The 144,179-nt window shown below is 47.0% G+C and overlaps 1 long non-coding RNA gene across 1 annotated transcript; it reads left to right on the top strand.

The window, feature by feature from the left end:
- The first annotated feature begins 79,795 nt into the window (after positions 1-79,795).
- LOC128342345 (uncharacterized) lies at positions 79,796-143,219 on the top strand. The gene is made up of 6 exons (XR_008314915.1): positions 79,796-79,866; positions 93,159-93,310; positions 120,344-120,436; positions 132,407-132,669; positions 141,335-141,454; positions 142,155-143,219. It is a non-coding gene; the product is annotated as an uncharacterized LOC128342345 (long non-coding RNA).
- Positions 143,220-144,179: the final 960 nt, after the last annotated feature.

Here is a 144,179-nt window from a genome sequence, read left to right as displayed (position 1 = left end):
AGTCCAAAGCTCAAAACAAGATGAGCACTTTTTTTTTTTACCTCAGTGAATTCCTAAGGAATAATACAGTGGTGTACTGGAGAAAGAATGGGGCTGTGTTCAAGATTTGGACACAGGTGGGCTCCCTCCCCTGTGACAGTGCGGGGCCTCCAGGGGTGGCATGTGAACACTGATGTGAACACTACACCTCCCCCCATTCAATACTGGTGCCTCGCCACTGCACCTGCTGCCCATCCACTAGCTAGGGCCCCCAAGCCCATCCTGCTTCCAAGGGGCCTGGAAATGCCCTGGAATGAGAGTGTACATGTGCTGTGTCTCCATCATGGTGCATGCGCAACCCCATTCCTAGCAAGCTCCCGGTGGGGGGAAGCAGCTGGCAATGGCTGGCGGCGGTGACAGGAGGGCTGATTCATTGTCCAGCCAGGGGAAGAAGGGTGGAGGGCTACCTCTCATCATCCAGAAACCGGTGGACAGAGGCAGTGTGGGTAGCGAGTGGGTGATGGATGAGAGGCTGGCAGCTGGTAGCAGCAGCAGAAGCCGGAGTGGCTGCCTGGGGAAGCGGAGAGGTGAGCTAGGAAGCTCCCAGGTGCTGGGTGGCCCGTGTTCCTTGAACATGTCCACCCAATTAAAGCTCCGCCCCTTGAACATGTCCACCCAATTAAAGCTCCACCCCAGAATAGAGCCACAGCTAATGCTCCAACATGGGCCAGTACCCTACTTAGTCAATGCAGTACTTAGCACAATGGCTAATCCATCCTGGTTTTGCATGTGAGAGACCACATTACTCCTCTGCTGATGGAGCTTCACTGGTTGCCAATAGGTTTCCGGGCAAAATACAAACTGCTAGTACAAAGTGCCCTAAACGACTTAGGCCCTGGATATTTAAGAGAGTGTCTTCTTCACTATGAGCCACACTGCTCATTGAGGTCATTTGAGGAGGTCTGTCTCCAGTTACTGCCGACTCGTCTGGTAGCTACACAGAGACGGGCCTTCTTGGTTGCTGCCCAGAGATTGTGGAATGTGCTCCCTGCTGAGATAGGATCCTCCCCATCTCTGGCAAATTTTAAAAAACCACACATTTGAAAACCCATCTTTTCACCCAAGCTTTCCCAGCTTTTTAAAATGGTCTGTTTTTAATTTTATGGCTGATTTTAAATGGTTGCATTGTTTTAACTTTTCATATGTGTTTTAACTGTTTTATGTTAACCGCCCAGAGACGAAAGTTTGGGCGGTATAGAAGTTTAAATAAATAAATAAATAAATAAATAAATAAATAAATAAATGTATGTTACAATATTAGTCAGCGCTTGAGTTCTTTGACTTGGAGAGGGGAGGATCGCCAATTAGCAGTCAGCACAAGAAGCCTCTGATTCAGGTCAACAGCACCTGAAGAGAGAGGCTAAATCTAACTGCCTCTCAGGAGTTGGGGGGGGGGGCATCTGATTATCTTTATGATGAGGACTTGGGTTAACTCTTGTGCAGACAGAATCCTCGTGATGACAGCCAAGACCCGCTCTAAGGTAAATGACTTCTTGCTTTGGTGGTGGTGAGAACTGGGGAGCCAGGTTGTTAGAACCTGCTTTCTGGTCTAGTGGCATCGACTTGCAGTCAGTTCCCAGTTGAAGCTAATGGAATCCATGTTGGATTTTTCATCATAACAAGAACAAAGAGAACTTTGACTGGGTGTGCTGGCTTAGGGTGAACACTGTTGTTGGTCCCAATTAGTGTTGCCAGCTTGCCTCCCCTTAATAAGGGTATCCCGGGAAATAATAAATTTTTAATACAGCCTCTCTTCATGTTGCTGTTGGTTCCCTCCCTGCCCTCTTCTCCCTTATCATTCCCTTGCTCAGGTTTTTTTTGCCCAGTGTACTGCAGGCAGAATAGACAAACTTCAGCTGCAGTGTGTGAGTGTGCATGTGTGTGTGTGTCTTACCTTTCTTTAAAGAGACAAAGAATCCTTCTCCAGAAGTGAGTTAAATAGTCGTGAAGCACTTTTCCTGCAGGGTTTGTTTCCCCCCAGATCGCTCTCTAACTATCAGATGGCTCACAGTGAAAATCAATGCACCTCAAGGAAATTTTATTTATTCTCTCCCTGCTCCCCTCCCTTCCACCCCAAATACAAAGGGACACTGTAGCCAATATCTCTTGCAATAAATTTAATTCAGCCTTTTGCAGGGGCTGACAGCAAGCCGGAAAGGAGGAGTTCTCCGCATGAGACCCAAAGGCCTTTTCTTTCCACTTTGTCTGTGTTACACCGGATTACATCGGTGTGTGTTATTTTACATCACAGCATGCTGGAAATCGGCGTGAAGCGAGGCAGTGGGACCAAAGCGAACACGGGGACATGCAAAAACCTGAATAAAAGGAAGATCTGCCAGAACTGCCATCTGCTCCACACTTTCTAGCACTTCTGCTTCCCCAATGTTTGTGGCTCCATCTGTGTAAGAGCAACCACCTGGCTTGTTTTGTTTTTTAAAAAAAGAAGTGACAACAGGGGGAAAAAGTTCAGTCAAGTGCGTCACCAAAATTCTTTTAATTGAAAATAGTACGTCCTGACGTGTTTCCAGTTGAGTGCTCTTCATCAGGGTATATTCTAAAAAACGGAATAGGGTCAGAGCTGGTGTTTCCAACACTCAGGTTTATATAGCTATTGTTGTGCTGTGTTCATATTAACTCAGTAGCAAGACTGATCGGACTGCTGGAAGTTCAGCTTTGTCATAATTTTAAATACTTTTTTTTATTTTAGCAACTTCGTGTTCTTTTTCAGGGCATCAAGCATGCTAGGGGCCATCTTAAGAGCAGCCCCTTCCATATCACCATCTTAAGGTCAATATATGACAAAATATTCATTAAAAAATTGCAGGAGGTGTGTATGAACAAACTAAATGAAGCTGGGATGTTTTAAGGCTCCGTGCACCCTGATGCCACTATGCTGGCACAGGTAAGCAAAATGGGCACACATGAACATTTTAAGTAGGCCTTCCCATCCGTTTAGAAACAATTCCCAGAGTTACAATCACTCAAGAATTATGGAAAGTTACTGAACGGAGAGTCCAAGAGGAAACAGGAAGTGGCCTTCAAAATAGGGATTGAAATGAACACCACATCACAGCTGCCTGACTGCCACATCAAATGAGATTTGAGCACTCTGGGTAGAGTTGCCCTGCTGCCCGGAATTTTGGATTTCATCCGGATTTTAAGCATCTCACACAGATTGTTTAGCCCTGCCGGATTCACCCAGATTTCAGATTTCTTTCTTTCTTTCTTACAAGCTGAGCTCTAGCCCTTGTAGAAGTGGAGTTATGGAGCAAATGTGCAGTCACTATTCAGCTCAAAAATTATTTCCAAGCCAATTTACATAATATGCAAATTAGGCATGTGAGCTGCCCTAATATCTCTATATATAATTCTCCTGGGTGTGCTGTTCGAAAGTGCATCCCGGCAGCCCAGCTGATTGGCTGGGCTGCGGGGGTGCCTGATTGGGTAAGGTGCACCCAGGAGATTTGGCTGGCTGGGTGGCTGCGGAGGCAAGGCGGCGGGCCAGGTCGCGGCGGGCCAGGCCGTGGCACGGGCCAGGCTGCGGCAGCAGAGGGCCAGGTGGCGGTGCGGGCCAGGCGGCGGCGGCGGGCCCCAGCCCGGCTGCAGATGTGAGGCGGCGGAGGCGGCCCGGCCCGGCCCGACAGCGCGGTGGTGGTGGTGCGGCAGTGGCGGGGCGGGGGCTGCCTGGCAGCACGGTGGTGGTGGTGGCAGGCCCGGCCCGGCCGCGGGTCGTAGGCGGGACTCGGCCTGGCCGCAGCACTCAGCCTGGCCGCCGCAGCGGCACTCAGGTTCAGCTAGTAATCTATAATTCTCTAAGACGTACCCGTTGCTAATCCCATGCGTGGTAGCTCTCACGTGAGTTCGCGAGCGAGCTACCAGGAGGGGCAGTGGACAGGCATGTGGATGGTAGACAAAAAGAAAATGGGGGTGGCTGGGGGAAAAAAGAAAATGGTGGCAGCAGGGGGTAGAACTAGAGGCACAGATGCAGGGGCGTAACGAGGCTGGAGTGGGGCCAGAGACAAAATTTTCAAATGGGCCCCTCGCTGATACACACACACTCACTTCACATGTGACTTGCCTCTGGGGGGGCCCCTGGAGGCATGGGGGCCCCCAGGCAGCCACCTCCCCTTGCCTAACGGTAGTTACACCCCTGCGCAGATGCTCTGCGCCCAGGCCAGCTAGTATAATCTATTTGCAGGGATCTGCCATGCTTAGTCCACTCGTGGGAGCCCTCTCATTCCCCAAGGACCATCATACTCTGAGATACCTAATTCTCTCCCCTTCCCCGAAATTCTAGTTGTAACCACCCTGACTCTGCATTCATTCTCTTTTCAGATTTAAGGCTCCCCTCCAGATTCTCTCTTGCTTCAGGAACATTACCTACCTAGATTAATGGCAGCTTTCATATTAACTATAAGCCCTTTTAATTACACTGCCCATTGAATTATTTCTCTAAATTAAAACACCCCTTTCCGTAGCTTGACTTTATGCCTGTAAGAAATGATAGCGCTCAAGTTGTTTTATATGACATCGCCCCAAAGGGTAATTGGAACGTCCGTGTACACAGAAAGGTGCCCAGCAGCAGCAAGCCCAAAAGGAGACCAGGTGGGTAAACTGGGTCCTACACACACACCACACTTGGTGTTCAGCTTAACACCTCGAGCAAGTTCTGTGTTAAAAACTCGTTTTTCTTTCTTTCCAGCCATTGTTCTCCAGCCCTTCCAGCATTAGCTGATATTCCGCCTTTGGACTCCTTGGGTTTAGATTTATTATTCTACAGCGATTGCGTCGAATTGCACTTGAAATCAATTAGCACAGGTGCTCAAAGATGAATGTTCAGGCTAGGAAAAAAGGTGATGAAAACATACCATTTAAATAGAAATCAATTTTCCTTTCATGTATTTCTTCCTAGCTGCTGCCCCAAAATTAATAGTTTTTAGATATTTGTGTGTAAAGAGGAGACTTCTCTCTCACAAAGCGTTTTGTGACCTCCTCCTACATCATAAGACTATACACACACACATATGATAATAATCCCCACATCTTTGTGGTAATAGTCACAGAAAATTGAGCTCTTTCCCCCCAGAAGATGTAGTGGAATGCATTCCCCTCCCACTTCTTATCTTTAGTTCCCCTCCCACAAAACACACACACACACACACACACACACACACACACACACACACACACACACCAGGAAACAATGTTATTGCAATAACAGTCAAGAGATGCAAAATATCAGCTACCTTATTTACTTCTGGCCTGGCAGGCTCCCTACACCCCTTTTATTGCATTTACTCCCCACTTTTCAACCAAAACTGGGCCCCAGAGTAGCTTATAATTAACACCCACTAAAGGTAAAATTAAACAGGTGTGTATTTGGCTGTCTCTTCTGGTTGGTGTGTATTCAGCTGTCTCTTCTGACAGTTGGTGGTACAGTCTAAGCTAGGGTTGCCATGTCCCCCAGAATTTAGGGTAGCCCCTGGATTTTGGCTCCTCCACCTGGCTGCTAAATTCCACCTGGGTTTATTTTCATTTTTATTTATTGTTAAATTTATATACTGCCTGTCATTAAAAACAATCCCGAGGTGGTTCCCAATTTACATGGATTTCAAATGCGCTGCCCGGATTGCCTGGCTTTTACTCTGGATCTGATCACATGGGAGGGCAGAGGAGGAGGGGAAAGTATACAAATCTGCCAAATAAATTAAAAATGCAAATTAGTGGCAGCATGATTTGCATAACATGCAAATTAGGCCACCCACATTTGGGAAGCTTGAATAGGACAACCCTAGTCCAAGCGTTGCTCTCCAGACCAAGGAAATGGAAGTGCCTCTATATGTCATGATCCTCACAGAAGCATTTCCAAGTGGCTTTCGCTCAACGGTGTAACACATCAGCCAATCCTTGGACTGGTGCTGGGCACACACATTACAAACTGTTACTGGTTTTACACTATTAACTACCATGTTTATCTGAATCCAAGGTTAGTTTTTCCCCAAGTTCTTTGACATTAGAAATCAAAGAGCTGTCTTAAATTCAGAGTCCTTTTCCTTTTGGGTAAATACAGGAATAATCTTTGTTTAACCTCTGTTTTTAAGGGGGTCATCTTAGTTCAGAGTCATGTTGTATTCGGATAAATAAGGTATCATGACTTCACTCCAAGAACCCTGGGAATTGTTATTTGGTGAGGATGCTGGGACTTCTCAGAGACCCCTAGCACTAGTTGAAGAACTACAATCATCAGTGTTTTCAGAGGAGAGGGAATAACTATTAAATGGGTTTACATCTGTGCTGTAGATATACCCAGTGGCTTACATCCTGACTAACGAAGCAGTGGCACAATAGAAACACTAGTGCTTCAGCCAAGTCAGCTGCATTGCTGGCTCAGTGATGGTAGCAAATTTTGATGACCTCCCCTTCTGCAGAAAGGCTCTGTTCCACCTGAAAATATGTCCCTGATAGTCACACAGCCCTCGGGGACATATTTTTGAGTGACAGAGGGCTTCCGGGGAAGGGGAAGTCATTGAAATTCCCCTCCACACACATGAGCACTTGTGCAGTGTTAGTCTGGAACTCTTCAGAAGCTGTGGCACTATGGTGCTACTCTGGTGGTACCAGTGTTTTGTTAGGATGTCAGGGAGTGTAAGTCAGCCATTTTTCTGGGCTGTTTGACACCATCCTGACCAACAAAGCAACTATCTTGCTTTATTTCATGAACCCTGCAAAATTCTGCATGTTTCTAATGGTAATCCATTTCAGGTTTTTCAGTTACCACAGAGATGAACATTTCAATAATCATTTGGTGTCTTTGTCATTATCCTTTTCAGCCGAGACTCCTAATCCCTCAATTGAAGCCAGCATTTGTCCCCGAAGTAAAATAATTGTCCTTACAGTGCCCTGACCCTTCTGGGCTTTAGCTCTCCATCCTTATGATGATTATTATTAATCTTTTCCAATCATTTCCCCCTTCATCATCTGTTTAGAGCAGGATGCCTGCAAAATACAGCAGTTAGTGGAATCGTACGCGAGTCCTAGATTCTAATCCCAGCTGTGCCCAGTGAGTCACTCTAGGTTAACAGCAGACAAGCCTGTGTCTTGACCTCTTTGTAGCTGTTCAAACCCAGATAAAGCCAGCCTAAAAGTAGGACATCCTTAAAAACAAGATATGGCATTTCCCACTAAGCTGGCCTGGAATGAGAAAATGGCAGAGTGACACTCTACCTTGATCTGAAGGAGAGCCTATATGTCTGTGTGCGGTGGGGAGAGGGCAGCTGTTGGGAGTGTTTATAGATACTCACATGATGCACTGACTTACGGAGATGCTGTGCACCATGTTGAGAATGCTGAGAACTACTAAGGCAGGGCTAGCACTAGGATTGTTGGTGCCCTGGGTAAAAGGGCTGTTTTCACCAACAGCCCAACCCAGGCTAGGACAGCCCAAATTTGAAGAAATATTCAAATTTGATGACTTATTTAGAACCACCCTAAGGTTGCATCCATCTGTTGAATTAAAAGTACACTGGAGAATTAAATGCCTACATTGTGCCCCATTTCCTTCCTCCTTCATTTCTTTCCTCCTTTTAGAACTGCCTTTTTTCATGAAGCTTAGCTAAAGTTAGCTACTCCCTGGTCCTTCGGTCTGGAACTGAAGCCAAAGTTGATGCAACTGTATCAATCCCATGATACCCTTCTCTCCTTGGTTCCTCTGTCCTTTGGTGTTGCTTGATACCCTTGCCTTACTCTTCCTTTTCTCGCTTTCAAAATATTGGCCGCATTTGCATGTGACGCAGAACCGCGGGTCCGCTCCCACCCACTCTCCTCCCCGCGTTTTCATGGCAAGGAGAGCTGCAGAGAGGAAGGGGAACTGGCTGTGCAGGCTTCCTTCTTTCTTGATGGACCGCCCACACAGCCAATCAGGCAGGAAGAGAGGGAGGAGCTTCCTCTCTCAACTCCAGTCCAGCCAAATGCAGCCTCCAGTGCTGCATCTGGAGGCTCTGTGGAGCCCGGGTTTTGAGCAGCGAAACTCACTGCAATCCAAAGGTTCAAATCGTGGAACCTCAGGCCGCAAAAGGAACGGGACTGGAGTTGCATGCATTTGGATGTAACGTTAGGGAAACCTCTGGCCCCTACAACTCTGGTTCCCCGTTACATGTGGATGAGGCCTTAGAGTGTCCTCCTAGAGCTCCTTTGGGAATAAAATAGGGCCGGATCTACCGTTGAATGGCCATGTGATATGAACAAGAGGCGCGGGGGCCTCACCGGGGAAGGAAGCCACTAGGGGAGCAGCTACAGGCACCACCATTAGCTGCAGCCCATCCTGCCTGCCCCACCACTTGTCAGCTCAGGCCTCCACTGAGCACACCACCATCTGCTGCCTCAGGCCCACTCCACAATTTGCCTCTGGCCTCTGTTCTGGCCTCCATGTTCTGGAAACGGTATAGTGATGTCATAGCCCAGCACCTGTTTATGCTGGGTGGTGATGTCATTACACTACATCCAGTCTGCAGAGGCTAGCAGCCAATGGCAGGGTGAGGGATGGAAAGCAGTATTCCCACGAACAGAGATTCCCAGATGTGGACTACAACTCCCATAATCCCCAAGCAAAAGCCATTGCAGCTGGAGATTCTGGGAGTTGTAGTCCATAACATCTGGGAATCCCTGTTAGAGGGAACTTTGGTGGGGAGCCTTAGGCAGTGATGGCAGGAGAGTGGAAGCCAATGAATACAAATATGACAAACATACCACTTTTCAACAAAAGTTCCCAAAGTGGTTTACATAGATATAAATAAATAAATAAATAAATAAATAAGTAAGTAAGTAAGTAAGTAAGTAAGTAAGTAAATAAAATGGCTCCCTGTCTCCATAGGGCTCACAATCTAAAAAGGAAATATAAGCTAGACATCAGCAACAGCCACTGGAGGGATGCTGTGCTGGGGTTGGATAGGGCCAGTTGCTCTCCCCCTGCTAAATACAAGAGAATCACCACTTTAAAAGGTGGCTCTTTGCTCAGTTAGCAGGAGTGCATGGTGAGCTCATCCAATGAATGGGTGAGGGGGCTGTAGTGATGGCCTTAGTCACAGCCCACCAAAAAATCTGGACGTGGCTGATGCCAACACTGCTATACCACCAGAGTACAAGCACACCGTTGGCTGGTAGCAGCTATCCAAGGTTTCAGACAGACAATGGCATAGATGACATATCCCCCACTTTCAAATCACCATCGTCCTGTCCAGTCAAAAAAACCAGATCCAGAGTGTGCCCCAATTCATGTGTTGGGCCAACAACATGTTGGGACAGCCCCCTGGCTGACATTGTGGCCATGAAATCTCGAGCCACTCCAGACAAAGCAGCCTCAGCGTAGATGTTGAAGTCACCCAGAACAATCATTCTGGGAGTCCTCAACACCAAATCTGAGGCCACCTCCGTGAGCTCAGGCAGGGAGACAGATGGGCAGTGGGGTGGGCGGTACACCAACAGAATCCCCACTCTGTCCCGAGAGCCCAACTCCAGGTACAAGCACCCTGAACTGGCACTCACTCGAACAGGGGGCCTAGAGAGGAAAATAGAGTGTTTATTAATTACAGCGACCACCCCCCACCCAGCCCTCCAGCCTATGCTGATGCTGCACTGAATTCCCCAGTGGACACAGCTGGGAAAGACTAATCTCTCCCAGCAACCCCACCCATGTCTCTGTAATGCAAACCAGGTCAGCTCCTTCCTCCACAAGTAAATCATGGATAATAAAGCTCTTATTCTGAGCTGACCTGGCATTAAACAGCAGCACCAGCAGGCCCAAGGACAAGCTGGTAAAGCAGCCAGGAACCCTCCTATTATTAGAACAACCAGAAGAAAGATAGGGATAAGATGTTGAATCACTCTTCCCCTATTCTATTGTAAGTGAGACCCTACACCAGGGCTGCTCAACTTCGGCCCTCCTGCAGCTGTTGGCCTACAACTCCCATAATCCCTGGCTATTGGCCACTGTGGCTGGGGATTGTGGGAGTTGTAGTCCAAAAACATCTGGAGGGCCTAGGTTGAGCAGGCCTGCCCTACACCATACTTTCTCCTACCCATAACCACTCTAACTGAAGCACCCTCAGCCCTCTCCAGGTCCACATCCTCACCCAGGCACATAATCAAAACCTCTAAAACTACCCCCAGCAGGCTGAGTAGAGCTCTCACCCTTGTGGTTCCTAAAGGGGCTCCCAAAGGGGCAACCCCCTTTGGTGGTGAGCTCACTGCCCAGGGCAGCATGCTCTTTTATACTGCCAGCCTAGGAAATGATGCAGGAGCCAGCAGAAACTGCTGAGTCACCACTCTCTGGGCCCGCCTCCTCAGCTGCAGCTCTGCCTCCAACAGAGGGCTGCAGCAAGGTTGCTGCCAAAGAGAGAAAAAGCCTCAGGAAAACAGGGAAGCAGCTGCTGGTACTTACCACTAGGGATGTGCACGGAACCAGTTTGGAGAACCGGCAGTTCCACCGGTTCGAAGGTGGCAGGGGTCTCCCTTTCAGACCGGAGGAGGGTGCCCTTACCCCTCCTGCTGCTTTCCCCCCACCGGCGTCCGTTTTTCATAATGCCCATCAGGGCGGCGGTGTAGTTCCCTGCTGCCTCGTTGCCCTCGTCTTCCGGATGTGACCAGAAGTCGCAGATGTGCCTGCACACACTGGCATAGGCGCATGCACGTCACGTACACGCTCGTGCAGGCGCGTCGATGACTTCCGGTCATATATGGAAGACGAGGGCAACGGGGTGGCAGGGAGAATCATGGACACTAGTGAGGGGTGAGTGCACCCTCCCCCACTCTTAAAGGGAGACCCCCACCGTCTTCGAGCCTCCCTGCTGCGGTTCCATGCACATCCCTACTTACCACAAGCTCTACTCACTGTCTTTCAGGGCAGGGAGACACAGGGAAGATGGACCACTCCCTTCCTCTCTCTTCTTCTCTCTGCTGAAGCTGGTACTACAGAAGCCAGGTCAGCATGTTCTTATACTGCCAGCCCAGGAAACGATGCAGGGCCCATCACTGGATGATGAATGCTAACTGAAAACACGGTTTGCAAACCCTTTTTAAAATCAGTTTTCAAAAGTTTCATTTTCTTTTTCATGATTGGCATGCAGTTCCCAGCAGGGCCGAAACATAAAGCCACCACTCTTTTTAAAAAGCCGAACAGCAGCAAGATTATCCCTGCCCTGGTACTGCAGGAAGCAGTCAGGGTAAAATTGACTAGAAAAGAAGGTTACAATGAACCTGGACAAAATTAATTAGCAGGAAGGATAAAGCGACGGAATTCTTTTCACCTGTCATGTACCCTTTACAGCTCAGTTTAAAAAACAACACAAAACCCAGTGAAAAGCTGTGGTTATAGGTTTGGGCCTTGTTGATAACTAGGAATGGGTCTGTCACCATGGTTCCGCTTAATGTGTCAACCAATGGAGATCAGGGATTTCACAATAGAATAATAATGTTCCTAGACAGCTGGGAAGCTCTCTCCAGCCTTTGGAATGTTATAATAAGCATTGCTTGGGAAATATTGACACCCTCCAGCTAAGTAGAGAGGCAGGGAAATAGTTTGGAGTTAGTTCTGCAGTTTGAATTTGAGGGAGAGGAGGAGGAGGAGGAGGAGGAGTTCCTTAGCTGGAGCACACTGAAATGTGGGTGCAATCTTGCAAGGGCTTCCTCAAGAAATTGATGGGGTATTAGCAGCTGTACTCTTGCTTACAGTGTTGTGTGTGTGTGCCACACACATATGAACATCTGAAACTGCTGCCTAATACTGAGGTCATTCACACAAGTGAAACCTGGGCAGGAGAAGCGTCCTACCCAGGTTTGGGAAGGGGGTTTGCAGAACTAGTTCAATCAAACTGGGTTTTATCAAAACCAGCCTGGTTCAACGGGTTCGAGCTCGAACCGGACTGCCCCCCCCCACAATGTGGCTGGTCTGCGTTCGATCCAAACTGGACCTGTTTTGGATAGAACTGGTTTGACCTGGTTTGAGGGGCTATGCTTGTAAAGGGGAATCCGGTAAGGATTCCTACCTCTAAAGGGGTTCAAAGGGTGGGTGGGGGTGGATGAGAGGGCACCTTACCACCTGTGACGTGGTGGCAATGGCTCCTTGGTAGCTACAGCTCCTCTAGGCCCCGCGGGGCTCCCTCCCCACAGCACCATGGGCTGGCGGTGACGCAGTTCCAGCCTCTGCTGGCCCGCACTGCTTGGGGCGGACTGGCGGGGCCTAGAGGAGCCACTGCCGCTGCTGAGGAGATGCCACCACTGCATCACTGCCATGCCACGGCAGTAAGGTGCCCTCTCACCTGCCCCTTTGCCCGCCTTTCAAACTGCTTTAGAGATAGGAATCCCCTTTACTTGTAAAGGGGAATTCTCACTGGATTTTCTTTTACAAGCATAGCCCCTCGAACTGGGCCGAACTGGTTTTACCCAGTTCAACTGCACAAACCAAACTGCTGGCCAGTTCTAATGAACTAGTTAGCGGACTAGCAGTCCGGTTCCAATTCTGTTTGAATTTGAACCGAACCGCTGAGAACCATTATGTGCACATCTCTAGTTTGGGAGCTGTGTGTGCTCCCAATTTTTGGTTGTGAGGGAGCAAAACTAGGTAGGAGGAAGGAGAAGATTATATGGAATCAAGGTAGGAGAAAAAGCTCCCCCTGCCTTGGTCAAATGCTGGGTTTCAAAGCTGAGTAGGACAGTGCTGTCCCACCCAGTTTTTCCTCCTGCACAGATTCTAGGGATGTGCGAACCGGTTCGAATTCGAACCGGTTTGAATTTGAACCAGGGTGGTTCGAAGGTTCGAATTCGAACTGAACCAGCCATCAGGTTCGAGCTGCAGGTTCGAATTCAAACTGACCCAGGGGGTGGTTCAATTCAAACCGGTTTGAACTGGTTAGAACTGGTTCAGACACCCAGAAATTGGTAAGATGGTATACAGCACCCAGGGGTACCTGCCACCCAAACCCAAAAGCAATCAGACACTCGTACGATTTTTAATTAATTTTTGAAAATTATTTTTATTTTTTCTCATAGGGTATAATGGGACTCGAACCAGGCCATTATACCTTATTGTGGAGCACCCACGGGTGCCCTCAACCACCCAAACCCTGAAGCAATTGGACAGTACTACAATTTTATATGAATATTTGAAATATTTTCAATTATTTTTCTCATAGAGTATAATGGGACCCAAACCAATCCATATCCCCTATTGTGGAGCACCTAGGGGCAAAAAAGAGGGGTGGGTGGTAGACAGACAGGGGTGCCTACCACCCACAAAACCCCAAGGCAATTGGACACTCCTCTGATTATTGGTGAATTTTAAAAGTATTTTTGAATTCCTCATAGGGAATAATTAGGATTGCAGCAAATGTATAGCTTCATGTCGGGGGGAAAGGGGTGTGGTCGAGCGGAATGTGGTGGGTGGTAGTTCCTAGGGTGGGCAAGGAAGCTATCAGAATTATTTGAAAGGAATTGGGCAAAGGGCTGATTTTTAAGTGATTTTTGAAGTTTACGCGTCTTTAAGGTTTTTCTCCATAAAGAAGCATGGAAGTGTCAGCAAATGTATAGCTTCACGTCGGGGGGAAAGGGGTGGCCTAGAGCAGAGTGTGGTGGGTGGTAGTGCCCAAGGGGGAGCAGGAAGCTATCAGAATTATTTGAAAGGAATTGGGCAAAGGGCTGATTTTTAAGTGATTTTTGAAGTTTATGTGTCTTTAAGGTTAGCAATGAGAGTGGATTCATGGTTTGTCATTGAAAATCTTATATGCTACCAAAGAATCTACTCTCAGAACACTTCAGAAACAACAAAACCCAGTACCCCATGGGTTAGCAACCCATGGGGGTGGTTGGCACCCTCTTTGCACTAGATCACCACTCACTCTGGGCCACCCCAGCACCCCACAAGTGGCTTTAAGGTTTTTCTCCATAGGGAAGAATGGAGGTTTCAGCAGCCCCATAACTGCACTTGGGGGGTGCTGGGGTGGCCCAGAGCGAGGGTGCCAACCACTTCCATGGTTGCTAACACCCATGGAAATTTGTGGATAGTAGGCACCCCTGGTTGTCTACCACCCACCCCACCTTTGTGCCCCTAGGTGCTCCACAATAGGGGATATGGGCTGGTTCGGATCCTATTATACCCTATGAGAAAAATAATTTAAAATATTTCAAATATTCATAAAAAATAATAGGGGTGTCTTATTGCTTCGGGGTTTGCATGTTTGTTGGCACCCATGGGTGCTCCAGAATAAGGAATAATGGGCTGGTTTGAGTCCCATTATATCCTATGATAAAAAATAATAATAATTTCCAAAAATTCATTAAAAATTGTACGAGTGTCCAATTGCTTTGGGGTTTGGGTGGCAGGTATCCCTGGGTGCCGGCTACCATCCTCCCAATTTTTGGGTGTCCTAACCTGTTCAAACCAGTTCAAATTCGAACCATACTAGGGGGAGGTTCGAGCAAAACCGAACCACCCCCTCCTGGTTCGAACCTGGTTTGAATTCGGACCGAACCGCGCAAATCGGTTTTGTGCACATCCCTAACTGATTCCACAAAATCACTTCTCTTCCCTCCCTCCTAGGTGTTTGCTTGCACACAACCAAAAATTGGAAATGCACACAGCTCCCAAACCTTGGTCCTACCCAGACACTTGCCCTACCCAGGTTTCCTTTGTGTGAATGACTTCATTGTCTACACTGACTGGCAATGGCTCAATTCCAGACAGTGGCCTTTCCAACCCTAACCTGGAGATGACAGTGATTGAACCTGGGATCTTCTACAGGCAAAGTGGATGCTCTGCTACTGGGGTTTTCTCCTTCCCCAAGAAAAGAATAGCAGCTTTTTTTAACCAGCTGTAATTGATTTTCCACCCATTTCTTGAGGAGAATGACCTGAAACCATGGTACCAGCTGATAATCTTCAGGTTGGACTACTGCAATGTACTCTATGTAGGGCTGCCTTTGTACATAATTTGGAAACTTAAGTGAGTTCAAAATGTGGCAGGCAGATTGGTCTCTGGGGTATCCCAGAGAGACCACATTATGCCTATTCTTAAACAGTTGCACTGGCTGCCAATATGTTTCTGGTCAAGGTAGAAAGTGTTTTTTATTACCTTTAAAGCCCTGAACGGCTTAAGTCCAGTTTACCTGAGAGAGCACCTTTCTCTACAAGATCCCCACTACTCATTAAGCAGGAGGGATCTGTCTTCAGGTGCCACTGGTTCATCCTTCAGACCTTCTCTCTTGTCACCCCTAGGCTGTAGAATACGCTCCCTGTGGATATGACAGGATTAGCTTCCTTGGAGGCCTTCAGGAGAGCTTTAAAGACCCATCTTTTTAGCTTGGCTTTTAATGATATTTAGTTTTATTTTTTAATTTTAATCTGTTTTTAAATGGTTCTTAATTTTAATTGTTATGTGTTTTTTATTTTAGTGTAAACTAAAATAAGGGTGGTATTTAAATCAAATTAAACAAGCAAACAAACTTCTTATAAATTGCCTAATCACTCTGATGTTAATGGCTAAAGTAATGTAAAGTTGTGCCCTCGTGTCGACTCCTGGTGACCACACAGCCCTGTGGTTGTCTTTGGGAGAATACAGGAGAGGTTGACCATTGCCATCTCCCACGCAGTATGAGATGATGATGCCTTTCAGCATATTCCTATATCGCTGCTGCCTGATATAGGTGTTTCCCATAGTCTGGGAGACATACCAGTGGGGATTTGAACTGGCAAACTCTGGCTTGCTAGGCACGTTACTTCCCCACTGAGCCATTAGGTGGCTACAGAGGTACAAATCATAAAAGCTTGGAATATGATAGTGCTTTGGGGGTTCAAAGATGGGAAATTTTAGCTGCCTTGTTTTTTCAATAAATATAACATTCTTTTTAACATTCCAATATAACTTTCTTTTTGCTTAATGGGTTCCAAGGGAATACTCAGTCAGTCCACCGAGCCCCGACATGTTCTGCTATCCTTGGTCAGCATCAGCCAGAGAAAGTAATTCTTAAAACAGCATCTCTTTATTGGAACTAGATCACAAAGCGTACAACGACTTGCCAGTATAGGAACACAGGAATCACATGTTAACTTGGGATTTTTCCATAGACATTATCTCAGTTATTTATATGGGGCATGTTGGTCTATATTTGAATGTAGCTGCTATTATTATTATTATTATTATTATTATTATTATTATTATTATTATTATTATTATTTCTTGTTTACACAGTCAGACAGGTGTTATTGACAGGTTTGTTTTATCCAGACATCAAGTCCTTCCCAAGGAACTGGGATGGCTGAATTTTATTGTCAATTGTTATAGATATCATCGCAGAATATAGGCTGTTCCCAGTAAAGCTGCTTTTTGTAATTGGCTGATGGTGATTTCTGTGACCCCTATGGTGTTGAGGTGCTCTTCAAGGTCTTTTGGAACTGCACCCAGGGCGCCAATTACCATTGCGATTATTTTGGTCTTTTTCTGCCACAGCCTTTCAATTTCAATTTGTAGATCTTTGTATTTTGTGATTTTTTCTATTTCTTTTTCTCCTATTCTGCTATCCCCTGGTATTGCTATGTCAGTTATTTTAACTGGTTTCTCTTTCTTCTCGACGACAGTTATATCTGGTGTGTTGTGTGGCAGATGTTTGTCTGTTTGTAGTCGGAAGTCCCATAGTATTTTTACATCTTCATTTTCTTCAACTTTTTCAATTTTATGGTCCCACCAATCTTTGGCTACAGGTAGCTTGTATTTTTTGCAGATGTTCCAGTGTATCATCCCTGCTACCTTGTCATGCCTTTGTTTGTAGTCAGTCTGTGCGATCTTTTTACAACAGCTGATTAGGTGGTCCACGGTTTCATCTGCTTCTTTACAAAGGCGGCACTTGCTGTTTGTTGTGGATTTTTCGACTTTTGCTCTTATTGCATTTATTCTTAGTGTCTGTTCCTGCGCAGCCAGTATTAAACCCTCTGTTTCTTTCTTCAAGTAACCATTAGGGATGTGCGCGTGCAAAGGACTACTGGGAGTTTTTTTAGAGCAACATTGGGGAAGGGGCGGCAGGGAGGTATCCTGCCGCCCCAATTACGTGTAACATTACGGCCTCAGAAAAGCGGGAAAGCGGTGGGAGGGGTAAGTAAACCCTCCCGCTGCTCTTAAAGCTACTCCCCACCCCCAAACTGAACCACCCAGGTCCGGACCGGTCCGGAGGCCTTTACAATGGCCTCCAGACCGGTCCGGGCCCATCCCTAGTAACCATTCTTAAGCCATTGCCAGGTCTTGGTGATGTCTGATTTTCCACTTACTTTGTGCAAATATTGACCATGCAAGGGCTTATTTCTCCATTTTTCTGCTCAGTGCTTGACTTGTTCTTTCTTGTAGGCCTGCTTTGTTTCATTGGTGTTGAATAGTTTCTCGTTATTGACCATTTGAAGTGCATCTTCTTCACTGTCTTTGATATATTCTTCAAGGCCTCTTTTCTCCTCCTCTACGGTTTGATGGAATTGCAGCATTCCTCATCCACCTGAGCTGTGAGGGAGGTATAGCCTATCGACATCACTGCGGGGGTGCAGAGCATGATTAATGGTCATGATTTTCCTGGTCTTACGATCCAGTGTCACTAGCTCTGCCTAGGTCCAGTCTATTATTCTTGCAGTGTATCTGATAACAGGTATAGCCCAGGTGTTTATGGCTTGTATGGTGTTCCCGCCATTGAGTTTGGACTTGAGGATTTTTCTAACTCTCCTGATGTATTCACTTCCCATTTTTCTTTTAATTTCAGTGTTTGCGATGTTATCAGCCTGGAGAATGCCCAAGTATTTGTAAGGTTCTTTCTCTTCCAGGTTCTTGATCTTGCTTCCATTGGGTAGTTCTATTTCTTCTATTTTTGTTATTTTTCCTCTGTTCATTATTAATGCAGCACACTTGTCTAGTCCAAACACCATTGCTATATCGCTACTGAATATACGGACAGTGTTTAGCAGTGATTCGATTTCTGACTGGGACTTTCCATACAACTTCAGATCGTCCATGTACAGCAGATGGTTGATTTTACTGGATGTTTTAGATGTTTGGTATCCGAGGCCTGTTTTGTTTAGTATTTGTGAAAGTGGGGTCATGGCGATTAAAAACAACAGAGGGGATAGTGAGTCCCCTTGGAAAATGCCTCTTCTAATGCTAACCTGTCCAAGTGTCTCGCCATTGATTGTTAACTGTGTACTCCACATGCTCATTGCTTTTTTTATAAATATCTGAATGTTTTTGCTGACACCAGTTGTTTCTAAACATTTTAGTATCCATGTGTGAGGCAATGAATCAAAGGTTTTCATTATTATTGTTATTGTTATTGTTATTGTTGTTGTTATTATTATTATTATTACATTTATATCCTGCTCTTTCTCCAAGGAGCCCAGAGTGGTGTACTACATACTTGAGTTTCTCTTTCACAACAACCCTGTGAAGTATGTTAGGCTGGGAGAGAAGTGACTGGCCCAGTGTCACCCAGCTAGTTTCATGGCTGAATGGGGATTTGAACTCGGGTCTCCTTGGTCCTAGTGCAGCACTCTAACCACTACACCATGCTGGCTTGAAATGGCTTGGGGGTGGAGTCACTGTTTGTCTGCTCCTTTTTCACTACGACAACGATGAAGAATATTTACATACGGCTTTTCAACAAAAGTCCCCAAAGTGGTTTACATAGAGTAATAAAAATAAATATATCAAGATGGATCCCTGTCCTCAAATGGCTTGCAAGGCTGCCATCAGCAACAGCCACTCGAGGGATGCTGTGCTGGGGTTGGACAGGTCCAGTTGCTCTCCCCCTGCTCATTAAAGGAAATCACCCCCTTTAAAAGGTGCCTCTTTGCTTAGTTAGCAGGGAAACCATTTTTTCCCTGGCTGTCTTGAATTTCCAACTGAGAGGTTCTTTCTCTCACTGCATAAGGGACAGTTAGTTTCTTGTTTTCTTAGCCTATGTAATAAATATCAAACTCTTGTTTCTCATTTAAAGTAAGCTTCTTGCGTAATCACATATACAAAATGAGTAATGACTCTGAAACATCTCTCACGTGTTACATACACACACACACACACACACACACACACACACACACACACACACGGACAATGGAGCAAGGAGGGAATGAACTTCCCTGGGCTGCCGGCGTCTGTGGGGGGGGGGGCTACCAAGGCAACCCCCTTGCCTCCTCCTGCACCCAGTTGGTGAACAAAGTACTTGCCATCTGGAAGCGTGAGTTGCACCCCTTTTCTGCCCCATTGGTGCTTCATTCCAGAGCTGGTTGGCTGGGGGCTTCTTTCCCTGCCAAGGAGGAAAAGAAAGAGCCCCAGCCAATCAGTGCCGGAACTAGTGGCAGCCAGTCAGGGGGCTCAGGGGTCAGTGAGAGGTACCTTTAAAAGGTATTACTAGCAAAACCGCCAGCACTGGAAGATGTAGGGAGCAGCAGAGCCCCACCTGGCATCCTGCATGGGGGAGGCCCCGCCTACAGTACTCACTCTGCATGCGTGGAGGCCAGGTGACTGCCACAGGCAGGGCCTCCACCTCGTATGATGCCAGGTGACGCGTCGCTGCTCCCCTACTCTTCCAGGTGTTGGCAGTATTGCCGGTAATGTCTTTAAAGGTACCTCTCGCCTCCCCACTGCACCGCCCTCACTGGCTGCCATTGGCCGGAATGAAGCGTTGACTGGGGAGCACTGGAAGATGGAACCCAGAAGCCCCTCTTCCAGGCAGTAGCCATGGCCCCTATACAGTGGTGCTCTTACCCCTAGACTTCGGGGCTGAAGTCCAGGGCCTCCACATCCCCTGGGGGCCTCCAAATCTTCTTTGGTCTGTCCTGGGTGGTGAGGTGTTCGCTGCTGGCCTACACGGAGTTGGGCGGCCGAGTGTGATTATAACCTGTGCCGGGTGCTTTAGGGACAGAGGGGACAGACGGGAGAAAGAAAGATGCGGGATGAGAATAGAGGTGGGGAGATGCTTAACTTGCTGCGGGGGGTGTGTGCCTCCAGCAAGGAGGGGCCTCCAAAGTCCTTTAGGTCCAGGCTCCAAAATTACCAAAGTGCACCTCTGCCCCTATGTCAACATCAGGGGGCATGGTCAGTATTGAGAATTGGACTGCTCTTATGACTGATCCAGCCACGCTGGGAGCACTTTTCTCTGCCTTGAGGAGGAGAGCTGGTCTCGTGGTAGCAAGCATGACTTGTCCCCTTAGCTAAGCAGGGTCTGCCCTGGTTGCATATGAATGGGAGACTACATGTGTGAGCACTGCAAGATATTTCCCTTAGGGGTTGGAGTCACTCTGGAAAGAGCAGAAGGTTTCAAGTTCCCTCCCTGGCTTCTCCAGGATAGGGCTGAGAGAGATTCCTGCCTGCAACCTTGGAGAAGCTGCTGCCAGTCTGTGTAGACAATACTGAGCTAGCTGGACTATTTGGTCTGACAAAGTATATGGCAGGTTCCTGTGTTCCTTTGTCCCTAAGAGTTAAGTGACTGGTCCAGAGTTACCCAATGAGTATCAGGGATGAACAGGGACATTGCATCATGCTGGCTTTCAGTGAGGATGTCAGCTGATAACATTAAGTGGTCCCATGCAAGCAATAAGGGCTACCAGTGACGAGAACATCCACTACATTTCTTTCTTCTAGGTTTCCATTTTCTAAGGTGACTTCAGAAGACCCCTGCAAAGGAGTTAGGGTTTTGTTTGGTTGGTTTTCTTTCTTTTTGCTGAGGGCTTCATATATTTGTTTCATCAGCACAAAGCCGTAGAAGACCATGATGACAATATTAAAGACAATCAGGAAGACCTAGCTAGATCAAAAACAAACTGGAGGCTACCTATTTTCAGCAGTACTGGTGGCTGCATTAAAGAACAACAACAGCCTTTTGGGGCAGGGGGCACAAATGTCGTGCTTCTTCTGTCAACTGACTTTGCAAAACAAAGCAGAAATGCAAAACCACTATCAACACTAAATCTAGGGAGTTTGGACATGGATCAAAGTTTGTTCTGAATTGACTAAACCTCAGTAGCAAATGAGTTCATGCAGCATTGCTTGGTAAGGCAGTCAGTAGATTCTGCATGCAAAGGGCATGGTAGAAACCAAAGTGTGCTGGAAATGTGGCTATCTGGGATGGCCAGATGATGTGGAATTAAGTCCTATAGTTTCCTAAATTCCATTCTGGTGGACTGACTAGAATTAACTTAGTTCTGGATCCAACACTCAACCTTTGAGCAAATGTCCTTTGGTTGCAGGGATGGTTCCAAAGGCTAGCAACCAAGGGCTAGCAGTTGCTTCCCAAAAATATTTCCTGCTCTCCCTTTCACTCCCCCGTCCACCAGACTTGAACTTTACAGCAAAGTGCCAGACAATACTGTTATTGTCCTACAGCTTGAATTAGTTATTTTAAAAGGCTTCCATTTCTCAAAGAAGTCTCATTAACTCACTGCTCTACCTTGAAACAAGCAGCAGCAGCTACTGCAGGTAGGAAGCAGAATCTTACAGCCTCCCAGGGCCAACCCCTTAGCTTCTTTCGCGGCCAGAGACTAGGATCAGTGGTACAGCTAGGCATTTTTATAGCCCAGACCTACAGGGCTTTGAGACCCCCCCAACCCCAGTGAGGACCCCCTGACAAGGCTCCCCCTCAAGGCCTCCCCACCCCAACCCCCACTGACCTGTACTGTGAGGCAGGGACAGCTAAGCCGCTGGTCCTGGCCAGGCCTGGTTGGCCGCTCTCAATGTTCACGCCTGCACAGTGTGACTTACGAGCATCTTGAAGCACGCAACATTACGAGCATCTTGAAGCAAGCTTCAGCACGAATTTCAGCACGAATTTCAGCACGAAACTGACAGCACGAATTTCTTTACCTCTATCTTTATATATATTTCTCTAAGACATACCCATGGCTAATACCATGTGTGGCAGCTCTCGGGAGAGTTTGGAAAGCAGCTGGATAGCCATGGAACAGGGGGTGGAGGAATGGTGGCTAGCAGGCAAAAGAACAGCGATGAATGGCACCGTCTGGCTGAAGAAAATGGCGGCAGGCAGTGGCGGTGGGTGGGTGGGGAAACAGATGTCCCGCCGGCAGGCAGGCAGGCAGGAAAACAAGGACGGCGGGCAGGGGGTGGGGCGGGAATCAGACTGCTGGTGCGTGGAGAAGGAAGAAGATGGAGGTTAGGGGGCGGGCGGGGAAGACGATGGGCAGGAGGGAGAAGACGGGGGCGAAGAATGTGATGGGGCGGACAGGCAAAAAAAGTCAGTGGGGGGGTGGGGTGGGGTAGGGTGGGGGGAAAGCGGTGGTGACAAACTTGGGGCTGCACGTAATTGCAACATTTCTAATAGCATAGGGATTAATATCCATTGCTTGGCCAACTGGATGTTTGTAGGCAGATTGTGCTGTTCAAGAGGATGTGATATACAGAAGATATGGTCAAGAGAATGAACACCTAGGCATCTGGTCCTTGTTTGCAGACTGTTATATCTAGATCAACAACATCTCCATCTTGAGAGCTCTTCATGGTTTATCTGCAAGGTACTCAAAGATATAAACTAATGGACTTGTCTGTTTATTTCCTTATCTGCTAGTCTCCCCTGCCCCAGCTTCCATTTCCTACTGATCGGTTGCATTTCCCTTGTTTGCCTTCCCAATCCTGTTTCATGATCCCTTTGCTGAACTTTTCATTCTAGTCTACTACTTGCTGTTATGAGACACAGGGCAGGTGGCTCAGGCCATAAATATGGCAGGGCAGTGGGTGCCACTTTCCCGCCCCCCTATCTCTGTGGGCACCACCTGTTCATTCCACACCTCTTCCAAAGCCTACTGAGGTTAGATCTGACCCTTACAGGCTTTAAAGGGGGTGCAAGTTGAGATGAAGAAGAAGCTGCTGGCAATTTATTGTCCTTGCCCAAAGCCTCTTAAAAACCTCTCTAAAGGAGCTGGGAGCTCCCAATCCAGCCCTTTCAGGCTTTGAGAAGGGCATGGGGTGAGAAGAAGGGGCCACCAACAGCTTCTCCTCCCCACCCCCTGCCCCCTTTCAGGCACTTGGCACCTTGCCTCTGGCACCCAATGCTGAGCTTTCGCTACCTTTGTGTTCACAGGACAGGAAAACTGGACTGGGCTTGGTGGTTGTTCAGAGGTGTTTATGAAAGGAAACAACTTCCAGGAGGACAGCCGTGTTAGTTTGTGATCTGGGGGGTGGCCTTTTCATGAAGCAAGGGGAGGTGGTCACTTCCGGTGGTGAATTATTGGGACTCCTGCAGGGTGAGAAGATGCCCTGCCATCACCATCGGAGCAGACTGGCTGCCCTTGTGAGCTTTGCAAGGAGTGCCTCTCCTCATATTCCTTGTGGCTGGGGCTGATGGGATCGGTGGGCCGACACCATCTGGGCACCCAAGGTTGGGAACCCCGGGTCAACAAAATGGCTGTATTTTTGCAAAGGACAGTGACTTTCAAGGCGGTCAGAAGTTTCTAGAGTGAGGATATGTTGATATGCTCGATGCTGTTGAGGGCAACATCACTGTCCCTGTGTCCGAGACTGGTTCTGTAGTCTCTCTTGTCAGGAAATGCCATCTATGACTCTCCTTTTCTGAGGTCCAAACGGAACTTTTAAGGAGCGATAAATCTGCTCTGAATGGGTGCCAGCAAATCCAGACTTCTCCCTCCTATGACTTTGTTCTCTTGAGGTGAGAACATCTTTGCACTTCAGTCGTCCTTTGCAAACGCTGCATGGATCAGTAACGAAAACGGTGCTGCTCTCTTTCTTTGAGTATTGATCCCCTTTGTCTAGTCCTGCTCCCTCCACCCCAAGTCTCCCTTTCCCCTCCTTTATCCCTGTTTATTTTGCGGCATACCTTACTTGCCGGCAGCCTCTCCTACCTACAGCTTTTCTCAGTTCCGTCTCTCAGCCTCAGCGAATGCTGTACTATATAATAACTGTCTTCCAACCACTCTTTGTTTGCACACTGTACAGCCTCCCTGTTTCCAGCCATCTTGACCTATTCCCCAAAACTATGCCAATTACCCTCGAACAATACAGTTGCACACTGACCAACAATTCTCTTGACAATTCACACCGAGTCAATTCTCACCGTCTCAGCAAAGCAGAGAACCCTTTCCATCCCTATCGCATCTCTCCTCCAGCACTTGCCGATCATGCCTTGAGATCTCTTTTATGCTGCTCTCAATCTCTTTTCATAAGACATGCTCTCTAGCCCTTTTATGCTTGTTATTGTGCTTCTCTCTATTCCTTATCCTTTAGCTACCGGCTTCAGGAGCAGACAAGACTTGCAAGCCCCAAGGAAGGCAATGTCAAGAAGTCCTCCGAGATTGGGCTTCTGAGTTTGCAGCAGTCCTTCTCAGGAGGAAAGGTGGAAGTGGCTCGAATGGGCAACTATAGTTGCTCGAATGGGCAACTTGAACAGCAGGCCCACTTGCCTTATTCCCTCTGTCTCCATGCAAAGAGGAAACAGCTAGCTTGCTCTCTTCTGCACTGCAGCGCCACCACTGCAAATGACCAGAGGGTCTACTTTTGGCCCGCTGGGGATCATGGGACCTGAGGAGCCAATAGCATCTCACTTTACTTTATATAACTGCTGGTTCTGGCTTGGATCTTCAGCCTGAGGAACCCATTGTTCACTTGCAGGCAGGGCCGGACTGGGGGCACTGAGAGAGCGGTGGAATGTATGTGGGGAGGGTGCTGGGTTTTGAGCAGAATTGGTAATTAAGGGTGTCAGGGCGCAGCGGTGGGGTGGGGGTGCACCGGGTGGGGTGGGGCAGGTAGGGCAAACCAGGAATATGCCCTGTTGCCCTGTAGGGCAGTCCGAGCCTGCTTCTCATGACCAATCGGAAGGAGAGGAGGTGGGGCTCTCCAGACAGGGAGAGGGGGAAAGGGGAGCTGGGCAGCTGGCACAGGGAAAGCCCAGTGAGTGTGGCAGGGCGCACCAGGTGAGGGCACACCGGGAAAATGCCCTACTGCCCGGTGGGCCAGTCCGAGCCTGCTGAGCTGCTCTGACTGTGTGAGCTAAATACCTGGCCTGCCTCAGGGCCAGTGGCCCCAGGTCTGAGGGGGCCCTCACCAAAATTACCCCTCCTATGTGGGTGTGTCCCTTATGACTGCCACTAGTAGTAGTAGTAGTAGTAGTAGTAGTTCTTCTTCTGCTGCTTCTGCTTCTGCTTCTTCTTCTTCTCCTCTGACTGAAACACTCCCCACTGCAAACACGTTGCAAAAATGCAAGGATGTTGTGCTACCTAGTTCCGCTCAATAGGCGGGGATCTGAGAGGCAATCTGCGGCATCTGCTTTTCATGCAGAGGGTCTCAGTTTCCACCCTTGGCATCTCCAGGTAGGGCTGGGGAAGACTCCTGCCGGAAACCTTGGGGAGCTGTTGCCAGTCAGTGTAGACCAGGGGTTCCCAACCTGTGGTACTCCAGACGTTGTGAGACTACAACACCCATCCTCCCCAGGCACAATAAATTGTAGCTGAGGATGATGGGAGTATAGTCCAGCGACATCTGGAGTACTACAGGTTGGGAACCCCCGGCGTAGACAATGCTGAGCTAGATGGACAAACAGCCTGACTCAGTCGGTTTAAGGCGGCTTGCTATGTGGGGCTACCAGAGATGAGCCCAATCCTCCTTCCATGCTTCTATTTCTAGCCACGTGCCTGAGCAGGGTTAGTGCTGTGAAAAGCAAAGCCAGGGCCAGCAGCCCATTAGCTCCAGTATCACGCAGATTCGGTTCAGAGCCAGATGCCGACCTTCCACTCCTTAACTAAATTCACCCGGAGGGTGGGTGGGCAGTTCGCCTGATGTCAATTACGCCGTGTACACCCTCGGCCACATTCATTTTCGCCATACTAATGACCTCCTCTATGTATTTTCAAGCACCCCGGTAACGCTGGGCAGTGTTGGCTTGTGGCTCTTTCTGTTATTTGTTGCTATTTTTCAGCTATTGATGTGCTCCATCCAGAATGCAGCATTCCCGTTATAGTCTCCCCAGAGCAGCCTGGAGTGGAACTGCCACTTCCCCAACACAGCATATGACAGCATATAAATCACCCTGGCTATTCTCCCCCCCACCCCACCCTTTTGCCGACATAGTATACCGTATTTCAGGCTCATATCCCGGCTGCAATACACTCTCATCCCTGGGTTTCCTATCACATTGCCTCTATCTCCTTTACAACTACCTGTGATTTATATCCCCAGGAACTGACACCTATTGTACTTTTCTAATCCTCTCTTGTATAATTTCTCTTTGGTGCATTCCCTTAATTACCCTTCTTCTGACCTTCTCCTTTGCCTCCTTGTCCTTCCCATCACCTTGCTTTTGGGTTTTCTGTCCACCACAGCTACATTTTCCATATTTATGGTGACGTATATTCGTCTCCCCTTCTGTTCCAGGCTTTGATTCAAGAAGACACTTAAGTGTAAGTGCTAAGCCGAATCCCTGTCCAAATAGCCCAATTCACCATCTTCCAAATAATGAATGGTTAATTGGGAAATATCTTCTATATATGGGTTGGTTCCTACCATTTCATTCTGCTTTCCCAACACTCAGTCATGTTTTAAGCCTTGTTCACTCAATTGGTGGTGGTGGGGGGTTATGTTTCATGGATTCTGTACCCGGGTAAAATGCCAGTCTGGTTCCATGATGAACAAGGGGCATGCTGTGTGTATCGGGATGCCCAGCATCCTCAGCCATGGGGAGGATATCTCCCTGAGTACAGCATTTGTCGCTGCAGACAGATGCCATAGGAACATAGGAAGCTGTCTTCGACAGAATCAGACCATTGGTCCATCTAGCTCAGTATTGTCTACACAGACTGGCAGCAGCTTCCTCAAGGTTGCAGGCTGGAGTCTCTCTCAGCCCTATCCTGGAGATGCCAGGGAGGGAACTTGGAACCATCTGCATGCAAGCTAGCACATGCTCCTCCTAGAGCGGCCCCATCCCCTATGGGGAATATCTTACAGTGCCCACACATGTAGTCTCGATTCAAATGTTGCTCAGCAAAGGGGAGAAAAATCATACTTGCTACCACAAGACCAGCTCTCTTCCCATATTCATAGGGAGCAGAGGAGAGTGTGTTAAGGACTGTGCCAGCACAGGGGTAGGGCTTGCTGGCATTCCTCTGTTGGGGCCAGGAACATCGATATAACTGAGCAGGGGCTGGGGGACAACTGTCCCAGGGCCCATGAGGGAGGGACCCATGGCTGGGAAACAGTTTGCCCTTCTCTCTCCCCTCCCACCTCCCCAACATATCTGCAAGCTGCTGACTGCTTATTGGAATATGGAGAGAATGTGATTTTATCTGTAAAACAATATAATGTATAGGATAGAATATTATATATAGAAAACATATAATACTATATAGGATATATAATATCATAAATGGAGCAAGAGGAAGGGCATGGCAAGGATGTTTTGTTTTTCACCATGTCCGTATTGTTCTTCGGCAGCAAAGATGGCACGGGGACCAGGGAGGAGGAGGAGAAGGCAAGAGCCTTCTTTGCAGGGCGGTGGTGAGGAGGGCAGGCAGGGGCCTTCTTCCCCTTTTGTCCCAAGGCCCACATCGCCCTTGCTATTCCCCTGGTCGGTGGTTTGTCCATGGACGAAAAACCAGTGAACAAGGCTACTGTGTGGCTGAGAAAGAAAACTTAGGGTGGGGTTACACAGACAGGAGTCTGCTTGGTTCTCAAGGCTCACCAGGGGCATAATGCAGGTTGAAGTGCCTTTTCCAGGACTGATCCAAGGATAAAGAGTGCCCTGTGTGAGGAGGGCTTTCAGTGCGCCTCCCCAGTTAGTTTATCAGCATGTAAGTTCACAAACCTATCTAAGCACCCCCTTCAGGTAAGTGCCCTGGGTAACCACCTACCTCACCCACCTCTAAGTCGGGCTTTGCCCTCATCCAACCCTGGTGATGTCCTTGACTCTTTTACCATGGAAATGAATAGCTGCCATTTATGTCTGTGCAGAAATGATGTATAGCTTGACCTTTTAATTGCAGTGGGACTACCCTGAGTCAATTTTCTTATCATGTCATCCCTTCTCCTTCTCCTTCTCCTTCCACTTTGCAACTCAAAAGAGTTAGGAACATAGGAAGCTGCCATATATCGAGTCAGACCATTGGTCTATCTAGCTCAGTATGGTCTTCACAGACTGGCAGCAGCTTCTCCAAGGTTGCAGGCAGGAATCTCTCTCAGCCCTATCTTGGAGAAGCCAGGGAGGGAACTTGGAACCTTCTGCTCTTCCCAGAGCAGCTCCATCCCCTGAGGGGAATCTCTTGCAGTGCTCACACATCAAGTCTCCCATTCATATGCAACCAGGGCAGACCCTGCTTAGCTATGGGGACAAGTCATGCTTGCTACCACAAGACCAGCTCTCCTCTCCAAAGTTCCCAAAGCAGTTTACGTAGCAAAAGGAAATAAGCATAAGGAAAAGTTTCCCTGGTGCAAAGTGGCTCACAATCTAAGAAGAAACCCAAGGGAGACACCAGCTGCCACCACCACGGAGAGGAAGACTGGGCTGGGCTGAATAGGGACAGTTGCTCTTGCCTCTACTAAATATGAGAGAGCCGCCACTTGAAAAGCTGCCACTTCCCCCGGTTTACAGATTTGCTCTGAATAGTTCCCAATGGGCAAGGGGAGGAGAAGGCCCAGAAAATGAAGTGGTGATGCATTTGAATGCAGCCATGCTGCAGTTCAGAAGGGCCTAACCTATTCACCCAATGTACTTCTAGTTTCCACCATCCAGTTGCATAGAGGCTTCTATTTATGCACACCCCCTGCCCAATCATATGGCAGAGGAAGTCTGTTGTGAGGCAAGTGTGGGCTATGCAGCCTTTTCCGGCTGGCATTTTGGCCGTTCATGCATGGTGGTTTGGGCAAAACACAAAAGATTCTTGCTTCTAAAATGATCCCTACATTTCTACATTTTCAGTTGAGCATTAAAGGGCATCCCTGGAACATCAAACAAGGGAGTGTTCAAGTCCTTCTGTTTTATGCATATCCATAACAATTTCAAAAGGAGAAACTGTATGGTGTGTGTCCAGTTATGGCAGGGCTTCTCAACGTGTGGGTCCCCAGATGTTATTGGACTTCAGCTCCCATAATCCCCAGCCCCAATGGCCTTTGGTTGGGAATTATGGGAGTTGAAGTCTAATTACATCTGGGGACCCACAGGTTGAGAAGCCCTGAGTTATGGGTACCTGAAGGCTATAAGTGCACATAACCTCATGCATTCACCCGCCATGAGTTCTGCTTTGGATTTTGGACATTATACAGGACACGTAAGGTGGGGGGAGGGGAAGTACTCCTGCAACTGCATCTTGTATCACATTGTGTCATGTTCCAAGGGCAGACCAGTGTCTTGCAAATACACATAATACTTGCAAATATACATAATTAGCAAGGGCTTCCAATTTCTCAAGAACCATTTTGATTGTGAAATGATGACTCCAAAGTTCAAATTCACATTTTGAATGTGAAACTTTATCTCCAAATATGTCAGGTTATTTTGCATTTCTTTATTGTTTTATCAAGGATCAAATATGAAATCTTGCATGGCCAGCTGTCAAACACAGACATCAAATACAATAGAATGTCTGTTAAATACTAATACTGTTGCATGTCGTCTATCAAATGCTGTCAGTATTAAATACTAGGGTGTGTACATGAATGGGCAGCCGGGGGTGGCAGCAGCAAAAGATATCGTGAAAGGGCCTGCTTACCTGCCAGACTTTCTGCCTGCACCACCACTCGCCACCATAGCTGCAAAAATTAACCTTGGGTTCATCTACCTGAAGTTTGCTGCTATGTGCTAATAGGGCCAGAGGTAGATGAAAAGAAAAATACCAAAATTATATGGAAGGTATTTGAATATCAGGGTAAATAGTACCTACTTTTTTCAAGACTCTGATTAAACAGAATGTCATAACGCTCACTCCGTATATTCAGTGCTATTTCACATTTTCTACCTGGTACCATGTGTTTCAAATATCCTATTCAGACAACCTTTCCTTGATGCTCATCTTCATTCCAGACTGCTCATCTTAAAAACAAAGGTGTATCTAGCTCTAGACACATGCGATGTTCATGTCCAATCTGTGTACTTCATATGTATGCACAGATTTATACCCTTGTACAGTTATCCACACATAGTGTTACACACACACACACACACACACACACACACACACACACACACACACACACACTCTAGTACACCTCCTATCTGTATCCTGAATTGGATGGGGCTTATACTCAAGTCACTTTTAAAAATGTGTCTTCTCCAAATTGGATAACAGTCAATTTTTTAAAAGCCCAGTTCAGTGTTGACCCTGTTGTATTCCAGTGATGTCACTGGATGCACCAAGTGGTCTGAAGCTTCCGCACCCTTGCTATCTTCCAACTTCCAAATCCTATTCCATTGCTCCCTTCCTCCAAGCTTAACTGGCTGTAGTAAGGCCACACCATCAATGGGCAGGCCATGGTGGCCTTCTTCTTCCCCTGATGTCCCAAAATGCTGCCAGAGTATCATCTTGGGTGCCAAGGACTTGGGTGCCAGGTTGGTGCCAGGTTTCCTTGGGTGCCAGGTTTCCAGACAGGAGGTGCCCTGGAGAACTATGTTTCCAAGACTCTCTGAGGGCTGGGATGCTGCCATACCAGCATTCTAAGTGCCAGAGAGGGAGGGAGGCACACCGACTTAGATAACCGAACAAGAAAAGAACTTTCAGAGCAATGGTGCTTGGTTCGGAGTGGCACTATGTATGTATGTATGTATGTATTTGTTTATTCGATTTCTATACAGCCCTTCCAAAAATGGCTCAGGGCGGTTTACACAGAGAAATAACAAATAAATAAGATGGATCCCTGTCCCCAAAGGGCTCACAATCTAAAAAGAAACATAAGATAGACACCAGTACCAGCCACTGGAGGGATGATGTGCTGGGGTTGGATAGGGCCAGTTACTCTCCCCGTGCTAAATAAAGAGAATCTACCGCCCACTACCATTGGGCGGCCATGTGCCGTGAACATGGGCTGCCCAATGGGGCCATGACCATGCACCCCCTGCCCGCCCACCTGTCTGCCCCCTCCCTCATCAGTGTTGACAAAAAGCCAGCATGCATGGGGCCAGGGAAGCCACTTACCTCTTTCCTTCTGCCCGTGCACAGCGACACACACCAAGCAGGGATGCCATTAGCCCATGCCCCAGCTCCTTGCCAGCATCAACGAGGGTGGAGGAAGACAGGTGGGTGGGTGGTTGTAGAGGCAGGCAGTGTGTGGCTCCTTCCCCCCCGTGTGTGCTGGCTCTTTGCAGACGCCGAGGGACAGAAGTGAGTGGGTGGCTGGCTGCAGGGGCCGGCTGCAGAAGTCAATGGTGGCAGCTGGAGCCACCAAAAAATCTAACTCCAGGCCACCATCCACATTGCTGTACCACTGACTTGGTTCGTAATGCAGCTGAGATGTGTGAGCTGGAGAAATTCATATTCCAGGCCAAGTGAGTGAGAATTGCAGCAGCATCACTGAGAGAAGCTGATCCCCACGGCAAGTGTATCGTCTAGACCAGCTCATAACAAGGCTGAAATATATAGAGCCTTTTAAAAGTCTGTGCTCACCAGTTGCCATAAGTGGCGAGTATACAGAGGACTGATGATCAGGTGCCTCGTTTGGGCTGCCGAGCCCTGGCCAGCAGAGCCCAGCAAAAGCTCAGCAACACACCCCAAGGATGAAAAATGAAGGGAAAAGAATGAAATAAGGGGAAAAAACATTTCAAAGCAACATCAATACGGAGTCGGGGTCTTCCACTGAGATTTGATTGCCTTCAAATGGAATTGGCTACGAACAGTCCAAGAGAAAACCTCAATATGCTGTAATAAATTTTTGAGGAGATGGATGGCTCCAGTGCAAGTTATTGCAGAGGGAAGGGAGTTGTTAATGATTTGCTGAAATCACGGCAGCCTGTGCAGGAGCACCAGAGGGCTGAGATAGCAGCAGCAGCAACAACAAAAGGTTTCATTTATACATGAAATTTAGAAATGGAATGAGGTTCAGAAATTTGGAAGAGGAAAATTAGAATGCATTCAAAGGGAAAGCGTAGAGAGGAAATGCATTTTTTGGGGGGGGGGGATAACCTCTTTGCTTCAGGTTTTCCATAGTATTCATCCACCTGAGAAAATCAATTTTGCTCATTCCCGTTTGCCCTGATCCAGCTAAGAGCTGCACAGGCCTGGAACCTGGCTTCTGTGTGAGGATCCCTAGCTGCCTGGGAAATGGTGGGGAAATCAGTGCTGCCCAGATGATCCCCAGGCCTCTTCCAGCAGCTGGTGCTGGACATTCAGAGCCCTGTCAAAGAAGATGGAGTCACACTGATTGGCTCTTTGAGAATGAGAACAGGGGCTACTCCTTTCTCCCTGCCAAACAGCTGATGGTCATGTTTTAGATGATGATGATGATAAGATAATAAGAACAGCCCTGCCAGATCAGGCCCAAGGCCCATCTAGTTCAGCATCCTGTTTCGCACAGTGGCCCACCAGATGCCGCTGGAAGGCACAGGCAGGTGGTGAAGGCATGCCCTCTCCCCTGCTGTTACTCCCCTGCAACTGGTACTCAGAGGCATCCTGCCTTTGAGGCTGGAGGTGGCCTATAGCCCTCCGACTAGGAGCCGTTGATAGACCTCTCCTCCATGAAGTTATCCAAATCCCTCTTAAAGCCATCCAGGTGGTTGGCTGTCACCACATCTTCTGGCAGAGAATTCTACAAGTTGACTATATGTTGTGTGAAAAAGTACTTCTGTTTGTTGGTCCTAGATTTCCTGGCAATCAATTTCATGGGATGACCCCTGGTTCTAGTGTTATGTGAGGGGGAGAAGAATTTCTCTCTATCCACTTTCTCCACACATTCTAATTTGGCTTCTAGTATTGTGGTTTTAAATGAACTCCATGCATTTTGGAGCGAAGAGTCTCTTCTGATTTTTCCTTTTCCTTTTCTTTTCACCAAACTCCTCACTTTAGAGAAGTTTCCTCTCCTGAAATTCAAGTTGTCTGTATTAGATTTCCTTGGTGATTCTCTCCTCGAATGTGTGTTGAATTTGATCACATTATGGTCACTGTTCCCTAAAGGTTCCATTACACTTGCATCTCACACCAGGTCTTGTATACCACTCAGGATTAAATCCAAGGACGCCTTCATTCTGGTTGGTTCCATGACCAACTGTTCTAAGGCACAGTCATTTAATCAATCAATCTTTATTACGGTCCCAGACCAGCAGAAGAATAAAAGCATACAAGAGCATGGAAAAAATGTCAAATGCTAAAAATATATCGCCGTTTAAAATATCATTATTAGCCAATTACTGCCCTACGATAAAATTATACATAAATAAAATACTGGTACAATTTTTCTTTTACAGGGCTAAATGTGGGCAGCCCTAGATGCTGCTTGCCCACGCTGATGGCTTGTGGCCTTTGATTTTTGATCTCCTTTCAAGCATACATGGGAATGCTTTGGCTGTATCCAGAAAGCCTAGTCGCACATGCTCAGCAGTCGGACAACCTGTGTAGAGTGTACAGATCTGTACACAGAGGTACAGATCTGTACACAGGTATAGGAGAGCTGGACTTATGGTAGCAAGCATGAAGTATCCACTTTGCTAAGCAGAGTCTGTGCCCTGGTTTGCATTTGAATGGGAGACCACACATGAGCCACTGTAAGATATTCCCCTTAGAGAATGGGGATGCTCTGGGAACAGCACCTGCATGCTACAAGGAGAAGGTCCCAACTTCCCTCCTTGGCATCTCTAGATAGGGCTGAAAGAGACTCCTGCCTGCAACCTTGAAGAAGTCGCTGCCAATCTGAACAATATAGACCAATGGTCTGACTCATCTAAGGCAGTTTCATAGGAACATATGGACATAGGAAGCTGCCATGTACTGAGTCAGACCGTTGGTCTATCTAGCTCAGTATTGTCTTCACAGACTGGCAATGGCTTCTCCAGGATTGCAGGCAGGAATCTCTCTCAGCCCTATCTTGGAGATGCCAGGGAGGGAACTTGGAACCTAGATGCTCTTCCCAGAGTGGCTCCATCCCCTGAGGGGAATATCTTACAGTGCTCACACTTCTAGTTTCCCATTCATATGCAACCAGGGTAGATCCTGCTTAGCTAAGGGGATAAGTCAAGCTTGCTAGCACAAGACCAGCTCTCTTCTGTTCTCATTCACAGGTATAGCAGTACACTTCCTATCTTTATCCTGTGATTCATGGGGCTTGTACCCAGTTTCACTTTTAAAATGAATGCAGGTACTGTCATTCACTCACACACAAACACGTATGGGTGTACAGACATTTGAACATGGGTACAACATAACAGGCTCATTTACGTGACCATAAACAGGGTTGGAGGAGTGCCCAGCCAGGGAAGAGGAGCAGCGTGCACTCCCAATTGGCAGTCATGTGAATGCAAAGATCAAGATAGGAGAAGGGGAACGTGATCATGGGCAAGGAGCTCGGTAGGATGGCTTATTGTCCACCATCCATAAAATGCTGGGGGTGGAATATGGCTTGTGTTGAGGAGTGTGAGGAAAAACATTAAAATCCTCACACCACAGAGTATGCTCTGGTGGTAAAGAAGTTTAGCCCAAGAGATTATCTGGTGACAGTAGGTTGAGTTCAAAAATCAAATAGAGATTTATTAAGAAACTTAACGTCACATACTGAGAGAGACAATTGAACAACATACCCAAACAGGCACTAGCCTTCAACAACAGCTGAACAGTTCTAACTCTTAACTGATCAAGACAGACGGACCTATTAACATCTCATCATGCCTCTAGTGGCCAGAAGAGGTTACTGTGGTGCTAAAAGCAAAGCTTTAGAATTCTCACTTCTAACACTCCTACTCATTGCTTGAGCCAAGGGTGTAGCAAGGTTGGAGTGGGCCCAGAGACAAGGTTTTAAAATGCCCCCCACTCACTGAAGCTCATCTCATGAAGTAAAGAACTCTTAAATGAGGCTGAATAGTGCTAACATAAAGCATAGTAAATACACACACACACACACACACACACACACACACACACTATGTGCCACAATAGAACATCATCCTAATTTTTTTTTTAAAGGTTTTGTAAATTGTGGACAATGCAAGTCATTTAATGGTACTAGAGAAAGCCATACTGTTCTGGTAGCTCCAGGTCTTAACACTCACATCAGTTTTGGAGGATGAATACAACTGAAGGAAGCCCGGGCGGGTGCGTGGCTGAGGGAGTCAGTCATCTGACTTGCCTCTGGGGGCCCCCCCAAGGCAGTGGGCCCCCAGACAACTGTCTCCCCTTGCCCTATTATAGTTATGCCCCTGGCTTGAGCACTGATAAACTACTCCCATCATCTCTCGCAAAGCAACTCCCATCTTCTCTCTCAATGCTCTGGTGCAAACAAGGAATGACAAACTCACTAGAGCAGTGGACACAATTGCTCCTAAGCATCCTCTCCTACCTGCTTCAAAGTCAGCCCTGTTGTTTTCCAAAAAACTACGGGAGTTGAAGAGGCAAGGTAGACAACTAGAGCACAAGTGGAGGAAGACCCGGCACACATCAGACAGATTACAACACATCGCACATTTGAAGCGTTATGCTCTGGCCAGGCAAGCAGCAAAGAAGCAGTTCTTTCCTGCTCACATTGCTTCCAAATATCATGCCCAGCTGAGTCCAGGGTTGGGAGAGAGCTTGTTTATGCCCCCTACCCCTTGAATTTGAATCCAGAACCAACAGTCACTCACTGTAACATTTTAAATGACTTTTTCACAGATAAAATCTCTTGTATATGGGCCAAACTGGACTGCACAGTTAACCTCAGAGTTTACTGTGGAGGTGTCCAACAACTCCTCTTATAGGATGAGTTTGGATCACTTTCGGTTTGTGACTCCCGAGGATGTGGACAAACTGCTTCAGACTGTGTGTCCTATGGCCTGTTCTCTTGATCTTTGTCCAACGTGGCTTATTTTGTCTGTAGTTGTATTATCAGAGAGGGTCTGGTAAATATAAACACTCCTCTGAGGGAGGACAGGATGCCTCCTTGTCTCAAGGAAGCTATTTGAAGAAACCTGCATTGGCCCCCTCGGAGTTGACTAATTACAAAGTGCTTACTAATGAGTGATTACTGATGATTTCTCCCAGTGGCTTCATGTAGATGTTTAAGAGCATTGGAGACAGTATGGAGCCTTGTGAAACTCCACAGTTTAGTTCTTGCTTATTAGACCTTATTTGAAGAAACTTGCAAGAGAAGGCCCAGCCCTGAGTCGCCACCAGATGAGCCAGCGGCAACTGTATCTGGACCTTCCCAGATGATCTTAATACACACAGGATTCATGACAAAGGAGTCACTCTCCTAAATATACTGGACCTAAGTCATTCAGGACTTTATAGGTAATGACCAGCACTTTGTATTTTGCTTGGAAACATAGCAGCAGCCATTGCAATTCTTTCAGAATTGGTGTTGTATGGTCCCTTTCCATTGTCCCAGAGACCAACCTGGCTGCCGCATTCTGTACCAGTTGTAGTTTCCAGACTATGGACAAAGGCACCTCAATGTAGAGCGCATTACAGTAGTCAAGCTTGGAGGTTACCAGCATATGTACCACTGTTTTAAGGCCATTTACCTCCAGAAATGGGCATAGCTGGCGTGTCAGCTGAAGCTGATAAAAAGTGCTCCTGGCCCCTGCATCAGCCTGAGAAACAAAAAAAGTTTGGGATCCAGGAGCATCCCCAAGCTACGCACCTGATCTTTCGGTGGGAGCATAACCCCATCCTGAACAGGCAGATCAGGGTCTTGACCCCCCAAAATCAGCACCCCCGTCTTATTTGGATTCAACCTCAGTTTGTTATGCCTCATCTAGCCCATTACTGCCTCCAGGTGAGAATTTAGGGATGTTTTGCCATTCCTGATGAAGTTGATAGGGAGAAATATATCTGGGTTTCATCAGCATATTAATAACACCCTGCACCAAATCTCCTGATGATCCCTCCCAGCAGTTTCATGTACAGGTGAAACTCGGAAAATTAGAATATCGTGCAAAAGTCCATTAATTTCAGTAATGCAAATTAAAAGGTGAAACTGATATATAAGACAGACGCATTACATGCAAAGCGAGATAAGTCAAGCCTTAATTTGTTATAATTGTGATGATCATGGCATACAGCTCATGAAAACCCCAACTCCACAATCCCAGAAAATTAGAATATTACATGGAACCAAGAAGACAAGGATTGAAGAATAGAACAATATCGGACCTCTGAAAAGTATAAGCATGCATATGTATTCAGTACTTGGTTTGGGCCCCTTTTGCAGCAATTACTGCCTCAATGCGGTGTGGCATGGATGCTATCAGCCTGTGGCACTGATGAGGTGTTATGGAAGACCAGGATGCTTCATTAGCGGCCTTCAGCTCTTCTGCATTGTTTGGTCTCATGTCTCTCATCCTTCTCTTGGCAATGCCCCATAGATTCTCTATGGGGTCGGGTCAGGCAAGTTTGCTGGCCAATCAAGCACAGTACACTGTATACTTTTCAGAGGTCCGATATTGTTCTATTCTACAATCGTTGTCTTCTTGGTTCCATGTAATATTCTAATTTTCTGGGATTGTGGATTTGGGGTTTTCATGAGCTGTACGCCATGATCATCACAATTATAACAAATTAAGGCTTGACTTATCTCGCTTTGCATGTACTGCATCTGTCTCATATATCAGTTTCACCTTTTAATTTGCATTACTGAAATTAATGGACTTTTGCACGATATTCTAATTTTCCGAGTTTCACCTGTAGAGCAACAGTCTCCAAGTGATACCATCTGGAATCTACCTGACAGGTAGAAACAGAAACAATGTAGAACACTGCCATCTCATGCCACCTCCCTCAGGTGATCCAGAAGGATACCATGGTTGATTATACCAAAAGCCACCGAGATATCCAAAAGGATCAACAGAGTCATGCTCTGTCAATACCTAATTGAAGACCATCCATCAGGCCAAATAAAGTAGTGTCAATCCCATAGCCTACTTAAAAGCCAGTTTGAAATGGGTCCCAGGGGTGGGGAACCTTGGCAATCCAGCTGTTTTTGGACTACAACTCCCATAATCCCCAGCCACAGAGGCCAATAGCTAGGGATTATGGGAATTGTAGGCCAACATCTGCAGGAGTGCCAAGGTTCCCCATCCCTGGTAGACAATCAGTTTCCTCCAAGACTGTCTGGAGTTGAGAGGCCCAACCATGGGAGATTTGAGATGGGCCTATAGTTGCCTAACTCCAAGGGGTCCAATGTAGGTTTTTAAAGTATTGTCCAGTGATAGCCTCCTTAAGACAAGTAGGCATCCTACCCTCTCTCAGAGAAGCATTTATGTTGTTTACCAGACCCTCTCTAATAATGCGATTGTTAGATAAAATAAGCCAAGTTGAGCAAGAGACAAGAGAACAGGTGGTAGGATGTACAGTTCAAAGCAGCTTGTCCACATCCTCAGAAGTCACAAGCTGAAAGTGATCCAGTCTGACTACATAAGAGGAGTTGCTGGATACTTCCATAATAGACTCTGCCCTAATTGTAGAATCCAGTTTGGCCCAAATACGAGATATTATGTCCACACAAAAAATCATTTAAAATGTTACAGTGGATGGCTGATGGTTACAAATTTGGATTCAGGATTTGGATTTGAACTAGCCCTCTCACAACCCTAGACAATTCTGCTGGACATGAATTTGCAGATGCAATGTGGGCAGAAAAGAATTGCTTCTTTGCCATGCGTATTGCCAGAGCATAAATCTTCAGATGTGCTCTATGTTGTAACCTGATGAACAACAGAGGAGACAAAGAGGCTCTTCTCACACACGACTGCCAGCTCCGTCATGGAGCTGGTGGGGGCTGGGGAGTTTGGGGGCCGTGCGGCCCCCGGAAACTCCAGCATACCTTGCACGAGTGTGCAGGATATGCGAGCGTGCAGAACATGCTGGAGAGACCCCCCCGAGCTGGGAGGCTGCTTTTCAGCCTCCTGGTCAGGGGTCTCCTCATGAGTAGCTGTGCCACGTAGCCACGCCGCGGCAACTCACGATTGAAAAAACCAGGTTTGTGGAGTGCTCGCTTTCAAAACCCAGTTTAAGGGGAGGGGTAGTTTGGTGGGTTAACCTCCTGGAGGCCACCGGGCTCACCTGCGAGCCCGGTGGTTCCCATGATCAGGCGAAATTGCGCTAGGCTCCCCTAGCCAAATTTCACCTGGTCGTGAGAATAGCCTCAAAGTCTCACAGTGTGTTGAAGCATTTATTGAAGCTCAAAACATTTCAGCCTCAGAAGTCTTCTTCAGGGGCAGTACTAAAATAACATTTTTTTAAAGTTACAATTAAACCACTTCATAGGAACAGCTTTGGAACAATCTATATTATTAATCCCCGTAGACGTGCCTCTGTGGGGATGCGTCCCAGCAACCCAGCGGATTGGCTGGGCAGCGGACACGCAGGATTGGCTGGGCAACGGTTGGCCACGTAGGGAAGTGGCTGCTTAGGGAGGAAAGGAAAAGAAGGAAAGGAACTGAACGGACTGGGGTGAGGGAGGGGGGAAGCTGTGGGGAGAGAAGGCTGCGGAGCCTGGCTGGGCAGAGACACAGAAACGGCTGGCTGCTTCGGAAGACGCTCACTAGAGGGAGGGCCATGCAGGAAGGAGCTGGCTGAACGCTTGGCTGCCCAAGGAGGTGGCGGCAACGGCCAGCGGGGGAAACACAAGCAGCCTAGAAAGCGGCGGGGTGGGGGCAGAAGCACGAATGAGAGAGAGAAAATGAGAGAGAAAGAGGGGGAAATGGAGGAGGGGGCAAGCTGGGGCAGAAAGCTGGGGGAGGGGACTGGGGCAGAAGGCTGGGGGGAGGGGACTGGGGCAGAACGCTTGGGGGAAGAATGGACTGGGGCAGAAGGCTTGGGGGGAGAGCAGACTGGGGCTGAAGGCTGGGGGGAGTGTACTGCGGAGGCAAGCGGTGGGCCGCGGAGCCAGTACTTGGCCCAGCGGTGGGCCTGCCAGGTGGCGGCCACGGCTTGCCCGTGGAAGCCAGGTGGCTGGCCACGGAGGCCAGGCGGCGGCGGGCCCAGCTTGCCCATGGAGGCAAGGCGCCCGTGGGAGGCCAGGGCGGGAGGGAACCAGGTGGCAAAACTTCCCTGTTCGCCGCCTGGGAGGAGGAGCAGCGGCGGCAGGGCCCTTTGCGGCCACCTGCCACCTGGTAAGGCCTGTGGTAGCAGAGGTAAAGAACTCAGTGTGGGGAGGGGGAGGGCAAGAGAGAGTGGGGGAGGGGGACGCGGGAAGGCAGGAGAGAGTGGGGCAGGAGGGAGGGGGGAAGCCAGCTCCAAAGAGTGCACAGATGCTCCATAAATGGCAATGCAATATTTGTGGCAATGCAGTCTATATATATATTTCTCCTAGGTGTGCCTGGGGAAAATGCGTCCCGGCAGCCCAGCTGATTGGCTGGGCTGCAGAGGCACCTGATTGGCTGGCACACCCAGGAGGAGGAAAATTGGCCGGCCCATGCTGGCGAACCTGGCCTGACGACCGGTGGTGGCCGCAGGCTCTAGCGAGTGAGAGAGGCAGGTGGTGGTGGGGAGACAGAGTGAGCGAGAGAGGCATGCGGGGGGGGGGGAGACAGAGCGAGTGAGAGAGGCATGGGGGGAAGAGACAGAGCGAGCGAGAGAGGCACGCGGGGAGGGGGAGACAGAGAGAGCGAGAGAGGCGCGCGGGGGTGAGAAAGAGCGAGCGAGAGAGGCACGCGGGGGTGAGAAAGAGCGAGCGAGAGAGCCATGCAGGGGAGGGACAGAGCGAGCGAGAGAGGTGTGCTGGGGAGAGACAGAGCGAGCGAGACAGGCACGCGGGGGAGAGACAAAGCGAGCGAGACAGGCACGTGGGGGAGAGACAGAGCGAGAGAGGCAGGGGGGAGAGACACAGCGAGAGAGGCACGGTGGGGGGAGAGACAGAGCGAGCAAGAGAGGTGCAGAGGGGAGAGAGACAGAGCGAGCAAGAGGGGGGGCAAAGCGAGCAAGAGAGCTGTTGTGGGGGGGGACAGAGCGAGTGAGAGAGCTGTGGGAGGACCAGCCAAACAAATTCTCCCAAATAACCCCAAAAAGGAAGTGAACTACCGCACAGATGCTCTGTGTGGGTTCAGCTAGTATAAAATGAAATCAGTAACATAACAAGCTTGATATGATTTTCAGCTTTTAAAAATATTATTTTAGTATTGCCCCTGAAGAAGGTCTCTGAGGCTGAGACGCGCTGGGCTTCAATAAATGCTTCACAGAACCGTGAGACTTTATCTCCTCTTTTGCTTGTCAGGTTGGATGCTTCCTGTTTTGTTTTGTTTTTGTCTGCTATGTTATAACCTGTCAGATTTGAATTGAGTCTTTCTCTATTTGCACTCTAATCATCGGCTTTGCCGCTTCAGTTCCTGTAATTCTTCCAAATACTACGGGGCTAACTGTGAAGCAGGTTGGAGAGGATGCTTAGGAGTGAGTCTGTCTACTGCTCTAGTGAGTTTGTTGTTCCAGGTTTCCACCAGAGCATTGACAAAATCATTGGCAGAGCCAACATGAAACCCTTCCAAGGTGTTTTGGAATCTTATTGCATCCAATAACCTTTTTGGGCTTTGTTCTGGATAAGCTTTATTCTGAATTTTGTCTTCTTGATTTGTAAAAGCAAAATGCAACTTAAATAGTCTTCAAACAATTCAGTTTGTTTTGGTTCATCAGCTCCAAAGTCTTTCAACAGTTTGTGTATCCATGCCATCTCCTGGCAAGCCTGAAAGGCTGACACTTATTCTGCTTCCATAGAGGAAATAGCAACAGTGATTTGCTTTTGACTACACACCAACAAATTGCTCCACCTCCATAAAAGAACAGGTATCCACTTGTGGATTTACGATCTGTTCTGTCTTCTGCCCAATCTGCATCAACATAACCTACTAGTCTAGGACTACTACTTGCTGGCATTTAAGTTTTAGATGAGCTGTACCTTTAAGGTAAGCCACCTAATGGTACAGCAGGGAAATAACTTGACTAGCAAGCCAGAGGTTGCCAGTTCAAATCTCCGCTGGTATGTTTCTCAGACTATGGGAAACTCCTATATCAGGCAGCAGCGATACAGGAAGATGCTGAAAGGCATCATCTCATACTGCGTGGGAGGAGACAATGGGAAACCCCTCCTGTATTCTACCAAAGACAACCAGAGGGCTCTGTGGTTGCCAGGAGTCAACACCGACTTGACAGCACACTTTACCTTACCTTTCTTTTAAGGTACCTACCCAGTCTTTTAAATGCAATCCAGTCATTTTTGGTGGGTGTATTCACTTTCCTGCTTAAAATTCCCACAGCTCCAGCAATGCCTGGTCTTGTTACTGTAGCAATACATAGACATTTCCCAATTGCTTTCCTATATTGCCCATTGTCTAGAAGAAGCTCACTGTTTGCATCTTACTTGAAGAAGTTAATTTCCATTGGAGTGCTGACTTCTTTGGCACCTGTAAGAACCAGACATTCTAACAAGTCTTTTATCTTTTGTTTCTGATTAAGAAGATAACCTCCATCTTGTTCTCTTTCTATTTGTATTCCAAGATAACAGGAAATGTTTTCCAGCTGCTTTACTTCTATTTCTTTGTTGAAATCTATTTCAATTTGTCTTCTCTATTTTGACAACAAACAATCAAATTATCAATATGTTAGTATATAAGAGACAGTTCTCATGAGCAGCCTAGCCTGGGCTAGGCAGCTCATGTGGAGGGCCAGGAGCTGAGCAGATACTGGCGCTCCCACCAGGCCTAACCCCAGTCCTAAGCCCCAGGCACGGAGCAAGGCTGGCAGTGGCCTGTGTTTGGCCGTTGCCGCAGCCCCCTGGCCCCATCCCCAAGTCTGACATCAGATGCAGAGGCCAGCTAGTTAGGCCAACGTCTGATGTCATACATGGGGGTGTTGTCTCCCTCCCAAACAGGGCCACGCAGAAGAGAGATTGGCCCATGCTGCATTGGGCAGTGCAGGCCAGAGCAACTCTCCCTGCCACATGGCCCCATTTGGGAATGAAATAACGCCCCCTGCACCTGACGTCAGATGCCGGGGGCATGTTGGGACCACGAGGCATGGCCCCTGATTGGCGACGGCCCAGGTTCTTTGAACCCATTTGCCCAATAGCAGCTCTGCCCCTACTAAGCCTGGCTCTTAGCCAAAGTTAAGGGAGCAAGTGTTCCCTTAACCCAGCTGCCAGGCTCATGTGTCTCCTTGGCTCCATGGCGCTGTGGCGAAACAGAGATGGGCGCCTAAAGCACCTGCTTGATGGGGGAATCCCCCAAGGCACTGCATTCATTGCATGGTGCCTTGTGGATTATGAGGAGGCCAGGAAAATATGTTCTGGCCTTGTTGCTCCATGTTGCCGGGAGCAGCGAGGATAGTAATCCACTCTGCTCCCGGTAGAGCATGCTGAAAGGATGTAGAGGGATCTCTGGGGGAAGGTAGGTTGAACCCTGCCTCCCCCCTCGCCCACCCTGCCCCAACGCCCACCTGGTCATGTGACTGGGCTCTATAATAGCAATAGCAATAGCACTTACATTTATATACCGCTTTATAGCCAGAGCTCTCTAAGCGGTTTACAATGATTTAGCATATTGCCCCCAACATTCTGGGTACTATAAGTCCATCAATTGTTTCTATACCTTGAAAAAAGACAAGAATCAGCATTAACTTGAATAAAACCTTGTTTAATTAGCTATGTATTCCAGGCTCTTGCTGCTTGCTTTAGACCATCACTTCTCTTTTAGAGCATACACACAAGTCCCTCCTTACCAGGTTCCTCAAACCCTGGCGGTTGATCCATGCGTGGTGTAGTGGTTAGAGTGCTGGACTAGGACCGGGGAGACCCGAGTTCAAATCCCCATTCAGCCATGATACTAGCTGGGTGACTCTGGGCCAGTCACTTCTCTCTCAGCCTAACCTACTTCACAGGATTGTTGTGAGGAGAAACTCAAGTATGTAGTACACCGCTCGGGGCTCCTTGGAGGAAGAGCGGGATATAAATGTAATAATAATAATAATAATAAGAAGAAGAAGAAGAAGAAGAAAGAACAAGTCAAGAACCGAGCAGAAAAATGGAGAAATAAGCCCCTGCATGGTCAATATTTGCACAATATAAGTGGAAAATCAGACATCACCAAGACCTGGCAATGGCTGAAGAATGGCAACTTGAACAAAGAAACAGAGGGTTTATTACTGGCTCCATAAGAACAGGCACTAAGAACAAATGCAATAAGAGCAAAAGTCGAAAAATCCACCACAAACAGCAAGTGCCGCCTTTGTAAAGAAGCAGATGAAACAGTGGACCACCTAATCAGCTGTTGTAAAAAGATCACATAGACTGACTACAAACAAAGGCATGACAGGGTAGCAGGGATGATACACTAGAACATCTGCAAAAAATACAAGCTTCCTGTAGCCAAAAATTGGTGGGACCATAAAATTGAAAAAGTGGTAGAAAATGAAGATGTAAAAATATTATGGGACTTCCGACTACAAACAGACAAACATCTGCCACACAATACACCAGATATAACTGTAGTCGAGAAGAAAGAAAAACAAGTGAAAATAATCAACATAGCAATACCAGGGGATAGCAGAATAGAAGAAAAAGAAATAGAAAAAATCACCAAATACAAAGATCTACAAATTGAAATTGAAAGGCTGTGGCAGAAAAAGACCAAAATAATCCCAGTGGTAATTGGCGCCCTGGGTACAGTTCCAAAAGACCTTGAAGAGCACCTCAACACCTTCGGGGCCACAGAAATCACCACCAGCCAATTACAAAAAGCAGCTTTACTGGGAACAGCCTATATTCTGTGACGATATCTATAACAACTGACAATAAAATTGAGCCATCCCAGGTCCTTGGGAAGGACTCGATGTCTGGATAAAACAAACCAGTCAATAACACCTGTCTGACTGTGTAAACAAGAAATAATAAATGTCATCCTTAATATCACCATGTAAACATGTGATTTTGACATCTAAATGGTCTCTGAACATTTTCCTTGCTGCTGAAATACAGAAGAGCATTCTTAGAGAAGAGTGTTTTACTACTGGGGCAAACGTTTCATCATAATCCTCACCATATTTCTGATAATAGCCTTTGGCTACTAGCCTTGCCCTATCTATCTATCTACCTATGTATCTATCTATCTATCTAATTTGTAGACTGCTCCATACTCCCATCTCTGGGTGGTTTACAGCAAAATAAAACAAAGACAAAATGAAAACATTAAAACAATTTAAAACCACAATGAAGTTAAAAAGCTTGAGTGAAAAAATAAGTCTTTAACAACTTTTTTTAAAGTCGTCAGAGATGGGGGAGGGGGCTCCTCTTATTTCAGCAGGGAGCACATTCCAGCGTCTCGAGGCAGTAACAGAGAAGGCCCGTTCCTGCGTAGCTACAAGATGAGCTGGTGGGAACTGCAGACGAACTTCTCCGGGTGATCTCAATCGGCGACGTTCTCTTAAATATTCAGGGCCTAAGCTGTTTGAGGCTTTATAGCTTATACAATCATAAAAATAAAACAATAAGTGATGAGGTTATTACGTTGGCTCCAACTGCTGCTAACCCCAGAAACCAGCTTTTTGTAATTTGTATTACTACCTATTGGATTATTGTCGTCTTCAACTATTTGTGTGCAATTTATCTTTCTATGATAATATAACTTATTTTAATATCAGTTAGGTCCTTATTATTTGTTTTTTAGGATTGTATCTTGGTTTTGGTACCTACCTCCCTGCTTATCTTCGGCTTTATAGGTTATAACCAGCACCTTGAATTTTGCCTGGAAACATATTGGTAGCCAATATTTTAGTATAGGAGTAATATAGTCTCTCCAAGATGACCCAGAGACGATCCTGTCTGCCACATTCTGTACCAACTGCAGTTTCTGGACTATGTACAAAGGCAGCCCCAGAAAGAGCACATTGCAGAAGTCAGTTCTAGAATAGCAATAGCAATAGCAATAGCACTTACATTTATATACCGCTCTATAGCCAGAGCTCTCTAAGCAGTTTACAATGATTTAGCATATTGCCCCCAACATTCTGGGTAAAATGAGTATTTTACCGACCTTGGAAGGATGGAAGGCTGAATCAACCTTGAGCCCCTGGTCAGGATCGAACTTGTAACCTTCTGGTTACAGGGCGGCAGTTTTTTTTACCACTGCGCCACCAGGGCAGAAGTTACCAGTATATGTACCACTGTTCTGAGGTAGTATATCTCAAGAAAGGGATGCAGCTGACATATCAGCCGAAGCTGATAGAAAGCACCACTGGCCACCGACTCAACCTGAGATATGAGGGAGAGGTTTGGATCCAGAAGCACTCCCAGTCTGCATACCTGTTCCTTCTGGGGAAATGCGACCCCATCCATAACTGGCAGATCAAAATTGTTCCCTGAACAATAAGTACCTGCGCCTTATTTGGATTCAGTCTCAGAACATCACCGTCTCCAGGCAGGCATTTAGGGAGGTTATGCCTTCCCCTGATGATGTTGACATGGAGAAATAGATATGGGTGTCATCAGCATACTGATAGCATCCTGCACCAAATCTCCTGATGATCTCTCCCAGTGGTTTCATGTAGATGTTAAAAAGCATTGGACACACTATAGAGCCCTGAGAGATGCCATATAAAAGTCCAGATTTTGAAGAGCAACAGTAATCTGTCCCAAAGGTAGGAGCAGTCCTCCCACCCCAACCCCCCTGAGATGTTCCAGAAGGATAAATGATATTATCAAAAGCTGCTGAGAGATCCAAAAGGACCAAAAGAGTCACACTCCTCCTGTCAATTCCTAATTGGAGATAATCCATCAGGCCGACCAAGGCAGTCTCTACCCCATAGACTGCCCGAAAGCCAGTTAGAAATGGGTCTAGATAATTGGTTTCCTCCAAGACTGCCTGGAGCTGGGTGGCCACCACCCTCTCAATTTCCTTGCCCAACCACAGAAGGTTGGAGACAGGCCTATAGTTTGCTTAACTCTGAGGGATCCAAGGCAGGCTTCCTCAGAAGAGGTCTAATGATTGCCTCCTTAAGACAGGGAGGCATCCTGCCCTCCCTCAGGGAAACATTTATAATATCTACCAGGTCTACTACAACAACCACCTTGCTAGATAGTATAAGCCATATCAAGAGAACAGGTGGTGGGCTGCACTGTTCCAAGCAGCTTATCCACATCACCAGGAGTCACAAACGGAAACTGATCCAGCCTAACCACATAAGAGGAGTAGCTGGACACCTCTGCATCAAATACTGCAGTAATTGTGTAGCCTGAGTTTAAGTCGACCTGAATATGAGAGATTTTATCCACAAAGAACTCATTAAAAATGTCTCAGTGGTTCCAAATTCTGATTAAAGGGAGGAGAGGCATGTATTAGGCCTCTCACAACCCTCTCACAAACTCTGCTGGACATGAGTGGGGATGCAATATGGGCAGAAAAGCATCACTTTTTTGCTGCCCATATTGCCTGAGAATAGATTTTCAAATGCGCTCTACGTTGTAATATGTCATATTCAAGCCAAGTCTTTTTCCACTTGTGTTCCATTTGCTACCTTTGTAGCATTGGGCATCTCCTTCTGCATTTTGCTTTAGTTTTAAATCACATTTGCACCCTCCATTCTTACTTCTCATGAGCAGCTCCATAATAGGGATGTGCAAACAGGTTCGAAACCGAACTGGTTCGGTTCAAAGGCTCAGGGTTGAGCCGAAACACAACTGGTTTGGCTCGACCCCGGACCAATCCCATCCCCGCCCTGCCCATTTGGAGGGTTTGTGAATGTTAAAAAAAAATCTTACTTTGTTTTAAAACTTACCCCCTCAGGAAGGGTTCTCCAAGGCGGCAGGGGGGTCTGCAGAAGTTCCCACTCCCCCCGCTGACCTCCTTTCCTTCTCAGACTGGCCTGTTTGGCCATTCTTTGGCCCGTTCAGGCTTTTCTTTCGGTGCAGTGGCCATTTTGGAGGCTGCTGCACCTGAGCAATGGGCCTGCAGGGGCGGCAGCCTCCAAAATGGCCACCACATGGGGAATGGGCTGAATAATGGCCCAACAGGCTGGTTTGGGAAGGAAGGGAAGCCAGCGGGGGGAGAGGGAACCTCTGCACCCCCCTGACACCTCAGAGAACCCCCCCAGAGGGGGTAAGATTTTTTTTAAAAAATTAGGTCCGCAACCCCTCCGGACCAAACTGAACTGGCGGGATTCGAGGGGGTGCTGGACTGAACTGGACCGGTCAGGTTCGGGTCTGGTATGGACTTGAATTGAATCAGATCAGCCAGTTCCATGCACATCTCTTGAACCGAACCAGACTCAACTCAAACTGAACTCGAACCAGACCAGACCAGCCAGTTCCATGTACACCTCTCTTCTTCTGCAGCTTTTTTCCAATTGCAAACCTGATCAGCTGGCATTTATTAATATCCTCTCGTGTACTAGGTTCTTGCACATTTTTTTCTCTAGTCAAATATGAGAGCCCTTTTGCTCTTGCTGAATACCTTCTTTCTGACTGAGTCTTAATGCTTTCATTTTGCTCAGGATAGTTAGTTGGCACAGTAACTACATCAACTTCTTTCTTTGATTTTTCCTGTTCTGGCTCCTTTTGCATCTGAATGTCCAGTTTAATATCTGGTGCTTCATCAGCATTTGGCTTTTCTTTTTCATCAAAATAACCACATTATGCATGTTTATGGTTTCTGTGGCAAGATCAATTATTCTACACACTTTACATCCCGGTGTATAGCAAACTAATATCCTTTCCTCACATCCTCACACAGTGAGCCAGTATGGTGTAGTGGTTAGAGTGCTGGACTAGGACTGGGGAGACCCGAGTTCAAATCCCCATTCAGCCATGAAACTCACTAGGTGACTCTGGGCCAGTCACTTCTCCCTCAGCCTAACCGACTTCACAGGTTTGTTGTGAGGAAAAAACATAACCATGTACACTGCTCTGGGCTCCTTGGAGGAACAGCTGGATAGAAATGTAATAATAATAATAACTAGCTTAACCCAGGCAGAGCATCTGCACACTAGTACAGGGTGTACAAATGCAAAAGGGGCGTCAGAGCTCGTCATTTCCAGCAGCGCCAGCTGCCTGATAGGACATTTTCCCCTTTCTCTCCCTCCAGAGAGGAAGATAAAGGGGAAAACATCTTATTGGGCAGTTTGCACTGCCTGAAATAACTGGCGGAGAGTTCGCCTGGGCTCTTGGCAGCCCGGGCATGGTGGTGGGGGAGTTCGCTCTGGGCTCCTCTGGAGCCCAAGCCATGGGGCTCGGGCAGTCTTTTTCATTGGTGGCCCGGGTTCTCTGAACCCATTCGCACAATGGTGGCTATGCCCCTGCTCCAGATTATCTCAATGGGCGGTGTGGTTCATAGCGAAGAAGATGTTCTCAATTTGGCTTTCAAGCTCACTCAGCTCCTGCCCTAAGGACATCATGGTCTACGGACCCATGATATAGCCACCTTGCAGAAGCTAAGCAGGGCTTGGTGTGGTCAGTGCCTACACGGGAGACCCATGTGTGCCACCTTTGGGTTTGAGGCCTTGCTCAGTGGTAGAGCATTTGCTTGCATGCAGAAGGTCCCAGGTTCAATCCCTGGTATATCCAGGCAGAGCTGGGAAAAACTCCTGCCTGAAACTTTTGAAATCACTGCCAGTCAGTGTAGACAATGCTGAGGTAGATGGGCCAATGGTCTGTCTTGGCATTAAGCAGCTCCCTATGTTCCTATGAGAATGGACACAAAAGTTCCCTCCGTTGCTAGTTTTTGGTTGCACTGGCAACCTGTCTCATCAGACCAAGCATTTGTTGTCACTCCAACATTGTCTTCTGGTCCTTGTGGAAACTCTCTGTATCGTGCATGGCCCGGCTGTGAAGGCTGCACTTGCATGCCAGCTGTGGGTTTGAGGGGCGGTGTCAACTGGGGCCCTACCTGTGGCTGAGGTAGGTTGTGGAATCGAGGGTCAAGATTCCTGACATTATTCCCTATGTTTTAGCTGTTGGGAATTCTCTCTGGTAAGAAAAGCCCTTTTTCATTATAGCAGAGTGCACAGAGGCACAACACAGCAGAATTTAGTTAGGCATGCGTGTATGCTGACAGTAAAGTAACTTGGAGCCAGTTCATAGTTTCAAATCAATATAAGTGGTATTTATTAGAGAATTCCATTCTGGATAGGAAAGTGAGGAGTTAGGATCTCTAATCTATCTATCTAGCTGGATGCAGATGGATTCTGCATCTCTGCACACATGGTGCAGGGAGAGGAGCTTGCATGTTGCAATGAAGAAGGAACAGGAAGAAGAAGGAAGAGAGGAAGGAAGTGGCTGGAAGGAAGTGTCCCTGAGAGTAGCAATCTACATTCCAAAGGGATAGTGTCAGAGCAGTAGAGAAGGGATGACCAGTGTCTTGACCCTCTAGCCCTCTGACTCACTAGTCTGTCCTCCACTGTCATTGAGACAAGAGGCAGTGCATAGTCCTTCACTTCCCAATTAGCACTAAAAACCTGGGCACAAGAAGCCATTCTGAGACACCTGCATGTTTCCCACCATCCATTCTTTCGATGATCATAAGGGCTGTCACCATATTACAGAAGGTCAGTGACTAATTTGGCAATTTAGCTGATTTGCTGCTCATCACAAGAATACGAAGTTTTTAACAGAGCCATCCATTTATCTATAATCAGTATTCTTAGGAGCATAGGAAGCTGCATTTTACTGAGTCAGACCCTTGGTCCATCTAGCTCAGTATTGTCTACACAGACTGGCGTGGCTTCTCCAAGGTTACAGGCAGGAGTCTCTCTTAGTCCTACCTGGCCAGAGATGCCAGGGAGGGAAACTGAGACCTTGGCTTGACTCAGTATAAAGTACTGCAGCTTCCTTTGTTCCTAACTAAGAATGCAAAGCAAAACAGACTAAAGAAAAAAAGAAAAGAGAGAGAGAGAACTTTTAACTCCACCTCCAGGGCCAGGGCTACCATTAGGCTAACTAGGCAGCCGCCTAGGGCACAGACCTCAGAGGGGCACAGAGTGTAGAGTTTCAATCTGTTTGCCTAGGGAGCTAAATAGTCTGGCACCGGCCCTGTCCACCTCTATGACTGCGCAACCCTCAGGGACATATTTTCAAGTGGCATGGAGGGCTTCCTGGGGAAGGAAAGGGCTTCTAAAATTCCTGCTTCCCTGGTGCCCTGGTGAAGTTAGTTGGGAAGTTTTGTTCGGCTGCTCTCTCGCTGCATCATTGCATCCTTGATCTGTATGTCAGCCAGGAAACTGAATGAACTAGCAGTCTGATGCAGTGCCACTTTTTTCTCATCTGCTTAGGGAAAAGATTGGAATGATTTAAGTTTGAAAACCCACATATGCCACATAGGTTGAACTGAGATGGTGGGTGGGTGGTATCCGGCAGGGTTTTGGACCGGATGTCCTTATGGTGCATTCCAGCTCTTGAAAAGGTGGATCTGCATCTTTCCCTCGAAGATTCATCTGTGCTGTGCCTGAAAGTTCTGAAACTACCAGGAAGACAGGTGGGATTCATGCAGATGACTTTGACACCCTCCTCCACTAAAGCACCCAGCATTCTTAAGACTTGCTGTTCCCATCTGCAATTCTGAGACACGTAGGAGTCATTCCATCTTGATCTTTTGAGTAGGCAGCCTTACAAGGTTCCGCTGTTGCTGCACATTTCCTCTTGTGCTTATTAGATGTTCTCATCCTCTTGAATATCTTGGACTCTCATATTTATCTAGATGACTCACAAAGATGCTTTCCTTCTCTTGATTTGACTCCTTAGTTATTGCATTTATTTTATTCATGCATGTATATGCTTTCTGACTGTAGCTCCCAATGTAGCATAGTTCCAAAAATCAACTTTCACCTTCATCTCAGCCATAAAGTGAAAATGTGTTTTGCTCCAAAGTTCTTAATGTCCATTTAATTTTGCATCACTGCTGCTGCTGCTACAACAACAACAACAAATATTTATTTATTATTTATTTATTTAAATAATAAATTATGAATAAATTAAATAAATAATAAATGATTCAATACTGCTGTTCAACCTGAGTTCTCAAAGCTGTTTACGTAGAAAAATAAGCAATAAATAAATAAGATGGACAGTGATCGGATAGATCACCAACTGAATTTGGCCCAGTGCACGAACCCGCTCTTGCCTTTCTAATTATGTTGCTGCCACATGTCTGTGGCCACAAGATCTAAATGAATACATCCTGCTTCCACTTCATGAGAAACATCTCCAAAAAATAATAAACCCTGAGACAGAATTTAAAATGTTGTATGTGATAGACAGACGGATAGACACACACACACACCCCTATCTGAGAGCTTTGAACACTGATGTAATGCTTTTCTTGTTACCCCTCTGCCACTGGGGATGGGACCATAGCATGAGACGGAGCCACAGCTCAGTGGTGGAGCATCTGCTTTGCATGCAGGAGGTCCCAGGTTCCATCCCCGGCATCTCCAGATAGAGATGGGAAAGACTCCTGCCTGAAACCTTGAAGAGTCACTGCCAGTCAGTGTAGGCAATGGTGGAATTCGCAACTAACATGGAACCGAGGGTCCACTGGACCTGCAGTTCTGCCCTCCTCTCCCGACACTGTGCTTACCTTTCCCCATACAGACGTAATGGTTAGGATGCAAACTGCAGTCAGAGAGACTGCAGAGAGGGGGGGGAACTGGCTGCATGGGGTTCCTTTTTTGCATGAAAGACAGCCGCCTCAGCCAATCGGAACTACTATTACTACTACTAGGGGTAGTAGTATAGATGGGAAAATACCGTCTCCCTCACCAGGATCCCTGTCAGGGATTTAGCCGATATTGAATTTGTGTAGCTGAGTCTAGGGAACCTGGGATAAATTGGGACTTCTGCTGGTGTACCGATCAGCCCGCTGCCCTGTGGCGTCCCTAATTGAACTGACGGACCTGGTTGCTGAGTTGACATTGGGCATTGGAGTCACCCAGGTTGGTGGTGGGGGACTTCAATGTTCATTTGGGGATTGGGTTGTCGGGAGTAGCCCAAGAGTTCATAGCAGCTACTGTGGGCCTATCACAATCGGTCTCTGGACCAACACATGATGCTGGTCACACACTTGATTTAGTCTTTTGCTCTGATCAGGGTGGTATTCAGTGGGTGGGGACTCCAGTCATCTCCCCTTTGTCATGGACGGATCACCATCTGGTTAAGGTTGAACTTAAAGCCTCGGCACACCTCTGCAGGGCTGAAGGACTATTAGGTTGGTCTGCCTGAGGAGGTTATTGGATCCAATAGGATTCCAAGAAGCATTGGAAGGGATTAGGGTTGGCTCTGCTAGTGATTCTGATAACGCTCGGGTGCAAACATGGCATAATGAACGGACTAGAGCAGTAGACATGATCGCTCCTAAGCGTCCTCTCCGACCTGCTTTAAAGACAGTCCCGTGGTATTTGGATGAGTTACAGGAGCTGAAGCAGTGAGGTAGATGACTAGAGCGCAAAAGACTCAGCACGAGTCTGACTGGGTACAACAAAGAGCACATTTAAAGATCTATGCTCTGGTAGTGCAGGCAGCAAAGAAGCAGCTCTTTCTGTCCGCATTGCTTCCACAAACTCACGTCCAGCTGAATTGTCTAGGGTTGTGAGGGAGCTAGTATGTAGGAATGTGCATGGAACCGGCTGGCCCGGTTCGGTTCAAGTCTGGACCGGACTCGAACACGGCCAGGCCAGTTCGGTCTGGCACCCCCCTCAACCCCCCCCCGACTTGGTTCGGTCCAGGTGGGGGGTTCATGGACCTTTTTATGTTAACTTTTTAAAAAATCTTATCCCCCTCGGGAGAGTTCCTGGAGGCGGCACGGGAGACCGTGGAGGTTCCTCCTCCCCCTGCCAGCTCTCCTTATTGCCCTCTCTGACCAGTTCAGCTAACTCTTCAGCTGGTTTTTGGCCTTCTTCCCTCAGCTCGATGGCCATTTTGGAGGCGATTGGCCTCTGTGTGGCCTGGGGGGGGCAATAAGGTGAGCTGGTGGGGGAGGGGGGACATCCGAGGGCCCCGCCACCGCCTCCAGGAACTCCCCCAAGGGGAATAAGGCAAAAAAATTAATCTTTTTTTAACATAAAAAGGTCTGTAACCCCCCCGAACATTTGGGGGATGTTTAATCCAGGGTTGGACCGTACAGGAGGTGGTTCGGTTTGACCCCGAACCGTCAAACTGAACCAGTTCTACGTTAAAGTGGCTCGACGTTGAGCCGATATGCACACCCATACTAGTATGTACCCCTCCCCCTTGAATTAAAACTTGGAACCATCGGTTACTCGCTGTGATGTCTTTAACGACTTTTTTGCAGATAAAATTTCTCGTATTTGGGATGAGCTGGATTCCATGGTTATTGCAGAGTCTACTGTGGAGGTGCCCAGTAACTCCTCTTATGGGATTAGAGTCGATCATTTTCAGTTTGTGACTACTGAGGAAGTGAACAAACTGCTTCGGACTGTGCGCCCTACAACACATTCTCTTGACCCTTGCCCAGCTTGGCTTATCTCATCTGATAATTATATTATTAGAGACGGCCTGGTAAATATTATAGATGCTTCTCTGCGGGAGGGCTGGATGCCACCTTGTCTTAAGGAGGCTATTATCCTACCACTTTTGAAGAAACCTGCACTGGATCCCTCGGAGTTAGCTAATTACAGACCTGTTTCTAATCTTCCATGGTTGGGCAAGGTGATTGAGTGGGTCGTGGCCTCTCAGATCCAGGCAGTTTTGGATGGTGCAGATTATCTAGACTCACCTTAAACTGGCTTTCATGTGGGCTACGGGGCTGAGACTGCCTTGGTTGGCATGACAGATGATCTCCACTTGGCTATCAACAGAGGGAGTGTGACTCTACTGATCCTTTTGGATCTCTCCGTGGCTTTCAGTACCATCGACCATGGTATCCTTCTGGATCACCTGAGAGGGTTGAGATTGGGTGGCACTGATTTATAGTGGTTGCGCTCCTATCTTTCTGGTAGCTTCCAGATGATGTCGCTTGGAGACTGTTGCTCTGCAAAGCGAGAAGAGGAGAGCTGGTCTTGTGGTAGCAAGCATGACTTGTCGCCTTAGCTAAGCAGGGTCTGCCCTGGTTGCATATGAATGGGAGACTTGATGTGTGAGCACTGCAAGAGATTCCCCTCAGGGGATGAAGCCGCTCTGGGAAGAGCATAAGGTTTTAAGTTCCCTCCCTGGTTTCTCCAAGATAGGCCTGAGAGAGATTCCTGCCTGCAACCTTGGAGAAGCCGCTGCCAGTCTGTGAAGACAATCCTGAGCTAGATAGACCAATGGTCTGACTCAGTGTATGGCAGTTTCCTATGTTCCTATGAGAACTGAAGTATGTAGTTCCAAAAGGCTCCATACTGTCTCCAATGCTCTTTAACATCTACATGAAACCGCTGGGAAAGATCATCAGGAGGTTTGGCACAGGGTGTTATCAATATGCTGATGACACCCAGATTTACTTTTCTATGTCAACCTCAACAGGAAATGGCATATCTTACCTAAATGCCTGCTTAGAGGTGGTAATGGACTGGATGAGGGGTAACAAACTGAAGTTTAATCCAAATAAGATGGAAGTACTGCCTGTGTGGGGTCGGGACCCAAGAGATGGTTTAGATCTGCCTGTTCTGGATGGGGTTACACTCCCCCTGAAAGATCAGGTATGTAACCTGGGAGTGCTCCTGAACCCAAAGCTTTCCCTGGTTTCTCAGGTGGAGGCGGTGGTCAGGAGCGCTTTTTATCAGCTTTGGCTGATTTGTCAGCTACGTCCATTTTTAGAGGTGAATGACCTTAAAACTGTTGTACATATGCTGATAACCTAGAGATTTGACTACTGTAATGCGGTCTACATGGAGCTGCCTTTGTGCATAGTCCAAAAATTAAAATTGGTACAGAATGAGGCCACCAGATTGGTCTCTGGGACAACACGAAGGGACCATATGACACCAGTTTTGAAAGAATTGCACTGGATGCTGATATGTTTCTGGGTGAAATACAAAGTGCTGGTTATTACCTATAAAGCCCTCAACAGCTTGGGACCAGGCTATTTAAAAAAGTGCCTCCTTTGTCATGAACCCTGCCTCCTGTTGTGATCTTCTGGAGAGGTCCAGTTACAGATGCAACTGGCTCATTTGGTGGTGAACCAAGACCCGGCTTTCTCTGTGGCTGCCCCAGGGCTTTGGAATATGCTCCCTGCTGAACTAAGAGCATCTCCTTCTCTGTTTTCAGGAAGTCCCTCAAGACTTTCCTGTTCTCGCAAGCTTTTAATTAGAATTTTAATAATTTGTTTTATATTGTTTTTATTGTGTTCTATGTATTTTAACCTGTGATTTTGGGATTTGTACACCACCTAGAGATTTACATATCAAGCAGTATACAAATATGATAAAATAAATAAATTAATAATAATGAATATATATATATATACACACCTCTCTTCAACCAAGATTCTCAAAGTGGTTTACATAGAAAAATAAATAATACATAACTAATGTATTATTTAAGCCATCTAATGGTGCAGCAGGGAAATGACTTGACTAGCAAGCATGAGGTTGCCAGTTCACATCCCCGCTGGTATGTTTCCCAGACTATGGGAAACACCTATATCAGGCAGCAGCGATATAGGAAGACGCTGAAAGGCATCATCTCATTCTGCATGGGGGATGGCAATGGTAAACCCCTCCTGTATTCTGCCAAAGGCAACCACAGGGCTCTGTGGTCGCCAGGAGTCAACAGCGACTCAACAGCACATTTTACTTTAATGTATTATTTATGGAATAGAGAGGGGGAGGAGCTTCCTCCCTCAACTATAGTTTCAGAGAATCCAGCCTCTTCAGAATTTGGACATACAGCATCCGGCTGTAGACCTCAGGTAGGAGTAGCAAAACATACAACAGACTGAGGGTTCTAACTGGAGTCTAGGTAGGGAAACCTCAGGTCGCTTTTTCAGTGGGACAGAGGTTGCATGCATTTGGATGTACAAAAATCCAACCTCTATACCGTGTAACTCTGGTTTCCTGTTACATGCAAATGCAGCCAATACTGGGCTTGACTGGTTTGACTCCAAACAAAGTGGCTACCTTTGTCCCTATGTATCTTCTCGCATGGGCACTTCTTTGTTTATTGCACTAGTGCAGCACTAGTCTGGATGTCATCCAAAGCCCTTAATGTCCATTTAGCATCACTGCTGCTGCTGCTGCTACAAATACTTAAACACCGCTTTTCAACCCAAGTTCTCAAAGTGAACAATAAATAACAAAGAACAAATATATAGATATAGATATAGATATAGATATATAGATATATAGATATATAGATATATATATATATGAATGAATGAGAGAGATGGAGAGTGATCGGATAGATCACCATCTGAATTGTACCCATTGCAAGGACCCCCAGTTTCTCCCTTATTTCTGCTGGTGCCATATGCCTGTGGCCTCACATTCTAAACTAATACAGCCTGCTTCCACTTAATGAGAATCATCTCCCCCAAAATAAACCCTGAGATGGAGTTTAAAATGTTGTCTGTGACATATGTACAAAGACACACAGACACACTGACACGCACTTCTATCCGAGGGCTTTGAACACGGCCCAAGTGCTTTTCCTTGTTCTCTCTCTGCCACTGTGCAACATGCAAGCAGCAGGCGACCCACCATGAGCATGAAATTAGATATTTCGAGGGCTATTATAAACTGTGGAGTTTCTCAGTGGTTTAGTTCAAAGTTCTGTAGCACAGGTGTTCCGATAATTGTAATACACTTTGAAAATTAATAGCATTCAGCAGCTTCAAGCCTCATACTGCTTTCTCCGTGGTGTGCTGCTAGAGCAGTAAACTGTAATATCTAACTCATCAGAATACTTGCTGGCTTCACATGGGCGAAAGTTTTTCATTTCCCTCTGTGCCACCTTGCCTTCCTTGTTTACCACCATGCGTTTCTCCGTTCCCGTTGTCCTTTCACATTTCCAAGCCGCAGTGAGGGAATCGCTTTTATGAAGTTGGGGAAGAACAATCATGGATAAAAGAGGGGAACCTCACAGGTCAGCTCTTAGGACCATTTGTACACGGCAAAGTCGACTTCTTTGAGAAATGCTTTGCCACGGTTGATGTGCAAGAAACTTTCTGCAAAAAATATGTTGAAGTGCCTACTTTACACAGTGTGTGTGTGTGCGTGCGTGCAGTGTTGTCATTAGGGGGCTCGGGCCTCCAATGAATGGCTCAGAGCCCTGAATCACATCAGTCATGTTGTCCTTCTCAAATAGAGGGTGGAGATCACTTTTGCTGTTGATATTCCAGCAGGGATGATCACTTCTCATCTCCATCTCCTCCTCTCTAAAAGTCCCCAACACAGCACTTGTCTCCTCCAGTTTCCCATTGGGGAGGAGTCATAGGTAATTATTTTTGGGTAGAGCATCACTGAGTTTAATGATAGGGATGTAGGAAGCTGCCTTATACTGAGTCAGACCACTGGTCCGCCTAGCACAGTATTGTCAACCCAGATTGGCAGCGGCTTCTCCAAGGTTGCAGGCAGGAGTCTCTCTCAGCCTTATCTTGGAGATGCTGCCAGGGAGGGAACTTGGAACCTTCTGCATGCAAGCAGGCAGGTGCTCTTCCCAGAGTGGCCCCATCGCCTAAGGGGAATATATTCATTCATTCATTTAACATATTTTTATACCGCCCAAAATGCAATTCTCTTACAGTGCTCACACACATAGGGGCTGGAAAGTAGCCAATGTAACACCAATTTTCAAAAAAGGATCCAGGTAGGATCTGGGAAATTACAGGCCGGTTAGCATAACATCTGTTCTGGGCAAATTGATGGAAAGCATTCTCAAGGATATTGTTAAGCATATAGAAGAAGAACAGGCCCTGCTGGAGGAGAACACGATACAAATGTACTGTAAATCTTGCCTCAACAACTTTTTGGAGTGCTTTGAGAGTATCAACAGGCATGTAGATGCGGCCGCCCAGAGCAAACTGCTGCTCGTGTCCGGGGAGAGTGGGCTAAGCGGCTAAGCCCGCTCTCCCTGCAACCCCCCTAGAGGCTCTTCTCCGTAATCATGAGAAGAGCCTCATAGTCTCCCATTCAGATGCATACCAGGGTGGACCTCTGCTTAGCAAAGGGGACAATTCATGCTTGCCACCACAAGACTAGCTCTCCTTGCTTTTTCAAATTATTAAAAGTAGGGCTGTTAGCCCGGACCCCAGATCTTTTGAGTACCTAGCGCGCTCTCTCTCTCTCTCTCTCTCTCTCTCTCTCTCTCTCTCTCTCTCTCTGTATGTTGCTCAAAACCTGGTCTTTTTGTTCAGGTTGGGCGGGGGGAGTGGAAAACTCCAAAGCTGTTCCAAGTAATATAATTACAGTGTTAAAGAAACCAGCCAAATAATAAAATGATAAGCCCAGCTTGGAAGCCAGGAGCCTCCGACAAGGTCTGTTATTGCCTGCTTAGCACGACTTAACGTTTATTCTCCAAGAAGAAGAAAAAGATAAGCCAATAATGAGGCTGAAATGAATGGGAGTTTTGTTATCAACTCTACAGGAAGCAGGGGCAAGGACTATATATTTATCTAGGGGCAGAGCCCATATATTTATCTCTGTGTGCATCTATATTTACCCCAGGGATGAGCAAACTAGTTTAGGTTAAATGCATGCCAACATGATCCTTTGAACAAACAAAAGCCAAACTGAGCCCCCAAATCAAACCTTTACTTGTGGTTCAAGAATCTAAGCACTTCCTCCTGGTTGCCTTCCACTTCTGTGTGCACCTTGGTGTGTCCAAGGCAGGGCTGCAAAATGGCCTTGCGGGCAGGAGAGAAAGATGGATTTTCTTCTCCCGTCTATCCAGCTCCAGCAACAAGCTGCAGATTTAGATAAGAATCCAGAGGGTTGACACAGGTTTTTACAGAAAGATGTTTGCACAAGTCGATCCCATGGGGAAACAAGTGTAACCGAAGGACCCCAGGATATAAGCATAAAAGTTCCACAAATCCAACATTCTGCTTTTAAGAGCCCCTGGTGGTGCAGTGGTAAAACTGCCGCCCTGTAACCAGAAGGTTACAAGTTCGATCCTGACCAGGGGCTCAAGGTTGACTCAGCCTTCCATCCTTCCGAGGTCGGTAAAATGAGTACCCAGAATGTTGGGGGCAATATGCTAAATCATTGTAAACCGCTTAGAGAGCTCCGGCTATAAAGCGGTATATAAAATGTAAGTGCTTAATGGTGGTCAGCTAGATGCCTCTGGGAAACCCACAAGAAGGGGAGGGACAGGGAGGAACCAGCCTGCCCTGTTGTTCTCTCCAGAATTTGCCTCACTACCGCTATGCTTGAGTGCTCCATCTAGCTCCATCTAGCTTTTATGGCGAATTGCTTTAGATAGACTAGACTTTTCCTTGATGAATTTATCTATCCCTCTTTGAAAACTGTCTAATGGGGCGGCCCTTCCATGAGGCTGAGTGAGGCATGAACCTCAGGTGCCGGTGTGAGGAAGGCACAGGAGGTGGCAAGTGCCAGATCCCCACCCCTCGTGAAACCCCTTGGGTCTCCCTGCCACCGGCGGCCACCTCCCCTCTCATTCCACTGGGGCCTGCTGTTCGTTTTCCCTTCCTCGCCCTGCTGGGGTATGTCTCTTTCCTCCCTCTTCCCTCCACAATGGATGCTAATAAAGTCCCTCCCACCATTGTCTGGCTTGCCTGGCATCATCTGAGAGAGATTGTGTGTTACCGGTGCCTCAACAACATGGTCTGATTATGCTGAGCTAGACTTGGGAAAGAATATTTGCCAATGCATTAATCGAAATTGAAGAGAATATTTTGGAGAATTATTCTATCCATTCTGTTTAATGCATTGGTGAATATTCTTTTCTAAGTCTACAGGGTCGCTCACAGATTGGGGGTGTGTGTGTCATATTGCCTGCCTCAAGCAGCATAGAGAGAGCCAGTATGGTGTAATGGTTAGAGTGATGGACTAGGACCAGGGAGACCTGAGTTCAAATCCCCATTCAGCCATGAAACTCACTGGGTGACTCTGGGCCAGTCATGTATCTCTCAGCCTAAGCTATCTCCAGGGTTGTTGTGAGGATCAACATAACCATGTACACAGCTCTGGGCTCCTTGAAGGAAGAGTGGGATATACATGTTAAAAAAACAACAACAATAATAATATAATGTCTCTTCCCCCAGGAATAGAACCACCTAATGGTGCACTGGGGAACTACCCTACCTAGATTGCAGGAGGCTGTTGGTTTGAATCCCCGTGGGTGTGTTTCCCAGAATATGGGAAACTCCTATATCGGGCAGCAGCAGTATAGGAAGGTGCTGAAAGGCATCATCTCTTACTGCGTGGGAGATGGTAATGATAAACCCCTCCTGTATTCTACCAAGAAAACTACATGACTCTGTGGTCGCCAGAAGTCAACACCGACTCAACAGCACAACATTTCCTCCCCACCACCAGGTATAGTTTTAGCTTATAACTGCTGCCTGTTGTGGTAATAAATTTCACACGTTAATTATACATTGTTTGAAGGAGGACTTCTTTTCTCAGGCTTGAACCTACTTCCAGTGAAAACCCCTAATATTATGAGGGAAATTCTCGATCCACTCTTTCCACACCGTTCATGATTTTATAGGTCTCTATTATATTTGAGCCTCAGTTCAGACATCACAGCCAAACCATACTGCATCCATGCTCTCCTTCTTTCCTCTTTCACTGATCCCTTTCCTCACTTCCTAGTTTTTGTTGATCATCACAGTTGACTGTGGTGTCTACACCAAGCAGACAATGGTTATTGTAAACTATAGTTTGTCTCTAAGCCAAATCTGGAAACCAACTTCAAACCGTGGTTTCCAGTTCTGATTTGGAGACAAACAATGGTTTGCAGTAATCATCACTTGCCTGGTCCTTTCAGTATTATAGTTACTAGAAATGAGGAAGTGGGAAAGGGAGAAGCACATGCGGTTCATTCATTATGGACAAACCAACCATGGTTGGGCTGTGATGTCTGAACCAAGCTTGAGTCTTTTCCTAAACTGAAATGCCCCAACCTTTTTAGTGCTTCCTCATAGGACAGGAATTCTTAACCCGTAATCCCCTCTGGGTTCATGGGACAGGTCCAGGTGGCCCGTGGAAAATTAACTGTATAATTCAAGGTAACTTCTTCAAAAATAATTTATAATAAAATGTGGTATGTCCTTTATTTTTTCTTGCATTTTAATTATGAAATTATCATTCACAAATTTATAAATGGGATGGGGGTTCATGGGTAACAGTTGAGGATATGAGAGGATTCCAACAGGTTAAGAATCCCTGCCACAGGGAGATAATTCACCTGCTTGATTTCTTTTTTGCAGCTTCTCATTCAAGGCAAGTTGGTTTTCTAATCTTAATACAAATTATGCAAGGCTCAGCATTATGTGAAGCTTAAGAAACTTCAAGGTATCACTAAGGGTGGGTTCACACATCATGATGAATTGGTTTGGCTGAACTACCAGTTCCCCAAGTCCACACGTGAGTCTAGTTTCCAGTGTTGAGAAGGATATGCCAACATGGAGTGTGATATGCAAACCGACCAATCAGAGTTCCTTGTAACAGGGATTCCCAGATGTTTTGACTACAACCCCCATAATCCCAATGGCCATTGCAGCTGGGGATTATGGGAGTTGTAGTCAAAAACATCTGGGAATCCCTGTTACAGGGAACACTGCTGCCAATGGCAGCATATTCTATCCTACTTGCAGTATGGAACCTGACATCTGTAACCAAGATTTGAAGGGAGGGGCAGATGGCAGGTTCTGTACCACAAGTATGGTAGAATATGTCAGCACTGGCAGGTTCACATGTCATGCCCAACGTCAGCATATTTTTCCAAATTCCAGAAGTCGGGCTCACACACGTGCTCAGGCAATCAACAGTCCAGGAAAGCTATTGGTTTAACATGACATATGTACTTTACATGTATTGGATCTTCCCAGGGCCGCCAACAGAGGGGCCTTTTCACAGTTCGGCTGCCTTTGGACATAACAGCAAACCGCAGGTCGAACGGACACACAGTTTGCCTCCATTCCCCTGATGTGCTCCCAGACGACCCTCTTTTGCAGTCTGGGAGAGTGACTGCCTGTGCAAGCTTCCTTCAATGCAAAAGGGACAGCCAATTGCACTTGAGAGGGGGAGGGGCTTACTCAACTCCAGTTTGTGCAAGCTGCACAAACCGGACAACACACTGGAGGGGATGGACCCTCAGTTGGATGAGTAAAACTTAATTCCAACCAAGGGTTCTTTCCCAGAAAGAACCAGAAACCTGGTTGCATCCAGGAACTGTGGTCCTGACCATGTGGATATCGCAGTGGTGTAGAAGCGGCCAGAGGAGAAAGTACAGCCCCCCCCCATTTATTCATCATGCACACAAAGTGTGTTCGTGCTCCAAGCCATGCCCCCTGTGTCTGATGTCAGACGCAAGGGGGCAGGGCAATGCCCTTCCCGGCCTGGGTCACCTACTGTACTTACATTGGGGGACCTGCCACTGCCACCACCTCCTTCCTGCCACTGTCATGGTCAGCTGACCCCTCGGGAGCAACTCATCTGAGATCACTCTGCAGCAGCCAGCAGCCCACCCAGTGCCCGCCTACTACTACTGCTGCTGCGGAAGCTCTGCACCGGCCCCCAAGAGCAGGCTGTGGGCCAAGCCAAGTATGGTCTCTGGGCAGGCAGGAAGAACCACCACTAATTCTTCCTGCCCAGATCACCGCATCTCATCTCACCCCATCTCATCTTCATTTGAAACGAAACCCTGCTGGTTTTCTTGGCATTGGACCCATCCCTTGCATTTGACGTCAGGACCAATTCCCAGAAGACAGTCCCTCCCTCTTCCAGAGAGCTGGAGAAGAGAGGAGAGGGGTGTGCTTCATGCTCCGAGCCAGTGAACGATTTGCTTGCTGGCTGGATGTGGAATAGGGGTGAGGAAACACCCTGGGCAAGGGGGAGCCTTTGGGGGCCCCCAGACCCTCCGGGCCTGGGGACAATTGAGCCTCCTTGCTCAACAGTTGCTACACCCCTGATTGGGGGGAAGGGGTAAAACTGAGGTGAGGTTGCATCAGGTTCCTTGTGACGTCCGAAGGTGGTCTTCCAGTCTCATAAAGTCTAGAGACTATGAACTCCATTTATGGATGGCCGGTAACATTCTGTTGGTGCTTCTGTTGAGAAATTCTGTTGAGCTGGTTGATGACAGTTCTGCTGTCCAGCCAATTTTTCTGCTGAGTAGCTTGGAAGGCAAAGGTAGAGAGCAAGTCCCATGTCCTTGAATAGATGCCCAGTTCAAGCAGTCTCTGGATTTTGTGTATATGTTAGTATTATTACTAACATTATTCTGCTGAATAGGGACCTTGATTTCAGTTGCTTCCGATTCTAAAAGGGCAGTGTTCTCCTCAGTAGAAGCAAACAGATCTGCCCTTCAACTCAAGTCGTAAAGTTTGCTTCCGGCCATTACTTAAAGTGATGTTAATAAATGCTAAAACCCAGGTTAGATGTCATGCTGTTATGAGCAATCTGGATATCTACTAATTCTGATACATAATGTAGCATTGCCTAAAATTTTGGTAGCTGAAGCATATTTTCTCCCTCAACTCGAAATGTTATTTATTTGTTTACAAACCTGCACCTTCCATCCCAAATGTTCAGGATGGCTAATGAGCAATACAATGGAACTTGTGACGAAATTGTGTCAGTCCAATGTTATTGGCTGTGCCCTGTTATACCTGGGAGAAGCAGCACAGTCTAATGGTTAAAGTGTTGGACTAGGATTGAGGAGACCCCCATTCAGCCATGCAACTTACTGAGTGACTCTGAGCCAGTCACTTATCTCTCAATTCAATCTACCTCACAGGGTTGTTGTGAGGATAAACATAGCTATGTCCGCTGCTCGAGGTTCCTTGGAGGAAGAGTGGAATATAAATGCAAATACATACATACATACATACATACATACATACATACATACATACATACATACAACTCTATACTACTCTGGCTGAGTGAATGAGGAAAAACACAGAATAGGGTAAACAAGCAGAACCCGCAACAGAAATGTTGCAACAAAGCTGAAAGCACCAACAGTCACTAACTCTAAATGGTTTTCTGTGCTCCCTCCCTCCCACCTTCTCTCAGTTCTTTCTCTCCTCCTCCGCTCCCAAACTTCCAGTATTACTGGCTGTGCTCCGTTGATTGACAGCAAGCATGAATTGTCCCCTTTGGTAAGCAGGGTCTGCCCTGTTGATTTGAATGGGAGACGTGTGAGCACTGTAAGATATTCCCCTCAGGGGATGGGGCTGCTCTGGGAGAGCACCTTCCTGCTTGCATGCAGAAGGTACCAAGTTTCCTCCCTGACTTCTCCAAGTAGGGTTGAGGGAGACTCCTGCCTGTAACCTTGGAGAAGCTGCTGCCAGTCTGTGTAGATAATACAGAGCTAGCTGGCCCAGTGGTCTGACTCAGTATAAGGCAGCTTCCTATGTTCCTATGAAGAACCTCCTTTGAGAATCTTCATTCAAGCATTCTGTGGTTGTAAAGCATATATGCTCTCTGTTTTATTTTTGGTACTTTCGGGGGCAGGTCAACATTTTTGGGCATGCCTTATGGTCCCTCCCAACACCCCCAAATGCCTTCCCACTCTTAACAGGAGCTTGCAGAGACTCCGTGCATATCCATACATCCATTAGCCATCAACAATATATTAACAGACATTATACAAACTATAAAAATGGCCCCATAAAGGTGACTGGACGATGGCAGTGGGGTAAGGAGTTCTTATCTGGCTTCTATGCTCCACTCTCCTCTGGATGTGAAAAGGCTCTGGCCAAGGCTTTTTCTGTACTCTTTTCCTCCTCTTTGCAGCCTAGTTGTTATCGGGCGCTGAACTCACTCTAATTGTGTTTATATATTCTGCACCTGGACAAACTGCCTGATTGGTGTGGGTGTGAGACACACCCATTGGGCTTCTGATATCTTAGCCTTTATTAGGGTGGGCTACAGCTAGAGGCACAGCTGCTGGTGCAGGCCGCCCGCAGGTAGCCACCAAAGCCAGATGCCAAAAGGGGCTGGCCTTTGGTGGCGGCCTTTGGGGGTGGGACTGAGGGCTGGGGCCAACTTATTCCGCTGGACCGCTGGTACAGGTATGTGTCTTGGGTTGAACAGAGATGAGGATGTTGGGGATGACCCTGGGCAGTTAAACCAGTGGTGGTGGGGAATTGACGAAGATACGCATTGGTAGGCCAACAGGCCGTTATAGGGGATGGGAATTCAGAAATCTAATTGCTGTTTCCCCTTCTAGCAGGCCTACCACCTCTTTGATTCTGGAGAGCAATGCCACCCATGCACAGAACCTTACCTTATTACTCTGTAATGCCATGTCGGTTCAAAATAATTTGGAGGTAGTCCATGACTTGATTATGGATGAAGTAGCTGGCCTGGTATGTATTACAGAGACCTGGTAAGGAGAGGCTAGTGGTCCAGTTTGTTTCCAGCTTCTCCCAGAGGGTTACTCCATGGTAGAGCAGGTGAGAGGATGTGGTCGAGGAGTTGGGGTGGCTGTGGTCTATACGAATACAATCTCCCTTACCAGGATCCCTGTCAGGGATTTGGCCTATACTGAATGTGTGTATCTAAGCCTAGGGACCAGGGATAGACTGGGACTTCTGCTGGTGTACCAATCACCCCGCTGCCCAGTGGAGACCCTAACTGAGCTGACAGACCTGGTTGCTGAGTTGGCATTGGAGTCACCCAGGTAGTTGGTGGTGGGAGTCTTTAATGTTCATTTTGGGACTGGGTTGTCGGGGGCGGCTCAAGAGTTCATAGCGATTGTGACAACTGTGGGCCTATCCCAATTGGTCTCTGGTCCAACACATGATGCTGGTCACACACTCAATTTGGTCTTTTGCTCCAATCAGGGAGGTGTTCTGTGGGTGGAGACTCAAATTATCTCCTCATTGTCATGGACAGATCACCATCTGGTTAAGGTAGAACTTACAATCATGGCCCACCTCTGCAGGGGTGAAGGACCTATTAGATTGGTCCACCCGAGGAGGTTATTGGATCCAATAGGATTCTAAGAAGCCTTGGAAGGGTTTAGGGTTGGCTCTGCTAATGATTCTGTTGATGCTCTGGTACAAAGATGGAATAATGAACTTACTAGAGCAATAGATACAATAGCTCCTAAGCATCCTCTCTGATTTGCTTTAAAAACAGCCCTGTGGTATTCGGAAGAGTTACAGGAGCTGAAGCGGCAAGTAGACGATTAGAGCGCAAGTGGAGGAAGACTCGGTGTGAGTCTGATCAGGCACAACACAAAGCACATTTGAAGACCTATGCTCTGGCAGTACAGGCGGCAAAGAAGCAGTTCTTTTTTGCCAGCATTAGTTCTGCAAATTCACATCCAGCTGAGTTGACTAGGGTTGTGAGGAGGCTAATATGTACCCCTCCCCCTTGAATTTAAACTTGGAATCATGAGTCACTCACTGTGATGTCTTTAATGACTTTTTTGCAGATACAGTCTCTCGGATTCAGGCCGAGCTGGATTCCAAAGTTACTGCAGAGTCTACTGTGGAGGTGTCCAGCAACTCCTCTTATGGGATTATATTGGATCATTTTCAGTTTGTGACCCCAGAGGAAGTGGGCAAACTGCTTCGGACTGTGTGCCCTACAACCTGTTCTCTTGACCCTTGCCCAACTTGGTTCATCTCTTCTGATAATCATAATATCAGAAAGGGTCTCATTAATATTATAAATGCTTCTCTGAGGGTGGGCCTTGTCTCAAGGAGGCTATTATTAGACCACTTTTGAAGAAAGCTGCTCTGGATCCCTCAGAGTTAGCTAATTACAGACCTGTTCCTAATCTTCCATGGTTGGGCAAGGTGGTTGAGTGGGTGGTGGCCTCTCAGCTCCAGGCAGTTTTGGATGATGCAGATTATCTAGACCCATTTCAAACTGTCTTTTGTGTGGGCTATGGGGTCGAGATTGCCTTGGTCAGCTTGATGGATGATCTCCAACTGGCTATTGACTGTGACTCTGCTGATGCTTTTGGATTTTTCTGTGGATTTCGATACCATCGACCATGGTATCCTTCTGGACCATCATCAGGAAGTTTGGTGCTGGGTGTTATCAATATGCTGATGACACCCAGATTTACTTCTCCATGCCAACCTCATCAGGAAATGATATCTTTTCTAAACGCCTGTCTGGAGGTGGCAATAGGCTTGATGAGGGATAACAAACTGAAGTTGAATCCAAATAAGATGGAGGTACTGACTGTGGGGGGCCAGGACCCAAGAGATGGTTTAGATCGGCCTGTTCTAGATGGGGTTACACTCCCCCTGAAAGACCAGGTACGTAGCTTGAGAGTGCTCCTTGACCCAAAGCTCTCCCTGGTTTCTCAGGATAAGGCAGTGGCCAGGAGCCCTTTTTATCAGCTTCAGTTGATACATCACCTACATCCATTCTAGAGGTGAATGACCTTAAAACAGTGGTACATATGCTGCTAACCTCCAGGCTTGACAACTGTAATGCATTCTATGTGGGGCTGCCTTTGTACATAGTCCGGAAACTGCAATTGGTACAGAATGTGGCAGCCAGATTGGTCTCTGAGACAACACAAAGGGACCACATAACGCTGGTTCTAAATAGGGGTGTGCACAGACCTGGCTAGCCCGGTTTGGTTCAAGTGCAAACTGCACTTGAACCTGACCGGGCCAGTTCAGTCTGCCCCCACTGAACTCCCCCAGTCCGGTTCTGTGGGGTTTCCCCCCCGCTTTTTTAAAAAAATTAAAAAAAAATTAGTACCTCCTAGCCCCTGGGGGGGGGCTTCCTAAAGGCTGTTGGGGGGAGGTCCGTGAAGGCTCCCCCTTCCCCCGCCCACCTTGTTTATCACTGCTGTGACCCGTAAAATAATCCTTTTTGGCCCGTTTGGACCTCTGTTATTCCGCGCGGCGGCCATTTTGCCTGCTGCCGTGCATGCTCAAATGTCCTCTGCAAGGCCTGGCATGGGCCAGTGTCTCGCAGAGGTCATTTGAGCATGTGTGGTGGCCATTTTTTTGTTTTTAGATTGTGTACACAATTTAACAATAAAATATATGCATTGAATATAATGTATGAGCACAGCTGGTGTCAGAATGGCAACTACATCAGAACAGCAAATCATGCAGAGGCACAATGGGCACCCTCCAAGCATGAATAAGTATTTTGGGCTTGCAGGAGCAATTAATTAATTTCTCATAGCACGCATAGGGTGCCCCAAGACACGGTTTGGGAGTTTCTGGGAATGGCAATATGAGATTATATTGCATGGGGCAATCATAAAAAAGAAATGCACGAAATCATATTTTCCCAGGCAATCAATTAATCAAGCTCATTTTATATGACTCCGTGTGAAGATTCTCTCACCCCCAAATTTAAAGCAGAACAACTTTATTAGCGCTCCTATAAATAACTCGTAGAGTCTTCATTTGGAATTAGAGTTCCAGCCAGACACAGCTAATACACACGAGGCAAGGTGGGATGGAAGGGTTGCAGGCGATCAAAATAGTGAACTTAGACCCCCCCCCCGGAACATCTTCTTCATAATTAATAAATGAAAAATGTTGCTGCAGCTAATCAATAAAGTTGTTAGAGAGCATTGATCAGATGAGGAAACTCTTTTTGTGGGTACAATTTTTCACCTCTTTGGAACAAAAGACTCCCTCGGGTGATATCAAACTGATAGACACTTAGGCGTCTGACCCAAACGAGGATAAAAATAGAATGGCAATTAATTAAAGGGGGGGGGAGGGCGGAAATCCCTGCTCTGTGTTCTGGAGTAAGCGAGGAAGCAGGTCCAGGGATGGGGAGAGTTAATGTGCTGCTCTCAGTAGGCAGCATAAATCTGGAGGAGGATGGCAAGCATTAGCAGAGGCTGCACTGTTGACGACCGACTGCTGCTTTTCCTTTCATCAAGTCCTGTGCTTTCGGTAGACAAAAGGAACATCCCAGCGGCAGCTTCCTGAGCACCCAGGGTGGTGCTGCAGTGCTCTATCAAGGGCATGGAAAGTGTTCGTGAAAAAGGCAGGTACTATTTCTCCACAGGACACTCCAGCACTAGTCATGACAGCAAAGCAGACATACAGACTGGACAACCTCTCAGTGGCTGCTGGACTGGTACAGATCTGGGTGTTCCCTCTATGAACTTGGCCAAGAGGCACCTTTTGAAGTGTTGTCTCCTGTCTATTTCACAGGGATAGAGCAATGGTCCCTATTCAGCACAGCGTAGCATCTCTCCAGTGGCTGTTGCTGATCAGAGATAGCAGAGAGAACGCAACTGGCCAAAAGCCTGTCTAAAGGCTAACCTCTGGTAAATGGGCAAAGGGGAACTTTTTAAAGTGGGGATTCTCTGGTATTCATTGGGGTGCGGGGGGAGAGCAACTGTCCCTATCCATCTCCAGCACAGCATCAATCCAGTGGCTGTTGCTAGTGTCTACCTTGTGTTTCTTTTAGACTGTGAGCCCTTTGGGGTCAGGGAAACATCTTTGGTTTGTTGTTCTTTTTCTATGTAAACTACTTTGAAAACCTTACAGTTGAAAAGGATGATGATGATGATGATGATGATGATGATGATGATGATGATAGGAACATAGGAAACATAGGAAACTGCCATATACTGAGTCAGACCATTAGTCTATCTAGCTCAGTATTGTCTTCACAGACTGGCAGCGGCTTCTCCAAGGTTGCAGGCAGGAATCTCTCTTAGCCCTATCTTGGAGCACCCAGGGAGGGAACTTGGAACTTTGATGCTCTTCCCAGAGCAGGTCCATCCCCTGAGGGGAATATCTTGCAGTGCTCACACTTCAAGTCTTCCATTCATATGCAACCAGGGCAGACCCTGCTTGGCTATGGGGGCAAGTCATGCTTGCTACCACAAGACCAGCTCTCCTCTCCATCATGATGATGACGATGACGATCTGGACTAACATCCAGAATAAAGAAGTGCTGGTGCTACAGGAGAAGTGCCGATGCTTCTGAAGAATTCCAGACTAACACTGCACTGGCACTCTGGCAGGAGAAGGGGGGAATTTTGATGCCCTCCCCTTCTCCTGGAAGTACTCTGTGCCACCCCAAAATATGTCCCTGAGGACTGCATGATCCTCAGGGACATATCTGGAAGTGGCACAGAACTGTTCCAGGGGAAGGGGAGCTTGCCAAAATTCACCCTCCCACCCTGCATGAGCAGCTGAGTTAGTGAAACTCTTCAGAGGCACTGAGATTTCATTAGTCTGGATGTCACCCAACAACACCACCCAGTGTCCCGATCTGGACTGCAAAGATCCAAAGAGCTCTAAACCAGTTTACAGCCAGCAGAGCCAAATGATAAAGGGCAGCCTGAGTAGTGCATAGGCAGGCGCTTAATACCCTGTCACCCTGCAGTCCTGAGTTCAAATCCTGATGAAACCTCTGCTTTAAGGGCAAAGGAAACTGTACTTCTAAAAAGAAATCCAGCTGCCTTGAGAAGCACTATAGTTCAGAGGTAAAGCACAAGCTTTGCATGCAGAGGGTCCCAGGTTCTATCCCTGTCATTTCCAGTTAAAAGAAGAGCAGGAGCTGGGAAAGATATCTCCCAGAGATTCCGGAGAGCTGCTTCCAGTCAGTGGTTGAAGTACTGTACAACGTGCCATCCCTCGAAGAGAGAGATGTCGGTGCTACTTCTGAGCCGGCCAAAAGCCCATCCTTGCAGCTAGCTTAGGGACTGCTCCATGTCTTCAATGTCTTCATTATCAATTGGAGAGGAGAGCTGGTCTTGTGGTAGCAAACATGACTTGTCCCTTAGCTAAGCAGGGTCTGCCCTGGTTGCATATGCATGGGAGACTCGATGTGTGAGCACTGCAAGATATTCCTTTCAGGGGATGGAGCCACTCTGGGAAGAGCAGAAGGTTCCAAGTTCCTTCCCTGGCAGCATCTCCAATATAGGGCTGAGAGAGATTCCTGCCTGCAGCCTTGGAGAAGCCACTGCCAGTCTGTGAAGACCATACTGAGCTAGACAGACCAATGGTCTGACTCAGTATATGGCAGCTTCCTATGTAAGCTGTGTGTAATCACTGTTGCTATTGTCCCATCATTCCCAATGGGAGTAGGTTGCAACCGTGACTGAGCACAACTTAGGAGACATGGAGCAGCCCCTGCTAGCAGCAAGGACAGGTTGATTGGTTGGAAGCAGAGCCCACAATCCCTCTCCAGTGGGTGGCATGCTATGCAGCCAACCAACCATTACTGATAATAGTGGACTAAATGGAACAGGTGTCTGCCCCGGCATTAGGTAGCTTCATATAAAGTATTCCCTCAACGGTAGCACTTCAAACTGCAGATATGGGAGTGTCATCTTGTTGGCTGGCCACATTAGAGATCTGTGACTGAAGTGCTGGCTAGCCACACCTTGGCCTCCTGTTTTAAAAAATTGTTCTCCAAAAAAGGCTATTTGCTGATCAGAGACTTGTGCCTAATATTAAACGAGATGGTAAAACTGGGCTGTAATAGTACAGGTTGCAGGTGGGAGCTTACCAGTCTTGGGTAACTTCTTGTTTTTGGGCTACAACTCCTGTCATTCCTGGCTGCAATGGCTGAAGGCTGGGGATGATGGGAGTTGCAGTCCAAAACTAACAAGTAACCCAAGACTGGAGGTCATATAACAGAATGCTCCTACGTGCTTAGGTTACAACCCTCCTTCTGGACATCTAGTTTTCTAAATAGATGGTATTTTATTTTTATTTTTATTTCATTTCATGGATTCTTTTTAAATTTGGTCATGTAAACTCCCACATACAGTCGGAAGTGGCACAGCCAAACCCAGGTTTATTACTGCTGTCAGAACTTGGCTTTATAGACACCATACCCCGAACGAGTTAGTCTTTTTCATACAAGAAGAGCATCTTCCTCTAAAGAGATTACAAAACCTATGCAGACCACGTGAAGCAAAGCGGGGGGAAGGAAATATTGGATTGAGCACAAGCATTAATTATAACTATAATGAATTATCTGAATATCCACTAACTCGGACATAATAATGGGATGATATTTTCATACCAAAGCCGTTACTGAATAAAAAGAACAGCCTATATTTTCCCAGACAGTCAATTAATCAGGCTATTTTTATATGGTTCAGAATGAAGACTTTCACTCCCTGAACTTAAAACAGAGAAACTTTAATAGACCTCATATAAATTATTAATACTGCAGCTGCCTACATTGAACATCAGCCAGCTTCAGCCAGACTACATTGGGCAAAGGTTTCCTTTTTCCGAAGTATAAAAGCTTTACAGCTACAAGGTGAGTGGAAGGAAGGAACAAACCTGTGCTGTAAACCAGGGGTTCTCAGACTTGGTCCCCAGATGTGGTTGGACTACAACCCATCATCTCCAGCGGCAATAGTGGAAGGGATTATGGGAGTTGTAGTCCAACAACATCTGCAGTCTCGGCAGCTTGCACCACCTCAGATGCCTGCTCCAGCTCGGGGTGTGTGAGCCGGTTCGGTTCAATGAGCTGGCTGGGCTTGACAGATTCGGGGTCGAACCGGACCAGGCCCAGTTGAACCAAGCTGGCATAGAGCTCTACAGGTAAAGGGGAATCCTGTGACGATTCTCCTTTACCGGTAAAGGGGCAGTGGGGCTTGCCTAAGGGTAGAGCAGGCAGGAGGGGAGTATGTACAAGTGCCGCCTTTGGTGGCTGTGGCTTCAGTGGCTGCGAAGGGGGCAGCGGGATAGGCGGTGGCTCACCCCACTCCCACTGGCCTCCCCCAGAGTAGGCAGAGCTGGCAGCGGCCCAGTTTGGGCCTTCTTCAGCCCAATTCAGGCCTATGTGCATGCCCGGAGGCTATTTTTGTGACCTCCACGCATTCGCAGAGGCCATTCAAGTGGAACCAGCAAAACCGGCTTTGTGCACATCCCTAGCTCCAGCTCCGTAGCTAGAAACGACTCCATATCATTGGCTTTCTGTCGTCCATTATGGCTTCATTCCAGAATCCTTGGCAGCATCTGCCTTTTTGTCACTCCCAGCATGCTTTGGGGGAGTCTTTTCCAGTCTTTGGTCTTCCCCTGCCATGAGACCCTTCCCACTGTGCCCAGCTCCTCTGTCTTCTTCCTTCCTTCCTGAGACATCTGACCCTGCTCTTCCTCCTCTGAACTCTGAGCAGGCAAGACTACCAGGGAGTTAATCAATAAACTGGTAATCAATAATTCTCATAGGACCAAGTTTGGAACCCCTGGTCTATGTAACAAAGCACAATGGATACATATGAGGCTATTCTCATGCCCAGGAGGAAACGGGCTAAGGGAGCCTCGCCCATTTCCTCCTAATTGTGTGCTGCCATGGGAGCCTCGTGGCTCCCGGCAGCAAACCCCACAAAACACCCCTCCTCTTAAACAAGGTTAGGGGACTGAGTGCTCACTAACCCCATTAAGTTGATCATGTGCCGCTGTGACGCAGCTCCATGCTGTGGTGACACAAGAGTAGACCCCCAACCGGGAGGCTCCAACAAGCCTCCCAGCCTCAGGGGTCTCCCTGGGATGCCCCGCACATTCGCACGGGGTATCCTGGGACTTCCAGGGACCGGGCATCCCCTGATCCCAGCTGCCCCTACTGGCTCCATGATGGTAATCATGTGGGTGGCCAATCCAGCCGCCTAGGGATGGCTCCTTGCTCGGCTAAGCCTGCTCTCCCGGCTCACTAGCTTGGGGCGCTTCACTTTGCTCGTGTGGAACGCCTCACAGGTTTCACAGACTTTGCTCCACCTCTTCCTGTTCCCATGCTACTTCCTAACCCTGGAAGCTGTTCCTTTGTCATCAGCTCCACAATGGCCTCCAGGTCTGCCTTTTAACGGCTAGCCTCAACATGGCTAGATGCCTTGTTCCCACTCACACTCTGAAGGTGGCTCAAGAAGGCAGAGGTCTAAATAAAAGGGCTCCTGATGGATCAGGCCATTTAAGCCAGCCTCTTGTTTCCTGCAATAGCCAACCACCTGTTTGTGGGAAGCCCACCAACAAAGCCAATAGCCAGCCTTCACTTATGCCTCTTAGGAACTGTGATTCAGTGGCATACAGCTTTGAGTATAGTGGCTCTGTTTAGCTCTCATAGCATTATGTCAGCTAGTCACTGGCTGACATGATGCACAGCATTATGGAGCTGTAACGCCGCACCCCCAGGCTGCTATGAACTTCAAACAAGCCCTGATGCTATCCAGAAGCAGGGGGTGCGTGCAGGTCCCCATTTGTGACCATGGGGAAACCTGTGAAAATGCTGCTTCCACACCAACTGCTTCTGAATAGCATCAGGGCTTGCTTTGAAGTCCATTGCAGCCTCAGGGCACAGCATTATGGCTCCATAATGCTGCACATCATGCCACCCACTGGTGAATCCATCCTCCATAGATCTTCCTTTTGTCTTTTTGAGCATCCTGACTGCATGCGTAAGACACCTGCAGCATGTGAAGCTGCTACGGGTGAAGGAGGAATTCCAGTGTTAATTACTACTCTGCAGAGGTGATAGGTGTTTTTCAAATGCTAATCCTATGAGCTGATTAATTAGCACAGCAAATTGGATGCAAGCTCTGGTGTGCAGGTCACAACTTATGCACACTACCTGTTAGTTCATCGGCTAACTCAAGAGGCACTGAAATGATCCACTCTGTCAAAGTAGAACCACTGCAAGCCATTCATCTATCATTTACTTATTCTGTGTAAATGATTTCTATCCTCCTCTCTGGCCAAAGCTGTGTCTTCTGAAGCAGCTCCCAATTATCCATAAAACCCATAAATCTATAAAAATAAAAAACAACAACATTGCAGCACTGTGAATTCTTGCCACAATGCTGATGCTAGTGGGAGGACACAAAGTCTCCCATATGAGTACAGTATGAGTATGTATGGTATGAGTACATATACAGTGGTCCCTCTACTTACGAAATTAATCCGTTCCGAATGCACATTTGTAAGTCGAAAAATTCGTAAGTCGAAAAGCGGTTTCCCATAGGAATGCATTGGGAACGGATTAATGCGTTCTGGAGCCTAGAAAAAAGACCCAGACCCCCAGTAAGGCTTGCAAACTGCACAGGAACATTTCTTTTCAAGAATAAACAGGCAGTAAACAGGCAGGCAAGTCAAGGAAACCGCATGTAAAATTCGTAAGTCGAGGAAACCCCATCTAAAAATTTAAAAAACTGCATCTAAAACCGGATCTAAAACTGCCGTTTGTAACTCGAAAAATACTTATGTCGAGTAGTTTGTAAGTCGAGGGACCACTGTAGTATGAGTACTCATACTTTATGGTATGAGTATGGCATCTTGTTCACTTGATCCTTGCCCCTTCTGGTTGATTTGTTCAGCTCTGTGTGTGTGTATGTGTGTAAAGTCCTGGGTCCAGGAGTTAATGAATTCATCACTCAGGGAGGGAGAGGTTCCTCTAGCTTTGAAAGAAACAGTGGTCCACCCTCTCCTGAAGACTTTTTGCCTGGACCCAGAGATATTACATAATTTTATTATCTAATAAATAATTACCTATCTCCAACCTTCTCTTTTAGGGAAGGTTTTTGGAGTACGTCGTTGCTGCTCAACTACAAAGAATCCTAGATGAAGGGGATTTTCTTGATCCTTTTCAGTTGGAGTTTAGGCTACAGCACAGCATGGAAATGGCATTGGTCGCTCTGGTGGATGATCTCTATGTTGGAAGTGAAGGATTTTGCGCTGTCTCATGTCTCAATGACAGAGGGGGACAGACTAGTGAGTCAGAGGGCTAGAGAGGTCAAGGCATTGGTCATCCCTTCTCTACTGCTCTGACACAATCCCTTTGGTATGTAGATTGCTATTCTTAGGGACTTCCTTCCTGCCTGGCCACTTCCTCTTCCTCCTTCTCCTTCCCTTTTTTCTCCCTTGCAACATGCAAGCTCCTCTCTCCCTGCACCATGTGTGCAGAGATTAATCCATCTGCATCTAGCTAGCTAGCTAGATTAGAGATCCTATCTCTCCACTTTACTATCTAGAATAGAGTTCACTAATAAATACTCCTTACATTGATTTGAAACTATGAACTGGCTCCAAGTTATTTTACTCTCAGGATACACGCATGCCTGGGCAGACTCCACTGTGTTGTGCCTCTGTGCACTCTGCTATCTCTTACCAGAGAGAATTCTCAACACTCTATTGGAGCCTTGATGAGGAGAGCGTGCCTCTCTTGATTCTATTAGATCTGCAGGCGAGCCTGGTGGTTTACGAGCAGGTAACCTGCTCAAGTAGCCTTCCCTAAAGCCTGGGTTTGCAGAGTGAGCGCTCCACAAACCTGGGCTTTCTGATCATGAGTAGCCGTGGTGAGGCTCCGTGCCGCAGCTACTCATGAGGAGACCCTTGGAGGGAAGGCAAAAAGCCGCCTCCCGGCTCCGGGGGTCTCGCCAGCATGCCCTGCACACTCACACAGGGCATGCTGGAGCTTGCGGAGGCCAATCAGCCCCCACTCCCCCCAGCCCCCACCGGCTCCGGCTCTGGAGAGCCTAGCCCGATTTTTGTTGATTGTGTAAACCACCAGGCGAGCCATGCTCCCCTCCTCTCCAGGCAACCCTTTCATGTCCCCACAGGAGCAGTTGCCACGCCATGTGTCCAGGTGGTACTGGGTGGGCAGACTAGGGAAACACAGGGACTGGGGATTCAAATTTCCTGGATTTGGACTGGCATTGCAGAGTATGCAGATTGGCCGCTGTGGGGAATCATGGGAGAGGGGAGCTCCGGGTATCAGCGTTTATCAACCGCTTCTTTACAGCAGTCACCGAGACAGGGAGAGGTGTTGCTGGGGGTACCCGTCCCTGCGGCTTCCTTGTGTCAGGCAACCAGGCAGCATCCACGGTCCAGCCCACATGCTTGTCAGCATAGCCTTTCACTCTCATGGGAGAGTGGTCGCTGGGAGAAGGGGCATCATTGCACATTATTAGTAAAAAAAAAAGTTCACATTTCACAAAATACAGTAAAAACCATCTCATAAAATAAAAGCAAATTAAACAGTTTAAAATGAATTTCAGTTAAAAGCTTGAGAAGACAGGTGCGTCTTGAGGGTCTTCCTAACAGCAAACAGAGATGGAGATGCTCTTTTTTCAACAGGGAGCATATTCCAAAGCCTCGGGGCAGCCACAGAGATGATCTTAATAGGTGGCAGGGTTCATGACAAAGAAGGTGCTCTCTTAAGTACCTTAGACCCAAGCCATTAAGGGCTTTATAGGTAATAACCAGGTAATAACCAACACTTTGTATTTTGCCCGGAAACATATTGGCAGCCTGTGCAGTTCTTTTAAAATCGGTGTGATATGGTCCCTTTGGGTTATTCCAGAGACCACTCTGGCTGCCACATTCTGTACCAATTGTAGTTTCCACATACAAAGGTAGCCCCACGTAGAGTGCATTACAGTCATCAAGCCTGGAGCTTACCGGCATATGCACCACTGTTTTAAGGTCATTTATCTCCAGAAATGGACATAGCTGACATATCAGCCAAAGCTGATAAAAAGTTCTCCTGGCCACTGCCTCTACCTGAGAAACCAGAGAGAGTTTTGGATCCAGGAGCACTCCCAAGCTACATACCTGATATTTCAGGGGGCGTGTAACCTCATACAGAACAGGAAGATCTAAACCATCTCTCGGGTCCCTACTCACCACAGTCAGTACCTCTGTCTTATTTGGATTCAATTTCAGTTTGTTATCCATCTCATTACCACTTCCAAGCAGGCTTTTAGAGAAGTTATGTCATTTCGTGATGAGACTGATATGGAGAAATAGATCTGGGTGTCATCAGCATATTGATAACACCCTGTACCAAACCTCCAGATGATCTCTCCCAGAGGTTTTATGTAGATGTTAAAGAACGTTGGAGGCAGTAAGCAACTTTGTGGAACTCCATACTTTAGTTCTTGCTCTTCAGGACAGCAGTCTCCAAGTGACACTATTTGGAATTTACCAGAGAGTTAGGAATGTAACCACCGTAAAACAGTGCCACCCAATCCCACCCTCCTCAGGCGATCCAGAAGGATACCTTGGTTGATGGTATCAAAAGCAGCTTAGAGGTCCAAAAGGATTGGCAGAGTCACACTTCCTCTGTCAATAGCCAATTGAAAACAATCCATCAGGCCAACCAAGGCAGTGTCAACCCCATAGTCCACTCGAAAGCCGGTTTAAAATTTGTCTAGATCATCTGTATCATCCAAAGCTGCCTGGAGCCGAGAGGCCACCACTGGCTCAATCACCTTTCCCAACCATGGAAGATTAGAAATAGGTCTGTAATTAACTAACTCCAAGAGATCCACTGCAGGTTCCTTCAATAATAGCCTCCTAATAATAGCCTCCTTAAGACCAGGAGGTACCCTGCCCTTCCTCAGAGAAGCATCTCTATATATAATTCTCTAAGGCATACCCGTGGCTAATCCTGTGTGTGGCAACTCTTGTGAGAGTTCATGAGCAGAAGAAGAGTTTGTGAGCAGAAGCACCGTGGTGAATGGGCAGTGGAGATTCTATATGCAGATAGGGAGGAGGAACCTGTGAGAGCAGGAGCACCATGGTGATTGGGCAGTGGGGATTCCGTATGCAGATAGGGAGGAATGGCCTGTGGCATCATGGTGATTGGGCAGTGGAGATTCCATAGGCAGATAGGGAGGAGGAACCTGTGATGGTTAAAGACAGTTGGAATGCGACTGTTAGTGACTGGAAGATGTTCTTGGATGCAGAGGTGAGGAATCTTTATATATAAAAGGACAGTGGTCAGGGGTCTGAAAAGAGAGGGGTCGTGAGGGTGGAAAGAGCCCCTTCAGGAGAAGGAGGCTGCTGTTGTGTGAATTAGATGAGGAAACAAGCTCTTTTAACTCAGGAAGGGAGGTGGGGAGAAAGACAGAGAGGAAGAGCGAGTGGAGGAGAGAGAAAGAAAAAAAAGGGGAGGAGAAGAGAGAAAGAAGGAAGGGCAAGGGATGGTCCTGAGCTTGTCAGAGGCCTGCAGGGAATGAGCGGCCATGGCAGCACCTATTGGCAGCAAGGAAGGGTCCAGTCAACCACTGCTGCTGTTTGGGGCTACTGAAGCCATTGGTGGAGGGAGGCAGGTAGGAAAGGGACGGGCCTGGGCCTGTCAGTGGCCTGAGGGGAACAAGCGGTCATGGTGGTGGTGGCAGCAAGAAAGGGCCTGGTCAACCACTACTGCTGCTCCTGTAGGGAGGAGCAGGAGCAGGGCTCAAGTGAGAGTGGGGAGGTCTCTGGGGATAGGGGGCTGCAGCTTGGCCAATAGGCACCAGCAACGCTGCAGCTGCGACCAAGAGGGGTGAGGGGGATGGAGTAAAGGGATGGAGGAGTGACCAAAAGGGGTGAGGTAGATGGAAGCAACTGGATGGAGGAGGAGGAGCAGGAGTGTGGCTCAGGTGAGGGTGGGGAGATCTCTGAGCTGAGGGGGGTTGTAGCAGGGGGTGAGGGGAGCAATCAAGTACTAGCACGCAGATGCTCTGCGCAAGTTAAGCTAGTTCCTAGTTTGGGGCTAGGATAATATTTGTTTGGGACTCTGATAATCCTCTATAATAAGATCCCTCGGTGTGCACCCGTGTCCGTGTCTGCGCCCGTGTCTCCCTCGGCCGTTGTGCGCCCGTGTCCGTGTCTGCGCCCGTGTCTCCCTTGGCCGAAACGGCCGCAGGCACCAGGCGGCCATGTTGGCTCCCAGACCTGGAGGAGGAGAAGCGGACAAGGGCTGACAGGGCCAGGAGGGGAAGTCACAGGGGGACAGAGGCAGCCCGGCTGGAGACTGGGGCGGGGAAACAGAGACGGCAGTGGGCCCGGCCCGGCCGCCGAGGCCACAGGAGAGCAGCGGGCCGAGAAGAAGCGGCCGCCGCCAAAGCCGTCTGGGGGAAGAAGCCAGCGGGGGAAGCCGGCCAAGGTGGCAGCGGAGCCGTGGCCGCGGCCTCAGCCAGAGTACGCGGTGTGGCCAAGGCGGCAGCGGAGCCACGGCCTCGGCCAGAGGACAAGGTACGGGACTGGGCCCGCTCGCGGCAGCGGGCGGGGCGAGGGGATTGGGCCCGCTTACGGCAGCGGACAGGGCGGGGGGACAGGCCCCACTGGCGGCAGCAGGTGGGGCGGGGGGACTGGCCCCACTGGCAGCAGCAGCCGCGCCAGGAGGACTGGCCCTGCTGGTGGGGGCCGCGGCGCGAGAAGACTGAGCCCGCTGAGCCAACAAAAACAATAATAAAAGGAATAAAGGCACACACAAGAGCAGCACCACCACCCCACTAGAGCCCGTTATTTAAACGGGCTTAAAAATACTAGTATTATTATATTATCAGAGCAGATGGCAAAGAAGAGCTCTGCTCACATTGTTTCTGCAAATTCATGTCCAGCTGAGTTGTCTAGGGTTGTGAGGGGGCTAGTTCATGCCCCCTCTGCCTTGAATTTGAACTTGGAACCATCTGTCACTTGCTGTCTTTTTTAAACAAATGTTTTTTGCAGGTAAAATATCTTGTATTTGTGCTGAACTGGACTCCACAGTTACTGCAGAGTCTATCGTAGAGGTGCCCAGCAACCCCTCTTGTAGGATTGAATTGGATCACTTACAGTTTGTTACTTCTGAGGATGTGGAGTGGACAAATTGCTTCAGACTGTATGCCCCACCACCTGCTCTATTGACCCTTGCCCAACTTGGCTTATTTCATCTGGCAGTCATATTATCAGAGAGGGCCTGGTAAATATCATAAATGCTTCTCAGAGGGAGGGCAGGATGCCTCCTTGTCTTAAGGAGGCTATTACTAGATGACGTGCCTGATGTGCGCATGAGCGAGCATGATGTGTGCATAGGCCTGGCATGCACATGTGCACCTGGCACTTCTGGCCACTTCCAGCCAAAGAGGAAACAGAGTGGCAGGGAGGTATGCTGCCACCCAGACAGAGCCTTTACTGACGGAGCACCAGCGGGGCAAAGCGGAGGGAGGGGTAAATGCACCCTCCCCCACCCTTAAAATGATCCCCTCCCCACCTTCGAACTTCCCCCGCTTGGTTCCGCACACTTCCCTACTCTTCTGCACTTTTCCCAGTTCTACAATGTCCTTCTTAAGATATGGTGACCAGAAGTGTATGTAGTATTCCAAATGTGACCACACATAGTTTTGTATAAGGGCATTATAATAATAGTTTTATTTTCAAACCCCTTCCTAATAATTCCAAGCATGGAATTGGCCTTTTCCCCACAGCTGCCACACATTGAGTCAACACTTTCAGCGAGCTGTCCACCACACCCCCCAGGTCCCTCTCCTGGCCAGTCACTGACAGCTCAGTCCCCTTCAGCGTATATGTGAAGTTTGGGGTTTTTTGCCCAATATGCCTCACTTTATACTTGCTTACATTAAACCACACTTGCCATTTTCTTGCCCACTCCCCCAGTTTGGAGAGATCCTTTTTCAGCTCCCCACAATCTGTTTTGGATTTCACTAACCTAAATAGTTTGATGTCACCTGCAAATTTGGCCATCTCACTGCTTACCCCAACTTCTAGATCATTTATGAATAAATTGAAAAGCACTGGTCCCAGTACAGTTCCCTGGGGGATCCCACTTCTTACTTCCCTCCATTTAGAGAACTCTCCATTTATACCTAACTGCTCTTTCAACCAGTTAGCAATCCACACATGAACTTGTCCCCTTATCCCATAACTGCTAAGTTTTCTCAAGAGTCTTTGATGAGGAAGTTTGTCAAAAGTTTTTTGAAAGTCCAGGTATACTTTGTCAACTGGATCACCTTTATCCACACACCTGCTGACATTCTCAAAGAACTCCAAAAGGTTAGTGAGGACTGAGTGAGCAACTTGAAAGAGCTCCAATCTAATCCTATAAGAGGAGTTGCTGCACACCTCCACAATAAACTCTGCAGTAACTGTGGAATCCAGTTCGGCCTGAATATGAGATATTTTATCTGCCAAAAAACAACACCATTCAAGATGTCGCAGCGAGTGACTGATGGTTCCAAGTTCAAATTCAGGGGGAGGAGGCAGATACTAGCTCCCTCATGACCCTAGACAACTCCGATGGATGTGAATTTGTGGAAGCAATGCGGACAGAAAAGAACCACTTCTTTGCAACCCACACTGCCAGAGTATAGATCTTCAAATGTGCTCTGTGTTGCACCTTGTCAGAGTCATGCCAGGTCTTCCTCCATTTGTGCTCTAGTCATCTACCTCGCTGCTTCAGCTCCCATAGTTCTTCCGAATATCACAGAGCTGGCTTTGAAGCAGGTGGAGAAGACACTTAGGTGTGATTGTGTATACCGCTCTAATGAGTTCATTATCCCATGTTTGCACTGAAGCATCGGCAGAATCACTAGCAAAGCCAATTCTAAAACCTTCCAAGGCTTCTTGGAATCCTATTGGATCCAATAACCTTCTTGCGCAGACTGACCTAATAGGTCCTTCAACCCTGCAGAGGTGGGTTGTGGTTTCAAGCAGGCTTCACTCTAAGGTGCACACATGTGCTCACATGCACCAACCCCCAGGCCTCCATGAAGCCATTTCTGGTGGGTGCGCAGCCTCTGCTGTACCTACCACTGCTGCCCAACTGCCTGGCACCCGATTTCCCTAGCCGGGAAGGGAAGGAAAGCATTGCTCCATTTCCCCCTCTCCCCGGCCGGGCTGCCGCCACACAACCTGATCCTCCTCCCAACCCTCCCCCCCCGGTGGATATCGGCTTCCCCCTCCTCCTCCAGCTAATGAGGAGAGAGGGAGGAGAATGGCGGCAGCAGCGGGGGCTCCCCTCTGGCAACCCAGAGAGTCCAGAGGTGGGGGCCAGGGAGCAGGGGGAGGAGGAAGCCAGAAGAGGATGGAGGGAGGAGGACAGGTGGTGGTGGCTCTCCACTGGCAGCTCATGGAGACCGGAGGTGGGGTTAAAAAAGGTAAAAAAATATTTGCGCGGCACATGAATTATTTCTGGGGGCCTGGGGAAATTTTTAAATAATACATTGATTCCTGGTGTGTGTGTGTGTGTGTGTGTGTGTGTGTGTGTGTGTGTGTGTGTTTGATGTGCTCACACTGCCTTGATAGTGCCGCCCAGAATCAAACTCTTTCCGCTCACTGGTAATAAAAATTAGAGAGAACACTGGTTTCATGTCTTACCTTAACCAGATGGAGGCACATACCTGTACCAGGCCCAGCCAATTAATAGGCAACAATACTAGTCTAGTGAGCAGGAGACTAACTTGGCAAAGAGGCACCTTTTAATGTGGTGATTCTCTTTATTTAGCAGGGGTAGAGTAACTGGCCCTATCGACCCCCAGCACAGTACCTCCAGTGACTGTTGCTGGTGTGTGTTCTGTGTTTCTTTTTAGAATGTTAGCCCTTTGGGGACAGGGAGCCATCTTATTTGTTTGTTATTTCTCTGTGTAAACCTCCATGAGCCATTTTTGGATGGGTGGTATAGAAATCGAATCGAATGAATGAAATGAATGAATGTTACAATAATTAGAGTGAACAAAGACACCAGATAGCCAGACAGCCAAGCAAAGGCAGAAGTGCACAGAAGCTGCAGCCAAGAACCCTCGCTCAATCCAGAAGGCGTGTGGGGAGCCAGATGAAAACAAACTCCTAGCATCTCTTCCAGTCACCTTCTGACTAGAAGTTTTCTGTGAACAAAAATCTTTGTCTGCTTTCTCTTCTGTGTGCCAGAGGGGGGAACAAGAGACACGGTGGGAACTGGGCGTCCCCCAACGTGACTTCTCCTTTTGAGAGGCTTAGAAGCTCAGGATAGGATGAGGTGGTGTCCCTGTTGCCTGGCAATGCCTTTGAGCAGCGTGGAGAGAGGGGGCAGGGCAAGTGCTTGGAGAGGCAGCCTGCAAGAAATGTGCCAGGCATGGAGTGGGTGCGTCCCTGGGCGAGTATGGGACTCCCTCTCTATGATTTTGGTTCCAGAAACAGCACGAAGCCACAGTTATGGCAACGTCTGCATTCATAAGTAATGCTGCCGCCTTCAAACATCAGGCTGGAGAAGTGAAACTCATTACAAATCGAAGGGTCAAACCGGAATTTGGTGAGGGAAACTGCAGGTTGCTTTTGCCACGAAGCCACCATTTCATGCATTTGGATGTACATGATTTCCAACTTCTGTCCCATCCAACTCCAGTTTGGCATTACGTGCGAATGTGGCCAATGCTGGGCCGGATTTAAAGCAAACCATGAATCAGAGAGCTTCAGATGCTGCTCCAGTAATAGTCTGAGCATTCAAGTAGTCCTGCAATAAAGTGGGTGCCTAAAACTCTGCCCCCGCCCCGCCGCAATGGAAACTGCATGCAATGCAGTTTCAGTCCGCAGGAGAGCTGGTCTTGTGGTAGCAAGCATGACTTGTCCCCTTAGCTAAGCAGGGTCTATCCTCATTGCATATGAATGGGAGACCACATGTGTGAGCACTGTAAGATATTCCCCTCATGGGGTGGAGTCGCTCTGGGATGAGCAGAAGGTTTCAAGTTCCCTCCCTGGCTTCTCCAAGATACAGCTGAGAGAGATTCCTGCTTGCAACCTTGGAGAAGCTGCTGCCCGTCTGTGTAGACAATACTGAGCTAGATGGACCTATGGTCTGACTCAGCATATGGCAGCTTCCTATGTTCTTATGACATAAATGAGCCGTGCCTTTTTCCACAGGCAGTGGTGAATCACGAAACCTCCAGTTGCACCAGGATGCAATGTGGTAGAACTGGGATGATCTACTCTGCACTTGATTCAGGGATGAGTCCTCTGAGTTAGAGCAGGAAGTAGGGCCACCGTTTGAGGCAAAGAGGTCCCTGGCAACACCTTCATCCTTCTGTTGGAGTTTCTAGAAGGTCAGTTGCTTCAGAGAATCTTCTTGAACCCATTCTCTCTGTCATCAGACCTCTCCTCTGATAATAGAAGCTTTGAGTCTTGGCCCATGACATTTTGGCCTGGATCTCAACAGGGGAAATCAGGGCCTAATAACTTCTAATTGCTCTTTGATCTGAGCCACCATGGGCCTCAGAGTCACAGCATGGAAGCAGAAATAAAGGAGTTAATTCTGATTTGCTGGCCATTGTCAGCTTTTCAAAGCAGTTCTCCCCCCCCCTCCCCTTTTTTTTCTTTTGCAGTGTTGACTTTTGCTGGCTTTTGCCAAATGCCACTGATGACTAAGCTTGCAAGTTTGCACATTAGCAGTCTCAGTTTTAGAAGTTCCTGCTTGCGCATTCAGGTCACAGCACAACTCTTTGTCAAATGTGACCTACATCCCACCACACTAAAAACTGCATTCGCCGAACAAGAAAAGTCCATCAGAGATAAAGGCCCTATAATGGGGAAGGGGGGAAAAACCTGAGAGAGACAATTTAAAATACAAAAAAAAAGATTTCCCCCTGCAAGCACATGCCCCTAAGACTCACTTTGATGCTTTTAGCAACCAAGATACAGAGCTACAACTCTTTGCTAGGGAGTGGAACTATTAAAAATTTGGAGTTGGTTCAGGTTCATCAGCATGTTTTAACTCTCCAGTTTTGCTCTGGTTCAGACACATACAACAGAGAGTGCCACGGATACAAGAGCAGGGCACCCACATTAGTTCTGGCCATCTGAAAATAGCAGCCAGTTTGCTGCAAGGCTCTGTGGCTCCTAACTATAGCATCAGCGTTTAGCCACTCCCATCAGGAATAATGGGAGAGATGTCGCTAAGTGTTGATGCAATTGTTAGGAGCTGTGGAGCCTTCTAGAGCAGAGTGGACATGATTTTCAGGTGAATGGAACCAGCATGGGTGCCCCACTCCTGGGTCAACAGGATACTGTGCTGTACATAAGCCACTATATTGAACAAATAGGTGTGTGATCAGAACTAGTTAAGGTGTTTCGGTTCAAATTCAAACCAAATGCAGTCGGTCCACGAGCCGGTTTGAGCGAACTGGCCTGTGGTCCAGTCCATTCAGTCAAACCAGGTCAAACCGGTTCGATCCGGTTCGAGGGCTATGCTTGTAAAAGGGAATCCGGTGAGGCTTTTCCTTTATAAGCGAAGGGTTGGGGGAAACCTTTAAGAGTGTGTTAAGGCTGGCCAGGTGGACAGCAAGAGGGCACATTACTCACTTCTGCAGTGGTAGGGTGGCAGCTCCTTTAAGCCCCGCTGGTGTCCCCCCCCCCCCAACATCATGGGCTGGTAGTGGCCCAGATACGTGGAGGCCGTAACTCGGCCATCACTGCTGGAGGGGAGTGCTGGTGGGGCTTAGAGGAGCTGCTGCCACCCCACCATGGCAGAAGCAAGTAAGGTGCCCTCTTGCTGCCCACCTGGCTGCCCTTAACACACTTTTAAATGTTTTCACCACACCTTTGCTTATAAAGGGAAATCCTCACTGGACTCCCCTTTACAAACAGAGCCCTTGAACCAGGTCAAACTGGTTTGGAGTGGGCCCATATCAATTCTAAATCAGATCGGCTGCCTTGGGGAGGGAGCGCTATTCCGGTTCAGGTTTGAATCGGTTGGACCAGGTCGGTTAAAATCAAACTTGGTTCGATTCAAACCAGTTCTGCACATCCCTATTAACAAGTCGTTCAGGACAGACATTTTGAACCAGTTTTGAATGGTTTTCGAAAAACCATGTGTGTTACATTCAGTTCACAATAATATCAAACTCTTTTATTTGCACTTCAATTCTATAAAATTAAGCCAATAACAACTATTTAACTTAAGGGGGATATTTTTATTATTTGTAAACTGTTTATTTTTGAACATTTTGTTAGTTTTCCCAAACAAAATACATAGGATATAAAACAGGAAAAAATACCTGGTTTGGGATGAATGGCAGCAAAGAATTATGGCAGTGCCAAAGAAACACAAAACACATATGGATTAAAACTCCAGCCACAGCATTTCATGCAGAAAAACGTAGAATCCTTTTGCTTGTAACACAGCTCTGTAATCGTAAAATGAATACGTATTTCACATAAGGGGCAAAGGTTTAAAAACGTTTGTTCTTTAAAGTATTTAAATGTTTTTACAAACAAAATACATATAACAGAAAAAAGCCAAGGAAATGCCCTGTTTAGGATGAATGGTGGAACAGCAGCAAAGAGGAAACATAAGATGCTTCCAGCCCTATTTCGGGATTCCTCCACCTTGAGGTCTTGTTGCTGGACAGTGTAGAATCCAAGGGAAAGAGTTGTGGTTTGAAAGGACAAGGCTGTGGAGTGGAATCAGGAATATTAATACACTTTAATGAAATAGCTATTATGTACAGAGAGGCAAGTGCAGACTGCTTTTCTGTGCTCTTGCTGCTGGCTGTTTGTTAGCCCCGCCTCTACTTCAGAACTGGAACACAAGTAACTAAAGCGCATTTCAAAAGCTGGCCTGGATCAAGGAATGGATCAGCCTAAAACACCACCTGGGCATCAAAAGAGCTTGCACCGCTAGCTCCTTGTAGCAGAATGTAACAGAGTGGAAACTGAGGCTTGTTAAGTTTATTGAACAAAGTTACTAAAGCTAATTACTTATTACCAAATCATAAACAACAGTCCTACTCTGAGAGAAAGATCATCCTAGCAGAATTATAACACTCTCAAGCGTCCAGTAAGTCAGTAAGAAATACAAACTGACCAAGCAGTCTAATCAGAACTGATGACTGACATGAACATTCTAAACCAGGCCTGCACAACATAAGGCCCGGGGGCTGGATCTGGCCCACGGGGACTTTTTTGCTGGCCCCAGGGGTGGCCCAAAGTATTGTGGTGCCTGGAGTGAGATGCAAAACGCCACCTTGCCCTATGGACATGGTGGGGATCAACCCCCTTTCAAAACTGATCTCTGCAATCGTTGAAAGTGCATGGGGGACAAGGAAGAAGAAAGGTTGCCAGGAGCCTCCTCTTACATTCTCATGCTATGGGTAACTAATAATTGCTTTCATTAATATTTGGCCCCTGCATACCAAGTCGTGTTTGGTTTCGGCCCACCAGAGTATTTGACTTGTGCACCCCTGTTCTAAACTCTACCCCAAGCCTATACACAGGCACACACAGGGACACACATGCGTGTGCACGCACACACACGCACACGCACACACACACTACACATCAGTGGGAAGAACAAAGACTATGTATATGCACATAAATCCCAACAGCCCTGCCTAGCAGTCTCTTCTGCTTCTGCCTCTGATCTTTTCAGAAGGCTCACGGGGGAATACAGTTTCTCCATATATAGCTGAAACAGAGAGCAGACTTACCAGCTCTCAAGAATCTCCTGGCTGCTTGGTTATCAAACACGTTTTGAACCAGGCAGCTATCACTTCTTCTTCTTCTTCTTCTTCTTCTTCTTCTTCTTCTTCTTCTTCTTCTTCTTGTTTAAGGGTTTGATTGAGTTCAGGTTCAAGGCCACCAAGAGATTTTAGGATAGGGTGCAATTCCACTTCACCAAAGAAAAAAACCTCCTTGATCTGCTCTTTGGGTTCAGTTCAGCTTCTTGCCTTTTCCTCCACTAGGGTTGCCAACAACCTCCCAGGATCAGCCTGGAGTCTTTAGGAACTGGCAGCGATCTTCAGGTGACTATGGAAAGGAGCCCTGAAGATTTTAATAGCTTGCTATTGTGAAAAATATTGCTGTGTGTGTGTGTGTGTGTGTGTGAGAGAGAGAGAGAGAGAGAGAGAGAGAGAGAGAGAGAGAGAGAGAGAGAGAATATCTCCAGGGACAGCTTCAGTCAGAGATGGCAACTCTCTCTCTCATTGATCTGTAACATCAGAAGCCCACCGTAACACAGGAGGAGTCCCCACTGTGGTTCCTGCTATTGAAGTGTTGCTCCAGCTTCTGGCGCAGCAGCACTAGCATAGAAAGACATGCAGAAGGGGGCTCTTCCCCCATGGCTGTGTGGCTTGTGAGAGCCATGCTGTAGCTGCTCCCCTACCACTAAAGGCGATGCCAAAAGAGGCCCTTAGTTGTCATTTACCACATTACCTAGTGGGACTTTGAATATCCAGCATCCAGTAATGATAGTTTATATTTGATGGCAGGGAAAAGAAGTATATTTCTTAAGCTTCTTTCCCTACATTTGCAGGATAAACATATGGTTGTGTAGGGACTGTACACTATACACTGCTTGTTTGGATGCTCATGTGTGTGTGTGTGAGGGGGGGTGAGCGAGACCCTCCTTTTGATTGATTGATTGAGTGAGTGAGTGAGTGCCATCAAATTGGTGTTGACTCTTAGCGACCACATAGATAGATTCTCTCCAGAATGATCTGTCTTCAATTTGGCAAAATTATCACATCAAGGCTAGCCTAGAACCTCTCTCCCTGAAGTGCTAGTTTTCTAAGTGCAGGGATTTGTTTAATATTCAGGAACACCTGAACATGCAATCTCCTACTTAGGAATATAGGAATCTGCCATATACTGAGTCATTGGCTCATGTAGGTCAGTATTGTCTCCTTGGACTGGCAGCAGCTCTCCAAGGTTTCAGGAGTCTTTCCCAGTCCTATCTGGAGATGCCAGGAATTGAACCTGGGACCTTCTACATGCAAGCAGGTGCTCTACCACTGAGCAATGGCCCCATCCCATGGCATACATGGGTCTCCCATTCAGACACCAAGACCTGTTTAGCTTCACCAAGGTGGCTGTATTGTGTGTTCTTAGACCAGGGCTGCACAACTTTGGCCCTCCTGAAGATGTTGGACTACAACTCCCATCATCCCTGACCAGTGTTTCCTCTAAAAGGGACTCCCAGATGTTGTTGACTACAATTTCCACATGGCTGTGTGGTGTGTGATAGCTATGCTGTAGCTGTTGTAGTCAACAATGTCTGGGAATCCCAGCTGCAATGACTTTTGCTTGAGGATTATGGGAGATGTAGTCAACAACATCTAGGAATCCCTGTTAGAGGGAACACTGGCCCTGACCATTGGCCACTATAGCTGGGAATTATGGGTGTTATAGTTCGAAAACACCTGGAGGGCCATAATTGTGCCAGCCTGCTTTAGACCATACCTGTAGTCTGAACTGGTACCATTCATAAGAACATAAGAACAGCCCTGCTGGATCATGCCCAAGGCCTATCTAGTCCAGCATCCTGTTTTACCCAGTGCCCACCAGACACTGCTCCCTCTAAGAGAGATTGCCTGGTATTGTTGTTGACTACAACTCCCAGAATCCCTAGCTGCAGTGGCTTTTGCTTGGGGATTATGGGAGTTGTAGTCAATAACATCTTGGAATCCCTGTTAGAGGGAACACTGCCACCAGATGCCGCTGAGAAGCCCCCCAGGCAAGAACTGAGGGCATGCTACAGGGACTGGAGGTGGCCTATAGCCACAAGGCTAGTAGCCATTAACAGACCTGTCATCCATGAATTTATCTAAGCCTCTTTTAAAACCATCCAAGCTAGTGGCCATCACCATATCCCGTGGGTACAATTTGGGCCTGGCAATTTGTTCATTTTTAGTTTTTCGACAGTTTAGAACATCCCATCACCACAAACTGGCCCGCTTCCTCAGCCTCCAAGCCTGAGAAGCCCAGTTCCGGAGCGTGGGTATATGGTCAGTATCCTCCGCCATGAAGACAGATGCAAAGAACTCATTCAACTTCTCTGCAATCTCCTTATCCTCCTTCATATTCCCTTAATTAATTCAATTAAGACTGTATCAAGTGATGAATGAGCAGATTGGCTCACAGCGGAAAAAGAAGGCATAATTTGGGGTAGGACTTGGGCAATGGGCATAAAGTAAGACATGACAGCTGGTCAAGGAGGCCAAAGGGCTATAGAGGAAAATGCATATGCCAACAATATGCGGAGAGGGACTCAATGTACGAGTGTTCCTATGCAAATTCTGGAAGCCGCTTAACTTATGTTATTCCCAAATGCACCATTCGCACAGATGCAGAAACAACAACATACTGCTTTTTAGCAAAAGTTCTTAAAGCAATTTATAGAAAGAAATAAAATAGAAGATTATTCCCTCTATCAGAAGGGCTCATAATCTTAACAAAAAACCAAAGGCACCAGCAACAGTCACTGGAGAGACACTGTGCTGTGCTGAATAGGGACAGTTGTTACCCCCCTGCTAAGTATAAGAGATCCACCACTTTAAGAACATCTTACTCAGTTAGCAGGAGTAACTAACAATAACTATGGGCAGGATCCAGATCTGGTTGGTAATGACTAAGCACCACTGGAATAAAAGCGACACATTAGTCATGACTAAAGTCCCATTAATTTCAATGGGACTTAACCGTGATTAACGTCGTAATGTAATGTTGACAGTGATCTACACTATTTTTTCAAGCGGGGGCCACTTTGACAAAAAACCTTCAATGTAAGAGCGATTTCCCACTGTGCTGACCTCCACACAGAACTGTGCTTTCTCCAGAGCTGGGAGGGCCCTTTAAGAGAGATGAAGCCCTCTCTTAAGCCCTCTAGGGAGAAAGCCCCGGTGAAGGGCTACATTTCCCAGCACTCTGTGCATAACTTCCAAGATGGTCCCTCCTTTCTGGCTGCTCTTTTGTCAGGGGGTGGCGGCGGGAGGGTGTATGTTTTTTTAAATGTTTTTATGGTCTTAATTAATGCTAATATTTTAATGTGATTTTATGAGATTTTATTGTATTAACATTTGTAAACTGCCTTGGGATGAGTTTTGTGAATGGTGGTATATGAATGAATGAATGAATGATGGTACAGGGGGCTCAAGACGGCTCTGATTCCCTTAAAGGAACCCCCCTGACACTGGGCAAAGTGCAGCTCTGCACGGTGAGAATAGTCATTTCTGCAGGGGACCAGGGGATTGTGCCGAGTATTCAGCTTTGGCTGAAACTTCACACTGGCCCAGTAAACAATTTGTCAGGGAGCCACACTTAGATTAGATGGGGGCCATCACTGGCCCCCGGGCCTTGCCATGAATGAAGAACACTGCCCTGTGTGTTTAAGAACTGTTTCTGTCCACTTTCTCCAAACTGTAAGAAAAGGTTTCCAGCCCTAAGCAACCAGAGTATGATCTCCCAGCGAGTTTCTTGTCAATGCCTACCTTTACAGATATTTAGCTTTCTATACCTTTCCAATCCTTCCAGCGATTGCACCTACCTCTAAACTTCTCAACCACCGAGCGGGGAGAAAATGACATCAGGATTGCTGAAACGACTGCAATCATGGGAGATGGTTTAAGACCTCGGCTTCCGTGACTCCCATGACAATGTCGCCTGGCTACAACCTGCCTCACAAGGTACCACAGAGCTTGTCTCTTCAGAGTTCCTTACATGTTCCTTAACTTAATTACTGGAACAGACTTCAAAGCACGATATAAAATTAATGTTGTGGGCCGGGATACACCATTTCAAAAAGTATTCTATATTATTATTATTTTGGGCTGCCCATTAACTCTAATTTAATTACACGAATGTGCTCTCTACTGGTATCTTGAAGATAAGAAGCTGTGCTGGGAGAGGGGAGGGCTGGAAAGGGTGGAGGGGGGGAGAGAAAGGGAAAGAAGCGTGTTCATTTTCTACGACAACGAAATGAAATTGGCCCTCCCGACTCCATCCCCCACCCTGTTCCAGCTGATCTGGTGAAATACAATATTGCCCCAAGCATATCTTGATGAAAAACTGAAGTGACACCTAGAAGATGTTGTGGATTGTATATATCTGTGCAGCCTCCTCCTTCTCCAACATGCTTTAGAAAATTTAAAGCAAAACTTACAGCAGGAGTGAATTAATGAAATTTCATCCACTTCAGCTTCAGACTTGTAACGAGTATGGATCCTACCCTTGAAAATGACAAATCTGCACACATCCACAGAACAATAGAACTCAAAGCAAGTCCAGTTCCCCCACCCAAATGGCATCTATCCACCAGCCTCTTATCAAGACAATGTGGTATAGTGGCAAGAGCATTGGCCTTGAATATGGGAAATTCAGGTTCAGCTGTCTACTCAGGACAAAAAGACCAACTCTCAGAGGAGAGCTGGTCTTGTGGTAGCAAGCATGACTTGTCCCCTTAGCTAAGCAGGGTCTACCCTGTTTGCATATGAAAGGGAGACAAGAAGTGTGAGCACTGTTAGATATTCCCCTCAGGGGATGGAGCCGCTCTGGGAAGAGCAGAAGGTTCCACGTTCCCTCCCTGGCGTCTCCAAGATAGGACAAGATTTATTTATTTTTAATAGGACAAGATTTTTTTTATTGAACCAACAAACTACCAAAGCATACAGTACGTTGCCAAAGCACAATTATATACAAAGTGGTTGTTTGTACATGATATATCTACAAAGATTTACACACAAGAATTTGGAAACCCACAAGGTTATGAAGTATATGCAGGTAGTACTGTAACTCGGGGGTGGGGGATTTCAAGGCACATATGACTGAAAGAGATTCCTGCCTGCAACCTTGGATAAGCCACTGTTCTTCACAGACAATACCGAGCTAGATAGACCAATGGTCTGACTCAGTATATGGCAGCTTCCTATGTTCCTACAACACAGGGAAGAATTGTAACTCAGGGAAAGAACCATCGCTCAGTGAAAGAGCTTCTGATCTGCATGTTGAAGGACCCAAGTTCAATCCCTGGCATCTCCTGGTAAGGCTGGGAAAGACCCCTGCCAGGAACAATAACAACACCAATTTATATTAGGGATGTGCAGAACTGATCCAGCGGTCCGCAGTCTGACGGTTCGGTCCGGGGGTTCGTGATCAAACCGAAACCCACCCCCAACCCCCGTTCTCTCCAGACTGGAACAAAACCTCCGGTCCAGTCCGACAGGTCTGCAAACTTAAAAAAATTTTTTTAAATGAAAAATAACTGCCAGTAGCCCCTTTGGGGGGCTTACTGTAGGCCGTGGTGTGTGTGTGTGTGTGTTACGTGGATTCCCCCTCCCCCTGCCAGCCTCCCACATTACCGCTGTGGTGGGGCTCTTTGGGGCCTCCATAAAGGTGAGCAGAGACCATTTTGGCTGCCGCGCATGCACAAATGCCCTCTGTGAGGCCGTAGGCCATGCCAGGCCTCACAGAGGGCATTTCTGCATGAGTGGCGGCCAAAATAGCCGCTGCATGACTTTATGGAGGCTCAAGGGCCAAAAATACTACATTTACCCAGCCACGGCGGTGATGAGGGAGGCCGGCAGGGGGAGGGGAACCCTCGCGGATACACACACACCGCTGTGGCCTACAGCAAGCCCCCTGAAGGGGCTACAGGTAGTTACTTTTCATTAAAAAAAAATTCACAGACTGTCAGACCGGACCGGGGGTGGTGGTTGATGGGGGCCAGACCGAACTGCCCCGGTTCCGTGCACACCCCCTAATTTATATACCGCTTTTCAACAAAAGTTTTCAAAGCAGTTTACATGAGGAAATAATAAATAAATAAGATGGCTCCCTGTCCCCAAAGGGCTTCCAGTTTAAAAAGAAATATAAAACAGACACCAGCAGCAGTCACTGGAGGTACTGCGCTGGAGCTGGATCGGGCCAGTTACTCCCCCACTGCTAAATAAAGAGAATCACCATGTTAAAAGGTGCCTCTTTGCCAAGTTAGCAGGGATCGCTAACCCCTAAGGAACACTTGGGAGCTCTTGCCAGCCAGAGCAGAAATGGACCAATGGTCAGATTCTGTGTAAGGCATCATGGGATATGCGGGGTGGAGATAAAGTGAGAAGAAAAGCTTCGCCATTACTTCGAGAGTATTAGGCTGCTTTGAAAGATACAAGAGCAGGGCCAGTTAAAAAAAATGGCAACCCTTTCTGCAGACAACAACCCTAACAACAGACAGTGAGGCGGGTCTCACGATGAGTGAGACCCGCTTTTGCCGATACTGCGGGGAGGGAGGGCTAAGCTCTCTCTCCCCGCAGACGATCGCTGCAGGAGCCCCGGGTGGCCGTATCGGCCGCCCACACGATTGCCAGCTCCATGACAGAGCTGGCGGGGGCTAGGGGGAGTGGGGGCCGGGAGCGCGCAGGGCATGCTGGCGAGACCCCCGGAGCTGGGAGGTGGCTTTTCGCCTCCCCTCGGGGGGTCTCCTCATGAGTAGCCGTGGTGCGGAGCTGCACCACGGCTACTCATGATCAGAAAGCCCGGGTTTGCGGAGCGCTTGCTCCACAAACCCAGGCTTCAGGGAGGGCTACCAAAGCGTGTGACTCGCTTGGAAGCCACCAGGCTTGCCTGCGAGCCCCGTGGTTTACACGATCAACAAAAGTCAGGCTAGGCTCTCCTAGCCTGATTTTTGTTGATCGTGAGAATAGCCCCAGTTACTCCAGTATTTACAAACCTCATTTGCACTGACGTTTCCCAGCCTAGTCCTCTCTTCTTCTTTCTCCTGCCTGTGCCACATTTTGCTCCTTGAGATCTATTTGTTTAATTCAAGGTTCTCAAACCTGAGTCTCCAGATGTTGCTGGACTACAACTCCCATCATCCCCAGCGAAAGTGGCTGAAAACTGTGGCTGAGGATTATGGGTGTTGTACTCCAACATCTGGGGACCTAGGTTTGATAACGTTCAATGGTTCCATTAAATTGTAAGGTTTTCCCAGTGGAATCACTATTATGAATGTTGTAGGCCCCTTTGTGAGCGCTGCTCAAAAAGCGGGATAGAAATCTAAAAACAAAACACAATAATATCTCTGTCTTATTTATTTAGCACATTTATGCCCTGCCTTTTTACCACACAATGTTCAAGGTGCTTTCCAATTCAAAATAAAACATCACTCCAAAGCCACCTAATTTTTTTAAAAAATCATCTAAAAACCTCAACAGATCTAGCAGCTTTTTGCTCATGCTTATTTTTTTGCTGTATTGACCAATGGTTAATGACATTTGCTAGGGTTTGCAGATATCATCTTCTAAAATCTAATAATCAAAATAATATATTTGTATTCCCAACTTCACTTTTACCCTAGTAATATGGGATTGCCTTTCCAAATGTCCAAAGGAGAGCTGCGACATGGCGACAACTGTGGTGTTGAACTGGGGGGGAGGCTGATTTCCTCACTGGGCCCTGACAAAGCATTGTTGTCTCCAAGGTATTCTTTTGATAGAAAGTACCCCAGGGACAATAGCAGAATAGCAGAAGCAGAGGTTGTGCCCTTTGCGTTCAAGCCTACTTAATGAACTGGAACATCCTGAAGAGACTAGGAGAATGAGGTCCATATTGGCAGCTTCAGACAACTTCCTTTCTTATTATTTTCCCCCCTTTCCCATTATATCTGACATTTCTGGAAAGAGCCTATCAAGTTATTTTGTGAATGCCCGAGTACACATGAGCAAGAAACACCTATAAAGTATTTGTACGAAAATGCCATTGAGCAACACCTAATGTTACAACACAACACCTTAATGACAACAATGCCTGATGAGCATTGTCCTTGGGCCAGTGGTTACTGCATGCAATTCTTGCCCATGTTGGGTCCCTAGACATGGCTAACCAGTTGGGTGCAGAGATTTGTATATCTGCAATCCAGTTTGTATCCTGTTCCTATTCTGGAGGAACACACAGACCTCATACCATTTCAAGGGGAAAGGGGTCAGGACCTTGGATAGCTCCAAGCAGGACTGCAAGAGAGCTGCATACAATAACAGGAGGCTATTCTCATGACCTCACAAAAGCGGGTTAAGGGAGCCAAGCCCGCTTCTGGGAGGTCGTGTGCTGCAACAGGAGCTGTGCAGCTCCCGGCAGCAAATCTCTCAAAATGCCCTTCCCCTTAAATGAGGTTAGCGGACTGAACACTCTGCTAACCCTGTTCTGATCGTGATTTGCCATGGTGCGGATCCGCACCGCGGCGACTCGAGAGGAGACCCCCGACCATGAGGCTACAGCAAGCCTCCCAGCCTTGGGGGTCTCCCAAGAATGCCCCTCACACTCGCACGGAGCATCCTGGGACTTACAGGGGCCGGGCATCCCCTGATCCCAGCTGCCCCTACCGGCTCCATGATGGAGCCGGTAATCGTGTGGGTGGCTGATCCGGCCACCCAGGGCAAGTTCCCTGCTCGTCTGCGGGGAGAGTGGGCTAAGTTTATTGAGCCTCCATAAGATGGATGTTGCTCCAGCGACTGCTTGGAGCTGCCTGGCATTTTTAATGGCTGCTGACCAAATAGAGTGCTCCTGCCCCTTTCCTGCAAAAGGCACCTTTCCCTTTGTTGCAGGAGGCACTGTTGTTCAAAGGAGCCTTGCTTGACTTGCTAAGCACTGGCTCTGGCAGTATTGGAGGGGTTGGCAGGTCCTCAAGGGGCTCCTCCAATGATGAAGGCAGGGCCATGCCTTAGGTTTGTAATGGGAGTACAGGCTCTGGGTTCCCTAGTTCTCCAGGTGTGAGGGGATCCTGTGGCTTGGAGTTGCCCAGGCTCTTGGTCAATGGTCTCATCCCCAACTGGGGGGCAGTGTCCTAGATCTAGGGTCATAAGAGTTTGTTGTGTTTCCCAGCAAATACTGTGGCATGCAAAATCTTTGCCCCTAAGGATGGTGAAGTTTCCTGTGTTCACATGACTGGCTGACTGGGACGGGAAGTTCAAGTGGCTGCTATTGCCTCAAAACTCATATGAATTGGCTCCCAGACAGGTAGCTCCACTGAGGTCCATATCTGCAGATCAAAGATATCTACAGAACTGTCATACTAAATCTTCTGGATCTTGCAACTGGTTTGGTATTCTTTTCCCTGGTTTTAATGTCAAGACTGTGGATATCTGTTCAAAGCACTGATCTGCAAGCCCCCCACTTAGTAAAGTGGGGATCTTGCAGCTATGTTCCACCAAAGGCCTCCCCACTGCCAAGCAGGGTAAGAGAAGTCTTGTTCCTGGCCCTAGTCAGAACTAATAACACACACTGTGAAAATAAGCAGGCTGGGTGCTTGCTTTCCTCGCAATGGCACTAGAACACTAACTCTTTAGTCCTGTTCAGATATTATATTGTACCTGTATCTGTATGCATGTCCATGTTTATGTGTGAATGACTAAATGAGGCTATTCTCACAATGGGGAAGAATCGGGCTAAGGGAACCTAGCCTGGTTCTCCGCCATCGTGAGAACCACCGGGCTTGCGGGCAAGTCCGGTGGTTCCAATGCTGCTAGCCCGCCTAAGAACCCCTCCCCTTAAACCAGGTTAATGGAGTGAGCGCGCCATTAACTTGATTCTCTTGGTCATGAGATGCCGTGCCATGGTGACTTGTGAGGACACCCCCGACCGGGAAGCCTCCCACTCTTGGGGGTCTCCCCAGAATGGCCAACAGTTCCATGACGTAGCCGGTAATCATGTAGGCAGTCAATCCGGCCGCCCAGGGCTAAGCCCTCATGGCGCTTCACACTGTTCATGTGAAGCGCCTCTGTGTGTGTTTATTTTAAAAGTGAACCTGGGTACAAGCACTGGCAAATGAAGGGAAGTGTACATGCAGCAAACATAATGAGGTAATTCACACCATCAAACATTGTGCTCTACCCAGCTTTCGGAGCTGTGTGTGCTGCCAATTTTTGGTTGTATGGAAGCAAAGTAAGAGGAAAACCTGGGCAGAAGTGATTGTGTGGAAGCAAGGTAGGAAGAAAAGCTACCCAGGTTTTCCTCCTATCTTGATTCCACACACTCTCTTCTGTCCAGGTTTCCTCCTCCCTTGCTTCCACACAATCACTTCTACTCAGTTTTCCTCTTACCTTGCTTCCACACCACCGAAAATTGGGTGCTCACATAGCTTCCAAACCTGGGTAGAACACAGTTTTTAACTGTGTGAATGACCTCATTGAGTGAATAGAACTGTAGATGTGTACACTGTACACAGATAGCACAGGAGTTGGGCATAATATGTGATTATTATTTCTCCTCCCACAATAATATGCGAATATTTTCTCTCCTGCACACAGGAGGCAATGCCTCATCTACCCTGTTCTAAGTTGCCATGTAAAACAGAACCATTGCTTTCTATCTCTTGTCTGTTCCTGGCCAAGCTGGCCCCACGGCTGAGCAAAGAGGCAACTATTAAGTGGGGTTATCTATATTTCGTAAGGGAAGCAGCTCAGTGGTCCCTATTCAATGAAGCACAATGGCTAACGCGATGTGGAGTGGAAGTGTAGCCTGATGCTGTTAAGAATGGGCGGTTGCCCTAGCTGTGCTTCCACAGTTTCCCCCATTCATGACAATGGGGGGAACTTGGGAAGTGCTGCTCGTTCCGCTAATTCTTAAGAGCATCCGGGCAGCTTTCCAGCTCTGCAGCAGTCCCAAGGCACAGTGGGACTTGCAAAGCACAAGGCACAGTGCTATGTCTCTGCACATCACATTGCACACTGAGGATATTCTCGCGGCCGCAGAAAAGTGGGCGAAGGGAGCCCAGCCCGCTTTCCTGCAGTTATGGGAACTGCTGGGAGCCGTGCAGCTCCCCGCGGTCAGCCTGCTTAAGTCCCCCCACTATTAAACAAGGTGAGCGGAATGAGCGCTCCACTAACCCTGTTTTCCCGGTCATGTGCCACCACAGCGTGGCTCTGCACCACAGTGACAAACAAGTAGGCCCCCGACCGGGAGGCTACAAGCAGCCTCCCGGCCTTGGGGGGTCTCCCCAGAATGCGCCATGCACTTGCACGGGGCGTCCTGGGACCTCCGGAGGCTGAGTGGCCCCTGATCCCTGCTGCCCCTACTGGCTCCGTGAAGGAGCCGGTAGTCGTGTAGGTGGCCAATCTGGCCACCCAGGGATGGCTCCCTGCTTGTCTGCGGGGAGAGTGGGCTAAGCCCACTCTCCCCGCAGAGCCTCACTGTCTTTTTCAGCAGCGGTTTGCTGGTTTCTTCCTTTCGATTTTTGCTTTTGCTTTTTGGACTGTAAGATCATGTGGGACAGGGAAACATTATTTTATTTCTTTTGCTGTATAAACCACTTTGAGAATGTTTTTGCTGAAAACTGGTATAAATGTTCTTAATCATCATCATCTTCTTCATCGTCGTCGTCATCATCAGCGAAATAATCTAAGAACATAAGACCAGCCCTGCTGGATCAGGCCCAAGCCCACCTAGTCCAGCGTCCCATTTCACTCAGTGGCCCACCAGATGCCTCTGGGAAGCCCACTGGCAAGAGGTGGGGGCATGCCCTCTCTCCTGATGTTTCTCCCCTGCAACTGGTATTTAGAGGCATCTTGCCTCTGAGGCTGGAGCTTTATAGCCCTCAGACTAGTAGCCATTGACAGACCTGTCCTCCATGAATTTATCTAAATCCTTCTTAAAACCATCCAGGCTATTGGCTGTCACCACATCGTGTGGCAGAGAATTCCACAGGTTAATTATGCATAGTGTGAAAAAGTACTTTCTTCTGTTGGTCCTATGTTCTTGGCAATCACTTTCATGGGATGACCCCTAGTGTTGTGAGAGAGGGAGAAAATTTTCTCTCTATCAACTTTCTCCACACCATGCATTATTTTATATACCTCTATAAAGTCTCCCCTCGGTTGTCTTTTTTCTAAACTAAAAAGCCCCAAGTGTTGTAGCCTTGCCTCATAAGGAAGGTGCTCTAGGCCTTCTCCAGTTCTATAATGTCCTTTTTGAGGGATGGTGATCAGAACTGTACACAGTTCTCCAAATGTGGCTGCACCATAGATTTGTATAAGGGCCTTATAATATTTGCAGGTTTTTAAAAATCCCTTTCCTAATTATTCCAAGCATGGAATCGACCTTTTGCACAGTTGCAGCACATTGAGTCGATGCTTTCAACAAGCTGTCCATCACAACCCTCAGATCCCTCCCCTGGTCAGTCACTGACAGCTCAGATCTCATCAGCGCTTTTGTGAAACGGAGGGTTTTTGCCACAATTTGCATCACTTTACTCTAGTTTACATTGAACTACATTTGCCATTTTGTCGCCTACTCCTCTAGATTGGAGAGATCCTTTTGAAGCTCCTCACAATCTGTTTTGGATTGCACTAGCCTAAATAGTTTGATGTCATCTGCAAATTTGGCCACCTCACTGCTTATCCCCAACTTCTAGATTATGTATGTATAAATTTAAAAAACACTGGTCCTAGTACAGATCCCTGGGGGAACCTCACTTCTTTCTTCCCTCCATTTAGAGAACTGTCCATTTATACCTACCCTCTGTTTCCTGTCCTTCAACCAGTTACCAATCCATACATGAACCTGTCCCCTTATCCCATGACTGCTAAGTTTTCTCAAGAGTTCTTGGTATTTATTTATTTACTTATTTTACAGCCCGCTCTTCCTCCAAGGAGCCCAGAGCAGTGTTCTACATACTTAAGTTTCTCCTCACAACAACCCTGTGAAGTAGGTTAGGCTGAGAGAGAAGTGACTGGCCCAGAGTCACCCAGCAAGTATCATGGCTGAGTGGGGATTTGAACTCGGGTCTCCCTGGTCCTAGTCCAGCACTCTAACCACTACACCACGCTGGCTACTTTGACAAAGTAACTTTGTCAAAAGCTTTTTGAAAGTCCAGGTTATACTTTGTCAATTGGATCACCTTTATCTACATGCCTGTTGATACTCTCAAAGCACTCCAAAACGTTGTTGAGGCAAGATTTACATTTGCATCATGGTTCTCCTCCAGCAGGGCCTGTTCTTCTTCTATATGCTTAATATATGTTGGACCTAAATTTCCTGGCAATCAATTTCATGGGATGACTCCTGGTTCTAGTGTGATGTGTGTGAGAGAGAAATTTCTGTCTATCCACTTTCTCTGTATCATGCATGGATTTTATATTCCTCTGTCATGTTTCCCCACATTTGTCTTTTTTCTAAACTAAAAAGTCCCAGGTGTTGTAGCTTTGCCTCATAAGGAAGGTGCTCTAGGCCCCTGGTCATCTTGGTTGCCCTCTTCTGCACCTTTTCCAGTTCTACAATGTGGTGACCAGTCCACCAAAACTTGATTAATTTATGTGCATGGGCAGTGGTGACACTAGCACCCCACAATAATGGGCACCCTAGGCAACTGCCTTGGTCTGCTTAGTGGACAGGACAACATTGCTGGACAGTTCAGTAAAATAGAAAGCACTTGTCTCAACATTTCTCTCCATGTTGACACTCAGTGACCACTCTATACCTTCAGCCCATATTTAAAGGCGTTTTGAGGGGCACAATTTACAGGTTGTGCTCTCTGCAAACTGTGGCACCTGGGCACAGCTCACATGGACATAGTGGCCACACAGACTATGTGTGGGTGGCATAATCCTTATGAAGGATGCACAGAACCATTTGTCATTTCAATTTCCTAGGGATGCTGAGGAGAAGATGCTTTATTATACCATGGCGTTAGCATCATCCTCTCAGATTTCAGCATCCCTTCTCTCCCCCAGCTGGTGAGAAGATTTATGGGCACCATAAATTGACTTTATTAAATTGACAGAGTAAGGCCTTTGACACTGTTTCACATGACTTACTCCAACACAAATAAAGGAAATGTGGGTAGATTTTTGCCACTGTAATCTTGGTGCATATAACTGGCTTGGTGCATATAACTGCCTAAGGGATCGTTGCCAATGCTTCCATGTAGACCTAGAATGGGACAAATAAATGAGGGAATACAAGATTCTTCCCTGGTGGCCCTAGTTGTGTTTAAGATCTTTACTTCAGCAAGAGCATGGAAAATAGGCTTTTGAACTGTGCAGCTGATTCCGATTTTGGGAGGTCTGCAACCATCTCATGGGGCAGGGTCATTATTTAAAATTGTCAGCAAAGTGCAAAAAATTGCAAGAAAAAAGGTTGAAATTTAACATAACTATAAAAGGGAAGTCCTGCCCTTGCATAATGGTGACACCAACCTGGAGCTAAAATCCAATTTCAGTGGAGAGCCAGGTCAGAATCATGGGTTCTGGATGGGGCCCAATAAGACCAGGGCCCACTGCTTTCTAACCATTTCCGAAGCCTTTCTAACTATATTGAAGTCAATTCCCATATCTGGAGGCCTTCAGTGTGCTCAGGGAAGCCATGATATTGCCGGCCTCTTGGCATGTACAGAATTTCGGAGCAGACAAGAGGAAGCCTAGATCAGTCCAAGAAACCTCCCTGGGGTCACAATAAGCCTCCCTTTCTCTCCCTTGATGCTTCCGTTGTGCTGAGTGGCCAGCAATCCCGGTGCCTGCTCAGAGTGCTAGAGATTCGGAGCATACACAGAGAGGCCTGGAGTGGCTTGCAAAATTCATTCCGGATGAGACAACTGGAGTTTTGGTGAAGTTCAATATAGTCACCCCCAAATTTTCTGAGCCATGGCATAGCAAAATTGGCAGCCAATTTAGTGCACCACTGCCACCGCTTCCCCACTCGCCTGCCTGTCTCCTCCTGTATTATCTGCTGCCTCTTACTACTTCCTCTGCAGGGCTGGAAAGTGTCAAGGGCCTGCGTCCCATTCTGCAGATGCAGGCTCCACAAGGTTGGGGTATCTCCCTCTCACTGGATGGATTGTCTGCTGAGTCCCCTGAGTCTGAGAATACTGGCAAAGGCACATCCTCTGGTCATAGGGCGGAGATGGACCTGGCACAGCCTGAACATCCCCTCCTGATTCATTAGGAACATAGAAACATAGGAAACTGCCATATACTGAGTCAGACCATTGGTCCATCTAGCTCAGTATTGTCTTCACAGACTGGCAGCGGCTTCTCCAAGGTCGCAGGCAGGAATCTCTCTCAGCCCTATCTTGGAGAAGCCAAGGAGGGAACTTGAAACCTTCTGCTCTTCCCAGAGCGGCTCCATCCCCTGAGGGGAATATCTTGCAGTGCTCACACATCAAGTCTCCCATTCATATGCAACCAAGGCAGACCCTGCTTAGCTATGGGGACAAGTCATGCTTGCTACCACAAGACCAGGTCTCCTCTCCCAGCTCTCCTCTCCCATTCCCCAAACTGTCTGCATCACCCCCAGCCAAGGTGTCTCAGGTCATGACAAAGGATTGCAACCTAACCTGATACTGACCCATCAATGGTCAACATCAAAGAGGTGTATTTTTGTGTGTGTGTCCCTTTTAAATGGAATTCCGTTTACAGGAATCTGCTGTGCAGGTCCTTCCTTTTCCACTTTCCGGCCCCACCCCAGGAGCTGGGGGAGTTGGAAGGATCCTTGCCATCTGCTCCAGCCAGCCTCATCCACCACCTCGATCTGCAAATGTGCAAGGCACAAAAGCAGCCGGCCAGACCTCACGTCAGCCTATGGGAATCAATGAACAATTAATTACTATCATCAAGTGCTACTCTACTCCGGGAAGACAGCACACTTATATTTATCAATTACTAATTAGTAGCTCTTGCCCGGCTGACAGTTGTCTGTCAGCCAGAAGAAAGGCCGCTGCGTGTGGCTCTCCAAGAGGTTGGTTCTTAGCGGTAATTAGTGGAGCTCCACTATGGCTCCGGGTGTTGTTTTGCCGTGAAATCCTTTCCTAACAAGGCTGGGATTTTCAAAAGGATCCTCAGGCATCTCGGTGCCATTCTCCTGATTAATTTCACTGGGGGGCTGGGCCTCCGATGCCTGTTTTCGTTTGCAAGTCTTTCCCAGAATCCGTGCAAGAGGAATTTATTTCCTTGGATGACAAGCAAGAAGTTCCCAGGTTCATTTATTTGGGTGTCACGCCTGCCCTGTCTCAAGGACTCGTGTTTGCTTATTTTGTTATTTAGTTAGCTAGTTATATCATCTCAAGACTTTTTGTGGTTTTTGATAGCCTGATCAGTACTTTGGAGGCATTTTAAGGATTTATGAATCATGTTCCTTTATGGGAGGAGAGCTGGTCAAAGGGAGGAGAGTTGGTCTTATGGTAAAGGTAGAGTTGTGCCATCGAGTCAGTGTCGATTCCTGGGGACCACAGAGCCCTGTGGTTGTCTTTGGTAGAATACAGGAGGGGGTTACCATTGTCTCCTCCCGCACAGTATGAGATGATGCCTTTCAGCATCTTCTTATATCGCTGCTGCCCGATATAAGTGTTTCCCATAATCTGGGAATCATATCAGTGGGGATTTGAACCAGCAACCTCTGGCTTGTTAGTCAAGCCATTTCCCTGCTGTGCCATTAGGTGGCTGGTAGCAAGCATGAATTGTGGTAGGAAGCATGAAACCTTTGCTAAGCAGGGTTGCATTTGAATGGCAGACTACATTGTGTGAGCACTGTAAGATATTCCCCTGAGGTGACGGGGCCATTCTGGGAAGTGCATCTGCCTGCTTGCATGCAGAAGGTTCTGAGTTCCCTCCCTGGCAGCATCTCCAGATAGGGCCGAGAGGGACTCCTGCCTGCAACCTTGGAGAAGCCGCTGCCAGTCTGTGCAGACAATACTGAGCTACATGGACCAATGGTCTGACTCAGCATGTGGCAGTTCCCTCTATTCCTATGTCAAACACATTGATAGGATATTAATATTTACATACCAGTTTTTATAACAGAAGTTCTCAGAATGGTTTATATAGCAAAAGGAGTGAGAAAATTAATTGATTGATTGATTGATAAATTTATATGCCACCTTTCATTAATCATTCAATTTGCTGTAAATTTTGTTTACAGCAAAATTTATAAACAAGATTGTAAAAAAGACGCAATTGAAATATTAAGCTAAAAATATAAAACAAATCTGATTAAAAATTTAAAACACAAGCATAAAAGCAATACAAAGTACAAAGAGCAGCAGTAGAGACAATCATATAAAAGCCTGGGTAAAAAGCCACGATTTAACATCCTTTCTAAAAACTGTGATGGAGACTGAGGAGCGAATGGCCACTGGGAGAGCATTCCAAAGTCTGGGGGCAGCAACAGAGAAGGCCCTGTCCCACTTGCACGACAGCCAAGCCTCCCTCATTGTTGGCACCCGGAGCAGAGCCCCCTCAGATGACCTCGTCAAGCGGGCAGCAACCCTTGGGAGCAGGCGGTCCCTCAGGTAGCCTGGGCCCAAACTGTTAAAATGGTAAGCTTGCAGTCTAAGGAGAAGCAGAGGGGAGACACCAGCAAAAGCCACTAGGGAAAGGCTGTGTTGTGCTGAATACGTGAAGTGCTGTATTGGTCTCCCTGTTAAATAGAAGACAGCGGCCACTTTCAAGGTGCCTCTTTTGCCTTCATCTCCTGCTCTGGGCTTTCCCAAGGCACCTGACTGGCCGCTCTTAGAAATAGGATGCTGGACTAGATGGAACTTTGCTCTGCTCCAAGAGGATTCTTCTTAGCTTCATCTGAAAGAGGCTCTGGGAGCTTTACTGTTGCATAGTCTAAGTCAAGGCCCAGATGGAGAGTTTTGTGTGGAGCAGACAGTTCTCTACTGCACTATTGCAAGCACTTCCCAAGCAACATTGCAAGCAAGACATCCCAAGCCATTTTAGTGCAGGAAACCTAAAAGATGCCACCGTGGTGGTAAATGCCTATGAGTAAACAACTGACAATAGAAAAATCGCTCTTCTTTAATGGCAGCCCCAATTTTGTCACTTGTGAAAACTGGACCTGCCAAACAGGGAACAGAGTATTGCAGTTGGTGTTCTCTGCAACAGGAATCCCCAGACATTGCTGACTACAACTCCCATTATCCCCCACCAAAGGCCATTGTGGCTGGGGATGATGGGAGTTGTAGTCAGCCACATCTGGGAATCGCTGTTACAGGAAATACTGATGGGGTCTTCTGCTTACCTGCTATCAGGCAGGCTTGCTAACAAAGGCGTTCTTACCCCCGGTCCTTGGAGCCCCAGTCTGTGTCCTCCAAGGTCCGAGGGGTCCTCCAAATATCTAGGGGGGCTCCTGCCACCACCCCGCACCCTCCCCTCCCCTGCCCTGCCGCGCCGAACCACCGATCTTTTCTATAATTTTAGCTGCCGTGTGTGCAGCCGGGAGGTGGGGGTGAGCTAGGTGAGCTGAGCAGGCCTCCCCCCCCCCATGGTGGCGGCGGCAGTGGGCGGAGCAGCTGCTGGGCCTGTCCATCCTGCCCAGTGGTGCTTGAGAACTGCAAGGCGCTCCAGTGCACCTGCCCAGTTGGAACAGATCGTCACAAGCCCACGACATCACAGGCTTGCGACAATCTATTCCAACTGCACAGGTGCACTGGAGTGCCTGGCAGTTCTCAAGATCCGCTGGGCTCGATGGAGAGGCCCAGAGGCCACTCTGCCTGCTGCCACCACCACGGGGTGGGGTGGGGGTGGGGGTGGGGGTGGGGAGGCCTACTCAGCTCACCCACCCCCGGCCACACACATGGTGGCTAAAATTATAGACAAGATTGGTGGTTTGGCGAGGTGGTGAAGTGGCAGCAGCCCCCCCCCCAATGCAGGGGGGGTGTTTATGGGGGGGGACTCGCAGCAGGGAGGGCCTTGTGGCAGGGGCAGTCCGGGCAGCAAAATTACCTAGGTGCCTCACTGCTTGCTAACTGACCACTAAGAAATCCCTGCCTGACCTATTCCTGAACCTTTAAGAGAGTTTAATAAGCAGAAATCAGCAGGTGAAGCTTCTCACCACATGCAGCTAAACATGATTGCCCGTTAATGGCAGCAGATCAAATCACTCTCAAAGAGAAAGCTATAGCAACAATTCTTGCTTACTACCACAAGACCAGCTCTCTACCCTATCAAGCCTGGGTTGCTTGATTCAGAGGCTGCACAGTACTTGGGGAAAGGCCAAGGAGGTCAACAGCACCCTCACTAGCATGGTGACGGGGTCGGTCGGTGTCCCAGAGAAGCAGCAGCTACGGGGCTCTGTGGTCACCAGGAGTCAACACCGACTCGACGGCACACTTTATCTTTAATTCACTATAACACAACTTTGGATGTCAGTTTTCTTGTGCTCAGCTTGACCCAGTGCAAACATTGTAGGGATATGACTGAACTGGATAAGAAAATTCCCAGATGGTTCTTCTTGGGAGTAACCCTGAAATTATCTTCTGAATATCACCTTGGAGACGTTTTGATTCTCTATGATCAGATTTTTTATTTTATTTATTTGTTTTATTTTTTTTTTTGCAACAACATGCAACACATTCTGTTTGCTTTGTAACCATGAGCATTCAAAATGTGCTGTTTAAAAAAACACAAGCGTTTGGAACCTCCCAAAATCTAATCAAACCTTGAAGGCTGCTGAAAAGAGTTTCCAACATCCTGGCTGCACGGTGCTTCCCCCTCTCCCAGTTTAAACATCAGTTTAAATATTAGACTTTCCCAGGAGGGAAAATAATCTCTTCTCACCTGACACTGCTGAAGCCTCTGGCTCCTTACTGAGTAGATTATTAATGGCAGTGACTATTTAATCTCTCCCAGGTAAGGCATCCAAAAGAGTCACACTGTTGATCCGCAGACAAGTCAACATGTTATCGCTCTGATGACGTTATCATTTCCCAGTAAGGGGGTAGGTGAGCAAGGGAAGCAGCAACCCCGTTGTCGCCCGTTGAAAAGCACAGATCATAAGTTATCACTCGTAATTAACTTGCTCAAACAAAAGTCGGATAAATCAGTCATGTCTGGGCTAATAAATAAATCTTTGGTCAATGACTATCTGGTAAATGGGCAGACATAGGTCAGTACCCTGCATTTACAACATTTCCTGGGAGAGGGGTAGGATAAAAAATGAATAAGAACATGCCCTGCTGGATCAGGCCCAAGGCCCATCTAGCCCAGCATCTTGTTTCCCAAAGTGGCCCACCAGATGCCTCTGGGGAGCCCACAGGCAAGAGCCAGTGAGGACATGCCCTCTCTCTTGCTATTGCTCCCCTGCAACTGGTATTCAGAGGTATCGTGCCTCTGAGGCTGGAGGTGGCCCATAGACACCAGACTAGTGGTCATTGATAGGCCTGTCCTCCATGAATTTGTCTAAGCCCCTTTTCAAGCCATCCAAGCTTGTTGCCATCACCACATCCCGTGGCAGAGAATTCCATCGATTAATGGAATTAAATAACTTTGGTGGGCTGGCATGTCTTATTCAAAAGAGAACTGTACCATTGCATGGGCAGCCACAGGGGCTGTATGTTCCCCCTCCACCCAGCCATCCCTACTGTATTATGGAAAGTTTGGTTAATTTTTTTCAAGCCTTTCTCCCTCCTCTCTCAATGGCTTACAAAAACCACTGTCAGATACAGTGACTGATATCCAGACTAATGAAGTACGTGTGCAATGAGCCAAGTTATTCTAGTGCATCATTTCAATAGGAACGTAGGAAGGTGCCTTATACCAAGTCAGACCACTGGACCATCTGGCTCAGTATTATCTACTGTGACTGGAAACTTCTAAGGTTTCAGACAGAGGACATTCCCAGCTCTAGCGGAGATGCCCGGGACTCTCCTGACATCTCAGCCATGGCCAGTTCTAGACTGCTGAACACTTGATCACGGACATTCTGTCACTGCTACAGCAGCTACTGTGCCTCCCCTAGAACTTCAGAACAGCTGGAGAAGGCAGAAGCTGAAATGTCTTGCCCATTATACTTCTCTTTGGTTAATAAACAATAAATTTATACCATTATTTTTGATTAACAGCATCCTTCAGAGGTCCGGATAATACTTGTATGGAGTTCTGTTTGTAGCTTCAGACATTCTCTCTCTCTCTCTCTCTCTCTCTCTCTCTCTCTCTCTCTCTCTCTCTCTCTCTCTCCCCTTCTACACACACACACACACACACACACACACGCACACACACACAGAAAATGGGCTTGCAGTTTGCAAGCATTCCACCTGTGACATGGAGTCAAGGTGACATGGAGTAAAGTGGGGGTGAGTGTGCAGGGCAAACACTTTTTTAAAATGGAGGACATTGGCACTGCTGGCACCCGACATCCTGTGGGGTGCCTAGGAGGCCTACGCAGGGTCCCCAACCCCTGTCCTTGCTGCTGAGCTGGCCTCAGCGCATGTGGGTGGCCATTTGAGTGGTCAGCACACGGCACTCAAGCAGTCGAGTAGCTCTGTGAGGGACCATTCCCCATGCTTCCCAATGGGAGAGTTTGCTCATATTTTCTGGAAAGTCAATGGACTTTTCCAGGTTTTTCCATTATTTTGGTAGTCTGGGCGAGGTCTGGAACCCACCTGTGAAAACAGCATGGGTCTTTCATGGTTTGGCTTGGGAGTTTCATGTCAGTCAGTGAGTTGGTAAAACACACACATACACACACACACAACCAGTCTGACTGACAGCAGCTCTCCAGGGCTTCAAGAAGGAATTTTTCCCAGCCCTACCTGAAGGCACCAGGGATTGAAACTGGAAAGCAACATCCCTGAATGCTCTGCCATTGAGCCCATCCCTGAATAGCGACTTGGTCTCCTGCCCATCAAGAGTGAGAAGGGGGAGGAGCTACCCATGTTGAAAATCTCCTTATTCACCAATGGGGAAGGTGGGATGAACCGTCACCCACCCCTTGACCTTACTGCAGAATCTCCCTTCCCATTTGCTGGAAGGTTTGGTGGCATGGTTGCTGCTTGTGCTTAATATATGTTTCTTTTTAGATCATGAGCCCTTTGAAGACAGGGAACCATCTTATCTATATCTATATCTATATCCATATCCATATCCATATCTATATGGATATGAAAAAAATATAAAAGAGCCCCTGGTGGCGCAGTGGTAAAACTGCCGCCCTGTAACCAGAAGGTTGCAAGTTCGATCCTGACCAGGGGCTCAAGGTTGACTCAGCCTTCCATCCTTCCGAGGTCGGTAAAATGAGTACCCAGAATGTTGGGGGCAATATGCTAAATCATTGTAAACCGCTTAGAGAGCTCCGGCTATAGAGTGGTATATAAATGTAAGTGCTATTGCTATTGCTATATCTATTTGATTGATTGATTAAGTGTCGTCAAGTCAGTGTCGACTCTATATCTAGGAAAACTGGTTTTATTTTATTTATATTTATATCCCACTCTTCCTTCAAGGAGTCCAGTGCAGTGTACATGGTTAAGCTTGTCCTCGCAACAAGAGCGAGTGGTGTGCTCTGCAGTTAGAGAGAGAAATGACTGACCCAGAGTCACCCAGTGTGTTTCATCATGGCTGAATGGGGATATGAACTTGAGTCTCCCCAGTCCTAGTCCAACACTCTAACCACTACACCACACTGGCTTTCCGAGAATATGTACCTGCCAGATAAGTTAGGCTAGAAAGTAAACTTCAAACTTACAGGTACAGATTCAGAACACATCAGCAAATGAAATCAGTCTAATATTGTATCTGATTGTCAATTTCCAGCTAACCTGCCACTTGGGGGTTTTGCCTTTGAAAGAAAAAAAAACCCTGGTTGCACAGAATGGATTCTCATCATTATACCCTCTGGAAGGCAGAATCTGCTCCTGTCTAAAAGCCTGCCTCGACATTAGAGTGCTCACAATTAATCCAAGCAGTGCCATGTTCTTCTTTTAATGGCATGCAGACGCTTAGTCATTTCCTCAGTCTTGTTTTCTCTTGATCCCCTGGGGAGCTGTTGCACGGATATTTTGTCCCTTACCTTGGCATCGCGAGGCATTTCTGCTAATTCCAGAGCTGCATTTCTTAATCTAACTACTACTAATTCCAGGAATCCAACCCTGCCGTTTAATGGGTGTTTGCCATCAGAGACTTACAAATGCTTGCAAGTTTCATGGTATACCAGGCATTGTAAAGCACAGCACAACACAGAGAGTAGGTCACTATAAGGAGAAGATCATCAGGCCAATAAGTTGGGAGACTTCTCAAACTTGGGGATTTTTGGTGGGATTGTTGGGGATTGTTGTACAACTCCCGTCTCCCTGGCCTGTGGCCATTGTGGCAGTGGATGATGGGAGTTGTATGATGATGGGATCTTGGCACCCAAGTTTGAGAAGCCCTACTGTGAGTGATATTATCTATCTATCTATCTATCTATTTATTTGATTTTTATACCACCCTTCCGAGCTGGCTCAGGGTGGTTAAAAAGGATGTTTCCTGACGTTCGTACTACACTCTTGATATCCTTTTGACACATAAATTATAGATCTGTTTTACCAGATCTATAAGTGAAACAGTTCTGTTGAAGCTGCTTTATACTGAGTTAGACCCTTGGCCCATCCAGCCCAGAATTGATACACAGAGGTTTCTGTGGTGTCAGACACCGGTCTTTTTCATCACCTGATACCTGATCTTTTTGTACTAGAGACACCAGGGGTTGATATTGGGACTTTCCTACATGCAAACTATAGCCCCATTCACGCAACCATCAGTAAGAGGGAAGAAGGCAGTAAAGAGGTCATCTGGTGCGGGGCGGGGGGGCTCTGCTCCGGGTGCCAACAATGAGGGAGGCTCGGCTGTCGTGCATGTGGGACAGGGCCTTCTCAGTTGTTGCCCCCAGACTCTGGAATGCGCTTCTGCTGGCCATCTGCTCCTCCATCACAGTTTATAGAAAGCATGTAAAATCTTGGCTTTTTTAACCCAGGCTTTTTAATGATTGTTCCTATTACTCCTACTTTGTTTATTTTATGCTTATATTATGCTTGTTTTTTTAATCTTTTAATCAGATCTGTATTTTTATATTCTAGCTGATATTTTAATTTTGTAATTCTTGTAATCTTGTGTTAATTTTTGTGTGAACCACCTTGAGATTGTTTTAATGAAAGGCAGTATAGAAATTTAACAACAAACAAACAAATCAACAAGCCTAGCTATTACTGTTCGTGAGAATCTGCAGAGATTCCACCAACCAACCACACTCAAATGTGGGTAGCCAGACTCTCATACCTTGTTCTTTACCAAGGTAGGACAAATAGAGGAGCCATCCTACCTCAGAATTTGATCATATGTCAGCATTTCCCTTTTGCAACATTTCTTGGCAGCCAGCCACCATGAGAGCCAGCCACCAGAGAGCACTGTAGCTAGAGGGGCTGCTATCTGTGAATGTGCCACTCTGCAAAGCACACTCTATGGTCCTTTCCTAGCAATGGCTGCAATAGGGCCCACCTCCAGCCCCTTTGTGGCCAATCAGAGGACAGCTGATGCTCTAATAAGGATCTCCAGTCTCCAGCTAGCATAATGCATTCTAGGATAGCTCTTTCAATCCTTGGAGGACTCAGTTCCTGGATTCTGAAACAGAGATCACAGCTGCGTTACTCGTATGTGCTGTGGGTTTGCAAAGCCAAAGAGAGGTTGTGCTCATCTGTGGGAAACAGGGTAGGAAGCCGTTACCCCTGTTCTGAACAAGCAGTTTCACAAGCAATGTTACCACCATTTCTTGCATTTGCTGCATTAGCTATGGGAGTGCTGCTTGCACAAACACACATTCAGAGCAGCATCAGGGCTGCTTAAGAGTCCACAGCAGCCCCAGGACACACTTTCACGGAGGTGTAACAGAGCACATCATGTGGCCACTATGTTCAAAGTGGTTCACTTCCAGGTAGATGTGCCAGCAGACATCTTTGGAAGTAAGCCACTTTGAACATAATGAGGCTTACTATATAGGGGAGGGGAGCTGGTCTTGTGGTAGCAAGCATGAATTGTCCCCTTTGCCTAAGCAGGGCCAGTGTTCCCTCGAAGGCGTGTGCATGTGCGCACGCTCACAAGTTTTGTGATGTCCGCTCAGTTAATTTTAGATGCCGCTAAGGATGAATCAGGAAGGCCCCACTCTGAACGCAGGTGCACACTGCCTTGATACTTCCTTGATACTGCCAAGTATCAAACAAAACTCATTCCGCACACAGATGAAAACAACACTGGTCTGCATTTCTGTGGGAAGCTACAGGTGAGCTCTGAAGGTATATTTCCCTTAGCGGATGGGGCCATGAAGAAATTTGCCTTTAACTCACAGCCCCACTGATTAAATAGGCTCCCACTAATCAGTCAGCTAGGATTTCAATCCAGGTGTCTTAAGTACAGAGATTTCCTTGCCCACTTGAATGTCACAGTTTCACCTAGCACAGGAGTTCCCAATCTTGAGTCCTCAGATATTATTGGACTACATCTCCCATCATCACATGCACTATGGCAGTGGATGATGGGAGTTGTAGTCCAACAACATATGGAAACCAAAGGCTGGGGACCCCAAGCAGCAAACGACTTCTCCAGCTGCCACTGGGACGAACCAATCCAGAAGCTCCACAATGCCTCCCGATAGCTCACAAAACTAGATCCTTACCACAGCCTTGTGATGTAGGTCTGCATTATGATCTCCATCGGTGGCGAGTTCCAGGATTTGGACAGGAATTTCGTGGTCAGAAAGTGGTATCAGTTCTCTAAGTGGAGAACTGTATGACTACTACTAATAATAACAACAGCACTGTGATGTGGCTGTTATTAATAGACATACAGCTCTCTGCTTTCTCAGCAGATGCAATATCACTCTTGCTGAAAACGAGAATACACATCTACAGTTGATCTTAGTCAAAGGGCCGAGAAGCGGTCAATTGCATGCAAACTATCATCTGAGTGGGATTCCAAATCTCTCAAAAGTTCCTTTGTTAAAACAGTTAAAAACTGGAGCGTTCCATGAATAACTGAGTCAAAGGCAGGCTTTTCCTCTCCTGACTGAGCACTGCAACAAATCAAGTCAAAGAGATTCATTTTTTCTCCTTTTTGCAGAAAGCATGCTAAAACACAAATTAAATGTCCACATTCCCTTAGGTTTCATTAATACTTTTATTAGTCTTATCTGACTCGCTCCTATTAGCCCGTCCGCTTTGTCACCAAAACCCTGTGGGATGGTAAACACATCTTTGTACTTTATCTTGTAACCTCCTGCTAACCTTTGTCCTTGGACTCCTAGCAACTTTCAAGACCTAAAAGCATTACAAATGGGGAAGGTACTCATAATGATTAATCTCACTGGTCAGAGTCATTATGAAGAGAGAGCCGCTTCCTCCGAACTACAGTGCAGGGCTGGGGACCCTGACATATCAGCAGAGTGACACCTAGCCACCCTTGTTAACGGGTGACTCCGGGGCTGCATGGGGTTGGCACCTTGGAGAGGATTGCCAACTGCCCACAATAAAAAGTAAGAGCAGCTCTGCTGCATTCCAGCAGAGGCACGTCCAGTCCAACACCTCCTTTCACACAGCAGCCAACGAGACGGCGCCGTCAAGCTCCCAAGCAAGGTATGTAGGCAAGAAGAACCCTCTCCAGCTCGTTGCTTCCCAGCAACTGGTGTTCAGAGGCATACTGCTTCTGCAGCTGGAGGTTCTACTGTAGTCAGTTTGGCCAATGTTTTTTGGTTTTACTTTGTTTTCAGGTTGGTTGCCAGAAAACCAAGGGGGCAAGGCTAGTTTTCTCCCCAGAGGCTTAAAACTGAATAAATCTGTACCCCTTCAGTCAGCCTGGATTCAAGCCTGACTGGTGCCTGGGACAGCTTCACAAACAGCCAATTTCCACCCTGTCTTTGACCTAGAGTCAGCAACTCACTCATCCATCCCATCCCACCCCCTTTAAGTGGGATGGACAAGCCTGAGGAGGAAGAGTGAAGGCAGCAGCGAGGGCACTATCACTAGAACCCATTAACTAATGGTTGGTGAGGCTGGCAGTGGAGGCTGCTAATTTGCTGCCTCCACTAATCCGCCAACTGAGGCAGCAGCTGCCTCAATGCACATCATAAGTGGGCCAGCCATGTCGTAGGTCAGGGGTTCCCAACCTGTGGTACTCCAGATGTTGCTGAACTACAACTCCCATTTCCCCAAGCCACAATAAAATTGTAGCTGGGAAGGATGGGAATTGTAGTTCAGCAATACCTGGAGTACCACAGGTTGGGAACCCCTGTCTGAGGCAACCAGATGACTTTTGTACTAGAACTTGTACAAAGGTTTGCCAAAATCTGTTGGGGCTCTGCCATCTTCAGACTTGCCAAAAATTCTGCGTTCTTTCTCCGTGATCAAAACGGATTGGTTGTGCACCCTTGGTCTAATGATCCAAGGGTGCACAACTCAAATGCCCTGGTGGGCCAGAACCAACCATGACTTGGTGTGTGGGGGACCAAGGTCAAGTTTCAGTGCATTAATGATTATGGCACAGCGGGAAATGACTTGCCTAGCAAGCCAGAGGTTGCCGGTTCGAATCCCCGCTGGTATCTTTCACAGACTATGGGAAGCACCTATATCGGGCAGCAGCGATATAGGAAGATGCTGAAAGGCATCATCCCATACTGCACGGGAGATGGCAATGGTAAACCCCTCCTGTATTTTACCAAAGAAAAACCACAGGGCTCTGTGGTCGCCAGGAGTCAACACCAACTCGAGGGCACACTTTACCTTCAAGGCGAGAAGAAAGAGTGATGAAGGGTGGTATCAGAGACTGGGACAGCAAGGTGGCTGGGGACCATCTGGTTTCAAGTGGCCAGCTACATTGAATTACTGCCTCTCATCAGCAGGAAAAGCCAAGAGCTCTTCATGGCTCCTGCTGTTACGGTTTGAGCACAGTTCAGGAGTGGGGCCCGGGAGCTTTAAGGAAGAGGAGAGCAGGTCCTTACCAGCTCTCTGCCACCCTATGCATCTTTCTGCTGGGGCAGCGCACATCCCAAGAATTCCTGCATGGCATTAGCATGCACATGGCATCCATGCATGCACGGCAACATTTGTGTGGTCAGCATGGTGTGGCTGACCACGCATATGGCCCCTGTGCACACATGGATGCCATGTGTGTGCTGGTGCCGTGTGGGGCTTCTTGCAATGCGCGCCACCCCAGCAGGAAGCTGAATGGAGTGGCAGAGAGCTGCTAAGGACCTGCTCTCCTCTTTCTTAAAGTTCCCAAACTGCGCTCCCAAACTGTGCTCGGACTGTGGTTCAAACCGCGTTTTGTGCACATCCCTATATTCTGTCTCCAACATCAGACTTGCTCCACCTTCAGGTCCCAGCATTCTTGATTTCAAGAGCTGACTACCCTACTTTGAGTGTGTTCAGGAGAAAAGGATGGTCTTCATGGCATACTGGGTTACCATAAACATAGAAAAATGAGACAATCTCTTCTAGATTACTAATAAGGGATGGGGACTGCACATTTCTGAAGGGTGAAATAGACAGATGGATGGATGGATGGATAGATAGATAGATAGATAGATAGATAGATAGATAGATAGATAGATAGACAGACACAGAGATTTCGACTCCTGGCACCCACAGAGCCCTGTGGTTATCTTTGGCACAGTATGAAATGATGCCTTTCAGCATCTTCTTATATCGCTGCTGCCCGATATAGGTGTTTCCCATAGTCTGGGAAACGTACCAGCGGGGATTAGAACCGGCAACCTTCTGCTTGTTAGTCAAGCATTTCCCTACGCCACTTAAGGTGACCCTATAGATATAGCTAAAGGACCTTCAAGCGCATGAACAGCAGCCAGAAAATTGTACGTGGGAGAAGAACTTACTTACCTTTGTTGTGAGCATCACTTGAAATGCTAAGTATTATTGTAAGTACATTAACATTAATTTAAAAGCAGCCAAATAAAAACAAATGACCTGGTTTAACAGATCAGATAAAACATTATAACTCTAAGGGAAAAAAAGAAATATTTCCAACTGACATTTAAAAAATGGCATAAGAGGGAGTCTGCTTTTAAAAAAAGAAAGAGCCCCTGGTGGCGCAGAGCCCCTGGTGGCGCAGAGCCCCTGAAAAAGAGCCCCTGGTGGCGCAGTGGTAAAACTGCCGCCCTGTAACCAGAAGGTTGCAAGTTTGATCCTGACCAGGGGCTCAAGGTTGACTCAGCCTTCCATCCTTCCGAGGTCGGTAAAATGAGTACCCAGAATGTTGGGGGCAATATGCTAAATCATTGTAAACCACTTAGAGAGCTCCGGCTATAGAGCGGTATATAAATGTAAGTGCTATTGCTATTGCTTTATCTCGCTGGGGAGAGCTTTCTGCAATTTGGTCCTGCCACCACTGAAAAGACCCTGTCTTTGGTGCATGCCAGATGTATCTCAATAAGAGGTGGGTTAGAGAGCAGAACCTCTGACACGCATCTTAGAACTAGCGAGCCCTAAGAACAGGAACAGGAGATCATAACGGAACATATAGGAGTAGGAGATCCCTAAGGTAACTGGTTGAAAGACAGGAAACAGAGGGTAGGTATAAATGGAGAGTTTTCACAATGGAGGGAAGTAAGAAGTAGGGTCCCTCCAGGGATCTGTACGGGGACCGGTGCTTTTTAATTTATTCATAAATGATCTAGAAGCAGGGGTAAGTAGCGAGGTGGCCAAATTTGCAGATGATACCAAACTCTTCCGGGTAGTGAAATCCAAAACGGATTGTGAGCAGCTCCAAAAGGATCTCTCCAAACTGGGGGAGTGGGTGACAAAGTGGCAAATGCAGTTCAATGTTAGCAAGTGTAAAGTGATGCACATTGGGACGAAAACCCCCAACTTCAAGTATATGCTGATAGGATCCGAGCTGCCGGTGACGGACCAGGAGAGGGATCTTGGGGTTGTGGTGGACAGCTCGTTGAAAGTGTCGACTCAATGTGCGGCAGCTGTGAAAAAGGCAAATTCCATGCTAGGGATCATTAGAAAGGGGATTGAAAATAAAGCGGCTAACATTATAATGCCCTTATACAAAACTATGGTGCGACCACACTTAGAGTACTGCGTACAATTCTGGTCACCACATCTTAAAAAGGACATTGTTGAACTGGAAAAGGTGCAGAAGAGGGCAACCAAGATGATCAGGGGCTTAGAGCACCTTTCTTATGAGGCAAGACTACAACACCTGGGGCTTTTTAGCTTAGAAAAAACACGACTGCGGGGAGACCTGATAGAGGTCTACAAAATCATGCATGGTTTGGAGAATTTGGAGAGAGAGAAATTCTTTTCCTTCTCACACAACACTAGAACCAGGGGTCACTCCATGAAACTGATTGCCAGGAGGTCTAGGACCAACAAACGGAAGTACTTTTTCACACAACGCGTGATCCACTTGTGGAACTCTCTGCCACAGGATGTAGTGACAGCCAATAACCTGGATGGCTTTAAGAGGGGTTTGGATAACTTCATGGAGGAGAGGTCCATCAATGGCTACTAGTTGGAGGGCTGTGGGCCACCTCCAGTCTCAAAAGGCAGGATGGCTCTGAGAACCAGTTGCAGGGGAGAAATGGCAGGAGAGAGGGCACGCCCTCAACTCCTGCTTGTGGCTTCCAGCAGCATCTGGTGGGCCACTGTGTGAAACAGGATGCTGGACTAGATGGGCCTTGGGCCTGATCCAGCAGGGCTCTTCTTATGTTCTTAAGGTAACCTGGACGGGGCTGTGCCTCAGTGGCAAAGCATCTGCTTGGTTCTGCAGAAGGTCCCAGCCCAGGTTCACGCCCTGGCAGCATCTCCAGGTAGGGCTGGGAAAGACTCCTGCCTGAAACCTTGGAGAGCCACTGCCAGTCAGTGTAGGCAAGACTGAGCTAGATGGACCAATAGTCAGTATAAGACAGCTTCCCGTGTTTTAAAAACTGAGCCTGGAAGTAGATTTACAACTGGTGCAGTTGATTTATTATTCTAGCAGAAGACGGGACATTTGTCTGTTGCCCACCAGCACATTTTCAGTCTGATCCATATCAAGGAGCTGCACAGTCTCTGCAAATGGCAGAATCAGGTAAGAATGTTTCACACCATTGTCTTAAAGATGAATTAACCAGACTTAAATGTGAATTCCGTATAACATTCCTTCCTCCTTCTCTTCCAAAAGAATTTGTAGTAAAATCTATATGGCCAAATGATTCCATTCTATTACCTTTAGGGAAGGCCAGCTGTAAGCTGCTCCTGGATATTCCCACTGCCACCCCACCCCACCCCTCACTATATCAAGCTATTAGCATCTCCCGGATTGCTTCCAATAGTCAACTTGGAGATAGATGCAGACTCCAAGCCAGGCTGGAGGTCTGGCAAACCAAGCCAGCCAGGTATTGAGAAGACCATCAGGTTTTACTTGAACTGGCATCTGTTCATAACATATTGCACTAGGCATTTTAACCAAAATATTCCTCAAGAATTGAAATTTTTATATTGATAGATACTTTTAAAGGAATGTTGTTTAAGCTGGAGGGAGACACTCATCTGGTTTTGTACAAGAGTATTAGATTAAAAATAAACACACACACACGATTCGCTAAGATGTACCTGTGGCTAATCCCATGTGTGGCAGCTCTCGCAAGAGTTTGCAAGCGAGAGGAGGGGGAGAGGAAAGCGACAGCGGCAGTGGCAGTGGCACAGATTAGGCCAACGGGGGAAGAAAGTGGCCACAAAAAACGGTGAACAGGGGTCTGTCTGAGGAAAATAAAATGGCAGGCAGACGCGCAGACAGTGGGGAGAGTAAGTGGCGGCTGGCGGGGAGGGTGCTGAATGCCCAGACAGGCCAGCTGCTGCTCCTATGAGACCGGCTGAGCAGGCGGCAGAGAAGGCAGCACAGCCTCCCTCTCTGGGCCTGCCAGCCGGCCAAATGGCAAGTCAGGCCACACTGGGGCCCACTGAGGCCTCTATGCACCTGCTCAGCCTCCTTCTCTGGGGAAAGCAGAGGGCGGGATGAACAGGTGAGCAGCAAGTGGGTGTGTGTGGGGGGAGAGGAACGAGAGAACGGCGAGTGGGTGAGTGGTGGGAGGAAAAGGCAACCAGCGGGCAGGGGTAGGGAAGAATGGGCGACCGGCAAGCGGGGGGAGGAAAGAACGGGAGTCCGGTGAACGGGGGCAGGGAGGAACAGGCGACTGATCAGGGGGAGGGAAGAATGTGCAAAGCGGGGAGGAACGGGCAAGGGCAGGGTAGCCAAAGGCTGAGTGCACTAGCGCACAGATGCTCTGTGCAGGTTCAGCTAGTATTTAATAATGTTCTTGAATCCGGTCTCAAAAGTGGATTGATGTACATTATGTTGTAATAGTTTTGATATTATATCAGCATATTAAATTTGATTATTTGCAAATGTGTCTTTTCTTCTTTGATAATAGTTAGAAGAATCTGTAAAAAATTACAGTTTCTTCAGAATTAAATTTCAAAACAGATTTTTTAGAAGAAAATTGAAATCTTTGTTTCAGATTTCCCAAATTTATATTTAGACAGAATTTTATTTCAGCACTAATTACATTGATTAGGTGGATTCAGGTTTTGTGTGTGGGAGGATCCTTCCTAGGCTGGGCACCTATAGAACCAGTATATACAAGACTTCAGTATATACAGGTACAAGATTCCAAACTGAGCAACCGCTCTTAAATATGTGTTGTACTTTTGAAACCCTGGCACAAAACACATGGGCTGACATCCAGACTAAGTTGCTATTGTTACTACTACCACCACTGCTACTGCTACTACCACCACCGATATACCACTCTTCAACCAAAGTTCACAAAGTGGTTTACACAGAAAAACAAATAATACATAAATAAGATGGTCCCCTGTCCCCAAAGGGCTCAAAATCTAAAAAGGAACATAAGGCAGATACTAGCAACAGCCACTGGAGGGATGCTTTGTTGGGGCTGGTTAGGGCCAGTTGCTCTCCCCCTGCTAAATATAAGAGCATCACCACTTTAAAAGGTGTCTCTTGCTCAGTTAGCTCAGTTACTCATGAATAGTCTCATAGACATGAATGGGACAAGTGCGTCATGACTAACTTTCCCCTAAATTTTGGTCTATGTCCGTAAATAAACATGATTGATTGATTGACTAACTTTCCCCATTAATGTCAGTGGCCATCTTCCTGAACAATAATGTCATGTCATGTCACGTCATGTCATGTCATATATTAATATGTCACATCTGGCTGACATCCAGACTAAAATTACTCCTGAGTAGTCCTACTGAAATTAAGTATGCTCTAGAGTTGCTCCTGAGTAGTACTATTGAGTAACTTAGTCTAGAAGTCAGTCCCTGTGTGGTTTTATTTAGTATTTGGTGTTATTTGAACCTGCAAAATTGTAATAACCAAAGGTTATGGACAACAAACTTTGACTGATTGACTTTATATATATTTACGTATATGGTGATCAAGAAAGGACAGAAAACCAAGCACTGCTTGTGTATAGCTGGGAGAGAGAATCCTGTAATGATTTATATATGCATGCACTCTCCATAGCAGATACCAGGTGCATGCATTTTGTATTTGGCCATAGGAATCCGAGTACAAAATAATTTCATGTTTAAAAAAAGAACATGTAAAACATCTTAAGGAACACTAGGGGAGCAAAACACTTGCATTGCCCTCTGCTGGATGGACCCAGAATTATTCAGAAATATTGACCAGCCAAGATATTCTTCTGTAGTTGACCTAAGGAGTCCCTGCGTTTTGCAATAGCAGTGTCATTTTAGGAACATAGGAAGCTGCTTTATACCAAGTCAGACCATTGGTCCATCTAACTCAGAATTGTCTACACAGACTGGCAGCAGCCGCTCCACGTTTAAAGGGCAGGAGAATCTCTCATTCCGACCTTGGAGATAACAGGGAGGGAACATTTGGAACCTTCTGCCTGCAAGCATGCAGGTGCTCATCCCAGAGCAGCCCCATCCCCTATGGGGAATATTTTACAGTGCTCACACATGGAGTCTCCCATTCAAATTCAAACCAGGGTAGAGCCTGCTTCGCAAAGGACAATTTGTGTTTGCTACTACAAGGCTAACTTCCCTGCTCCTCACTTTGAAGTGGGCAGTGGACAGTGACTGAGCATCTGCTTTGCATGCAGAAGATCTCAAGTTCAGTCCCTGGCAGCATCTCCAGGTAGGGGTAGGAAAGACTTCTGTCTAAAATCCTGGATAGTTGCTGCCAGTCAGTGCAGACAGTCCACTGAGCTGCCTTATACCCGAACTGCACTCTCTCTCTCTCGATACACACACACACACACACACACACACACACACACACACATTCTTCTGAGTGTGCCTTGGAATGTGTGTCCCAGAGCCCAGCTGATTGGCTGGGCGGCGGACGCACCTGATTGGCTGAGGCGCACCCAGGAGGATTGGTTGCCGCGGCAGTGGCCCAGCCATGGAGGCCAGAGGTGGCGGGCCTGGCCCGGCCATGGAGGCAAGGCCCAGGAGGGGGGAAAGAAAGGGGGGGGAGAAGTGGCAGTGGGGAGGAGAGGTGGCTGGGCCCGGAAGCAGAGACTGGGGCAGAAGGGGGGAGAGGTAACCACTGGCCCCAAAGAGAGCACCTCTGTGTGGGGTCGGCTAGTATTTATATATATTTTTATATTTCTACACACACACACACACACAATTCACAGTAAAGGCATCCTTGAGAACAGTTCTGAAGTCCTAAGTGAGCTGTCTGCCACCTCATCAGGGTGAAAGTAAAAAGGTCCAGTCCAGACCTCCAGCATCCCTTTTCCTTCCCCTTCTGCTTCCCTTCCTACCCCCAAGCCACATGCAGCTCTGCTTCATATATTTTTCATTCTGATCGAGGGTCTGTAGCGTCAGCTGATGACCTCTGTCACACACCAGTGCTTCCCTGGATGTAAATGCAGTCTATTTTCCCCTTCTGCCTGACCACGGAGGCAACCGTATTTATTTTATATATCTTGAAGTGGGCCTATTTATTTTAAACCTATGGTTACTCTCAGGAGGTGGCTAAAGATAAGAGCGACATTATATGCCAAGAGCATTTTGCAAAAAAAAGGGGGGGTGAAACCCTCGCTCAAGTATTCAGAAGGCTCCGAGTCAGATAACATCTGTCTAAAAGGACCTCACTGCTGCGAGGAGGACTTGGAAAGCAGGGCCCATTGCTTCTCCCTGGGAGTATTGATTTTTTTTAAGGTTGGAGGGGGTCAAATTCAAATCGCTGGCACAAAAGAGCGACGGCTTCTCCTCGACACTGTGCCTTTTGACAGAGAACAAAGTCATGAATTGGAGGAAAGAGGAGGAGGAGGAGGAAAAGGAAAAGAGAGGACAGAGAAAGAAGATTAGGGCACAACGCACAGAGAAATATGATCCTCTTTGGAGAACTTCCAACTAGTTTTTATTGTTGTTATTCAGAATAAAGTTGGTTTAGGGAATGCAGCTATAGCTTAATGGCAGAACATCGGCTTTGCATGTACAAGGTCCTCAGCTCAGTCTCCAGATCTTCAAGACTCCAGATCTGCTGCCATTCAGTGTAGACCAGGGCTGGACAACTTTGGCCCTCCTGCAGATGTTGGCCTACAGCTCCCATTATCCCTGTAATTGGCCATTGTTGCTAGGGATTATGGGAGTTGTAGTCCAACAACAGCCAGAGTTGTGCAACTCTGGTATAGACAGTACTGAGCTAGATGGAGCAAGGGTCTGACTTGGTAGAAGGCAGCGTCCTCTGTTCTTATGTAAGACCAGGTGGGAAGATGGGAGAAATGTACTTTGCACAAGTCCTTGTGCCAAGGACTTCCTTCCACGAAGCGCCATTTCACCAGGGCAGCCCTACCTTTAGGCACAGTAGAGGAGATACCATAAAAGGCCAGCACATGACGGGTGATCTAGCCTGCTGTGATATTTTTGCTTCTTAAGAGTTTCTTCCTTGAGCAATCAAATACCCTCGGCTGTCCCTCCACCCCTCAGACTGCTGCGTGACCTTAGTGGCTTGGTCTCACGTCTCAGGGCCACCTTCTTATTTTTCTTATAAATACAGACACAAAGCACAAGGGAAAATGTTAATGCCTCAGAATTACCTAGTGCAAATACTGAGGTCTAACAATCAGTAGATCTCCTGTCTAAAATTAAGCCAATTCCTAACAATCATTTCTGGTACCTCAACATTCCGTCACACTCCAACGTGACCAAGATGCAAATAGAAGCAGGCTTGATTTGGGGGCTGCCAGGAAGAGTAGGTTTGCTTCACACTGTCCTTTGTGGGATGGGGCTGTAGCTCAGTGGTAGAGCAATTGCTTTGCCTGCAGATGGCTGTAGGTTCAATTCCTGGCATCTCCAGGTAGGGTTGGGAAAGACTCCTGCCTGTAACCTTGGAGAACTGCTGCCAATTGGCGTACTGAGACAGATAGGAACATAGGAAGCTGCCATATACTGAGTCAGACCATTGGTCTATCTAGCTCAGTATTGTCTTCACTGACTGGCAGCAGCTTCTCCAAGGGTGCAGGCAGGAATCTCTCTCAGCCCTATCTTGGAGATGCTGCCAGGGAGGGAACTTGAAACCTTCTGCTCTTCCCAGAGCGGCTTCATCCCCTGAGGGGAATATCTTACAGTGCTCATACTTCTAGTCTCCCATTCATATGCAATCAGGGCAGACCCTGCCTAGCTTAGGAGACAAGTTATGCTTGCTACAACAAGACCAGCTCTCCTCTGGATGTCAATGGTGTGACTCAGTATAAGGCAGCTTCCTATGTTCCTACTCTGCAGGCCAGAGGTGGTCAACCTGAGGCCTTCCAGTTGTTGGTGGACTACCACTCCCATCACCCCCTGCTATAGTGCAGACTTCCTCCTGCCTTCTAATGTTCTGGCCACTGAATGCAAAGACCCTGGGGATCACTGACAAGCACTTGTCTCTTAATCTCAAATTTTATAAAACTGAATTAATATTAGTTGTTATTATTGAAATACAATTAAAGCTACAATCCCACACAAACCTTCCTGGAATAACTTTGCTGAATGTAGCTGATGGTATCCAGAGTGTATGGCTGGCATATAATAACCATGGTTATATAACTGGATATAACCATGGTTATTATTTGGATGGCAACTGGAGTTCCACTGATGCCACCTGTGCCAGTGGAAGGTACCTTCCCCCTTTTACCTCCCTACAAATGCTCACTGAACCCCCTGAAAAGTTGCTGCTGAGGTCAGGGGCATCTACAGACATGGGATGGGATGCATCATGGGGGATTGCAGGAAAAGGGGAGGACCTGTGAGGGGAACTTGTTGTGGAGGCACCACTCCTCTTGCAGTTTGTAAATATCCTCGGGGCCGCCCTGCCCACTAAGCAAACTAGGTGGCCATCTAAGGCGCCAAGCAGGGAGGGGCACTAACAGCCTGGGTCATGTGCCCGCACCGTTGGAGCCAGCCAGCTGATGGAAGTGCGAGCCAGCGTGGTGTAGTGGTTAGAGTGCTGGACTAGGACCGGGGAGACCCGAGTTCAAATCCCCATTCAGCCATGAGACTTGCTGGGTGACTCTGGGCCAGTCACTTCTCTCTCAGCCTAACCTACTTCACAGGGTTGTTGTGAAAGAGAAACTCAAATATGTAGCTCTGGGCTCCTTGGAGGAAGAGCGGGATATAAATGTAAAAATAATAATAAAATAATAAAGCATTGCTCTTAGCACTGCAGTAGCCTCTTCCAGCCACTAGAGACATGATGAGTCATGTTAATAGGTCTCTCTTGATCAGTTAGTCAGAACTGTTCAGTTGTTGCGGAAGGCTAGTGTCCGATTGTGTATGTTGTTCCATGTCTTTCTCTCTCAGTAAGTGATGTTTTAGTTTCTTTCTTTCTTTCTTTCTTTCTTTCTTTCTTTCTTTCTTTCTTTCTTTCTTTCTTTCTTTCTTTCTTTCCCTCCCTCCCTCCCTCCCTCCCTCCCTCCATCTCTTATTTATATTCTGCCTGACTCTAGGCAGTGAACTCAACCTAACATCTTCAGATAATCTCTTGGGCTAAGCTTCTTTACCACCAGATCATACTCTGCTCAGAGGCGCACCTAGGTAATTTTGGAGCCTGGACCTAAAGGCCTTTGGAGGCCCCACCCCTGCAAATTAAGCATCATCGTGCTCGGCTGGGTGACCACACCACCCTGAACAGAGGATTTGGGGACCCCCAGGGGCTGTGGAGGCCCTGGACTTCAGCCGCAAAGTCCAGGGGTAACAACGCCTCTGACTCTGCTATGTGAGGACTTTGTTTCTCCTCACACCCCGCAACACCAGCCAGGGTGGGTGAAGAAGATCGCCCGCCTGCCCAACAGTAAAGGTCCAGGGGAATGCCAAAGCCAGGCTTCACCTGGGGAACCCCTAATTCTTGGTCTGGCCCTGAATGTTCCTCCTCCCCTTGTAGTCCTCTAGGTCACACCCCATGGCATTCCTGAAGTTCCCCTGGCACCCAGCAGTGGCTTTTCAGGGGGCTCAGGCAGCTTCAGTAGGCAGGAGGGGGTGGGGAAGGCAGATTGCACTGAAGCAAGTTGCACCAGCCATACCCTGAAGGCCACCCAGTAAGAGTTGCTTCTAGATCAAAAGGGGCTGGACATAACTTTAGACATGTCCGGCTACCTGTATTTATGCTCTAGCTGTTCTGCAAGGATGCCCTGTACCATTAGAGGATGGGGCCATAACTCAAGGGTAGAGTATTTCCTTTGCATGTGGAAGGCTGCAGGTTCAGTTCCCGGCAGCATCTCCAGGTAGGGCTGGGAAAGGCTCCTGCTGAAACCTTGGAGAGCCGCTGCCAGTCAGTGTAGACAAAACTGAGCTAGACAGACCAATGGCCTGACTCTGCAAATGGCAGCTTCTATGTATTCCTCTGTGTTCTATGTATTCCTCTGTGTTCCCTCCTCAAAAATATTTGGCCTTGGGTTTGGAAATGCTTTCAAGGGGAAGTCTCTAAGTTTTGAAAGAGTTTCAGTTTTAAATTTTCTTCCATCTGCCACTGTTTCTCCCTTGTACGTACACCAGGCTTGCTGAACTTTGCCCCCCCCCCAGCTATTTTTGGACTACAACTTCCAGAATCCCCAGCCATAGTGGCCAACAGCCAGGGAGTTGTAGGCCAACATCTGCAGGAGGGCCAAAGTTGAGCAGCCCTGACACACACACAGACACAGGTTTTATAATCCAGCCTAGTAGCCACTGTTTCCTGGGACAATCCTGAATTTCTAGTACCTACCTCTGGTTAATCACTGCCCCTTTTTGCCTTCCATGTATATTTTCAAAACAATATTTTTAGTGTTGGCACATGTATATCAGCTTCCCTTCCTCTCCACTCCCGCCCCCCCAAAAATGCTTATCTAGGTAATAAACAACATTACAATCAAAATCAAATGTTGCTGCTGAATTGTAGCTGTTCTGCAATAAGCAGGCACAACCAGATCAATTATGTAATTAAACATGCTATTAACCATCCTTAAGGTTTCTTTTAAAAAGAAGAAGAAATTTTAGGGTCGTCTTACGGACACTCCTGCTTTTAAAGCTGGTGCAAGGCAATAGCATACCGCAAGCAAAGAAGAGCCTTAGCATATTCTCCAGCTGGGATAATAATTCCTATTTTCTGCTTTCTGACTCCAGTACATCACTAGCCCAATTTTGCCCATTACTGCCATTTGGGAATATTTTGGGGATGCGTTCAAAAATGTTCAAGGGTGCACACATATGCTCTTGTGTTGCTACTCTTAAGATGCTATTCTGTGTCTCCTTTCCAAGACCTTTCCAAGACTCTAGGACAAGGGTTCTCAAACCTAGGTCCCCAGATGTTGTGAGGAGCCATTGTGGCTGGGGATTATGGGAGTTGAAGTTCCAAGTTTGAGAATCCCTGCCCCAGAAGGTAAATCTCAGAATTTACTCCTGCTAACTGAGCAAAGAGGTACCTTTAAAGTACCTCTTTTATGTAGCAGGGACTGAGCAACTGGCCCTATCCATCCCTAGCACAGCATCCCTGCAGTGGTTGTTGCTGGTGTGTTTCTTTTTAGATTATGAGCCTTTTGCGGGAGAGGGGACAATCTTGTTTGTTTGTTTGTTTAATATATATATATATATATATATATATATATATATATATACACATATATACATATATACACACACACACACACACACACAATCAAATATTACAATATAAAATAAAACAATTAGAACACTTTCACAGAATAAAAACAAAAACAATTCACAGAATAAAACCATTCAAACAATTTCACAGACTAAAAAAACAGTTTTAAATTAGTTTAATTAAAAGCCTGAGAAAACGGGTGTGTCTTAAGGGCCTTTTAAAAAGCAATCAGGGAAGCTCTTATTTTGACAGGGAGTGCATTCCAAAGCCCTGGGGCAGCCACAGAGAAGGCCCGGCCCTGAGTAGCCACCAGACAAGCCAGCGTCTACCATAACTGGAACTCCCCAGATGATCTTAATAGGCGTCAGGGTTCGTGACAAAGGAGGCACTCTCTTAAGTACCCTGGATATAAGCCATTAAGGGCTTCATAGGTAATAACCAGCACTTTGTACTTTGCTCAGAAACATAGCAGTGGCCAGCACAATTCTTTCAGAATCAGTGTTATGTGGTCCCTTTGGGTTGTCCTGGCTGCTGGATTCTGCACCAGTTGTATTTTCCAGACTACATACAAAGGCAGTTCCTACTACTACATCATTGTCATAGTACTAGTACTAGTAGAAGAAGAATTGGATCTGGATTTTTCTGGATTTTACATTTCTGTTAATACCAGGATGTTATCACCAGGCTCTGTCATCAAAGTACTTACTGTGGAGTGTAGCTGTTTGCCCTCCACCAGCAGCAGTAATGAAAGCATTTGCTCCTGCAAGTAGCCTGCAAGCTCTTCAATCCCTGGCTGTCTACAAATGCTTCGCATGGCCAACAGAAACCTCCCTGGGGCGTCTTTAGCTTGTGCCAAATTGTCAAAGTCAACCAGAGATTATGGGGGCTTGCAAACCACTAATACTGGACTGTGCTAGGTTGTATACCACATTTGTGCCCACTTCGGCTACATGCTACATTAAGGCTCTAGGATTTGGGGTAGCCTTCTCATATCCCCCAGAATTTAGGGTAGCCCCCGGATTTTTGCTGCTACCCCCGGCTGCTAAATTCCACCCGGATTTACATGGGTTTCAAATGTGCTGCCCAGATTGCCCGGATTTTACTCTGGATCCGATCACATGGGAGGGCAGAGAAGGAGGGGAAAGTATACAAATCTGTCAAATAAATAAAATGCAAATTAGTTGCCACATAATTTGCATAATATGCAATTTAGACCACCCAGATTTGGGAAGCTTGAATATGGCAACCCTAATTTTTTTGGGGGGGGGTCCCTTAGGCTTCAGGTCTTGCATGCCTGAACATTCCCTTGAGTGTTTTGGGAGGTTCAAGGTAGCGCAGGTAGCAGGCTGGTGGTGTCAGAGGAATATCTTTCAGGAGTAATTGTGGGAAGTAGAGGCTTGAACACAAGAATCTTGTAGCCTCAGTTCTCCACAGAGACATAAGAACAGCCCTGCTGGATCAGATACAAGGCCTATCTAGTCCAGTATCCCGTTTCCCAAAGTGGCCCACCAGATGCCTCTGAGAAGCCCACAGGCAAGAGCTGGTGAGGACATGCCTCCTCTCTTGCTGCTGCTCCCCTGCAACTGGTATTTAGAGGCATCTTGCCTCCGAGGCTGGAGGTGGCTTTAATGCTACCACTGGGCAACAGCCTATCAGTACGCATCAGTGCCACTAGGCGTGAGTCAAAATGAGAAGAGCAATTCTTTTCTGAACAACAAAAATCCCAGGCTGCTGTGAAATTTTCAGGCCATCCGCGAGATTGTTGCCCACAGAATTTTGAGGATGCAAACGTTCTCCTTGATTCACTGGGCCTTCCTAGGTCTAGAGAGACACTTCTGGTGTGCCTTCATGATGTCATCACTATGCACCAGCAGTCCTCGGCAAAGGTTACAACTCATGGGCTTGGATTAGATTTTCACCATTACCTCTGCTGTGTCATACATAGCGGGGTCTCAGGGGGTTGATCTGCACAGACATAACCAGGCCTTTTGAGCACTGCACATGTGGGCCTCCACTAGAACTGTGAGAAGAGCCTGATTCACACCATGCAGTTCCAAGACTTTGCAGAGGCTTCTTCCCAGCAGCGGACTCCAATAATAGCGCTGGCATGTACAGCTATCAAAAGCCCTTGTGAGACCCTTTATGGCAGGCTGCTGTTGCTTAGGATGATGGGAACTGTAATCCAACCACATCTGCTAACTAAGTAAAGAGGCACCTTTTATAAGTGGGAGGGGAGAGCAACTGGCCCTATCCATCCCCAACACAGCATTCCTCCAGTGGTTTTTGCTGGTTTCTATCTTTTTTAAAAAAAAGATTGTGAGCCCTTTGGGGACAGGGAAGCCATTCTCTCTCTCTCTCTATCTCTATGTAAACTGTTGTGGGAACTTTTGTTGAAAAGTGGTATATAAATATTTGTCGTATCATATTGTATCCATATCTGGGGACCCAAGTTTGAGACCCCCTGGCCTATAGACTACACTAGGGGTGTAGCTATAATTGAGTAGACAGGTTCAAAGAACCCGGGCCCTCCAGCTTCTGAGGGGCCCCCCAGATCCACCCTCCCAACTTAATTAATTCCCTCACTCTCAGGGGCCTCCAGGCAAACATGGGCCCTAGCTACGCCCTTGGACTACACTGTTGTCAAGCATCTGCCCAGAACTTGTTCAGTTCTGATTAGAGCATATAGAGCACAGCCCTTTGTTTCCTTTTCCTACAAAAATTTAAGATGATTTCCCTGTCATTTTCAACAGCTGGGGAAATGTGTTAAAATCCCACTCTACTGGACGTCTCTCATATCCTAGAAAACTAGAGACTCACACTGTGAGAAACGTGTGCACTGCCGACATAGGGAAAGTGAACCACTTCATCAAGCCTGGTGGTACCAAGGGCTTCAGTGGTAATGATTCTTTGCCTTTTCGCACTCTTCCACTGCAGACTCACTCACATCGCTCGGTGGCAGACAGGAAGTTCCGCTTCCTCAAATCTTCTACTACTGGCCATCATGCATGCAGAAGACAACTGGAGCGGAGGTTAAAATAAGACGGAGGCATAGTTTTTCTTAAGGCAGCGAAATCCTTAACTCTCCCAAGTAGAACCTTGCAGCACGTCAGCATAGAATTAAACGGTTTCATCCACAGTCACAGACTCTTGCCTTAATTATTTCACATTATCCGGTCCACAAGAGAGGAGCGAGACAGGTAAATTGGTTGGACAACAAGGCAAACACACAATTGAGCTGTGATACATGGAAAGCTCCAGTGATCAGGAGAAAGTGTGTGGGTTAAAGAAGGTAATGCATGTGGCTGGTGTGCGATAGGCAGTTAGCAAAGTGATGTTAATTTTCTGGCACTAATGGTTTCAATATGTCAATTTCCTGCAGTAGATGCATTGCTGGGGAAATCCAACTGTAGGCTGGTTAAGAAACCTGGTTAGGGAGTATGAGTCCCTACACAAAAGGACATGGAGGAGGAAAACACAGAGGAGGAAGATGGAGGGTTTTCAAGGGGGGATTCCCAGCTCTTTAGTCCACTAATAAATTCACTTGACTTTTTGTCAGGATGCAAAACCCGGGTTGCCCCCAAATTTATGTTGTCCTAATTTCAGTGGGGGAAAGAAATGATCCAGGACTGGTTGCACACCAGGATTTTCAGCTCAGATCAACGGTTTGACATGAAAATGAAAATATGTATATTAGGGGTAGGCAGCTCTCTCTCTCCAGCTGCTGTCCAACTGCATCACCTATCACCTAAGCCAGCGATGATTGGAGTTGTAACAATAACAGCTGAAGAGCTGAGGTTGCCTTCCCCTGGCCTAGACTAACCTGGAAACGCAGGAATATTACCATTCCTCTCCCTTTTCTACAACCACCAGCACCACTGCACAGAACAGAAGGTGCCAAGAAATACAGCTCAGCTTCTATCTACTGCAGCAGTTCTCAGCTGTGGGTCCCAGGTGCTTTTGGACTACAGTTCCCATCATTCCCTTTGGCCTGTGGCCATTGTGGCTGGGAATGGTGGGAGTTGTAGTCCAGCAACATCTGGGAACCCCCAATTGTGATTGGGAATCACAGCTGCTAAGGAGGTCAGCTGCCTGTTGGGTTTTAAAATAACTGGATCTCTGAATCCAGAGGAGAGCTGGTCTTGTGGTAGCAAGCATGACTTGTCCCTTTTGCTAAGCAGGGTCCACCCTGGTTGGCATATGAATAGGAGACTTGACGTGTGAGCACTGTAGGATATTCACTTTAGGGGATGGAGCTGCTCTGCAAAGAGCATCTGAGGTTCCAAGTTCCCTCCCTGGCAGCATCTCCAAGATAAGGCTGAGAGAAGCTCCTGCCTGCAACCTTGCAGAAGCTGCTGCCAGTCTGTGTAGACATTACTGAGCTACATGGACCAATGGTCTGACTCAGTATAGGGCAGCTCCCTATGTTCCTAGTCTCCGCTCAAATGCAATGCAAGATTACACATAGGTCCATAATTTATCATACCTCTCAGCCACAGGCTTCTTGGTCATTATATGAATGCTAGAATCCATAGAAAACAACAGTAGATTCAGATAAATGCATACTGATAGGTCATTTGCACATGTCATGCCAATGAGTGAGGAGAGCTGGTCTAAGGGAGGAGAGCTGGTCTTGTGGTAGCAAGCATGACTTGTCCCCTTAGCTAAGCAGGGTCCGCCCTGGTTGCATATGAAAGGGAGACTCGAAGTGTGAGCACTGTCAGATATTCCCCTAAGGGGATGGAGCCACTCTGGGAAGAGCAGAAGATTCCAAGTCCCCTCCCTGGCATCTCCAAGATAGGGCTGAGAGAGATTCCTGCCTGCAACCTTGGAGAAGCTACTGCCAGTCTGTGTAGACAATACTGGCTGCATGGACCTATGGGCTGACTCAGTATAGGGCAGCTTCCTATGTCCCTAACCAGCAAATAGGAAGTGCATTATTTAAGAGGGATTAGTCCCCCTGAACATGTAGTTTGCAAGTGATCAACCCCGTGCTTCAGAGCATCAATCCTGCTCAATCCTATTCATGAGGAACAGCCATACAGCCACCAAGCCTCCTCCTGCTTTGGTTTAGTCCTCTCAGACATTGCCAACCGGTGTTTTGACTCTCTCACTTCCGATTGCAGGTGTGGGCTCACAAGGTGGAAAGCTCCCTCCTGAAAAAAGTAACCCCTGTGCTTATGTTGTAGTGTTTTATGTGCAGAACCTTTTATCACTTTCTTTCTTTCTTTCTTTCTTTCTTTCTTTCTTTCTTTCTTTCTTTATTTATTTATTTATTTATTTATTTATTTATTTACACAGTCAGACAGGTGTTATTGACTGGTTTGTTTTATCCAGACATTGAGTCCTTCCCAAGGACCTGGGATGGCTGAATTTTATTGTCAATGTTGTTGCTGTTGCTATAGATATCGTCGCAGAATATAGGCTGTTCCCAGTAAAGTTGCTTTTTGTAATTGGCTGGTGGTGATTTCTGTGGCCCCTACGGTGTTGAGGTGCTCTTCAAGGTCTTTTGGAACTGCACCCAGGGCGCCAATTACCACTGGGATTATTGGGGTCTTTTTCTGCCACAGCCTTTCAATTTCAATTTGTAGATCTTTGTATTTGGTGATTTTTTTCTATTTCTTTTTCTTCTATTCTGCTATCCCCTGGTATTGCTATGTCGATTATTTTAACTTGTTTTTCTTTCTTCTCGACTACAGTTACTGTATATCTGGTGTATTGTGTGGCAGATGTTTGTCTGTTTGTAGTCGGAAGTCCCATAATATTTTTACATCTTCATTTTCTTCAACTTTTTCAATTTTATGGTCCCACCAATTTTTGGCTACAGGTAGCTTGTATCTTTTGCAGATGTTCCATTGTATCATCCCTGCTACTTTGTCATGCCTTTGTTTGTAATCAGTCTGTGTGATCTTTTTACAACAGCTGATTAGATGGTCCACTGTTTCATCTGCTTCTTTACAAAGGTGGCACTTGCTGTTTGTGGTGGATTTTTCGACTTTTGCTCTTATTGCATTTGTTCTTAGTGCCTGTTCTTGTGCAGCCAGTATTAAACCCTCTGTTTCTTTCTTCAAGTTGCCATTCTTAAGCCATTGCCAGGTCTTGGTGATGTCTGATTTTCCACTTACATTGTACAAATATTGACCATGCAGGGGCTTATTTCTCCATTTTTCTGCTCAGTGCTTGACTTGTTCTTTCTTGTAGGCCTGCCTTGTTTGATTGGTGTTGAATAGTTCTGCATTATTGACCATTTTAAGTGCATCTTCTTCACTGTCCCTTATATATTCTTCAAGGCCTCTTTTCTCCTCCTCTACAGTTTGATGGACTTGCAGCATTCCTCTTCCACCTGTGCTGCGAGGGAGGTATAGCCTATCAACATCACTGCGGGGGTGCAGAGCATGATTGATGGTCATGATTTTCCTGGTCTTACAATCTAGTGTCTCTAGCTCTGCCTGGGTCCAGTCTATTATTCTTGCAGTGTATCTGATCAAAGGTATAGCCCAGGTGTTGATGGCTTGTATGGTGTTCCCGCCATTGAGTTTGGATTTGAGGATTTTTCTAACTCTCCTGATGTATTCACTTCCTATTTTTCTTTTAACTTCAGTGTGTGCGATGTTATCAGCCTGGAGAATGCCCAAGTATTTGTAATGTTCTTTCTCTTCCAGGTTCTTGATCTTGCTTCCATTGGGCAGTTCTATTCCTTCTTTTTTTGTTATTTTTCCTCTTTTTATTATTAATGCAGCACACTTGTTTAGTCCAAACTCCATTGCTATATCGCTACTGAATATACGGACAGTGTTTAGCAGTGATTCGATTTCTGACTGGGACTTTCCATACAACTTCAGATCGTCCATGTACAGCAGATGGTTGATTTGACTTGATGTTTTAGAAGTTTGGTATCCGAGGCCTGTTTTGTTTAGTATTTGTGAAAGTGGGGTCATGGCGATTACAAACAACAGAGGGGATAGTGAGTCCCCTTGGAAAATGCCTCTTCTAATGCTAACCTCGCCATTGATTGTTAACTGTGTATCCACATGCTCATTGCTTTTTTTTATAAATATCTGAATGGTTTTGCTGACACCAGTTGTTTCTAAACATTTTAGTATCCATGTGTGAGGCAATGAATCGAAGGCTTTCTTGTGGTCAATCCATGAAACACTTAGATTGGTTTTTCTTCTCTTGCGGTTTTCTAAAATCATTTTGTCAATCAGCAGCTGGTCTTTTGTGCCTCTGGTGTTTGGACAATTTCCTTTCTGTTCAACTGGAAGTTGTTTCTTAGTTAATAAGTGTTGCATCACTTCATCTGCTATTATTCCAGTTAATACTTTGAACATGGTTGGCAGGCTGGTTATCGGTCTATAATTACTTGGAACTGTACCTTTTGCTGGGTCTTTCATGATGAGATGAGTTTTCCCAGTTCTTAGCCATTGTTCAATATCACCTCCTTGCAAAATGTGATTGGACTGTTTTGATAGTTGTTTATGAAGGCTTGTTAGGTCTTTAAGCCAAAAGCCATGCTGTTCATCGTCGCCTGGAGCAGTCCAATTTTTAATTTTCTTTGCTCTTTCACTTTTTAATTCTGGTGTTATTATTAGATCTTGCATTTGTTGGTTACATTTTTTGACCTCTTTCATCCAGCCTGCTTTTTTATTATAATCTATTGGATTGTCCCATAATTTTCCCCAGAATTGCACTGTTTCTTCTTTATTTGGTGTTTCTAGGTTTCTCGCAGTTTCTCCTTCTATGCTTTGGTAGAAACGTCTCTGATTCGACCGGAATTGGAGATTCTGCCTGTGTTGTGTAGTTCTGGCTTCATATCTGCTAATCTTCTTTGACATTGCTGTTATTTGCTGCTTTATTATTTCCAGGACTTCTCTAATTTTCCTTGAATCTAGGTGGTATTTTTGGATCAGATACTGTTTGGTGTTTTCATTCTTCAGCTTCTTGTCTTTCATATCTTTCAATTGACTAGCATCTGATCTAAGCCTGGAGATTTTATTTTCTAATCTAATCTTCCATTTAGGTGATGTACTGCTTTCTTTTTTGACAGGTCCACTGATCTTATATCCGAGCTCTTGTGTTGTTATTGTTGCTGCACTGTACATTAGTTGGTTTGTTTCTTGCAAATTCTTGGTTGTTATTTCTGCAAGTGCAGCATTGACATCTTTTAATGCCTGAGCAAGTTGTTTTTTGGCAACTGTTTTTAGAGCTGGAAGTCGAACCCTGGTGGTTGTTTGGTTCATGTGCTCAGTTATTTTTTGCTTTAGTTCTTGTTGCTTTTCTGTTAAATGGCATTGGGTTTTTGAGGTGAAGGCAAAAGGGAGGTTGCCTGGTTTTGATTTTGAAACAGTTCAGCAACAGTGGCATCCTTGATTTCCAACACCTCCTCCACCTGCGCCTGAGCAACTGCTTCAGTTGGTGGTAATTCTTCTTCCATATCTTGAGCCTGTGTTGCTCTTTGCAGTTCTTCCAGCTCAACTCCTGTGAATACTTTATTTCTTATTATGAATCTTCTCTGGTCTGCTAGCCTTTGTTCTGTTATTTCTGTATCTGGATGCTTCTCTTTCCAAATTTGGTACATTCTTCTAGTTGATAACCTCTTCTAGTTGGACTAGACCTGTAATAGCAGATCATTATTTCCTTGTTGGCATTTTTTGTATTTTTTTTTCGGTTAAGCGACGTTTCTTCCAGTAACCCTACAGTCTCCAGCCCTGGTTGCTCAGCTGAAGATCCTGAGTCCTGTTGCCCACTTGCCACCAGATGTCCAGGGACTATAGCACCTGGTCCTTGTTGACTTGGGTGACGACCAATCCAGTATAGATTTATTAAAGTTAAGTCTCACCATATTATTATTATTATTATTTTGATTTCTATACTGCCCTTCCAGAAATGGCTCAGGGCAGTTTACACAGAGAAATAACAAACAAATAAGATGGAACCCTGTTCCCAAAGGGCTCACATCCTAAAAACATGGAGGCCCCCCTCACCTGTATCTGAGGCACCTTTTACCATGGTGATTCTCTTTATTTAGCAGGGGGAGAGTAACTGGTCGTATACACCCCCAGCACAGTACTTCCAGTGACTGTTGCTGGTGTCTATCTTGTGTTTTTTTAAGCATGTGAGCCCTTTGGGGACAGGGAGCCATCTTATTTATTTATTATTTCTCTGTAAACCGCCCTGAGCCATTTTTGGAAGGGTGGTATAGAAATTGAATTATTATTATTATTATTATTATTATGAATAATAATAATACAGGCAGTCACCACCTCAGTGGAAACTAGGCCTTCATTATTTGAAGAATTAGGGCTTCACTTTGTCAGTATAGTCACCAAAAAGAAAAGGAAAGGGGAAAAAAGCTCCGGGAACAGAAGATTTCCCACTTAACACCTTGGAGAGGCAGGAGCTACAGCAGAAGAGGCAACCTTGGCTTGCTAGCTGTTGTTGAACTACAACTCCCATCTCCCCCAACCACAATACATTTTGACTGGGGATGATGGGCATTGTAGTTCAACAACAGCTAGCAAGCCAAGGCTGCCTACCCTTGAGATAGGGCCTTCTCTAACATATTGTACAGCATCCTGTTTTGGGCTTCTCCCGAATCCTTGCTTCATTTCCACAGTTGTTGTCCTCACTAACTATCTGCAGTAAGCCACAAATAATTCAGATACTATTTGCTCTTGTTTGTAACCCTGTAAAAGGTTTGAGATTAGCCTCTCCTTCCAAATGCTCTGTTCCTTATCCATCTTTCATTTGTCCTCTGGTGGGAAAGAGCTACACAAAAGAAATGAGTCAAAGTAGGTAGAACGTTGGGGAAACAAGGCACTTTTAAACTTACGGATTCTTGAAGGTCACTATCAAATGCGTCTTGTTGAGTGGTTCATATATTTTTGAAACGTCGCCAAAAACCCCATCCAGGCAGACAGCACATTTGGCAGAAGAGGGCATTTTGTTTTGTTCTATTTTGTTTTGTTCTGCTTTTTTTTTTTTTTTTTTGTTCTTTGCTGAGAACCTGCTCTCAGATTGCTATACAAATTACACAATTACAGAATTTGAGAGTCACCAAAATGGAGTTGCCTGGGATAGATTTAGGACAGACAAAAGACAGTAATTTCTCACAAAATGCACAATTGACTTTGTGCCTGGTTAGATCATTGTATAAAGCAGGGGTCTCACACTTGGGTCTCCAGAAGTCATTAGGAACATAGGAAGCTGCCTTATAATGAGGCAGTCCATGGGTCCATTTAGCTTAGTATGGTCTACAGTGACTGGCAGCCCCTCACTGAGATTTCAGGCCAGAGTCTCTCCCAGCTCTGTCTGGAGATGCCAGGAAGTGAACCTAGGACCTTCTGCATGCAAAACAGATGCTCTGTTACTGAGCTATGGCCTCATCCCCTAAGATAGGAGGTCTCAAACTTGGGTCCCTAGATGTTGTTCAGATCGCACAATCTCCAGCAACAATGGCCTTCAGCCATTGGCCTTCAGCCATTGTGACTGGGGATCATGGGAGTCCAATGAGATCTGAGAACCCAAGAATGAGAAGAACCCATGCCCTAAGGGGATTGTCTTACAGAGCTCACATGTAGTCTCCCATTCAAATGCAAGCCAAGATGGATGCTGCTTAGTAAAGGGAGCAATTCATGCTCACTACCACAACACCAGCTCTCCTCCCCAGGAGGTGGCTTCCCAGCCATACCAGACCAGGCATCTTTAGAATAAGGCACGGACCCTGGAGCACCTTCCTTATGAGGCAAGGCTACAACACCAGGGGCTGTTTAGTTTAGAAAAAAGATGTCTGTGGGGAGACATGATATAGGTCTATAAAATCATGCACAGTGTGGAGAAAGTAGATAGAGAAAAATTCTTCTCCCTCTCACATAACACTAGAACCAGGGGTCATCCCATGAAACTGATTGACAGGAAATCTAGGACCAACAAACAGAAGTACTTTTTCACACAACACATAATCAACCCGTGGAATTCTCTGCCAGAAGATGTGGTGACAGCCAACAACCTGGATGGCTTTAAGAGGGGTTTGGATCACTTCATGGAGGAGAGGTCTATCATCGGCTACTAGTTGGTTATAGGCCACCTCCAGCCTCAAAGGCAGGATGCCTCTGAGTACCAATTGCAGGGGAATAACAGCAGGAGGGAGGGTATGTCCTCAGATCCTCCCTGTGGGCTTCCAGCGGCGTCTGGTGGGCCACTGTGTGAAACAGGATGCTGGACTAGATGGGCCTTGGGCCTGATCCAGCAGGGCTGTTCTTATGTTAACCAGCCATTTTTCATCTGAGGCGGAAGAGCTTGTGATACCCACCTGGTTGCAGGATTACTTGAACTCACAGTTGGCTCCAGACAATAGCTCAGGGCTGCACAATTCCAGCCTTTCTGCGAACATTAAACTCCAATTCTCATCATCCCTGACCATTGACTACTATGGCTGGGGATTATGGGAGTTGTAGTCCAAAAACAGCTGGAAGGTCAAAGCTGTGCAGCTCTGCAATAGTTGGAACACTCCCAACTCTGTTTGCTGGAGACCATGTGTCTGGCCCCACAGTGAGCTAACCATCCATGGTCTTAACCATCTTTAGTCTATAAAGCCATGTCCTTGTAAGACATTTTGGGATATTGCTTTCTTTAGATGAGAGAGAGAGAGAGAGAGAGAGAGAGAGAGAGCGCATGTGTGCACCATGCGCACAGGCTCACAGGCAGGCAGGAAGCATTAGTCCTCCAGAAGCCAGCACTAAACCACAGACTACTTTTCCAGTGAGATTCAAAACAACCTCTCTTTTGTTTCCTTTGGCACACACTATCCCAGGGAGAATGCATTTATTTTCTAATTTATGACCTGTATTTATTTTCTGATTCTAGGCATATCACCTGATCACCCACACCCTGTAAGCAAGCAACTTTGATTATCAAGCAAGCAACCATGTCCACAATCAAGAGAGATTGTCAACTCTTCACTCTGCATAACACCATCACGTGGCTGTAAGTGCTTTGGGTGGGTTCAAACATCATACGGAACCTACTAGCAATCTCAGTTACTCAGTTGTCCATGATCGTGTGAACCTGCCCTATGGCAGGAAGTGCTTGTGGGGGCAGAAAGCCTAGATGTGTAACCAGGAATTGAAGTTAGCTTGACACCCCCGGTAATGCTCCACCTTAGGTGTCTGAACCCATGCTCTTCATGAACCTCTGGTTTATTCCAGGCAAGCCCATCCCCTTTGCCATCAGGACTAATGGCTGTGGAGCAGATGACATAGGGAAGGCTTGCCAGTTGAAGGGCAGCACAAGGCAGGCTGGGATAGCATCTAGGGCCTCGCTGGGTGGTGCTGAAGGGGTATGCTTCCCCTTCCTTATATGACTTATATGACTCTGATCCTGGCAAAATGACCCCAGGCAGGAATGGCCTGGATCCCTTACTTCCCCTGCGGCTGTGGATGATCAAAGTTATAGTTTAATAACATCTGGAGACTCATTTTGGAGGGCATGGGCAGCCAGAGGAGGGGCAAGAAGGGACATTCCCCCCCCCCCCGATTGAGCCAATTCCCATTGAATTCAATGGGGCATACTCCCAGGGAGGAGGATATTGCATTGCTGTTTTTGCCTGTCCTGCCCCACCACTGGAAAAAGTCAGGAAGACTCCCATGTTTGTTTGAAAATCCTGCCTTAGGTCTCTGTCTTCCAGAACCTGTCTGCAAGCCCCAAGAAAGAGTTAAGAAACTTGGGCAAGCAACCTTTCTCTTTTCTGCACAGCTAGCTGAGCCCACACAGCACAAAAGAAATACGAGACTCTCTGTTCCTTTCTTCTGTATGAGCATACCCTGCCATCTCAGCTGCAAAGGAAAACTTTCAAGCCATTCTCTTCTTCATTTGCTGCATAGACAGCACAATCTCTTGTCATTGCATAGACAGCAGAATAGCTTTGGATACTCTTAAGATGCTGCAGTATGTTATCATCAGTCTCATCTTTCTCAGGAATCCACAGCTGATCAGAAACCAGGATCCTTGCAATTATGGAACTGGGTCCTTTTGACCCTTGAAGGGTTACTTTAAAGCTGCATTTGTTTGCAAGCATGAAGATTGGGAACTAGAGTTGAACTAAAACTGCATCTCATTTTTAATGAATATTTCTGGCAGTGTTGAAACATGTCTCCTCCTCTGATGGTTTTCTGACACTGTTTGATGAACATTCGCCTATCCCCGACTTACATGGCTCTCACTCGCTCTCACTCTCAAGTGACTTTACTTGCCCTCAGGTGATATAATCCTGTATTCTGAGCGGATTGGCTGTGTGCCAGCCAATTCACTACCTGATCACAAATGAGTGGGGCTCACCCATGTGTTTGATACAGGAAGCAGTAATAAGGGAGGTGAGAAATGGCAGAGAGAAACAACAGCACCTAGTGGAACTGGGGAGGAAAGGTGAATATTCTGGCCTTATTTAGACATTATGAGCACTTCGAAATGCCAATTTGAAGCAAGTTCAGTGCTGATTTCCACGGAGGATGATGCTGCCTGACTACATAATGCACGTGGAAATCTGTGCTTTTCTGGCACAAATGGCCCCCAAATCTATGCTAGAAGTGGATAAAAGAGATACATGGTTTCGCTGCGTTGAAAGCAGGTTACCTGCCCTGCCTTGTCTCATGGTGCTGATAGCACGAGAGAGCTTCTTAAAGGAGGAGATCCACTCTGCATCTCTCTCGTTCTCCTGAGCAGTTCCCCAAAGAGCTTCAACCCTCTCTCCTGATCTCCTCCTCTTCCTCCTCCTCTCCTCTTCCTGCCACTGCAAAGAATTAAGAAAGGGTGAACACGGTTGTGCAAGTGTACAGGTGTCTATACACTCATACATGTTTTTGTGTGCATAACTGTACTTGCCTTAATGTTAAAAGTGACCCTGAGTACACACCCCTCTAATTCATGGTGCAGATAGGAAGTATATTGCTGTTCCTGTGTTGGCAATAATGGGAAAACTGTACTTACTTGAGTACAGAATTATATCTGTGTACACTGTACACTCATTATATGAGTGTTGAACATAACGTATGAATAGGGTTCACATATCCAGGCTAGTTGCCCGGCACATGTTTTTCAGGATATATTTCTACCCTAACAAATTTGGTATTTGCAAACCTAAAAATGAAACGAGAAAATATTCAGTAAGCTTTATGCGGAACTTTAAAAAAAGATGAAGGAAAATTCTGATCAGGAAAAAGAAATGACACTGGTGTACTGTGCAACAAAATGTCAGCATAGAAATGTTACATTTATGCAATTTGTATAAGTTGGGCAAAATTTGCACAAATTGTTTTACACAAGAGTAAGCCCAATCTTCCTATTAATTGAAGTATTCAGTATGTCAGCAAAAAAATTTTTTAGAAAAGAAAAGAAGTACAATTCTCAAACAGAATTGTTTGAGGAAATGTAAGATGTGTAATAAAAATCACAAAGGTTATCTAAAAATAGAAGCTAAACTGGGAACTAAAACACAGATGCTTTTATCCCATTTATGAAAAAGCAATGGTGCTCGAAGGCACCCATTGGTGAATCAACCTTCTTTGTAGACATTGCCTGACCTCAAAGTCTGGAATTAGCTCTTTGTAGTTTGGACACTTTTCCTATCCATTTTCAACTTAGGCCTCAAGCTTCAGTGTTGGACTTCCATTGGGAGATAACGTTTCCTAAAGGGTATCAGAGTGCATGGATTTTA

Source organism: Hemicordylus capensis, chromosome 2, assembly GCF_027244095.1.
Source record: "Hemicordylus capensis ecotype Gifberg chromosome 2, rHemCap1.1.pri, whole genome shotgun sequence".
Taxonomy (NCBI): domain Eukaryota; kingdom Metazoa; phylum Chordata; class Lepidosauria; order Squamata; family Cordylidae; genus Hemicordylus; species Hemicordylus capensis.
The sequence above is the reverse complement of the archived record's forward strand: the minus strand, read 5'-3'. Positions and strand labels throughout refer to the sequence as shown.